The sequence below is a fragment of the Macaca nemestrina genome, chromosome 12 (genome assembly GCF_043159975.1).
Source record: "Macaca nemestrina isolate mMacNem1 chromosome 12, mMacNem.hap1, whole genome shotgun sequence".
Classification (NCBI taxonomy): Eukaryota; Metazoa; Chordata; class Mammalia; order Primates; family Cercopithecidae; genus Macaca; species Macaca nemestrina.
In genome coordinates this window covers 43365952-43510130 of record NC_092136.1, presented here as the reverse complement: position 1 = coordinate 43510130, position 144179 = coordinate 43365952, and the positions used below count along the sequence as shown (strand labels likewise).

Below are 144179 nucleotides of genomic sequence, written 5' to 3'. Positions count from 1 at the left end.
TTCTATAATTATTTAGGATATGCTGAATTGAGTAACAATACAGTAAAAACAACTAATGGTTACTAGGTTGAATACCTGGGTGATTAAACAATCTGTACCAAAAAATCCCATGATACAAGTTTACCTGTGTAACAAACCTGCACTTATACTCCTGAAACTAAAAGTTAAAACAAAGCAAAACAATACAGTGAAAACAAATTCTTCTCAGAGTTTTTAATATACCAATATGATACGTTCTGGGAATTTGCATAAGGCAATAGCTACATTAGTTCTCAATGAGATTTGGTACCATCCTACGAGGATCATAGTATTAGTCTGTTGTCACACTGCTAATAAAGTCATACCCAAGACTGGGTAATTTATTGAAAAAAAAAAAAGGTTTAATTAACTCATAGTTCCACATGACAGGGGAGGCCTCACAATCATGGCAGAAGGTGAAGGAGGAGCAAAGTCACGTCTTACGTGGTGGCAGGCAAGACAGCCTGTGCAGGGGAACTGCCATTTATAAAACGATCAGATCTCATGAGACTTATTCACTATCATGAGAACAGCATGGAAAAACCCGCCCCCATGATTCAATTACCTCCCACTGGGTCCTTTCCACGACATGTGGGGATTACGGGAGCTACAATTCAAGATGAGATTTGAGTGGGGACACAGCCAAACCATATTAATCACTTATAAATGTATTAAGTCAATTTTGATTATCATGTTGATAAGAACCTTTACTTGCATTTAAAGGCCAGATAGCATGGATGCTAAATACCTTGCAATATTTGGGGATAATTGCACAAGACAAAGAATTGTCTGGCTGTAAGTGCTAGTAGCCTCTTATTGGCATCAGCAAAGACTGCAGCATTCCCAAAAGGAATTTGACCAAAGAGCCTTCAGTTTGGAGTGAGACTTGTGAGACTACTATTTCCTGGAATCCATTTTGGGAAAGGTAGCTTAAGGTACATACTTAAAGACTTAGATTATAGCACTAGTCACTACCCACCACCACCTATGAATTTCTTTTTCTAACTGGGAATTGGTGAAGACCCAAATTATTTCAATCCCTTTAATCAAAACGAAATGAAGGTAGAGGAAGGGAGATACGTAATTGTGGGTAGAAATCTGGCCTCAAATACACTTAGGCGGAAAACCACTTTATCCCTTTAGAGCATTTGTGGCTACTTCTCTTTCCTGAAGTATTAGGAAGACTCCATATGCAAAGCCCTTCCACTTCATAGGACAAATTGCTGAAGTGAAAGAGAGCCACCCTCTACTTACTGGGACTGGCGTGAGGACCTTAACCAAGAAGAGAAATACAGAATTATAAATGAAAAGAGGGGAAAAATATCTGAGTCTTATAAGTGCCTAAGCAATCAGCCTGTGGCACTTCCCAAACTTCCACATCAAGAAGTCTTTTCCTCTCCATTTTCACAGAAACCTTCTCAAGTTGTAACCCTTTTGACACTTCTTCCCCACCTTCACTGCTATTGGGATATAAGTCATCATCTGATTTTATCATTAAATATTAAAAGAATCTTCAGAGGGTATAAGGAGGTATAAACAATACATGTGATAGCCATATTCTTCTCACTCCTTCCCCAAATAATAGTTATTAAGTTCTGCGCCTAATCCAAAGCTATTTAGCTGGCTCAACTTCGGAAAATCACTAATACTTTTGGAATCTTGGTTTTCTTGTCTCTAAATAGAGTTACTAAAAATGTTCACTTCACAGTGTTGCTGTGCACATGAAATGAGATCATGTTGCAAAAGACCTTTGTCTTGGTGCACATTTAAGTGCTCAATTGATGGTAAAGGCATTATTTTTATTATTAATAATAATTAGTTCATAGTTCTTTGGCTATCTGAAATGCTCAAGAAGACCCTGCTGCTTCCGGATGCAGCTGAGAAGGTGGCTTTTCTAACCATCTCAGGCAGCACTGGTGCAAGCAGATGGCAGCTACAGCCTACTAGCCTTGTTTCTCATTCACTTTTTCAGGCTCTTTCTTCCACTCCCTTCTCCATCATTTAAAATTTCCATCAAGAAGGGACAGTGGCAGCAGAGAGGCCACCAAATTAGCAACTTCTTCAATGTTCAGCTCTGTGGGATTTACTCCTCCCTTTTTTCAATCTGAACTGATCCTCAGGGTAATTCTTAAATAGTATCATATGTATTATTCTTTATTACCTGGCCCATTTGGCAGTTTTCAGGTAATATTGGCATCACATAACTGTATATGGGAGAGTGGGGGATCCACAGTCAGGATTGAGTAGAGCTGTATATAGCAATGAGGCCACACCCCTCATTTATATTTTACAAGTTGGAAACATAAGGCCTAGAGGGGGCAATCACTTGCCCAGGCCTCACCATGGTAAGTAAACTGCAGAACTGGGTCTGGGTCTGGTTCTCTTGGCTCTTTCAGAGCACAGAGAATACTATTTTGATTGTACCTTAGTACCTCTTCTAGCCATAGGCATGAAATCAGGAAAATTCAGCTATAAGCATCTTAGTAAACTAGCAATGTATTTAGCATAAATTCACAATATAGATATTTTATGTCGGGGTTATGACTAAGAGTGCTGGGTTAGATAGTACTATTTCAACAAAATAAACTTAGACCCACTAGTACCAGTGCTCAGAAGGAACATCTGGAAGGAGGACTTGCCCAAGAAGTTCTGGGTGTGTCTTATCAGATTTTCACAGGGATCCTGCTCTTAAGCCCCCGTCTTACACCACCTCCTGCTGAATGCATTGGCTTACAAAGTGTGTAAGCTATCCTCTGCTCACCTGAACACAGTAGTGACATGGGGAGGAATTTTTACAGTCTTTACCTGCATAGTTAGAGGAGGAAAAAGAACTATGAATCTCCTCTCCCTAAATCACTATACAACCCTCCTCAGAGGTTCTGTTACCTCTGCCCGGCACTGCCAGGAATCAGGGCTTGGATTGCCACAGACCCAGGAACCACACACCTTCCTCTCTTTTCCTTAGTCCTGTACTGAGGGAAACTTGTTTCTGCCTTCCATTTTCCCCAGCATCTCATATCAAACCCTTGTCTTCCTTTTCATTTCTTTCAATTGACTTTGACAGCTTATTAAACTCAGACCCTAAGTATTTCCCCCTTTCCTTGAGGGAAAGAAATTCATCTTCAAATCCTTCCAGAGGTTAAGGAGAAACTTTGTCATTCAATTCCCATTGAATAGCAAAGAAATGCAAGAAAAGCAAATCAGTTAAGTCTGTATTTTAAGATTATCTGAATATTTATATTCTACTATAATTGTAAAAGTAAGGTAAATTTAGGGGGACACAAAATCCAAACCGAATTCCTCACCTTACTATAATTAACTAGTTCTCTGTTCTCAGCTTCTGATTTCTTCCATAGGGTTTGTACCTGGTAAATTCCCTCACTTCATTTAATCTGCAGTCTCTTCCTTCTTAATTTTCTTTTTAGACTTATCCATTCCTGATCTCAGTGCACACTATACATTTAAAAATACATGGAGACATGGAGGGGAGGGCAGTCCAGCAATATAGTCCAGGACAAAGCACTAACCAGAACTGTCCTTTTCTGTAAAAGGGGAATAATAATAGAATCTAACATATAGTGTTATTATGAAGATTAAAAGAAGATATTTCATATGAAGCATTTAGCCCAGCCCCTGACACATGTATCCAATAAATGTTTGCTATTATTAAATTTTTATGGTAAAATTACCCCTACACGGTAACCATATTGTTCTTTCCTCTAAGTGAGCCACAGTACACCCACCTTTCAGTGACACTATGCACTTGGAATCATTAGGAGAAAAGCATTAGTTAATTCCTTCACTTTGATTCCACCACCTACAAATGTAAAATGAAATTAAAACAAGGAATCTCTTCTAGGCACTTAATAGGGCTTATTTTTATCCAAGCATTACTCTAGGTTCAGGGCAGAAAGCAAAAGGAAAAGGCAAGCATATTGAGATCAAGAATTTACAGTGTCACTAGAAAATGAATAACACTTGGGTTTGGAGGGTGAATTAAGTTTGCTTTTTCATTTTCTTACTTGTCATTTATATTTGTATTTAGAAATTTTAGGAAAAGTATTCTTTATGAGACTTGCTTACCTCATGTTTCTTGCTGAGAATGTGGCTTATTTGACTGATTCGGGAACTAATCACCAAAAACTGATTTATATGGCTCCTGTTTCTCAAGTGGTCCTATTTGAATCACATTACCTTGAGGTATAAGGTTCCTGTCCCATTAGACATTTTTAATAAATGTGTTTTTACTAAAAACTAGAATCAGAAAACTGTACCCCTGAAAAAAAATTCAATAAATTAAGGCTAGTCAGGCAAAACTCCTTGATTTTCATTGAGCATATGCATATCCCTTAGGAGTTATCCAAGTACTACATAAAGTACTATGGAAAACATTATGTAAAATTTAACTATATCATGAAGTGGTTATTGCCAATACAAATAGCAGTAATGATAACACTCAGCTATAGCCATAACACCATGGCAGGAAACTCCAAAAGAGAAAAAAATATCAAGGAAAGCTTTCTAAAAATACAATCCTGACTGCCTCCCTTTCACTCTCTATCTCCCTTTGTGTGTTGGGGTGTGTGTGTGTGTGTGTGTGTGTGTGTGTAGAAACAAGAGGCATCCAGAAAACCCAATCAATCGGGGTCTACACAGAGCATTCAAATGAGTTCTGCTTTTGGCTTTGAAAATAAGTGTAAAAAGGTGGGCCCTCTTTCTCAGCAACATGGATGGAACTGGAGACCATTATCCTAAGTAAAATAACTCAAAAACAGAAAATCAAATACTGTGCATTCTCATAAGTAGGAGATAAACAATCAGTACAAATGGACATGAGGATGGAAATAATAGACACTGGGGACCCCCAAAGTGGGGAGAATGGGAGTGGAGAGGAGGTTGAAAAATTACCTACTGGGTACGGCATTCACTATTCGGGTGACAAGTGCACGAGGAGCCCAAACCTCACCACTTCTCAATATATCTAAGTAACAAACTTCCACATGTAATCCTTGAATCTATAAAAATAAATACATAAATACCATAAAAAGAGGGTTGTTAAAGGAAAAACATCACACTGGACAAGACAGTAAACACCCAAGTTGGTTTTGTTCCAATTTGATCACCAGCAATAGGAGAAAGGGCACAAAGTCTGGACACTCAGCTCCACTTAGAAAAGGGGGAAAGAGTCTTTATTAAGAGCTGGGGTTGGGGGTCATAGGCCATCTGTGTTTGCTAACTGGCCTTACCCAAAGGAAAAGAAGACTTTCTCATGTCTTCCTAACTGGAGATCCTTTCACAACTTGGAGCAAAGCACTTGCTGAAGGTAGATTCCTAAGCTCCCACAAAAACTGGGAGATAGCGGTGCTATCTTCCTCATTCATTATATTTCAAAGAGTTCATTTCCAAGAAACCACTTTCTGGGTGGTAAAACTAGCAAGAGGCTTTTTAAAATATTGACATCTCAAAGGAATGGAGAAAGAATTTAGGATTATAAATATTCTAAAGTAAATAATCCAAGAAAAGAGAGGTGATGGGCTTAATGTAGATAATAAATATGTCCAACGGTTAGTCAACCTGAGGGATATTTTAGGCCTTATTGGTCAGAAGCCATTCTTTTGCATATATACAAGTATACGTGAAGAAACCATGGTAATAACATCAGAAAGGCTAACTGCTGAACAGAAATAACATAGGTTCACTCCAGAAAGACAGCTGCTATATTGGAAAAGTATTTGACAGTTGTCATAGGAGCTGGGTAAAGCCTTGTACTTAGATTTGAAAAATGAACACAACTTTCCAAGAATGCAGAAATTTTGTGGAAGCTCTGTTATGCTGAGTTTTCCATGCTGACACCCTCCTCACCCTTCCACTCTTCATCAGAATGAATTTGTTCCATATTCCATTTGCTGTATCTGACAAATCAATTTTTGCCAGGATAATAATAAAAGGTACACTAAGAATCACAAGATGATTGACTATTTTAAAGCAACTAGTAGTCTGCTATTTAGTACCTTAAATATTGTAGTTGCTAAAATAAATGAAGCCTTAGGCACATTTCCTAACAAGGAACAGTGACTGTCCACTTCTACAATGCTGCATTTTATCAATTTATAAAATATACTTTGTTGATTTACCTTAAATGCTGTCTGCTTTACTTGGTATCCATTCTTAAAAAAACTGAGTGAATGTAAAAGCTATACTCAGTGCTTACATCTATCTAGGAGTCTTCCTTCCAAGTAATAAAAGCAATAATACTTATATTGCTTTTATATATTACCATATAGCATACTCATATGTACTTATATGAATATATAGAACTTCATAGATTGAAGTTGCTTCTGTAGCTACCAATTCATTTCATCCTCACAACAATCCTTGAAGAATTATTACCCCAATTTTACAAAAGAGTTAAGTGAAGTTCACTGATGACAGTGGCCCAAGTCTTATGCCTAGCAAATGTCAGAGCTACTAACAGAAAAACAAGAGAAGTTGTTTATGGTGTTGGCTTCCAGAGGACTCCATCTTAACAGGGACTCCTTTGCCAACTTTGAAATAAGGAGTTTAGACCAACTGAGGTTCATGTCTCAGCTCTGAGTTTGTGGTTTTGCTTTGGTGGTTTTTATAATTACAACTTCAACTCTTTGTTCATGTGATACCTTGCATGGTAATATATTTGCATTATTAAAAAGCTTTCTGAAGTCCAAGTTGTTTTTTAAAAGAAAAACTCAACTTTCATGTTCTACTTTTGTAAAAGAAACAGGCTAGATGAAAATATATCTAAGATATTTTTCAGTTCTATTAATTTATAAAGTGTTTGTTGAACTTTCTGTTTTTCTCATCTCTTTCTGCTTTATGCTTATCAATATTTTTGCATTTTTATGTAAAGTCATTAAGAAATCTGTCTGCATTCGCTAAACACACATGCACAAATAACTTCAGAGGCTCAGAATCCACCAGCCTGAGTCCACCAACTAGCAATGAGCCAGAGATTTGCTCTTCTGCTTTTACTGGACAAGAGATTTAAATATAACCAATTCTAGAATATTACAGGGTTCCCTTCCCAACCACAAGTAACATTTCATTCATTTCACTGAACATTTATTTTCTATCCAAGGACTCAAACGAAACCACATTTAAGAAGATGCTCTATGACAATGGTTGTACTTACACTGTGTGTACTCTGAAGAACTTGGCAAAGTTTCTGCATGCTTGCCTTAAGAATGGGATTGGGGGTGGCATTATAAAACTAGAGTAATTGCTCAAAATCTAAACCTTCCCCTCATCTAAATTATGTAGCTACCCAACCCTAAATTTAAACATAAAATTTATAGGCTGGGCACCAAGTGGCTCACGGCTGTAATCCCAGCACTTTGGGAGGTCAAGGAGGGTGGATCACTTGAGGTTAGGAGTTCAAAACAAGCCTGGCCAACATGGCGAAAACCCATCCCTACTAAAAATACAAAAAAAAAAAAATTAGCGGGGAGAGGTGGCAGGCGACTATAATACCAGCTACTCGGGAGGCAGTGGTTGCAGTGAGCCAAGATCATCCCACTGCACTCCAGCCTGGGTGACAGAGTGAGATTTGTCTCAAAAAAAAAAAAAAAACAAAACCCAAACAAACAAACAAAAAACCCATAAAATTTATAGTATGTAGTTAAAGAAATAAGGCAAAAAGGAGAGAAGACACTCTACCATTCAGTTGATTTTGTGTACTGTAGGTTAAGCAAGCTCTGAAAAAGGCAAGGATGGTGCATAAAGGCCTTCTATCTCCTGCAATCCTCTTCCAGCCCTGCTCTCATTGTCTTCAGCTTCTGCTTAGCTGCCAAGTGCCAGTGTTCCCTCAACTTACACCTATCCACAACCTCTCCACCCAATAACATACTTCCCCCAGCCAGCCAACCCATGCTGGTTTATCTCTTACTTTTTAATTGTCACTCCCTACCATAATTGTCTCCTCTTTTTCTAAACCCAGGAACATTCCCATTTCTTACCTATGTAAGAAATTCTTGTAATTAAATTCTGTAAATAATAAGTATATGATTTACCTGATGTAAGGCTAAGAGCCAGGTTTTGGAACTAGGCAAACTGCTCTGCTACTTATTGTGTGACATTAAGTAAATCACTTAACCTCTCTGAGTCTTACTTTCTTTATCTGTAACATGGAGATAATATTACCGTCTTCACTGGATTTTGTGAGCACGTAGTTTCTGCCCTGAAAATATAGTCGTCGTTGTTGTTGTCACTTTAAAAAAGAAAATTGTTCGGGAAATTAACTCATTTTTTTTCCTTTTTAACAGCAGTTTGAAGTTACATGATCTTCTGGTAAAAACAAACAAACAAAAAAATACTACACTGGACTGGGAGATCTCAGACCTAGTCCCTGCCCCGTTTCCTCATTGTATAGCAGAGGGCACTAGAGACACATTGCAGAAGAAGGATTTTCCTTTCCGGTTCTGATGAGCTGGCTCAGAAGCCCTCTGCAGCCCACACAACTTTTCCCATGCCCAGCTGTTTCAGTGAACTGTTTCTCTAGTGCCTGCTTCCCCAGAGTCGAGCTCCTGCAGCAGACAGGTATCAGCAGCACCCAATAGGCAGCAGCTTCCCCTGTCATCCCCTCACTCAGGCAATTTTGTATTGCAATGCCTCAGGCGAGACAACTTCTGTGAACAACTTTTTCCAGTCTCTAGAGTGTAGATTTTCTGTAAGTTTCAGAGGGCAGATTTCCAGAGGTTTCCACTGGTGAGGTGCCACAGCAATTTCTCTGCTATCCAGTGAGCCACAGCAGAGCATTCTCCCAAAAGATCTGGGTGTCAGCCCAGGAACTGGGAGTGGATCTTCCTTGGCTGCTCTATTCCAGCCTATCTCAGCCTGGGAGGTACTGGCTGCTCTTTACATTTGCTACTCCCGTATTCCTTAGAATTCTCTTTACTTCTTAAGAACCAAACCCTTATTGTGCCAATCCCTTCTTATAGTTAATAATTCTTTAAATTTTTCCCATTCAAATTACCGTGTAATTTTTGTCTTCTGATTGGACATTGACTGATACACAGCTCTAAGATTTTGAGACTCAGAAATACTGTTATTTCCAGGATGCTATTGTTAGGAATGAGATTTTTTTTTTTTAACATAGAGTTTTGCTCTTATTGCCCAAGCTGGAGTGCAATGGCGTGATCTTTGCTCACTGCAACCTCCACATACCGGGTTCTAAGCAATTCTCCTGCCTCAGCCTCCCAAGTACTTGTGATTGTAGGCACACACCACTACGCCCAGCTAATTTTGTATTTTTAGTAGATATGGGGTTTCACTATGTTGTTCAGGATGGTCTCGAACTCCTGATCTCAGGTGATCCACCCACTTCAGCCTCCCAAAGTGTTGGGATTACAAGTGTGAGCCACTGCTCCCAGCCTACAAACAAGATCTTGTAATTTCACTGCTAAGCCTCTCTAAGGAGCATTGTTTTGGGGGTGAGACGTCAGAAGAAAGTAACAAGGCTTTTGGAATGGCAGAACCACATGTGAAAGATACAAAAACCTTCACTTCGAATACAAAACAGATATGCATAGAGCCCAAAGTCATCTAAATAACCAAGAGGGACATTCAAAAGTTTTGATTTGGTTTTGTACCACTTGGAGTTAGCCAGACTGCAAAGTGAAGGTCACAGTCCTCTAGACTGCCAAGTCTGCTCAAGACTTTTGACACAGACAAGTTTGGGAGGCTCCCAGAATCATTCTTGGGCTCAATAATTTGCTAGAAAGACTCACAGAACTCACTGAAAGTTATTATACTCAAGGTCACATTTATTAAAAGGAAAATATACAAATTAGAATCAGACAAAGGAAGACACACAAGGCAGAGTCTTGGAAGGATCGAAACAAACATGGAGCATCTAGTCATCCTTTCCCCAAGGAGTCAGGGATAGACAGGGTTACCTCCTCCTGGCCACAAGCTATGGCACTACACATGGGTGTTGCCAACCAGGGAAGCTCAATTGAGGTTTGATGTCCAAAATTTTTATTAGGGTCCATTACTTAGGCAAAATTGATTGAATCACACTCCCTGAAGGTTAAACTGAGATCACATGATCAAAAGGGCTTACCATGAGCTACCTTTATAGCATAAACTATTAGGGGATCCAGCTCAAATAACAAAGACACTCCTATCAATAAGGAAATTTCAAAGGTTCCAAGGTTACCTCCCAGGAACCTAAGACAAAGGCCAGATCTCTTTATGACCTGGCTAAACTCCTTGCTACTCATGTACCAAATACATTGAAGAGCTGAAGCAAAAGAAGCTATAGTATTATTACCCTAAAGGTAGATTTTCTTGAAAACAAATGTAGTTGTTTCTATAGCCAGTCTCATTGGAAGGATAATAGATTGGATATAAAAAAGGAGAAGCAGCAGTCAAAAATGTCATAGGGTTTTCCTTTTCTTCTATCTTCTTTTCAACTTTTATTCTAGGTTTGGGGTACATATGCAGGTTTGTTATATATGTAAAGTGTACCCTATCCGTTTTTAATTATTTTTTCAACCTTGGGACCCCAGGTTTTATGTACTGGCATGAAAAGCTGATTTGGAAGTGAAATTTGTCAAATTAATTCCCTGTTTTCTTTCTTTTATATAACATCATTTTCATCTCTGTATACTTTCATGCTTCATCTCATTATAGATTTGCCTCTATAACCATTCTGAAAGCACAAAGAAATTATTCCATGCCTCTTTTCTCTCTCCCCAACTCCAGAAAGAGTTAGTACATCAAAACATCACTATCCCACCAGAATCTGTGGTCATGTGGTCTCTCATGTTCTCTTTCTTCTTGTTCTAAATAGTTTCATGTGTTCAATGATTAGATCACTGTTTTACATGTGTATGTATTCAATTACATTAGCAGTGATCCAGGGCATGTCAAAATGTTATTATATATAGTGAATGGGCAGGACACTATACAGGCTGTCTGAAATAGATGTAAAATGTTATTTCCATGGCTACTTTCTTATTGTATTTGGTCCAGTTAAATTGTATGTGGTAAAAAGCAAAATAAAATAAAAGTGAGGAAAGCAGATTGGATACACTATAAACGCATGGAAACCAACCCTGATATAATTGCAACACTGCTAGTTCATCCTTCTACATTTATATGGTGAACTCATTTTCTTCTATTACTTCACTTATTACTCTATCGTCAAGTCTTAACTCTCCATTTTATTCTTAAAATTAAGGAGATGATGTCACCATTTACCTTACAGGGAAAATACAAACATTACATATACATGCACACACACAAATACATCTTTTCCCTGCCAAGAAATACTCAAATTTGCCATACATACATAACTAATTTAACAGTATTTCTCCCTGGTTAAAGTAAAGTGTATCTTCTTTCTATTTAAGGGCAATGCTTTCCTACATGCTTTCAGATACATCACCTTTACTTTCTCCAGAAAACTGGATTGTTGATTAACATTCTTATTCCTCTTCCTTCTCATATATTGCAACATCTCTGTGGATTCTTCATTGGTGTTTAAACATACCCAAGTTTCTCCCAATTAAATGTAAGAGTCCTTCCCTCAATACTACATCCTATACTAGTTAGCAGACTATCTCTCTTCTCACCTTTAAGGGTAAACTTCTATAAAGAAATATTTCAACTCACTTCTAACTCATTCCTCAAACTCCTCCAGCCTGGAGTTTTGCCTCCATCATGCTACTGAACCATGTCTCACGAAGATCACCCAAAACCTCCTGGTACTAAATCTGTTACTGGTGGAAGGTATCTGAATTATCAGTGGCAAATCCGTATGAGTCTGCAGCAACTTCAATTCTTGCCCCCTCCGAATAAAGAATTCAACTGAGAGTCACAAAGCAAAAGAAGAGACCAAGGCGAGTTTCAGAGCAGGAGTGGACATTTCCTTTAAAAGGCTTTAAAACAGGAAAGAAAGGAGGCCTATCACCTGAGGTCAACACAGCGAAACCTCATCTCTACTAAAAATACAAAAATTTGCTGGGCGTGGTGGCAGGCACCTGTAATCCCAGTTACTCAGGAGGCTGACGCAGGAGAATCGCTTGAACCTGGGAGGCAGAAGTTGCAGTGAGCTGAGATTGTGCCACTGCACTCCAGCCTGGGCGACAACAACAGGAACGAGACTTCCCTCTAATAATAAATAAATAAATACATACATACATAAAGCAAAGTACACTTAGAAGAGACCAAAGCGGGCACCAAGGTCAAGTGTGGTGTTCAACTTTGATCCTAGATCTTTATAGGCTGTCACCTTTCCCATTATTCTTCTTTTAAGGTGGGCTGCCCATATGCGCAGTGCCCTGCTAACCCTTGGAAGGTGAGCATACGCAATGTGTTTAGGAAGTTGTTTGTATGCCCATCTGACTCTTTCTTCTGTTTTCCGGTGGTGTGTCCCCAGAAGATTGTACTCCAGCATTTTGTCTCTTAACGTGCATGCCCAGGAATTTGCTTCTCCCTGGCATCTGCATTCAATGAAACACTTTAGTGCAACAGGTTTAGATCATCAGGAAATGGCCTCTCCCTGGTACCGGCTTCCAATTTATCACTTTTAGAGAAGCAATGTGATCATTGCCAAACCATCATCCAGTATTTCTAGTGGGTGGCGGGGAGAGAACTCTTCTGCTCTATCCATGCCTGTCTAACTACCGGTAACAAATCCAGTGAATAATTTTGGTTCTTATCTTGCTTAAGTTCACAGCACTCTTCGACTCTTCTGACGACCCTTTCCTTCTTGAAACACTTTCTTCTCCAAGATCCCAGGATATCATAGTTTCTTGATTTAGTAACAGCTCTGCCTACTTGCTTTGAACTTTTTGGTCTTCTTTGCTTAGCCATTTAATGTGGAAGCTCCTAAAAGTTCTATTAAGACTCTACTGTACTGTCACTTTGCACTTTGTCTGTAGGAACCATCATCTATGCTTATATCTTCAATGCTATTGAAACATAAATGACTCCAAAATCTATATCTTTTCAGCTGAGATAGATCCTCTCTATTTCAAGTATGAATTTGTAAACCAGCTTGACAATTTGTCTCAAAAGTTCTCCAAAAGTAATATAGCCAAACCACACTCATGACCCTCCTTCTTTCACCAAAATTTTACCCTTCTTGGAATGGGCCACATCTTATTCATTGAATAAGACAGAAATCTAGGGTTTATCCTTAATATCTCCCCCTCTCCTACATCTTCTATCCAATCGATGCTCAAGTTAAACAGTTTTATCCCTTAAAAATGTCTTAAAGACACCTATTTTTTAAAATCTCCACTGACACATTTCAGTCTAAGACTAATATCTCTACAAAACAATAGAAGTAGTCTCCTCACATGTGTTACTGTGTTCATGTTTATACATCTTCTTACCCATGCCAAACCAATGCATTCACTATCCTATAGCCAGAGTGATTTGATTACATCACCTCTGCTTAAAATATTTTGGTAGTATTACTCTTCAGCTACAGATTTTTCCACTTCTTTTAGACTACAGATCAAAATCCTTGAGTAGCTTACAAGACGGTTTGTCCTGGCCCCTATTCATCTAATTCTCCACCAGCCTCCATCCCTTGCTTGTTTTGTTTTAGCCACATTAATCATATGTCAATTAATAAAAATGCCATGCTGCTTCTTGCCCCGTGTTCTGCATAAAATATTCCTACTTCCTAACTCTACCCCGGTAACTGGTAATTTATCTTTAGATTCCATTTCATTCATCACCTCCCCTAGGAAGATTTCCTGATACTTCCATATAGATCAAATCTTCCAATCATGTATTCTCATAGTAACACATCTCTTCTCCATTATGTGTATCACTTTGATAATGTTATAAATATTTATGCAATCATTTAGTTAATCTCCACTCTAGGACTATACACATAAGGACAAGGAGTTTATCTATTTATTGCACTCCTGGAACTTAGCATAACACCTGATTATCATTAAGTATTTGTTAAGCACATGAGTAAGTGAAAAAAAAATTGCTAGTTTTTGAAATATAAAATAACTTATAGATAGCAGAGTTTATGCATGTGAGGGTAAATTTCAACAACTAATGGGAAGAGAATTTTTTTTGAATTTCTCTTTTACTGCTCTTATTTCTCAAAACACATTCCTCAAGAAACTGAGGAGTCTCAGAGGTGACCCAGGGGTCAACTAGGGATTAGACAAGAGGCGATGTTAAATGGCAGGGACCAAAACAATCCCAAACTCCCAGGTCCACTTTAGCCAGATTATTTTTGATGTCGCCTGTGTTATGCAGTAGAATTCCATGCACTGTTTTGTTTGAATAAGTGTATACTCCATCTGTGCCACCTCAAAAAGATTTGGAAGTTACTGAACTAGCCAATTTCAGTGTACAGATGAGAAAGCTGAAGCTCATATTAAGCAAGTGAAATAAGCCAAAGCTGCAGAGTTGGTTAATATCAAATCTTTATATTACATGGAAAAAATAAAAAATCCTCAAGAATGAGAAAATCCCCTGGAAAGAATATAGTACTGTTCTGATAACAAAGAAAAAATCGCTCCTTTATGTCTCCTCCTTTCTCTTCTTTGCTAGTTCCCCTTCTCTCATGCTGATTTTATTCTCACAATATTTGCTAAAGTATCATGAAATGAACTTCACAGGATCAATGTGAATATTTCATTTTCTGACTTTGTAAAGGGCGGTCACTCTGGTAACTAGGTTTCCCAAGCACTTTTCATTCTTCATGTGCCAGATAGAAACCCTATGTATATATTTGAAAGCTGAAATTCTCGCAAAATAACGAATTGACTGGCACTCATTTTTATTTTTGAAGTAAATTTGAAAATACTTAAGCATTTCCTCAATCTTTATAGATACAATTCATTTATAGCAAGGAATCCTAAATAAACAGAAAACGGATTGGAAGCAAAATGTATTGTCATCCTTTCTTTGTAAACACTAGAGGGCACTAAATACTGAAGAAAAAGTTAGCTATTTTTCAAGGCATACACAAATAATACCTCACTAGAGGTACTACAAAAATTAAAATAATATACTATATATACTCTTGAGTCTCTCCCTAGGTAGAATATATACACTACTTCAAGATAGGGGAATGCATGTTTACTGTAATCTAGAAAAACATATTAGGAGAATATAATGAAAATCAACCAGAAAATGAGCTATTGTTCAGGAATTTTAAAGCGATGTAAAATCTGTATCGAAATCACGTATATCATTGCTTCCCTCTCTCTCTATCCTTGTTTCCCCCATTCTCTTTCTCCCTCCTTTCTTTCTTATCATCTCTATCCTTATCCCTTTATTTCCATATCCTTCTTCAGCTATAGCTCTAGCTTTATCACTTGATTATATATGTGATAATTTTATATGTAACATAAAATTTACATAAATAATTTTAAAATTTAATACAATTATTTAAAACTCTAATATCCCAATATAAACATACTTTACACATGTAGCAGAATCACTAGTGGCATATATGTATATAATGTATATACCATATATGTATAAAATGTATACACTGTATACATATATAATTTTGAGCTATAGTAGCAATCAAGCAATGAAATATAGGACAAAAACAAAATTATAATATGCAATGCTGGTAAGTAGATAGCAAAATAGGCCCTCTCATATACTAATGGTATGAGTATTAAACTGATTAAAAAAAAAAAACTCAGAAAGCAATGTGGAAACATGTGTGGATAGGTAGGTAAGTAGGTGGTTGGGTGGGTAGGTAGCTATGTAGCTAGCTAGCTAGCTACTAGATAGATAATAGATTTTTAAACTTGAAAATTTGTATCTCTTTAAAACTTACTTAAGAAAATAAAGAGGCATGTAAAATATAAATATACAGAGAAATGTGCCAGAGCAATAGCATAGTGAAAAAAAATGAAAATAAGCTTAATGCTCTACAGAATAAAGAATAGTCTGTAATCCCAGCACTTTGGGAAGCCAAGGCAGGCCGATCACCTGAGGTCAGGAGTTCAAGACCAGCCTGGCCAACATGGCGAAACTCCGTCTCTACTAAAAATACAAAAATTAGCCGGGCATGTTGGTGCGCGCCCAGCTACTCGAGAGGCTGAGGCAGGAGAATCACTTGAACCCGGGAGGTGGAGGTTGCAGTGAGCTAGACCACACCACTGCACTCTAGCCTGGGCAACAGAGTTAGACTCCATCTGAAAAAAAAAAAAAAAAAAGTCTATTATCTTTATAGCCATAAATAATATATTATGCTTTCATTAAAATTCAGGTCTTCAAAAATTAAAAAATGCCAGTATAACATTATGATGTTAAGTTTGACAAACAAAAAATAGAATGTATACAAGTATGTTCTCAATGTTTAAAAAAATCTATGCCTTTATTAATAGCAGTTAGATTCATGTTGTAAAATTATAGATGCTTTTAATTTTCTTTTAAAATTGTTCATATTTTCTAAATTTTCTAAAATGGGCAACACACCAATTTTATAGTTAGAGAAAAAAATTAACTTCTATTTCAAAAAAAGTATAAGTTCCCCTCAAAACATAAATACAGTTAAAAACAATTTTTATTAGCCTAAGTTTAAAGAGCTGGAATTTTTCAGGTTAGAAGATATATTGTTATCTATCTAAAGAGCCATCAATATACATATATGAGTGATAAACAATAGTATCCATTTTGCTATATACTTACCTGCATTGAATGATACGATTTTAATTTTGTTTTATATTACATTGCTTACTTTTAAAATTGAAGTGTTTTTTTTTTTATAATTTTCTGGCCATTAGTAATTCTACTACTGCCATGAATTTTGTTATTGTTTAATTTATACTTCATATTCAAATTTCACCTCTATACCAATAAATTCCTTTATATAATTTTTTTCTTCAATCAAGAAACCAACTTAGTGTTACATATTGGATTTACTTTACATATCTTCTTAATTTCTAGTCTATAGGCTTTCTTAATCTCTAGTGACGTTGACTTTTTTTTTTTTTTGAAGAATACAAGCCAGTATTCTATAGACTTTGTCTCAAAAATTTGTATTTGTTTTCCTGTAATTCAGTTCAAGCTATACATTTTTGTCTGGAATAAAAATGACATAATGTTTCTCTTCAGTAGATCACATCAGATGTCTAATCTACAGTGATTAATAACTAATTTCTGGGAAGATGCTTTGTGATTATGTATATACTTTTTAATCACAATTTGCACTGTAGTTTTATCATCCTTTGATGATTCATGACAGAATCAATTCTTTTCCAGGTTAAAAGATATACTGCTATGATAATCACAAGCTGGTGATTTTCTAACATCATTATTCCTCTTCATTTAATTGTTAGCCTTCTGTTATTTTTTAAATTTTCCGTTCTCCCTCAATCCTTCATTTATATTTTTATTATTGGTATGGGTACATGGACTCTTCTTTTAGGCAATGAGTTGTCATCCATTACTCTCATTATTTATTTTGGTATTCTAATCTTCTTTCCAGATTTGACCACTGAGAACCATTTTGGGTTAGCCCCATTGTACTTTTGACATGCCCTATTATTGTTATTATTATTATTATTACTAGTATTTTGACTACATCCTTATTTTGTGGCACCATAAATTGTTCCAGGCTCATCTTGTGTATCTCTTTTCTCTGGAAGACCCTGGAAAATTCCAGTCCAACACTACTGGGTTCTTTGTAGCCTTCCTCTATTCCGTATTTGTATCTCCTTTGTCTAAGAGTGAAAATTCTAGCTACATCAATGTCTTTACTCATTCACTCAATCTCACAATACACAGAGAAATAGTTTCAGAATCAGTACACACATACTACTGTGAAATACAAACCCATCAGGCAAATAAAAAATAATTTATAATAATTAAAAGATAATTATTATAAAAATAATTTATAACTTATACATACAGTTATTTTATTTTTAGAATAAACATGCATAGCAAAGTACAATGTTAAGAGCTATTTAGTTTAAAATATATTTTTAAAAGTTATTTTGTTAGTCCTTCCCTTTAGCGTGATTAGATGTTATTCAGAAAAGTTTTTTATGACAATAATTATATTTAGTTAAATTTAACTTACTTAAAGAAGTCATATTGGAGGTCCTTACTAATTAGCGTATTTCAATTTTGTTCCAAATTAGAAATATTTTTGTTTACTTGGTTTTTCGCACTTAATTTTTTCAGAGAATAAAAAGCATCATATAACCCAAAGTACAAAATAAATATCCCTGAGTCTATACTGATATAAATAAATGACTGAATAAATAAATCAAGAACCAAAGACAAGTTTCATATGCAAAATAATTCCAATAGTTGATGTAGTTACTTTGTCTTCAAGGATGTGAGGGCATAACTACCTTAAGTGAGTAAGCTATGCATTGTGACTTCCTTCCAAATAATACAATATAAAAAGGAGGTTAAAAAACCATAACTTTATAGTAAAGAAATCTACAAAACACTACTTCAACCAGGTGATTAAGATAAACATCAGTAGTAATAAGTCACATTGAGAGTATTTACCCTTGATATGATGTGATAAAAATAACACTTTACCCTGTCGTTTTCTTCCCCAAAATATATCGCCCCAGTCTAATCATGAGAAAAATGTTAGGCACATCTCAATTGAGTGACAATCTACATAAAACCTGACTAGCGCTCCTCAAAACTGTCTAGGCCATCAAAAAATAAGGAAAATCAGGGACACTGTCACAGCCTGTAGGAGCATGAGACAAAACAAACTAAATGCAATGTGGTATCCTGGATGGGATCTTAGAACAGAAATAGGATGCTGGGTGAAAAGTAAAAAAAATCTGAATAAAGTGTGAACTTTAGGTAATGGTAATGTATCAGTTTGGGTTCATTAATTTTAACAAATTTACTATATAATTTAAAATGTCAATAATAGGGGAAATTCTCAGGAGGTTGAGGTGGGAGAATCACTAGAGTTCAAGGGTGTAAGTCCAGGCTGAGCAAAATAGTGAGACACTAAAATAAATAAATAGTAATAAGAAATTAGTTGTTGGGTATAAAGGAACTCTAATATTTTTGCAATTTTTCTGTAACTCTACAACTATTCTAAAATAAAAATTTCATTTTAAAAATCAATGTAAAATGTTCAAAATATGGAAAATGAATGGACAGAAAAGAAATAATCTTTTCCACCATTCCTACATTAATACTTATTTTATAAAGTTTTAATAATATTTTTGGCATATTTCTCTCTCTTCAAGCTTATTGAGGCAAAGAAGTAATTATTGAACCGTTAATGAGATTAAAATGTATATCCTGCATTTGAGAAATGCTGAGGACCACTAACTGATTTGTGCCTGAGAATGCCAATGTAGTCTATGGCAACAAAGTAAAAGGGGATGCATTGGGATAGACCTGAACTTTCAGACTTCACTGGAGCAAGAGGATGGGAGAGATTTTTCATTAACCAGACATGAAATATGCAGGAACAAAAGGCAGTGTTGGGTCATCCATGGTCCTGACCAATAAAGCTCTCTAGAAGGGCAGGGGGTTCTGACCTGCAAGGAGTTGGATAAAGGGTAGGGAAATAAGCCATAAGTAACCAATTGGAATAAGGGTACATCCACTCAGGTTAAGGATAATGCTGGAGAGAAGTGCTCATCAATGGTGATCACTAGGGTTCCATTTGCATTTGCTGAAGATGGAGAACAAAAAGATATCCGGCCTAGTTATAACATATCTTGCCTTTTCTCACCTCCACTTTCATTCTTCTGTCCTTTGCCTCTAGAAAGTCAGAAACATCACTTAGTATGTGGGTTAGGAGAAGGACAGAGATGAAGAGTTCAAACATTCCCTTCCCTGAAGGCAGGCAGCTGCCATCTACAGGAAGGTGGAGAAAAATCTTAACTTTCAATAAATATTGAATTACTTTATTAATATCTGAAAATGGGTGCATCCTAATTACTGAATTGAAACAATGTTTTGTAAATTTAAATGAGCTTTAAACTCTCTGAAAGTTTGACAATTTTTGGACTTTCCAAATATCGTTCAGGATCCGGAAATTTTTACCTCCACTAAATAGATGTTTAAGAGATATTGGACGACTAATATGAATTAGTGTTTATATTGTGCTAAAAACCATGTTTGTTCATTTTACTGAGTATGTGACCATTATGGGCTGACTTGTGTTCCCCTCTCCCCAAATTTGTATGTTGAACACTTCATTCCCAAGTGTCTCAAAATGTTTGGAGATAGGGCTTTTATGGAGGTAATTAAGTTTAAATAAGGTCATAAGGATTAGGTTCTAATCACATAGGCCTGGTGTCCTTGTAAGAAGAGGAAATTTGGACACATAAAGAGATACCAGGGATGCGAGCACACAGAGGAAAGTGAAGACAGCAAAGAGGTGGCCACCTGCTAGTGAAGGAGAGAGGCCTTAGGAAAAACAAACGTGCTAAGCTTTTGATCTTGGACTTCTATCTCCAGAACTGTGAGACAATAAATTTCTGTTGTTTGAGCCACCCAGTCAGCGGTATTTTGTTATAGTAGCCCTAGCGAACGAATAAATAGCACCTATGTATATTTTATGTGTGTCTTAGGCCATTTGTACTGCTATAACAAAATACCTGAGACTGAATGTTGTGGGAAGTCAGGGACCCCGAACGGAGGGACTGGCTGAAGCCGCGGCAGAAGAACATAAATTGTGAAGATTTCATGGACATTTATTAGTTCCCCAAATTAATACTTTTATAATTTCTTACACCTGTCTTTACTGAAATCTCTGAACATAAATTGTGAAGATTTCATGGAAACTTATCACTTTCCCAATGAATATCCTTGTGATTTCCTATGCCTGTCTTTACTTTAATCTCTTAATCCCATCATCTTCTTTGTAAGCTGAGGAGGATGAATGTTGCCTCAGGACCCTGTGATTGTATCAACTGCACAAATAGTTTGTAGAGCATATGTGTTTGAACAATATGAAATCTGGGCATCTTAAAAAAAGAACAGTATAACAGCGATGTTCAGGGAACAAGAGAGGTAACTTTGAACTGGCCGCTGGTGAGCCGGATGGAACAGAGCTGTATTACTCCCTCTTTCATTTTTTTAAAGGGTTGAGAAATAAAGGGAAAGAGCACAAGAGAGAGAAATTTAAAGCTGGGTGTCGGGGCAGACATCACATGTCGGCAGGATCCGTGATGTTCCCTGAGCCGTAAAACCAGCAAGTTTTCATTAGCGATTTTCAAAAGGGGAGGGAGTGTACGAATAGGGTGTGGGTCACAGAGATCACATACTTCACAAGGTGATGAAATATCACAAAGCAAATGGAGGCAGAGCAAGATCACAGGACCACCGGAAGAAATGAAATTAAAATTGCTAATGAAGTTTCAGGCATGCATTGTCATTGATAACATCTTATCAGGAAACAGCATTTGAGAGCAGATAACCTGTCTGACCACAATTTATTAGGTGGGAATTTTCCTCCACCTAATAAGCCTGGGAGCACTATAGGAGATCAGGGCTTATTTCATCCCTTTGGCTTCAACCATAAAAGATACCTTAAAAAGGGGCCAACTATAAGCCTACCTTCAGGGCGCATTCTCTTTCTCAGGGATGTTCTTGCTGAGAAAAAGAATTCAGAGATATTTCTCCTATTTATTTATGAAAGAGGAGAAATACAGCTCTGTTCCTTCCGGCTCACCAGTGGCCAGTTCAAAGTTACCTCTCTTGTTCCCTGAACATCACTGTTATCCTGTTCTTTTTTTAAGATGCCCAGATTTCATATTGTTCAAACACACATGCTCTACAAACTATTTGTGCAGTTTATACAATCACATGGTCCTGAGGTGACATTCATCCTCCTCAGTTTACAAAGAAGATGACGGGATTAAGAGATTAAAGTAAAGACAGGCATAGGAAATCACAAGGATATTCATTGGGAAAGTGATAAGTGTCCATGAAATCTTCACAATTTATGTTCAGAGATTACAGTAAAGACAGGTGTAAGAAATTATAAAAGTATTAATTTGGGAAACTAATAAATGTCCATGAAATCTTCACAATTTATGTTCTTCTGCCGCGGCTTCAGCCAGTCCCTCCATTTGGGGTCCCTGACTTCCCACAACTGAATAATTTATAAAGAACAAAAATTTATTTTTCACAATTCTGGAGGCTGGGAAAGCCAACATTAAATTGCTGGTAAATTCAGCATCTAGCGAGGGCCCATTCCTTATAGATGGCACTGTCTAGATGTCCTTACATGGAAGAAATGCAAAACAGACCAAACTCCCTTGCCAAGCTCTTTGATAAAGACACTAACCCATTCATGAGGGCAGAATCCTCATGGCCTAATCACCTCCTAAAGACTCCACCTCTTAAAACTGTTGCACTGAGGATTAAGTTTCAACATAAGCTTTGGAAGGGACACAAACATTTAAAACATAGCAACATATCACACTGAATTCCACAACATGCTCCTGTTCTCTTTCTGACCTTGAATTCATTCCTTTAACTTAATTCACTGTCCTTTTTCTCTGCTATTGTTCTTGGTTTCTTTCCTTAGTTACAGTTGGCATCCCTTCTCTTTGGCATCCCTTCTCTTTCGGCAGGACTCCTTTTATCCTCTACAGGTACAAACGACTAAATCTAAGAAGGTGTTAGGAACTCTCCTGATACCTGTTTCATGGGGATAATGCAATCACCAGATTCCATTCTTTTCCTTCTCAACCCAAATCCTGTGGCTAAAACCCAGAAGCTATACCTTATAAACTTCTCATAAACTAATATCCCTCCAAGCCAAGAAGTGGACTTCCCCTAGGCATAAGAGATAGTGACAAGTCACACGAAAGCTGGAGTACAAGTTCAAAGCCTTTGGAGGCTCATGAGCACAATAGGACTGGCCTTGGGGAGGAGGCATTTATCTCTGACAACTTTACATTTGCTCTATGCCCACAATCCTGTCTTCATAATTTAGCAGTGCTATAACAGATTCCCTGAGGCTGGATAATTTATTTATTTTTTTTCAGAAGTTGATTTGGCTCACAATTCTGGTGGCTAGAAAGTCCAAGAGCATGGCACAGGCATCTGCTCAGTTTCTGGTGAGGGTCTCATGCTGCTTCAACTCATGGCAGAAAAGCAGAAAGGAAAGTGGGTGTGTACAAAGAGGGACCAAAGAGTGGAGAAATTGTGCTTTACAACGCACTGTGGTGAGAATAAATCTAGTCTCAAGAAAGCAAGAACTCACTCACTCCTGAGACACAGAGACATCATTCATCTACTCATGAGGGATCTACTAGCACAAACCAAAAGCCTCGCACTAGGCCCTACCTTCCAACACTGCTGCACTGGCAATTCAACTTCAACGTGAATTTTGGCAGAGACAAAACACATCCATACCATAGCAAATTATTTTCTTTTTTAAAAAAATTTTTCCTTATGCAGTGAATACATTTCCTGGAGGGGAGCTATTTGTGGGTAGATAATATTTCTCCCGCTTTCCAAGAGTTCGCTTTATATAAATTGCTATACATAGGGCTTTTGCTTTGGCTGGAGAAACAATTATTTTATTTTATCTTTTTGTAAGAGGTGCCAAGGCAATGGAAGAGATGAAGAGAGTACAGGCAATGGGACCATGTTTGCTGCCACAAAGCCCCTTAGATTGTGTGAGAGATACTAGGGGAGAGAGGAGTTAGGGCCAGAGCATGACAGAACCTCTCACATGAGGGACTTAGTGAAAGTCTAAGAACTGGCACTGCTGCTTTGAGCCTCAGTTGCCAGAAAGCTGAGGGGAGAATCATTCTCCTCCCTTCCTTTCAATATCGTGCTTTGGCCTCCAGGGACATCAGCAGCTTCAGCTTGACTGGATGTGTACATCATCACAAGTATATGGAGATTCATTCCCTTCCAGCTGTTGGATTATGAAGTGGGAGAGCTGAGCAAGTTGCAGCAGGGCCTAGATGCTGGCTGAAGCTGAACAAACAGAATATGTTTCGATAATGTTTTATAATCTTTGAGGCATTAAATGATAAGAGGAGACACTTTCCTGGGAGAAGGGATGTGGGGGTACATAGGAAAGACTGAGTGAAAACAATGTTAAGGGGAAACTTATTTACAGGGACCTCCAACTCCAGGATGATGTCACCCCGAGATCCTTAATTTGGTTATATATGATAAAGATCCTATTTTCAAATTAGGTCACATTCACAGGTCCCAGGGAGTAGGACATGGACATATGTTTTCGAGGAGACACTATTCAAGCCACTAAATCCCCCTGTGGAAATGTTACTTCCTTTGGGAATCACTATATTTTCTGTAGTGTATATTATCTAAACTTTAGTATTATTCTAGAAAAAATATATTTACTTGAATTTCATTTTTCAAAGTACATTCTCTCTTTACCCACTCCCCATTCCTATGAGGTAAGAAGCCTCAAAATGCCTGCCAACTGCTCTGTGTTCCGCTGCCTACTTACCAAGTTAGGCAGCTCCATGCAATTCATTATCCAGGCCACGACTGAGTGAACCATTTGCCTTTCTTCCTAGGTATTATCTAGACAACATTTTCCAGTTTCCTGGGCAGTTTGGTGTGGCCATGAGACTGAACTACCCAAAGGGATGTGAGAAGTGGTGCTTATCACTTCCAGTTAGCCCATCAAACCCTTCCTTAAGATCATACACTCTCCTCTCTCCCCACAGTCCCCAGTCCCCAACCCACCTCATACAGTTTGGTTGTGTCCCCGTTCCCAAATCTCATCTTGAATTGTAGTTCCTACAATCCTCATCTGTCCTGGGAGACCCAGTGGGAGGTAATTGAATCATGGAGGTGATTACCTCCAGGCTGTTCTCCTGAGAGTCAGTGAGTTCGCACAAGATCTGATGGTTTTATAAAAGACTTTCCTCTGCCTTCACTCTGTACTTCTTGCTGCTGCCATGTGATGAAGGATGTCTTTGCTTTCCCTTCTGCCTTGATTGTAAGTTTCGTGAGGCCTCCCAAGCCATGCTGAACTGTGAGTCAATTAAACCTCTTTCCTTTATAAATTACCCTGTCTCGAGTATGTCTTTATTAGCAGTGTGAGAACAGACTAATACACCACCCCAGCCTAAATTTCTACCTTCAGGGCAAACATGAAAACCTTGTGTTGGTGATAGTAAATTTTTCATCAATCTGGGTCCCCAAGAGATTGAGTAAAATAGAACTCCCCAACACTGATCAGGAATACCATTTGGGAATTTAATGGAGTAAGAAATACACTTTTCTTCCACTCAGTATTAAATGACCAAGATTTTGAGGATTATCTGTCAAAGAAGTCAATATTCTCTTAACACAAGTAACTAAGGTGATGCACAATCTATTCAGTTAGATCTTTTCCAATTAGGAAAGTTGAAATCCAGAGATACAAAATGGGGGTAGAGTGTTCCACGAAAATTTCGAGTAAAATTTAACATTTCAAAGAGATCCATTAGACACTGTGTAAAAGGGCCCTTTCCTCTCTTCCTCTCCTGCCATTTACACTTTACTATGTTCCTCACACTGGTCCCTTTCCTGGACTTAAACATATCATGCCCATCCCTACCTCAGGACTTTTGCATGCACTACATTCTCTACCTAGATTACTTTTCTTCAATTCTTTGTAAGATTGGCTTTTTATCATTCAAGCTTCAGCTTAAACATAATCTTCCCAGAGAAGCCTTCCTAAATATCCCAGTGTAAACTCTATGTAATCACATTCATGTACCCAACCCAATAATTTTCCATATTACTGTGATATATTGTTCCTATAACTTTTTGAAATGATCATTTTAATTTTTTTTACCTGTTTATTTTCTCTCCCTAGGCACTAAAAAAGAAGTTACTTTAGAATAAAGACTTTATTTGCCTTGTTCACTGTTGTATCCCCAGAGCCAAGAACAATGCCAAGCAACAGTGAAGATGCTCAGGGATATTTAGTGAATGAATTAGTGAGGAGAGAAAAGGGAAATAAAAAGAAAAATGGCAGACACTCAAAAAGATCACTTGTTAAAAACTTACAATAAATTTTCATCAGTTAAGTTTAGAGTATATTTTTTTCTTGTACTATAAAAAGATTTTATACTATACTATACCATACTGAACTCTTAGAGAATAATATTCTTTCAAATCATTTGTCTACATTTGTAATGTACTTTCCATAGTAACTAGCACATTTTGCAAAGAAAAGTAGTCAATTCTGAATGAAGATACCAGAAGATGCTTGAGAAAAAGAAGGTTTCACAGTCTGAGAACAGAGAATAGACAATTAGCTGTTTTTGGTTGCAGCAACACAGGGGGACTTAGGAAAAGACTATCAGGGCTCAAAGATTCAATGTTTAATAAGAGAGCCAGGCTTGAGAGACAGGAATCAAAGCAGTGACAATGCGCCCAAAAACAGAAAGCACAAAAACTATCTCTTGGCAGAAATAGTCTAGCCAGGACCCCCTACTATCCTCAATATTGCTGCTGGCATTGTGACATGATTGAGCATGGCTCCTGTTAGATCCCATCTACCACCATAATGAATTAATTCTGATCTTTTATTTCTGTATCATTTGCTCAATTTCAAAGAGCTAAATGAGAACATTTAATTGGCAAACTCTAGGTCATGTGACCGATTCCCCTCAGCTGCTGGCCCATTAGCTTCTATGTTAGATGGTAGGGGAGCACCCTCAACTGAAAAAAAAAAAAAATCTGAAAAACTCTGCTTACCAAAATACCAAGGCATAAGTGGGCAGTGGGATGTTCCCAGACGATTGTCAGATGAGGTCACAGTGAGGAGGAGAGAGTTTTGAGGGTAAAAAGAAGGCTGATTCAATTTGGAATATCCTTGAATGCCAGGTTCAAAAATTTAGTCTGTGTCCCGGAAAACATATATAAATTATTTCTCTAGCCAGATCGTAATTTCCATTAACGATTAGAAGGACAAAGTGTTTATCCCTCTGCCCCGACCCATCTTATACTGAAACTGCAGACATAAACAGCAAAAAGTGCAGTGCTTTATACATCACAGCCAATCAATAAAATATGTTCAAGTAAAGCAGAATACAGAGGACTACAACTTGTCATCAATTTATAATAAAATAATATAAATAAAAAGTCAAAAGCAAGGCAACCTAAGAAAATTAGAAAATTTTTCTCCATATTCTCCTATTTTCCTTTTTAATATTCTAGATGTACCTCTTCACCAACTTCTCCCCACCCCTAGAAGATAACCAGAGTAATGGAAGAAATGACACTTACATATGGGGTCTGACACCCATATTTCCAATCCATACTCTGCTGCTTAGCCGCTATGTGACCATGGGAAAATCCTTAACCTTCCTGATCTTCAGCTTCATCATTCAAAAACTGGAACTCATACAAACTATCTCATTGTCGTGACTACCTAACCTGATAGGAAAGTCTGTGTTTTCCCCCTCTACCTTCCCCTTAAGAAGTCATCAAATTCAGTCCTAACTGCCCAGCAATTAGCCAATGCTCCAGAATTCATTCTCCTCCTCTCCACTCCTAGCATTCTTACCTAGCCTTATATTCTCACACACCAAATGCATCTTAAAGAAGGTAACTTGTGTTTCAAAAGAATAAAAATTTAATCGTGCAATTAGTGACAGAGAAGTATCTTTGTTGGGGCACCCCCAGGGGTATTTCTATAACATTAACTATAATCATTTATTCATAAGAACACATCTGCTAGGTAGTAAGAGTTTTCAGCTAATAATATACAAAATTAATAAATCATTAGAAGGCAGAATAGCACAGAGAGAAAAGCATGATCTCTGGAGCCTATCTACCTCTGTGAAAACCTTACCTCCAGAACATACCAACTGTGTGATCTTCAGCAAGTTACTAAAACCCTCTGTGCCTCAGTTTCCTTATCTGAAAAGGCAAGGGAATAGTATCTATTGTAAGAGGTTGTTATAATAATTAAATGAGGGCGGGGCGCGGTGGCTCACGCCTGTAATTCCAGAACTTTGGGAGGCCGAGGCGGGCGGATCACAAGGTCAGGAGATTGAGACCATCCTGGCTTAACACGGTGAAACCCCGTCTCTACTAAAACTACAAAAAATTAGCCGGGCGTTGTGGCAGGTGCCTGTAGTCCCAGGTACTAAGGAGCCTGAGGCAGGAGAATGGCGTGAACCCAGGAGGCGGAGCTTGCAGTGAGCCGAGATCCAGCCACCGCACTCCAGCCTGGACTGACAGTGCGACGCTCGGCCTCAAAAAAAAAAAAAAAAAAAAAAAAAAAGAAAATAAAAAAAGAAAAAGAAATGAGCTAATACATTAACGTTCTTAGAACAGTATCACAGTCAGAACTGAAATCAGTTCGTTAAAATGATTAAGCAGAAGTTCCTTAAGTGGAAAAAAAGATACAAACTCTTGTACTATTACCCTTCTTTTATTTAAAATGGTTAAACTTACAGTGTGAATAGATCTGCGAACTGGGAGATAAACACCTCATGCTCCTGGCAAATGAAGGTTAGTTATGCAAAGATTTATGAAGTATGACACATACTAGCTTCTTTTTCCTGCATCGAGAAGAAAAATGGATGACGCAAGTCAGACACAGACATCTTTAGACCCTCTCAGTCTCTCTCTCTCACTCGCTCTCTCTCTCTAACATACACACACACCATGCTTTTTTCTATCTCCTATACTACCTCCATTATCTTGTTGTCTGAATGAGTATACTTTTTATACAAATTGAATTTTAACCACTATAAAACTATGGTATAATGCAGTATAGTGTAATATAATAGCTATGAGCATTAGCTATGAGTCACACTTACGTTTCCTTGTTTGTAAAATGGGAATAATAACTACCTCGTAGTATTATTGAGGGGATCAAATAATATAGCAAAATGCTTTAAATTGCCTTTTTTTAATAACAACTTATTGCATTTATTTTACCTGTTTTGTCGAGCAGATTGAGACAAGGAGACGTTAAGATACTTGAACAAGATAATTGGGAAGTGAAACGTCTGTAATGGGTTAGAGAACTTCAGAGTTCTCAGCTCATCTAATCTTTACAACCACCCTCCAAAATGGTCTTACGCCCTTTCCTAAACTGAAGCCCAGTAAGTACTGGAAGCTTATGCAGGATTCTAAAGCTAGTAAATGGCAGAGCTATGATGTAAACTCCAGTTTGCCTACCCTAATTGCCATGTGTTTTTGTTTTATTTGGTTTGGTTTCTCCAGTAGTTAGACGGAATCAAATGAAATTGAGAAGAAATATGCCAAAAATAGTCACGTTTGGCAATTCCATATAGTTCAATGTATATTTAGAAATATACTGTGGAAAAATCATCACAACTCTTCACTAACACTCTTCTTTCTCTATCTTTTCCTTTACTTTTTTTTTCCAAATTAACAACCCAACATCCTACAGATATCAACACTGATTTGAACAGAAGACCATTAGAAAAGATTTTAAAGGAATATAATATATCATTTCTGCTCTTACATGACTACTATCTAGTTGGGTAGATATGATAACCATGCAAGAAACTATCAAAGGGCAAAACAATGAAGGAGAAATTCAACTGGTCATCAATCAGTGAATATATATATGTCATGCCCTATGCTTGTCTCTGGTGGATGCAGTGGTAAGTAGAAGATACATGGTTCTTGTCCTTACAGAACAATGGCAGAGATAGTAGAAAACAAATAATTACATAATTACAGATGTAATATATTTTCAGAGTACCCATCACTTCTTTTCTCTGCTGACTAAACACCCCATCTACATACATCCTGTCATTCTGAACTTGCCTTAACATTCATCTGCAGATCTTCTTTGACTTCAGTGAAATGGGAGGTGGCTAGTAAATTTTAGAAGCAGCCTGTATTTATTTTACAGACTTTCTCTTTTTTATATTTGTAGATGACTTTTCTGGCAATTCCAGATTAGAACCATCCCTTCAATGGAAAGCAAATATGTAATTATGTAGGGTGGGCTCATTCTCTCTGGGAGAGACTACTTGCTTAAAAGAAAGCATATCTAGCGTGGGGAGGCTAAATAAAAAATGTAATTAACAACTTTCTCCTTAAAACATAAGATTACAAACCACAGAAGGCTCTGTTACAAGCATGCTCATCATTTGTGGGATGCCAAATATGGTCTTGATGCTTCTGATGCTTCTGGTGAAAATCATGTAGCCAGTGGGTGGAGAACACAAAAGATGATTTAATTCACAGGATAAAACCCCAGATGTAACCACTCAGTCAATGAAACTCTTTAATTTCACTCTCTTTGTACTTACGGTTGAAGCTGCATATGAATTAGATACTTTGAAAATAGACTTTGTTTTCTTAAACAAAGGTCTGGCTGATTTTAGTGTGCATGAATAGTATGCATTCCCGAACTTGAAGTTCCTGTATTTCCATCAAGTTTGGTTTGGTTTTCTATTAACCAGTTTTAAGGACCCTTTTAGAATTTTAGTGTTGAACATATTTCAGGGAATGTGAATTGGCCAACAGCATATTGAATCCAAGTACTAAATCATCGTTTAATGGGAACATTCTATTTCTCAGAAGCTTTTATTTCATTGCCACAGCAGTAACAATCATCTGAATACTGCTTAATGGAGTACTTTAATCAATATGTGAGTCCATTGGCTCTTAAGAGTTCCTTTCATTGTTTCAAGCAATATTTGTATTGGCATTCTTATGTATCATGTACTTCATTTTAAAATTCAGAAATCTTTGGGTTTGTGCTATAGGTTACTAGAAGTATTATAGACTAATTAAAGTAAATATTTTCATGAAAATTAAAGGAATCAGTCTGAATTTAACAACAAAAGGCTCCATCTTCTCCAAATCTCTACTGCTTAAAATGAACCTAACAAAAAAACAACAACAAATACAATAAAATAAAAGTGGGATCCTGTAGTTTCCTATCTGAACAAACGAAGACAAGAGTTGTTACATTTAATCCACCAAAAAGTATAAATTATTTTCTCCAGTGTACAAATAAGAAAACTGGGGCACAGGGAGGCTAAAAGATCCAGTATTACCAAGTTAAAAAATGAGAGAGGTAGGATTTGAAATCAATTCCATCAAGCCAACACACTTTCCACTACGCAATATTGTCTGGTTGGAAGAAATAAAAATCAACTGATGGCTATTGTATGAATCAAAGAGTGGAGGTAAAGTGACAGCAGCAGGAAAGGAGAAGCAGCAATGAATTTTGGATGTTTCCCTAAAATTACCCACTGTGGCTTTCAGCTAGATGAAGTCATTTCCAATAATTGGTGAGGGAGACAATTTAAAAGAAGAAATGACAATAAAATCTGGTAGTACAATTTGTTAAAATATTGGACAAAAATCAAAGCTGACTTGTTTCTGCCTTGAAAAGCAATATGGTGATTAAGTACATGAACTTTGTAGATGGGCTATCCTGAAACTAAGCTGTTACTCTATCTTTTAATAGCGATGCAATTCTAGACAGTTATTTAACCTCTTTTAGCCTCAGTTTCCTTAATGAATTATTTAAGGGATAATACAATAATGCTGTTTTAGTGTGGATTTCCTCTAATAGCAGAGCCTGATATGAGACTTATATACAGGAAGATTATTTTTGGAAATGATCCTTAGTAAGGAAATGGGGGCTTGGAAGACTCAAACATGAAAAGAGAGCCAATCAGGGAACATGCTATTGAGCTAGCTACCATTATGGGCAAATAAGTGTTAGTTTCTAAAGAATACCTAAAGAGCTATGCAAAATGCATCTTGGAATTGCCCCTTGAAGGAATGGAAAAAGGAAATATTTACCCATCATCACCTATTGTTCAGAGTTGCCCTGTGTTGCCCTAACTTCCTCCTACTTACAGTTTTGCACATATGTCAGGGTGGAATTGTGGACATGAATAGGCAACCCACATTATGGTGGTAGAGAGGCCCTGGGACAGAATGCACAAGGTATAAGATAGAGCTAAGGCAAGGTACTGTTATGTGTTCACAGATATTTACTATAGTAAAGATTAGAGTAAAAAGGTGAGCCAAGAAGGTACAATAAGAGCAAGGATATCAGTGGATGCGAGGGGCCAGTGGATAGAATGAGGGGATTAACTACAAAGGTGAATGGGGTGGTTTTTGAAAGTGTTCTATATAATGGATGTGTGATGTTTACATAAGCATATACTGTACATGTCAGGAAATTTCTCTAATTGTACTCTTACAATTGGCAATTTAATTATTAATACAAATATAATTACCAATATTGCTACAGTTTGGATGTGGTTTTTCCCCACCAAAACTCATGCTGAAATCTGATCCTCAATTTAACAATGTTGGAACTGGAACCTAGTGGGAAGAGTTTGGGTTATATAGGCAGATCTCTCATGGATAGATTAATGCCCTCCAAGGGGGGTGAGTTCTTTCTCTCACAGCAATGGATTAGCCCTCATGAGAGCAAGTTGTTAAGGACAGTCTGGCTTCCTCAGCTTTTCTCTCTGTTGATTCCTCTCTTGCTATGCGATCTCTTTGCACACATCTGTTCTTCCACTTTCTACCATGAGTTAAAGGAGCCTGAGGCCCTCACCAGATACAGCTGCTCGATCTTGAACCTTCCAGCTGCCAGAATCATGAGCCAAATGAACCTCTTTTCTTTGTCTTTGTAAGTTACCCAGCCTTGGGTTTTCTGTAACAGCAACACTAAGTGGACTAAGACAAATATAAATTATACCTCAATAAAGTTGGTTATTTTAAAAAAGGATGAGCCAAGACATGCAGTAAATACAATAAATGTCTGATAAGCATGTATTTCATATCATCTTGAGATTTAATGCAGTAGCATATGCAAAGTGTAGGAGAGAATAATGCTTTCTTGCTCCATTTCTATTGCTGAAACAGTTCTCCATGATCTCTTTAGTCTGAGGACAAATGGCAGTTTTCTGGCTATAAGACAGAGCGGATATGCCATCCTAGGCACTGAGATTGGGAAATATCAAGCATGCATGTGACTGTCAAGTATTAAACCTCATTTTCTGATGACCACTAGTGTTCCAGGTATCAGCCCGTAAAGTGAGCTTTTTCTGAGAAGAATGAAAGATGGCAGGCAGAAATGAACAAGCTAGTAAAGAGGACTGAGGCCTATTGTTAAGGCCTGGGGCCTAAAAATGTCAGGATTCAAGGTGATCAATTTGGAAAATAAAGAGATTTGGACTCTCCTCTGAAACCAAGGAGTAGTGAATATGTGGAGTCAGAAAGTCACTGCAAATTCCAGAGAAACTGTGGAAGCGGCATTTTGTAGGAATGTGGGGGAAAAAACACCCTCAACTAGTATTCCTACCTTCTGGTAACTCTATTAATTTAACTTTACCTCTGCCAGTCAATAAAACTTTTTCATATTTTGGTACATTTTAATTGTTTCCAAATTTCTTTCATGCATAGGATTTATTTGACTTTTACAACAGATTTTGTTGTATGTGAGCCATTCAATGGCTTGAACAAGTTAAGAAACTTCATATCCAGAGAAGGGAGCTGGGGATGAAAGAAGCCAAGTCATCTGTCCATGATCGTTGTGCTGCCCACCTTATTAAGGGGTAAGGACAGGGATTTAATGCATGTCTTTTCACTCCTGCACAACACTCCATGTATTAGAGTATGGCATTTTATGTGAACTGCAGAGATATTCAAAATACATGGAATAAATGAATTTTAAAACCATTGCATGATAAGAAGTCCAAAAGGAGGGAACTTCCAGGAGTCAAAGCTTTGACTTGTGAAGAAATAAAAAAAAGCAAACTAATCCAGGCCACAGATGGGAGGTACCATATCCTTGCTTTAAACACCAGAAGGAAAATATATTCATTAGGTGGGTTCCTAAGGCCTTTTCTGGTCTTCGGAGTCTAGCTTGTAAAGTTATGCTCTTTAATTTGAGTTAAGTTTAGTGATTGAATCAGCCTGCCAGAATAATAAAAACTTCACATGCAGGAGTTGCTTAAGAGTATACATTTAACTTTCATACAGCTTAGGCTCTTTTTTTCACACGCTATACACTTACATTCCTGTGATGCCTTTCCTATAGGGAATTCACACTTTTACTGATCAGCAGGCATACAAATACTGTAAGGTGCCAGTTGATAATTTAGTTTCCAAAATATCACCATTTATATCTTTGTAACTATGCTTACATCATCCTTTAAAAACTTTGGCATACTACTCAGTATAAGATATAAAAGGCAAATAAGAAGAAGTGTTACCAGATGCTTGTAATAATTTAAACAAAGGCTGAAATCATTTGGAGGGTTAAAAAAGACAACTTTGGGCTGAATTCAATAAAAAAGACAACTTTTGGGCTACATTCAGTACTTAACTGAATGTTCAATTACATTAAAGGAACATGTATATATTACTCAGAATGTAATTCTAGAAATGTATGGTTAAAGATTGTATCTAACAATGCAGAGTATAGTAATGGAGGAGAAAATGGGCATATCCTAAAATTATAAATGGATAAGCAATATAAAATATGTCAATGATATGAATACAGAAAATATTTCTCAAGATATAAAGAGTTATGGTCACAACCCAGACCTTTATTAAAAGAACATAGCTGGTTTTCAACTCTTATAACAAAGTTTAAAGCATGTTAATAAAAATCTAATCAAACTGAGCCTCAAAATGTTTCATTTAATTTGGAGCCAAATCATCAACATATAATGTCTTCTTATACACATCACTTCAAATACAGAATAAAAAACATGAAGCAAGAAATTATATAAAATAATAGAAAAATAATTTTATTTTATTTATTTTAACTTAATCTATATAAAGCAAAGATTCTCCCCAGCTCTTAACTCACAATGTCCATAGCACCTAGAAAAATACCTGATATACAGGAAAAATATTAGAAAACATTCATATTGTAGAAATTTTCTTAGAAGCCCAAACAAGGATTAATAATCAAGAGATGATAACCAAACACTTCTATCACAATTAGTCTTTATAATTTAATGTGTAAGTCTATGCTTATGTATCGTCACCTTTCAAACACAATTCCAAATTACATCAAGTAAGGAATTGCCTACATATAGTATCAAATCACTTGACAAGAGCTCATGTATTCCTAGACATATAAGAAGGAAAGTAAGGTATAGGGGCAAAACTGATTTCCAGTTCTCTGGTTAATCATAACCTTTACCAAAACACTTCTCTCTAGGCCTGTTTTCTCATTTGCAAAAAGTGATTCTCAGTTCTGAAATATCAATAGAATGGTGGTGGGGAGGGGAATGCAGTAAATGAAGAAAGGTCAAGACTTCTTTGGTTACCTCATCCTGACTTTCAAATCACCCCATCCTTGTCCTAAACTCAGAGTCACTGATCTGGTTCGCTGCATGGTGTGCCCAGCGAATTGTAATAATTCTCACCCTGAATTGTAATAATCCCCATGTGTCAAGGGCAGGGCCAGGTGGAGATAATAATGGGGGTGATTTCCCCCATACTATGCTAGTGGTAGTAAATCTTAGGAGATCTGATGGTTTTATAAATGGGAGTTCCCCTGCACAAGCTATTGCCTTCCCCCCATGTAAGACGTGCCTTTGCTTTTCCTTTGCCTTCTGCCATGATTGTGAGGCCTCCCCAGCCATGTGGAACTATGAGTCCATGAAACCTCTTTCATTTATAAATTACCCAGTCTCAGGTATGTCTTTATTAGCAGCATGAGAACAGACTAATACAGTCACTCCCTCCTCAGCACTCAAGGCTCTCAGCTGAGACCTCTACCTCACCGTTAGTTCATCATCAGTCTTATTCCCCCCACAATTAGACAGTGAATCTAGTCTCTCAATTATTGTGTAGTTGGCAGTTGATCGGGTCTCAAAAGCACAGAACCAATGCAGAGGGGCCTGTGAGGAGTAGAAGGACCCATTCTTCTTGAGGTTAAAGTTCTGGTTGGGGTGGGCAGGAAGTGGAGGGGGGAAACAAAGCAACCCTTTGAAATGGAGTAGGGATCAATGTAATATGGGTTAATTTTCTTTTCTTTTCTCTCCTTCCTTCCTCCCTCTTCTTTTCTTTTTTCTTTTCTTCACTTTCTTTTGAGACAGGGTCTTGCTCTCCATCGCTTAGGCTGGAGTGCAGTGGGATGATTGTGGCTCCCTGTAGTCTCAATCTTCTAAGCTCAAGAGATCTTCCCACCTCAGCCTCCTGAGTAGCTGGGACCACAGGTGCCTGCCACCATGCCCGGCTAATTTTCCAATTTTTTGTAGAGACAGGGGTATCCCTGTGTTGCCCAGGCTAGTCTCGAACTCCTGAGATTTCAAGCGATATCGTCCAGCTGAGATGATGACAGGTATCATACCAGCTGGACTATAATATGGGTTAATCTTAATAGCAGTTAAATGTTTAACACATTCTGTGCCAAGGACTGTGCACCGTGCTTCTCACAACACCCTAGGAGGTAGGTACTATTACCATTCTCCTTTAAAGATGTGAAAACTGAAACTTAGAGAAACTTGCCCCACACTAACAAAGGGGCAGAGGCTGACTTGGAACTCAGGCCACATGGAATGACCTTCCCTCACCTGTAGAGGGCAGAGTTCCTGCTGGGAGCCCAGGAAGCAGGCAGGGCCAGGAGAAAAGGTAATACTCCCGCTCCAGACGCTACGGGGAAGGGGCTGCTGGCATCTTGGTCTCCAGCCATGCGCCGGCCTTAAATAGGGAGGGGTTCCTTTAAGGGAAAGGGTCTTTTCCCCACGCGACAAAAAGTAACTCCCAACTGGGAGGGGGGTTCTCTCCGAGTGGCACGCAGGGTGGGCTTAGGGCCAAGCGGATCGATGAGGACCTGGCCAACCGGCTGAGGGAGCATCAGGACCCCCTGTGGGGATCGGAGGAAGAGGATTCCGACAGGAGGGAGGCGGCAGCCCTGGGGAACCAGGATTCCTGGTCGTGGGTGGACCCAGGGGAAAAGGACGTGCGAAGCCTGTAGAGAATGGAGGAGGCCGGCCAACATGCCCGGCGGGCTGCGGGTCCTCAGGAGAGACCGGAGGCCGCGGGTCCTGAGGAGGGACGGGAAGCGGCGGGTCCCAACGAGAGACCGGAGGCGACGGGTTCCGAGGAGGGACGGGAGGCTGCGAGTCCGGAGGAGGTGCGGGAGGCGGCAGAGCAGGGACCTGGGGACTGCTTGAGCGGAGAGGAGGTGGCTGGCGTGGAGCCAGCCAGGCCGGGGGGCGGGGAGATGGCGGTCTCCGAGGGTGGGGCGCCGGCCGGTCTTGCGGTCTGTAGGCGGGGAAAGAAGCGTGGAAACAACAGGAACGGAGCGAAGGGGAAAGGAAAGCTGCCAGAGGGCGGGAGTGGAAAGGACCCTGGCGAGCGCCGGGAGGAGTGGCGGCTGCGAGATCGGCTGCCGGGCAGGCACAGGGACAGGTGTCTGGAGAAGTACTGGGAGAGCGCCCAAGAGCGCTACCGGGTGAGGGTGGGGAAGCCCGGGGCCAAGCTCACGGAGCAGGTTGTCGGGGACCGGGTCGAGTGGAAGTACCCGCTGGAGAAGAAGGCCGGCTGGCTGAGGTGCCCAGAGATTGTGGACTCCGAGGAGGAGGAGGAGGAGGAAGAGGAGAAGGAGGAGGAGAAGGAGGCCTGCAGAAGGAAGAGCAGTCCCTTAGAAATCCAGCAGCAGCAACTCCGGCTGCCCACAATCAGATTCAGCACCTGGTCCAGATCTCCACGCCCGTCTCAGCTGCACGTCTCCTGCTGCCTCTCGGGCACCAGTGTCATTAACGAGCTGGCGAAGATGGGCGACCCGAATCTCCTCGAAGTGTTGACTGAGGAAGGTAGGACCGCGCCAAGAGGCGTCAAGGGAGAGCCGGGCTGGCTTCCTGCACACCGCCACCCGCGGCGCGGGGGCCCGGGGGGACGTTGGCCGCCCTGCGGCCTGAGTCCTAGGGAGGTTCGCAGCGTGGCGTGCCCAGCGCGAAACCAGGACTGCAGGGCAGAGTCCCCCGCCTGGGGTGAGTGGGGTTGGTTTCGGCGCCCCACAGATTTCTCTGCTGCTCCTGCGCGCCAGGGACCTGCGACCCGTGACCCCTATGGTTCCGGAACACCCTCCTTGCTCCCCTGCAGGCCTGGGAACCGCCGAGTAATTCGGGGCTGCTACGTTAGCGCTGCGGTGCTTGGGCCTCCGAATTCAGCCACTGGAAACCAAGGCTTTCCCAAAGAAAGTAGCAGTACAGAGTGCAAGACAGTTATCCCACGTGTAAGGAGCTGGTCCTCGAGTCTTATTACCTCACTCTCTCTTCCCGTTACTGATCATGCTTTGAGATGCTTGTTAATTGTAGGAGTAGCAGATCCTAAAATCTGTCAGTTTGAGATACTGAGAGCAATAGGCACTTGGAAAAGCTGCTGCTGCTGCTGCTGCTGCTGCTGCTGCTGCTGCTGCTGCCGCCGTTGCTGCCGTTGCTTTTAAACAGCTTTCATTAAGCTCTTTAGTTCCGCTGAGAAATATTTACCCATTGTTTGCCAAAGCCTTTACACCACCTGTATTCCGTGGACCTATTTTAATACACGTATTTTCCCTAAAATGCACATACTATTTTGTTACTGTCTCCAGGACCCCAGTTTCTTCAATGATACTTTATTTTCGTGTCTTGTTTAGTGTTGGATTTAAACATGGAAACCGTTTTCCAAAGTGACAGAAGATCTGATCATAACTATTCAGTCTATTTCAGGCACCGGGAAATACCGTGTGTTACTGCATCCTCCTCGTTCCCTTTTTAAAGCAGCTTTTTTGAGATATAATCTATATACTGTAAAATTCACCTATTGGACGTGTAAGGTTGGATTTTTTTAGTATATTTACAGAGTTTTGTAACTATCATCATTATCTAATTTTAGAACACTTTCATCACCCCAAATAGAAACCTCTTAGGCAGTCACTTCCCATACTCCTCACTTCCTACAGTAATCTCTTTATTGCTTCTATAGATTTGCCTATTCAAGCCCATTCACATAAACAGAATTATACGACATTTGGTCTGTTGTAACTGGCTTCTTTCTCTTAATGTTTTTGAAGTTAATCCATACTGCAGCTTTTATCAGTGCATCATTCTTATTAATTGCCCAATACTATTCCATTGTAGAGATATAGCATACCTATCCATTCGTCAGTTGGTAGGATTTGTGTTATTTCCACTTTTTTGCTTCTATGAATAATGCTGCTATGAACCTTGATGTATAAGTTTTCATATGAACATATGTTTTTATTTTCCTTGGGTATATGTCTGGGAGTGGAATTGCTGGATTATGTGGTAGCTTTATATGGAACATTTTAAGAAACTGCCAAACAGTTTTCCAGGCATCTGCATGTTACCTTCCCATCAATCATGTATGAGGATTCCAATTTCTGTACATCCTCACTAACACTTGTTATTGTCTTTTTTATTATAGCCATCCTAGTGGTTGTACAGTGGTATCTCAATGTGATTTTGATTGTATTTCCCTAGTGACTAATGTAGCAAGTATTTTCATTTACTTATTAGTTATTCATGTTTTTGGAGAAATGTCTATTCAGATCATTTGCCTGTTTACAAATATTGAGTTGTCTTTTTCATTATTGAGTTGCAAAAATTCTTTATGTGTTCTGAATACAAGTGCCTTATTACATATATGATTTACAAATATTTCCTCCCATTCTGAGTGTTATCATTCTATGTTCTTGATGGTGTCAGTTGAAGCATACCCCCCTTATTTTTTATTTTATTTTATTTTATTTTCTGAGACAGGGTCTGGCTCTGTTGCCCAGGCTGCAATGCAGGGGCATCATCTGTGCTTACTGAAACCTCTTGACTCCCAGGTTCAAGCGATCCTGCCACCTCAGCCTCTGGAGTATCTTGGACTATAAGTGCTGCACCACGATCTCCCCAGCTAATTATTATTATTTTTTTTATGAAGATGGAGTTCCACCCTGTTGCCCAAGTTGGTCTTGAACTCCGCAGCTCAGCTGATCCACCTGACTTGACCTCTTAAATTGCTGGGATTACAGATGTGAGCCACAATGCCCAGTCACACTCCCCCATTTTTTAAAAAAGGCCTTTGTAATCTATTTATGCTTGCATGTGATCCAAATTGTGCCTCCGATTAGGGTGGAGGTGAGAGAAAAAGATATTGATGAGGAATACCCTATATTTGATGGCTGGGACTAATTACTGCATTCTGCCCAAATTCCTGTATCTAGGTATATTCAAAGATCCAGAATCCAAGCAGCAGAGGAGTGTGGCATTGATGAGAGCAGGGCCTAAGGAGCAACATAGTTCAGGCCACTCATATGACTCGTATATTTTTAGATGTTTCTTAGCATGTCAGTTCTTTTGCTGGTTTAGTTTTACTGCCCATTATTGAGACTTGTGTTCTTATTAGGTGTCTTAGACCACTTTTTTTTTTTTTATTGCTATAACAGAGTACCACAGCTTGGGTAATTTATAAAGAAAATATATGGCTCTTGGTTCTGGAGTCTGGAAAGTCCAAGAGCATGGTACTGGCATCTGACATCTTTGTGCTGCCTCTTAACATGTTGGAAGGTCAAGGGAGCACATTAGACCAAGAGATAAATGTGTCCAAACTTATCCTTTCATTAGGAACCAATTCTGATATAACTAACCCACTCTCATGAGAATGGCATGAATTCATTCAGGAGGATGGAGCTCTCATGACGTAATCACCTCTTCAAGGTTCTACCTCCTAATACCATTACAATGACAGTTAAATTCCACTACGAGTTTTGGAGGGATATTTAAACCATAGCACTAGGGCGTATGAAAAGTGCATTGTTATGAGAGGTTTTTTTTTTTTTTTTATATATATACATTCCAGTGGATTTTTAGAACTCTACTTCCAGATATATTTTCTCTTTGAGTTAAATGACACTGTTGGCTGGGTGTGTTGGCTCATGCCTGTAATCCCAGCACTTTGAGAGGCCGAGGCGGGTGGATCGTGAGGTCAAGAGATCAAGACCATCCTGGCCAACATGGTGAAACCCCGTCTCTACTAAAAATACAAAAATTAGCTGAGTGTGTTGCCATGCACCTGTAGTCCCAGCTACTCGGGAGGCTGAGGCAGGAGAATCTCTTGAACCTGGGAGGTGGGGGTTGCAGTGAGCCAAGATTGCACCACTGCACTCTAGCCTGGCGACAGAGTGAGACTCCATCTCAAATAAATAAATAAATAGAATAAATACAAAATAAAACAGATGACACTGTTATGAAAACAAAAGTGTTGGCTGAAGAAGGCTGAAAAATTCAAGTTCCAGAGCATTGAGTTTTAGTAGCTACTTTCATTTCTATGTTTTAAAATGTAAGCAGACTTTTTAGACTAAATTTACCCATGTAGGTAAGCGTTGATTTCATATGTGCTTTCTAAATCACCTTTAAATACTGAATATGAGAGTTAATTTATAAAATTGATTATAAGAGAGACAATGTAACATTTTTCCTTTTAGATGTAATAGATCTAAGATTTATTACATCTTCTCTACTTTTTTTCACAATTAAACACATAAGGAATCAGTGATCTCCAGCTGTCTAATTTCCTACTATCTTCTAATTTTAAAAATGAAATTCTAAAGGCAGAAGGTAATAGAGCACTTAATTAGTTACATAAACAAACATTGCCAGTAAAATGTCATTGCTGGAATTTAACTTTTTTTTTTTTTTTTTCTTTGAGATCTTTCTCTGTTTTCCCAGCTGGAGTGCAGTGGTGTAATTATAGCTCACCATAGCCTCAAGAAATGTTCATTCTTTAGCTGATTTCTGATATAGTTAGTATTGGAAAAGACAGTTTGAGAGTTTAATATCAGAAAAGGTAGATTAAAAGTTGAATGTTAGGTTGTTTGCATCTTTACAGCTATGTTAAGCATTGTGTTCAACTAAGCCACCTGTCTTTAGTAATGTTAATATTTGATTAGAAATATTTTATTTTATACTGCTAGTAAGAGTGTAAACTGAGAAGACCAGTTGGTAAATACAAGTGCTATTTTGGGGCTGTGGATTTGCTGGAGTGTGTATTCTTAGTAATGTGCTTTCAGTGAAAACTCAAGACTCAGTCTTTAGGCTGGCTTTACTTTTAGCACATATTTGATGATTCTCCACAGCGATTGGTACCAAATCTGTCATATCCCTGGAATCTAGCCTGTAGGGAGAGTATACTCTTATCCATTCATTTTAGAGGAAGTTGGAGGAATAGAAAGAAACTGACAGAGTTGTTGGCTTCAAATCCCGCCTCTTCAGTCAGGCCTCTGTTTTGACAGAGGTTTGGTGATTATGCATAGTTACGGCATCTTTATACTCCATGAGGGAGTGTGAAAGTGTCTGAGTCTATGGTCTGTGTAAATATCTAATTGCAAGGGTGCATGCATGTGAGAGAGCTAGCGAGCAGTAAGTGTGCAGGGGTGAGAGGGAGCATGGTGTGTATGAAAATAAATCTATCCTCTTGAGTGTCCCGGTATTTCACAAAAGGATGCAGTTGACAAAATGTGTCCCTGTTGGTTCTCTGGAGCTGACAGTCTTGTGGAGGGATGTATAATTGAGCTAGGTGTCCAGAGAGGGCTGCATTCAAGGTGGTATGGGAGCCGGTGGGAGGCCAACCCAGGGGACAGTTGAGGTTTCAGGTAAGGCCTGAAAGGAAGGGGTCTAGGTTTATATAATGTGAAAAATAAGCAAGAGTTAGAAAGGGAAGAAAACAGGTGCTAGTTCTAGAGAAAGAAAACTGCAATTTTAAAGGTTACAGTGTGAAGGGAGAGCTAGTAACAATAGGAGGTGATCTGGAGGATTCATATTGTCCCTTTTCCACATTCTCAAATAAATGCATTACATCAAATTGTAATAGCAGCTTGAAAATATTTTTTCACCTACTTGTTTTATGTTAAATGGAGCAAAAATAATTAGGAAAAAGAAGGACGAGTGTTTGCAGTTTTTCAACTTTCTTGTTGTAAAAATAGAATTGTAAAGCTCTTTAAACCTAGCTTAAGGTTTGCAGTTGCTCGATTGTTCTGTGATTGGAACTATATTTTGTTTGATGCTTTGTTCTTTGGCATAATAGTGACTGTTTTTGTCCTTAAAAAAAAAAAAAACCTCTCTAAGTCAATGTCAACTATCAACTATCATATCTTGAGAGACAAGGCTTGTATTTCTTAGAATCCTATTCTTTATCAATTCATTATAAAGCCATGCTAAATTGGTCTCCTTTTCATTCACAGATCTAATGAGAGATGATCAGGATCAGGATCAACTGAGTTTTGAGCTATATGTTTAGGCAGTAATTATGAGTAAAACCCATTGACGGTAATATTGTATGATGTTTAATATTTTTCAGAGCATTTCTCTTTAGATTTGTATCTTTTACATGAGAAAGCCTGCACTCAGAAAGTTAAGTGGTATAGGTATAGTTGGTTAGTTTTCATGTTTTGCTTAGAGTAAAACATTTTAAGAGCAGATTCTGCCACACAAAGATCTGAATACGAAAGGAGTTATTTCAATTTTATTCTGACATTCTGAAACTTAGCCCAAGGAATTTACAGCAGTTTTGAAGTTTAATAGTAGAATAGAATAATAACAACAATATCAACAAGAATAACATCCATTTACCTCCTATATGCCAAGTACATGCATTATCTATTTAGTGCGTACACAAACATTATGAGATAGACATACCACTTATGACAGTTGAGAGCTTTGAATTTATGTCATACTCTTGCAATGGAGGCTAGGAAATGTTTTGCTTGCTTGAGTACATTACCACACTATATAATTAGGTTCTATTAGGAAAGAAGGAGGAGGACGAGGAAAGATATTTGTCAGTAGCCTGCAGCCTCTGCTGTATTAGTCACCCACCATTAACACTCTCTCCTGTTTTCTTAAATGGCATCTTCTCAAATTTCTCATGCCTAGGAGTCTTCTATTTCATCTTAACATATTTTTATGAAAATAGGTATATTTTCTAAAACAAAATAAATTTAGTGATAAGAGTGCAGTGTTCTACTTTAAAAAAAATCTCTTTAATCTCTGGCCTGATAAAATATAGATATTCTCATATCTGCATTTACATTCACTCTGTTGTGATGTGTTGTGTTTTTTTTTTTTTTTTTTTTTTTTTTTTTTGAGACGGAGTCTCGCTCTGCCGCCCAGGCTGGGGTGCAGTGGCCGGATCTCAGCTCACTGCAAGCTCCGCCTCCCGGGTTTACGCCATTCTCCTGCCTCAGCCTCCCCAGTAGCTGGGACTACAGGCGCCCGCCACCTCGCCCGGCTAGTTTTTTGTATTTTTTAGTAGAGACGGGGTTTCACCATGTTAGCCAGGATGGTCTCGATCTCCCGACCTCATGATCCGCCCGTCTCGGCCTCCTAAAGTGCTGGGATTACAGGCTTGAGCCACCGCGCCCGGCCGATGTGTTGTGTTTTGGTTGAAGTGTATGAAGAAATTCTGGCCTCTTACAGATCTATAGTTGAAAAAGGAGGATACTTTTAAAGAGTTTTTGAGTAATTATGGATATTCTCTGATTTGCCTCCATATTCAATGTATAATAGGTTCTTTAAAGTTAGATATAATGTAGAATTTGAAACCACGGAAATGAACTTTTATTTCACTGCTACATTAAAATCTATTGGTCTTTCCTTCACTTTGAATGTATCTTTTTCTCATGCATAGTTTTGTAACATCATGTATTGCTTATTTGGAAAACAGTTATCTACTGAGTTACACAGATCTTCCAAATGTTGACATATTTCATTTTAAAACACCAAAACGTAATGCTAACATCATCACTGATTTCATCAGGAATGCCTTGGGAATCTGTTAAGCTCACAGTGACGGACACAAGTTTACAAAAATTATTTCATTTGCAACTCAAATTTTATCATTGGCAATAAATACTCTCAGGCGTTTTCCATGAAATGATAGATTCATGTCATTAATGTTTGAGGTAATATCTGACAAATAGTCAGGTCTGTATGACCCTATATGTTTTCCCATCATGCTTTCAACTAAAATGATCTTTTGTGAAAAATTTAGCTACTTTACCTTGCAATGTACTTTTTCATGAGGCAACCATGGTACTTTGGAATGCAGCAGCAGCGCTTAATGCATTCTTCCTGTTTCTTTACAGATTATTAAAAATTTGTGTGTTCAGGGTCAAGATTTTATAAACTTCATAAGCTTTACTGTTTATCAAGGACATTTTTAAGTTAAACTACATTTTTGTTTCTTTTTATGCTGAGAGTGCATAATGGAGGAGAATATAATGACTGCTAGTATAGTCTGGTGCCATGGAGTTGATTCATATGATGGGACCAGCACTTTTATCCCATTGTTTTTGCATCATCGGTGCAAATGTCGACAGAATTGAAAAGACAAATATGGTTTTAATATTATTATAAAACTTTAAATAAATAATAAAATATGTAAATGTGGCACATACTGCAAGTAAAATAAATTGTATCTTGACAGGGATTGGCAGACAGTACTTTAAAATTGCTGATATAGGATTTGAATTATCACTTAGAGGGAGAAGTTGTGTCGGTGTGTTATGTATGTGTGTGAGTACTGTTGTCTCTCAGTATCCACAGGCATTGGTTTCAGGATATCCCACTGGTACCAAAATCCAAGGATGCTCGAGTCCCTTATATGAAATGGCATAGTATTTGCGTATAACCTATGCACATCCTTGTTCATGCTTTAATTCATTGCTAGATTACTTATAATATGTAATACAAAGGAAATGCCATGTAAATATTTGTTATACCTCTTTGCACAGTGCCTGGTGCATGGCAAGTTATGATTATATTTTCGCTTTTCATTTGCAGCCACAGTGGTAGAAAAACTTGGCTCCGTTGTCGGCTTGCTCATTCAATTTTTTAATGAATGTTTATCAGCCATCTTTCGTTTGCCAATCAGTATGCTAAAAGAACAAAATTAGAAATTGTGATCACTTTTCAGAAACTTATCTTCTTTTGGGGATAAAAAGATATTAATAAAAAAGCACACATATTCATGTAAAATTGAAACCCTGGCAAGTGCCATCAAGTAGAGGTATATCAGATGCTTTGAACTAGCCAGATAGATGAGAGAAGGCTTCCCTGGGGAGAAAGTGACTTTCAAGCTGATATCTGACGGATGTGAAGAATTACCCAGGGCAAGGTCGGGAGTGAGAGAGTGTGTTATTCTCTTTTGTGCTGTTATAACAGAATACTACAGACTGGGTAATTTATAAACAATGGAAGTTTATTTAGTCCATGTTCTGGAAGCTGGGAAGTCCAAGACTGGGGAACACATCTGGTGAGCCTCTTCTTGCTGTGTCATAACATGGTGGAAGGCATCACTTGGTGAGAGAGCATGCACACATGAGATGGCCTAACTTTCTTTCATAACAAATCCATTTTTGTAGTTACACATCTATTCCTGTGATAACAGCACTAATTCATTTATGAGGGCAGAACACTCATGACCTAATCACCTCTTCAAGGTCCTACCTCTCAACATGGTTGCATTGCAGATTGTTTCCAACACACAAACTTTGGGGGACACATTCAATCCGTAGCAGAGAGCATTCCTTACAGAGGAATTGTGTGTTAAGGCCCCACAAAGAGGTAGAATGAAACTGAAAGAAGATATAAGGATCTGAAAGGAGACTAGTGGGCCAGACTTAAGAGCGCAAAAGGGTGAGGCTGGAGACATAGGTTGGTTTTAGTTAATTTTAAAGAGTTTTACTATTTGCCAAAGGCAGAAAACTTATATCAAGAATAACCCCATCTTATACCAACAAAGCTATGAACCATAAATCTGCTTTTTAAAATAAAATAAAATTATAAATAAAATAAAGCTTTCTTGCAAATCAGTGTTTATTTTCACATCCAAGCCTTGTTTTAACCAATGTACAAATCGAAAATCAAAATATTCCTCTGCAGAAAACTTTGGACCTTACTCCCTAGCCAACCTATAATAGTTGAATTTCTGTCAAGTATAAATTAATATATATAATGGGCTTAATTATTTAAGAGAATAACTGAGTGATTTGTGTGATCTATGAAAAGGAATTGGACGATTATACTTGGGTAGTGAATAAGCTATACAAATAGTAGATTTTTAAAATATTTTTTGGATTTATACAATTGCTTTATTTTATTATTTTTTACTTATAAGAACAAGCATTTATTTCTCACAGCTCTTGATGCTGTGGAGTCTAAGATCATGGTAGTGAACTCACTGTCTGGTAAGGGCTTGTTTCCTGGCTCATTAATGACATCTTCTTACTGTGTCTTCACATGATGGAAGAGGGAAGGCAGCTCTCTGGAATCTCTTTAATAAGGACTCTATTACCATTCACAAGAGCTCTGCACCATGAGCGCATTCAGACTATAGCACCTGAAATACTTGGTGTTTTTTGGCTTTGTAGACACATCATTCTGATTTCTGCTTTTATCTTCACATTGCCTTCCTCTGAGCCTCTGTTCCCTCCTCTTTTCTTAGGAGGACATCCATCATTGGATTTAAGGCCCACCTTAAATCCAGTATAACTTTATCTCTAGGTCCTTAACTAATTACATCTGTAAAGACTACATTTCCAAATTAGGTTTCAGTCTGAGATTTGAGATGGACATGAATTTGGGTGTAGGAGAGACATTAATCAACCCCTACAATGGTTCAATATCAAGTTTCCATATAATAAAGTGTCTTGTTCTGGGCTCTGTTCAGTTTCATTCACCAGTTTTTCTATCCTATTTCTAAAATTATAGTTACTAACTTGTACTTAAAGTGCTAGCATTTTATGCGGTTCCCATTGTGATATTTTCTCCTATATATATGTGTGTGTGTGTATATATATGTGTGTGTGTGTATGTGTGTGTGTATATATATATATGTAGTTTTTGGCTTAAATATATCTTAGGGCTTTTTCAAGTTGGAACCACTAGAAAATAAGAATAAGAATTTCAGTTCTATCTTTAACTTTTTTAGTGTCATAAACTTATCTGAACATGTATTTTAGGGCAAACGACTAAATGCATAACCATTACGGGGCTATCTGTATGTCCGGAAAGTACTTTGGCCTATTTAGAAACTGATAGTGTTCTACATGCAACCTGTCTGGTTTGACATCAGGAAAACAAGCCGAGAGAATATTAAATCTCACATGGTGAGAATTAAGAGATATCAATGGACACTTTACTGGGTATTTTACTCTTAGTAGTTTTGTGGTAATAGATTGATAACTGCATTGACCAGAGTTAAGTTTATTTCTCAGTAATTGAGATTGCGTTTTACACATCAGTATTATATGCTTTTCCTTTTATAGGCAGTTTTAGGTAAGACTTCTTTTGGAGTCTGTTTTAAACAATTTAGCTCCTGAATAACCTTGCATCTTTTCTTCTAGTATGTTTCCTTTGAATTTTTTAATTCATTCAATTCATATTTTTTCCTTACACAGACTTCTGAACATATTCTGATCAGTTGGCTAATTTAACGTGTTTTTCTCTTTCTTATTTAATTTAGGGGGACACGCCAATAAACATATAGACTACTCTTTCCAAATGAGTGAGGTAAGTTAAATATATATGTATTAGCTTCCTTATAAGTCAGAATAAAAAATCAAGATAAGGTTAAGTCTTTGTACTTACCTACTTACAATACCTTCTAGTTTGTCCTCTAATTTATTCATTTTTTAGTAGCTAAAGCAAGTTCCATGTTCAATGCAGATTTAATATTGGATCTTTTCTAAATGTTATAAGGGAACAAATAGATTTTTGATTTGTTTTGAGACTCCCTGTGAAATAAACTCAGATATGCTGATCATTGATATGCAAGATACTAGTATTTGGTTAAAATTTTGCTATAATGTAATGTTAGTGTAGTCAGTGATAGCTTATTATTTTACAGTTATTAGTATGATTGGTGCTTATCTATGACTATGCTGGGATTCAACCTGAACTGCATAAACACGTTAAATAGAACAATAAATAAATTAAATACAACTTGTAAAAATACAGAATTCTTTTAACCAAAGACCTTCTTTTTTTTTTTTTTTTTTTGAGACGGAGTCTCGCTGTGTCGCCCAGGCTGGAGTGCAGTGGCGCGATCTCGGCTCACTGCAAGCTCCGCCTCCCGGGTTCACGCCATTCTCCTGCCTCAGCCTCCCGAGTAGCTGGGACTACAGGCGCCCACAACCGCGCCCGGCTAATTTTTTGTATTTTTAGTAGAGACGGGGTTTCACCGTGGTCTCGATCTCCTGACCTTGTGATCCGCCCGCCTCGGCCTCCCAAAGCGCTGGGATTACAGGCGTGAGCCACCGCGCCCGGCCCAAAGACCTTCTTATATAAATTTTAAGAAAGATACAGACAATTTATATTGCTTCTATATTGAATATAAGCATGTTAAAGGCATTTCAATGAAATGATTTTTCTGATGGCTCTAGGTGATACAGAATCCCATGTGTAGCTCTCACAGAGGTAGACGTCCTTGAATGGTTTCAGGATGTCCAGCCAGATATAAACAGGATTTAAAAAAAATTCCAGGAATGACTGAAATTTCTGCTTGGAAAACACATCCTTCTAGAATAGGTTGGTTATTTGATAGTTGGCTGGATAAGCTCATTAACAATCCTAGAAGTTACAGGGTTCCTTTAAAAGTTCAGTGACCCACTAGTCAGAATGGCTATTGTTAAAAAATCAAGAAATAACAGATGGTGGTGAGGCTATGGAGAAGAAAGAATGCTTATACACTGTTGGTGGGAGTGTACATTAGTTCAGGCATTGTGGAAGATAGTGTGGCAATTCCTCAAAGATGTAAAAATAGAAATACCATTCGACCCAGCAATCCCATTACTGGGCATATGTCCAAAGGAATAGAAATCATTCTTTTATAAAGACACATGCATGTATATGTTCATTGCAGCACTATTCACTGTAGCAAAGACATGGAATCAACCTAAATGCCCATCAGTGATAGATTGGATAAAGAAAATGTGATACATATATATATCATAAAATACTATGGAGCCATAAAAAATGACAAGATCATGTCCTTGGCAGAAATATGGATGAAGTTGAAGGCCCATTATGGTTAGCAAACTAATACAGGAACAGAAAACCAAATACCCCATGTTCTCACTTTTAAGTTGGAGATAAATTATCAGAACGCACAGATATATAGAGGGAAACGTCACACACTGGGGCCTTTTGGAGGATGGAGGGTGGAAGGAGGGAGAGGATCAGGAAAAACAACTAGTGGATATTAGGCTTAATACCTGGATGATGAAATAATCTGTACAACAGGCCCACATTACATAAGTTTATGTATGTAACAAACCTGCACTTGTATCTCTGAACTTAACAAAGAAAAGTTCAATGACCTAAATGCTGAGAGAAAAAGAATATGAGAACCAGAGGGAACTACGAAGATTATATAGGACAGTGATTTTATAGTGTAGTTTGCAGACCAATATACAAATAAGAATGAGAGTTATATGAAGAATTTCTTAAAACTGTAGACTCTTGGGCCCAAGCTGAGACTGCTAAATCGGTATCTTTGGGAATAAACTGAGGGGTTGTGACTACAAAAAAGCATTCCAGGTGATTCCTCTTGCCACTAAAGATTGAAAACCACTGTCATAAAGCAGTGTCTCCACAACTGAAGTGACATAATATGGCACAGAGTACATATTTACTGAGTAAGTGAGTGAGTCAAGAAAATTATTTGGAAATAAAGAATATGAAACGTTAAAATTTTCATGTCTTTGGAGTGGACTGAAGAAAGATTCATTTCATAAGATTGATCCAGTTTAAGTGATAACAAATATGTTGTCATTTTCAGTTTGCTCATATTAGCATAATAATAATGTGCTCCTCACAGATCTGTATAAGTATTGTTCAAGTTAACTTTAATTACAGTTCATGTTTTTTGCTTCTGTGCACCTTTCACATTTATATATGTTCCAGGAATAAGCTTCTAGAACACAAAAAGAATTTCATCGGGACATTTGTATGCTAATTTGTATCCATTTGTACATTTCAAGAACAATGGTTAGTGCATTCTTGGCTTCAAGCTCAGGTTTTCACTTGAAACAATTTTGCTCAAATTTTTAAGGCTTTATGTTTAACTTGCCAAATTTAGAAACATATTTAATTAAATTTAAATTATAATACTGCAAAAATATAACTTCTAGATTTGTTTTGTTTGCTTATTTGCTTTTAATTTTGCTTTTATAGGAAAGCAAGTAATAGCAATGGATTCAATCTTAGGAGAATAGCAGTGTCATACCAAATTCCTATTAGACTCAACTTATAGTTAGGTTTAGCATGTTTTTTTTTTTTTTTTTTCCAATATAAAGGATTTTGGAGTAAAACCAACATCTCTCTGAAACAAAGACAAAAATTGGCTGTTAATGTTTAGAATTATCAAATGGATATAGTATTGAATTAATCATTTCAAAAGTGAATACAGCTCTTCCTTCCAGAAAGATGGAGTAGAAAAAGTTTTCCCTATTCATTTTGCTACCTATGGTTAAAACTCTTGGAAACTCTGTATAAAACAAACATAAGGCGGCTTTGAAAGTCAAAAATAAGAAGGCAGAGCAGCTAGCAACCTCAAGACTCAAAAAGTTTGCTCTTTGCTTGACATATTGCAGAAGAGGTGAGGGAGAAGCCAGCAGTCCAGAAATGCTAAGTGACACAAACAAATAAAACCTCAAAAAATGTCTACTATCTCTAGCCAATGGAACAGGAAAAGAGTCAACTAGAAATAGAGTAAACTTTTAGTCAATAACTGCTCTATTACAGCCAAACACCACAGAAAAATACTGTGGCCCTACACCAACATTTATACTATAGCTCAAGTGGGGAGACTAGACTGTCCCCCCCACCTGTTGGCAACAAAGTGCCATAACTCCCTGTTTTGTGTCAGAAGAGGCTGACTGGGGAGCCAGGACTTTCATTTCCCCTGGGGGATAACACATCCCTTCCCCCTACACCCCTGCATGGTGTTAATGGAGTCCATGGGGGAAGCCTGAACTTCTACTATCACAAGTGGTACTAAGATGCCACAACCCTTCTCTGATGGGGTGGTGACAGAGGTGGCCTGATGGAGACTCAGGAATTTCACCACCACCTGGAGGTAAAGAAGTCGCTTCCACCCCACACTCTACCATGGTGTGGAGATGATAGAGGTCACTTGGGAGCAGTAATGAGGTACCCTTACCTTTCTCAGCAAGATTGGGATCATTGAAGGTCTAGTGATAAGTTTGAACTTCCACCCCCACCCAGCAACAATGAGAATCCTTTCATCAGTACTCATTTCATCAATACTCCTCAATACTCATTTCATCAATACTCAATACTCTACACAGAGGCAGAGAGAGGAATCTGGACTTCTACCTCCACTGTGTAGTGAGGCATCACCCTGCTTAACTCAACAGAGTGGTGTCAGAGAAGCCTTGCTAAAACAGAAGATTTAAATAACATCCAGGGTCTCATCATACCTAAAAGTTCACATTTCTGGAGAAAATCACTCATAATACTAAGAACTAGAAAAATCTCTATATGAATAGGAAAAGACAGTAAACAGGGCCAATGATGAGGTGACAGCAAAAAACAGAAGTTACAAAGAAGAACAAGATGGACATTTTTAGAATTGAAAAATAGAATAACTTAAAAAAAAATCTCAGCTAAATGGAGCCGCTAGAGGTAGAATCATTGAATTTGAAGATAAAAAAGTAGAAATTACCCAATCCAAATTGCATAGAGAAATAGATTGAGAAAAGAAAATGAACAGAGTCTCAGGGACCTGTGGGACTGTAACAAAAGATCCCACGTTTGTCTCATTGGAGTGCTAAGAGAGGAGGAAGAGAGGGAGCTAAAAAAACCAAAAAACAATAACAAATAAACACACAAAGAAACAGGATAACATTTATTTGTCAAAAGATATAAACTTACAGATTCAAAAAGCTGAAGGAACCGTAATCAGGATAAACTCAAAGAAATTCAGAAATTCACATGAATCAAACTAAAACTAGTTTTGAATACTAGAAAATGAACCAATCTTGAAGGTAGTGAGAGAGGCACATCACTTTAACTATAGGGGAAACATAATTAAAATGATAGCAGATTTTTTGTCATAAACTAGACTGGCTAAAGAAGTTGTACGAAATTTTTCCAATGCCCCCCAAAAATATCAATCCAGAATTCTATAGCTGTATTAGTCTGTTTTAATACTGCTAAAAGATGCTACCTAACACTGGGTAATTTATCAAGGAAAGGGGTTTAATTAACTCATGGTTCCTTAGGAAACACATAATCATGGCAGAAAGCAAAGGGGAAGGAGGCACCTTCTTCACCAGGCAGCAGGAGAGAGAGACAGTGTGCACAGGAAACTGGCACTGCCTGCATGATCTAATCACCTCCCACCAGATTCCTCCCTCAACACATGGGATTATAAAAATTTGAGATGAGATTTGGGTGGGGACACAGAGCCAAATCATATCATTCTGCCCGTGGTCCCTCTCAGATCTCATGTTCTTTTCAAATTTCAAAACCCATTGTGACTTCCCAATAGTTCCCTAAAATCTTAACTCATTCCAACATTAACCCAAAGTCCAAGTCCAAACTCTCATCTGAGGCTAGGCAGGTCCCTTCTGCCTGTGAGCCTGTAAAAGCAAAAGCAAGTTAGTTACTTCCAAGATACAATGAGGGTACAGGCATTGGGTAAATGTTCCCATTCAAAATGGGAGAAATTGGCCAAAACAAAGGGGCCATAGGCCTTTTTCAAGTTCAAAACCAGGTAGGGCAGTCATTAAATCTTAAAGCTCCAAAATCTCCTTTGACTCGTTGTCTCATATCCAGGGGATACTGTTGCAAGGGGTGGGTTCCCACAGACCTGTGCAGCTCCGCTCCTATGGCTCTGCAGGGACATCCCCTGTGGCTCTTTTCATAGGCTGGCCTTGAGTGTCTGTGGCATTTCCAGACACGTGATGCAAGCTGTGGGTAGATTTACCTTTCTGGAATCTGGAGGGTGGTGGTCCTCTTCACACAGCACCATTAGACAGTGCCCCATTGTGGATACTGTGTGAGGGCTCTAATCCCACATTTCCCCTCTGCATTGTCCTAGTAGAGGTTCTCCATGAGGACTGTGCTCCTGCAGCAGGCTTCTGCTGGGGCATCCAGGTGTTTTTATAAATCCTCTGAAATTTAGGCAGAGGCTCCCAGAGCTTAACTCTTGTCTTCTGCACACCTGCAGGGCCAGCACCACATGAAAGCTGCCAGGCCTTGGGGCTTGCACCCCCTGATGCAATGGCCTGAGTTGTATGTTCACCCTTTTTAGCCATGGCTGGAGCTGGAGTGGCTGGGATGTAGGGCACCCAGTTTTCTAAACTGTTTTATAGTCAAATTAAAAAATTTAACTGTCTGTTGTGGTTCTCTATATATGCAGATAAATATTTAATACAAGTGTATTATAAACAAAGAAGTTTTGGGGCTGTAAAGGTAATTAAGGATTTTCTATTTCAGTTGACTAGTAAAGTATGTACACATCTAGACTGTGATAAATTTATATATATATTATGTAATATCAAGAGCAACCATTTAAAAAACTATACAATGAAATGTACTCAAATAAAATTATAAAAAATGTTCCAGTAACCCACATAAATTCCTGAAAAATAAAACAGAAACATAGACATAGGGAATAAACCAAAAACAAAAAAGATAAAATGGCACAATTAATTCCTAATACATCAGGAATGTCATGAAATGTAAATGGTCTAAGCATACCAATTAAAAGACAGATTTGCAAAGTGGAGTAAAAACATGATAATAAATGCATCAAAAAAACTACATTATCACAATAAATTTATACAAACATTAATTATAATAAAGGAGTGCTACATTAATATATGTAAAGAATACTTTAGAGAAAATAAAATTACCAGGACATAGTGGGACGTTAATTATGATAAAAGGGTCTATCCAATAAGAACCTATAGCAGTACTAAAGGAGCATGCACAAAATAACAGCATCATAATATGTTAATCAAAAACTAATAAAAAAGAAAGAAGTATTACACAAAATCTGTAATTATAACTAATTATAACTGGATACCTCAGTATCCCTATAGATGGAACAACTAAATAGAAAACCAGCAAGGACATGGATAAACTCAACATCATCAACCAATAGGATATCACTTATATTTATAGACTACTCCACCTAACAACAGTAGAATATTTCAAGTGATGAAAGAATATATACTGTATTAATTTGTTTTCACACTGCTACAAAGAACTACCTGAGACTGGTTAATTTATGAATAAAAGAAGTTTAATTGACTCACAGTTCCACAGGCCTAACAGGGAGCATGATTGGAAGGCCTCAGGAAACACGATTATGGCAGATGGCGAAGGGGAAGCAACCATGTCTTTACCATGACAGAGAAGGAGAGAGAGAGAGAGCAAGGGAGGAAGTGCCACACTTTTAAACCATCAGATCTCATGAGGACTCACTCACTATCATGAGAAAAGCATGGGGGACACCATCCCCATGATCCAATTACCTCCTACCAGGTCCCTCTCCTGACACATGGGTATTACAATTCTAGATGAGATTAGGGTTGGGACACAGAATCAAACCATATTATATACCAAGATAGACTATATCCTGGGCCATAAAACAAACCTCAACAAATTTGAAAGAATTGAAATCATACAGAGTATGTTTTCTGATCACAATAGAATAAAGTTAGAAATGTAACAGGAGCATGTACAACTTCTAAATAATCTAGAGGGTCAAAGAAGTTCTCAAGGAGAGGGGTGGGGGACAAATAAAATTGAACTAAATAAAAGGGAAATTGGAACATATCATCATTTGAAAGATGTAGCCAAAGCAGTAATGAGAAGGAAATTTGTAGCAATAAATGTTTATATTAGTAAGGAGGAGAAGTCTCAAATATGTAATAAGCTTCCAACTTAAGAAAATAGAGGCCGGGAGCGGTGGCTTACACCTGTAATCCCTGCACTTCGGGAGGCCAAGGCGGGTGGATCACCTGAGGTCAGGAGTTCAAGACCAGCCTGTCCAACATGTTAAAACCCTGTCTCTACTAAAAATATAACAAATTAACCAGGCATGGTGGCAGATGCCTGTAATCAAAGCTACTCCAGAGGCTGAGGCAGGAGAATCACTTGAAACCAGGAGGCAGTGGTTGCAGTGAGCTGAGATCACGCCATTGCACTCCAGCCTGCGCAACAAGAGTGAAACTCTGTCTCTAAATAAATAAATAAATAAATAAATAGGAAAGTAGAGCAAAACAAGCCCAAAGCAAGTAGAATAAGGAAATAATAATAAAAGCAATTGAAAACCAGAAAGTATTAGAGACAATAATTGAAACCAAAAGCTGTTTCTTTGGAAAGATACATAAAATTGGCAAACCTCTAGCCAGACTGGCAGAAAGGGGGTTGGGCTGGGACATACATAACCAATATCAGGAATAAAACAGGACATATCAATATGGACTCTGTAGATACCAAAAAGATAATAAAGGAATACTACTAACAACTCTACACACATAAATTTGACAACTAAGATGAAATGGACCAATTACTCAAGAAGCACAAACTACTATAATCCACTCAACATTAAAACAATAATTTGAATAGCCCTGTAGCTACTAAGTAAACTGAATGTGTAATTTTTAAATTCTCCTAAAAGGCATCTCCAGGCTTAAATGGTCTCATTGGAGAATTCTACCAAATGTTTAAAGAAGAATTAACATTAATTTTATACAATATCTTCCAGAAAATAGAAGAAAAACAGATGCTTCTCAATTCATGTCAGAGCCCTACTTTACTTTGGTACCAAAAGAGACAGACAGTTAAAAACAAAACAAAACAAAACAAAAAAACAAAACTACAAATTTTATCTCTCATGTATGCAGAAACAAAAATCCTTAGTAAAATATTAGCAAATAAAATTCAGTAATATAAAAATAATTATGCAACATGGCCAGGTGGGGTTTACTGTATCGATGTAAGGCTCCATTCATTTGTGTGTGTGTGTGGGAAGGGACAGAGTTTTGCTCTGTCACCCAGGCTGGAGTGGAGTGGTGCGATCTTGGCTCACTGCAACCTCCACCTCCCAGGTTTAAGCGATTCTCCTTCCTCTCCCAAGAAGCTGGAACTACAGGTTCCACCACACCTGGCTAATATTTATAATTTTAGTAGAGATGGGGTTTCACCACATTAGTCAGGCTGGTCTCGAACTCCTGACCTCAAGTGATCCACCTACCTTGGCCTCCCTAAGTGCTGAGATTACAGGCATGAGCTACTGCGCCTGGTCTCCATTCATTTTTTTGAAAAACAATTGACATAATTCACCAAATGCTAAAGAATAAAAATCATGTGATTTTTATTAGAAAATTATATTGTCAAAATTTAACTTCCGTTTATTAAAAACAAACACAAACTCTCAGAAAATCAATAATAGAGAGGAACTACTTTAACCTGATAAGGGGCATCCACACAACACTTACACTAATAGTATACTTAATAGTAAAAGACTGAATACTTTCTTCCTAAGATCAGGAACAAGGCAAAATGTCCTCACTTACCCTTCTCATTAAATATAGTACTGACAGTTACTGCAATAAGACAAGAAAATAAAAGGAAAGGTATGCGGATCAGAAAGGGACAAATAAAACTCTCCCCATTTCCAGGTGACATGACAAAATACATAGAAAATCCCAAGAAATCTACAAAATTAAAGACAAAAACAAAATTTCCTACAACTGAGTTTAAGAAGGTTGTAATAAATGAGAAAATTATATAGAAATTAGTTATATTTCTATATACTAGTAATAAGAATGTGGAAACTCAAATTGGTATATAAGTTAAAATGTCTGTATGACATTTCATAGACATAGGCAAGATTATTCAGAAAATTTTATGGAAATATAAAGGAAGTAGAAGAGAAAATGATTGTGAAAAAAAGAAGAAAGTGGGAGAAAACCCTCTATCTCATTTTAAGACTTGTTTTTTAGCTGCAGTCTAATGAAGACTGTGTGATATTTGGAGAAGGATAGGCATGTAGATTAATGAAATAGAATAGAGATCCCAGAAATAGTCCCACACAAGTACAGCCAAATGATTTTGGACAAATATGCAAAAGCAATTCAATGGAACAAACAGTCTGGAACATTTGTATATTCGTAGGCAAACTTATGAACTTAACCTAATTTTATAACTTATACAAAAATTAATTCAACATTGATCATAGACTAAATGTAAAACATAAAACTATACAATTTTATGAAGAAAAAATGGATCAAACTGTTTGGAGATTAGGTCTTGGTGAAGAGTTTGTAGTCATTTCATATCTGCAAACAAAAACAGTAACGAAAAGCATTGATAAATTGGAGTTTATCAAATGTAAGAATTCTTGTTCTGTGAAAGATCCTATTATGATGATGAGCAGACAGGCTACAGACTGGGATAAATATTTGCATATCCTATATCAGACAAAGGACTTATATCTGTGATTTTTAAAGAACCCATACAATTTAAATATTTTACACAAAAAATCTGCCCAATTAGAAAGTGGGCAAAAAACATGTTGAGATCTTTCACTAAACAGGAAATATGATGGCAAATAAACATATGAAAAGAACTTCAATATCACTAGCCACTAAGAAATGCAAAATAAAATCTAAGTAGATATCAGTATATGCCTATTAGAAGAGCTAAAATATAAAATAGTGACAATACAACTTACTGGTAAGGGTGCAAAGAAACTAGATCTCTCATACATTGCTGGTGAAATATAAAGTGATACAGTCATTCTGGAAAACTGTTGGGCAGTTTCTTAAAAACCTAAATTGTAATTTTCATGTCAGTTAGGTAATCATATTCTTGGGGATTTATCTGGCAGAAATGTAAAAATATATTCACCCGCAAAACCTAAACACAGATATTCATAGCAGCTTTATTTGTAGTAGCCAAAACTGGAAATAACCTAAATGTCCTATAGCAGGTGAATAGTTAAAGTGTGGCACAATCGTATCATGTAAAACTACCCATCAGTAAAAAGGAATGAACTATTAATAAACACAACTTGGATAGATCTCCAGGACATTATGCTAAGTGGAAAAAAAATCTTAAAGGAACACATATGTTATGATTCCATTTTTATGACACTCCTGAAATGACAGTATACAGATGGAGAACAAATTAGTGATTTCTAGGGACTTGGATGTTGAGGGGAAGGAAAATGGACATAAATTTAAAAAGGTGGTATGAGGGAGATCTTTGTGGATGAAATAGCTCTATACCTTGACAGGGCTGAGTCTTACCCAAACTTACCAATGTGACAAAATTACTTTCAACTATACAGACACATTACTCGTGTCAACTTCCTGATTATTATATTTTACTATGGTTATGTAAGATGAAAATAACCATTGGAGGAGACTGGGTAGGGGTTACATGGGATCTCTGTGTATTATTTTGGCAAATTCCTGTGAAGCTATAGTTATTGCAAAATAAAAAGTTAAAAAAAGTGAATACAACTTATTTCGCTTTCCTCAATGCTAAATTATATTTTTTCTGACACTCAAATGCAATAAAAACAGGCTCTACACATTGCAGTCATTTGTTTTTCACCCCATCTATGGACACGAGCCAGGCAATTTTCAAAAAAATAAGTATTATAGCATATTCATTCAACTATTGGATTGAGGCAGAATTGACTAGAAATCAATGGATTTTGTCCAGCAACAAATTTATAGATATTATGAATGTTTAGGCTTTTACAAGACAGAAGAATATGTAGGAATTCTAGGTTCATTATTTCAAAATTATTTTATACTTTGAAAGGGTCTTCTGTACTTTCATGATTGCTTAAATATTTAAAGAGCTATTCTAGTTTTACCTCTGATTTACAATTAGTATGAGTCCATCATTGGACATTGTTACAATCTTTTTGGAAATCAGAAAATGCATGTGAATTAAACATGTATCACATTATTAACATACTTATTATATGATTACTCAATAGTAACAAACATTAATTTTAAAAAGCCAAAATTTATTGAGAACTTCCCTTGTATTATTTAATCTCACTGTATGGAAGTTATGGTTTGGAGAGGTTAACTTGCTCAAGTTTACAAATGTAATCAGTTTTACATACATATTTAATGGGTTTTATATAATTGAAGAAAAAAGTTATGAGGCAAACTGAAACTATATAAATTGTTTTATTGTTATATCTCCTATGTTTTGAAGCTGGGATTCTGAACACAGGTAATCTGATTCTAAAGCTCCTTATTCACTGTTTAATATTTCTTTAAGAATGCTGTTTTAAGAATTGTGTCTGAAAGTACATCAAGGATTCTCGTTTTGCTTAAGACTAAGCTTGGTAAGAAATGAGACAATGACATACTCAGCAAAATAGTTATTTTATTTTACATTCTGCAAAGTGAAGTTATAACGATGTCTTTTGATTGGAAATCAGAGCAAAGATTTTTCCTAAAGGGAGAGCTTGTAAAGTGACTAGCCTGGTTGCTTTTGAATATATGGTTTTCTTCTATCCTTCTGTAAGCAAAACAACTAACATTTCTCTAGGATAATTGGAAAAACTTATCAGGAGTCAATATAAATGAAGCTATAATAAATTTATTTATTGTCTTAGTAGAAATATAGCTGCACAGTATATTTTTAGAGGCCACTATTTCAGAATTAAGTGATCAAGATGCTTGTTAACTTCATTTGCTATCTGTTGTATTTAAACAAGCTAGTGGAATTCATTCAAGGTCCACAAGTAGATATAATCACATATAAGTGGATTCTAATTATAACTGTATTTTAGGCCTGTATTTACTCACAGATTCTCAGTCTTCCCACTCCCTCCCCCCCACCGTTTCAGTATTACTTTAGTACAATAGATTGCATTATCTTGTAATTTATATTAAATATAGTAGTATGAAAATTGTATGTTTTCAAAATTATCTTTCATTCTCTTTTAAAGAACACAGAGAAATTACTGCCTTTTGCCACATTCTGTTACTTTACTTTTGTAGCACTGGGTATATTTCCAAGGTTCTCTTTGAGTATGTTTTAAATATGTCTGTTGCACATTTTATCTGCTATTTTGAAAACTGATTTGCCCAGCATTATTTGGGTGTAATGAGATACTGATTGTGATTTTTCCAAGAATAAGGTAAGTGAATTCCAATCTGGACATGAATTTCCAATCATTTCTGTTAGTTGCTGTCTCTCCATATCTACCTGTCACTAGAGACTGCTGAGAAGTGATTGGGTGTTATCTCAGGTCTGTGTCCTGTGGTGTGTGGACCATCATGTAACCTGAGGAATTGGGAATCTACCCAATACACAGAGGGAGGCATCCCTATTGTGTTAATTATAAGTGGTTTATGTGTATTTTTATACATGTATGGCTTTTTTTGGAGGAGTTATAAATGCAAATTCTTAAGAATCCTGATGGTGTATTTTCCAAGGTATTCCCTTTAATGATTTCAAATAATTGTTGAAGGGCGTAAAATAGCCGATTAATTCTGCCCTTCCTGTTGGTCCTGTTCAGGATGCAGCATCATAAAAAGATTAGACCTCCTTGTTATTTCTCAGTAATGTAGTAGTTCTTAACCATTTCTTGTATCTGATTTTTTTTTATGATTTGAGAAAGCTACCTCCCAAATACTGCTTCTCTCTGAAGCTCACTGTCTGTCCTCACTGCACAGACAAACACACCCTGCCCCACAGACACATTTACAGATACATAGGACACATACATGGACACACATGCCTATGTATACATATATATATATATATATATATATATATATATATATATATATGCCTACAGTTTTGCATATTATTTAACATGGTTCCAGATTAAGTGTTTCTGCATAGAGATTACAGAGTTTTTGTTACTGAAATGTAAAAGTTCCCTTTGCTCCACCTGCACTATTAATAATAACATTATATCTTCCCTGGTACTGTTAGCAGAGCCTGAGCAGCAGAGAGACCAGCTTTCTCATCAATGAAGAAACAACGGTAAGCAACAACCAGTACTATCCTTTCTTGCATGGACACAGATGGGGCATTTTTTGTAGTCTGCAATGGTGATGCTCTTTTCCAGTTCAGTTATTTGACATGCTGTCATACATGGTATTTGATAATGTATTACTTTAGGAAAAAAAAATCAGTTTCTTTGAGGGGGAAAACACATCAGACATATCAATAAGAATGACACACTAAGTATAACACTTTGCTTGGATTTTATTTTTTCTATGAGAAAATGAAGAGTCTAAGAGGTGTAATGGCTTGACCAGTGTTATCAATATGTTTAAGAGGCTGATGCTTGACTAGCACTCAAGTTTCTGAGGCTTAGTTCAGTATTCTTTCTCCATTGCATCACTCTTCTTGTCTCTAAGTACATGCCTGCAGATAATCATGAAAAATTACAATTCATTTAAAAATCAAACTTAAATGTCAATTTAAAGGCTGGTAAAGAGACCCGAACATTTTCATTAGTTGCCTAGTAAGTAAAAAATTCCATTTGGGAAGATAGGGAAATAGAGTTATATTCTTATACTGATAATTTTAGCAAGGATGATAGTTTGCTTTTCACTAGGGTACTAATCTTTAGTGTTCTGGAATGAGGATTGTGATATTGATCAAATTAAAACAATTGAAATGTTGTTGGTTTGTTTTCTTTTTTAATTTATTTTTACTTTTTTTTTTTTTAACTACATATAGCATTTTTACATGATTCCAAAGTTGAAATCTACAGATCAGATAACATTTAGATGAGCCTAAAGCTTATACAATTTTGGTATCACTCTTTAAGAAACATATGGAAAAATATTTTACTTTAAAACATTGACGAAAATATTTTATCATGAGAACACATTGTTAGAGTCCTTCCTAAACCCTTGGAAGGGGCAGATGCAAGTAAGATGCCCTGAAGATCATACTTTACTAGCTTGAAGGTAAATCTATCTTAGGTTAAAAATATGAAACAAAGTGTTTTCAGAGAAATCTTTCTTCTTTGTCCTCTCAGTCTTTTTGTATAATAGTTACCATTTTTGTTTGGTTTATTTTTCCAATGCTATTACAAATGCTGCTAAAATGAATACTCTTGGGAATTAGTCTTATAATATTTTGGTCATTTTATTTTTCTACATGGAATTCATTTATCAGAGAATAAAGGTATATGTAATTTGTAATTTTCAAGTATGTTGCCAAATTCCCCTGCCTTTTGTGTTTGTAAAAACCTATGAGAGTGCCTGTTTCCCACAACCCTATCAGCAGTGTGTTGTTACACTTCTAGATTCTTGCCTGTCTCATGGTAGTGAGATAGATAATGGCTATTGGGAGCTATTTCACTTAGCACAGTTCTTAGTATCATTTAAAATTGCATTTCTCACAACATATGTGAGATATTCATCTTTTTCTGCATTGAGTGGTCATTTAAATTTATTTTGCTAGATCACTCTGTTCATATATCTTGTCCATTTGCTGTCAGAGTTTTCTTTTTACTCTTGATTTTTTTGGAGCTCTTTACATATTTATTGTTATCTCCTTGCCTGTGACAGAAGTTGCAGATACTTTCCCCAAATATGTTAAATACATATAATTTAATTTTTAAATTCTAAATGACTTTAAAATGATGTATGGTATTTGATTCACTAATGTTGACATTGTCTTTGATTAAATAGTAATTTGTTTAACAGTAGGCTTCTTTTTAAAAATACACTTTATTTTAATATCGTTTTATATTTTATTATAAAGAAAATATAAACAGAGTTTCTTATACCCCACACTCATTTTCTCCTATTATTAGAATCTTACATTAGTATGGTACATTTGTAACAATAAACCTATATTGGTGCATTATTATCAAATAAAGTTCATGCTTTATCCAGATTTCCTTAGTTTTCCCCTAAGATCCTTTTCCTATTCCAATATCTCATTGAGGATGCAGCATTGCATTTAGTAGTCATGTCTCCTCAGGCTCCTCTTGGTTGTGACAGTTTCATGTACTTTTGGTTTTTATATCCTTCACAGCTTTGACAAGGAGTACTGGTCAGGTGTTTTGTAGAATGTCCTTCAATTGGGACTTTCCTGATTTTTTTTTTTTTTTATGATTAGACTTGGATTATGTGTTTTTGGAGGAAGATAATAGAAGTGTCGTTCTCTTCATGTCATATCAAGGGTATATTCTGTCAACATGACTTAATCACCCTTAATGTTTTAACCTTGATTACCTGGCTTGAAGTAACGTTTAACAGATTTCTTCACTGTAAAGTTACTCTTTTGTTTTTTTCTCCCTTTCCATACTGCATTCTTCGGATGAAAGTCACTATTTGCAGCCTACACAAAAAGATTGGGATTATGCTCTCACTCCTTATAGGTGAATCCATTATTTGGAATTGTTTTTTGTGTGTGGGAGATCTTTCTTCCTTTCTTTTTGTCAGTATGTACTTCTGGATATTTATTTTATGCTTTATGTTATAAACCAGTTATAAACCAAATACTACTTTATTTTCTTGCTCAAATTGTTCTAGCTTTGTCTATTGGAAGTTGTTTTTTTTTTTTTTTTTTTTTTTTTGTGACAACGTCTTGCTCTGTTGCCCAGACTGGAGTCCAGTGGCATGATCATAGCTCACTGTGGCCTTAGACTCCTGGGCTCAAGTAATCCTCTCACCTTGGCCTCCCTGAGATTACAGGAGTATACCACCACACCCAGCTAATTATTATTATTATTATTATTATTATTTTGAAAATTGGATCTCACTGTGTTGGTCACGCTGCTCTCAAATTTCTGGGCTCAAGCAGTCTTCCCATCTCAGCTTTCTGAGTGGTTGGAATTACAAGACATAAGGCATATCACTTGGCCAGGAGCTTTTCAGTTGACTCCTGTATTCCCTGGGCATACCCCTATTGTTGTGCTTAGTTTTGTTTTGAGTATTTTCCTACTTTCTGACAAGATGCTCCAAGCTCATCTGGTACATTTCCTGCCTCAGTCCTAGAATCAACTGTGTGCCCAAGGAATGTTTTTTTTTTTTTTTTCTTTTCTATCATAGAAATATCACAAAAGAAAAATCTGTATAAATCAGGGTCCTGTTAGGCCTACTCAGTGTAGGATAATTTAAGAAGGACTTCATAAAAACTTTTATAAAAATGGAGTGTAAGGGAATCTCTGTATATATAGGTCTAGTAATCTTGAATTTATTAAAATCCATAGAACTGAAGGGAATAGTGTAAGGAGCACTTATTGGAACCCAAAAGGAAAAAGTCATATACCAAAGACATTATCAGGGGGCACAATGACCTTTAGTGAGGGGACACAGCCTTCCTGAATTCAACCTTAGGAAGGAAAACACTATCTATTCTTTCCAATCATTCGTGAGAACCAAGAGGTCAAGGGAGCTCTTTGGCACAGGACAAAAGCAGGGTGGAGAGGAGTGGAGAGCGAATGTGCTGGGATAAACCAACGGAATATCACTGGATATGTTTTTGGGTAAAAAAATAGAGTCTTGCGGTTTCTACTGTGATTATTATGACAGAAACTCAATATCAATTATTTTATAAATATAGAATAATTAATGTAATTTAAAATTCTATTTGAAATAAAATAGTGAAAAGTGGATGAGTACCTAAATAGTTACACAGATTGTGAGTATAGAAAGGTCAGTAAAGCCACTGAATGAAATATAGCAAGATGGAAACTATTATGCTTAAGATAACCTATCTTAAAGTGACTACTATACGGGACTGGACAGAATAGTTAGGTAAGTATTTAGAGTTTAGTAAGCAAAGAATGGGAATTGAAAAGATACACTAAAATTTGCTTAAATAATGACAGATATGCAATTAGCAGATTTTGAAGGAGTATGGGCCTTGTTAACCTCAAGGATGATATTCCAAATATTTAATAACTGATATGGCATAGGCACAAACCAATCAGAAGGGGCCTTTGAGTAAAATGACAAGAAGCAATTAGTGTGAATATTAGCACAGTATTTATAATTGATATGTGAATATATTTAGATATTATCACCTTATGATACAGTCATTAATTCAGTCTCCTAGTGATTTCATCCAGTTTCATGGCTTTAAATACAATTGATATGCCATCTCAATTCTCAAATTTAAGTTTCGAGTGTAGTCATTTCTCCTCAACTTCAGTTTTAAATATCCAAATGCTTTCTTATTATATGCATGTGGATGTCTGAAAGATATCTCAAGATTAATATGTCCAAAATGTAATTCTTGATCTTCCCCTACCAAAAAGCCTGTTTGTCTGAAGTCTTTTCCATCTCAGCAACAACACGCAATATATTCTTTTCATTGCTCAAGTCCGAAATTAAAAAAAAAAAGGTTTTATCTTCATTGGTTCTACATTAGACAAAATAAAATTCACCCTTTTTAAGTGTCTAGTTTGATGAGTTTTTAACAAAATTCATGTAGAAGATTTCCTTTTCCTCAAAAAGTTCCCCTTAGCAGTTTTCCTCCTACCCTATTCTAGGCAACTGCTGATTTTTTTTCTTCCTAATATAATATATAAATGGGATTTTACAGTATACACTAGTTTGTATCTGGCTTCTAGCTGCTTTTGCTCATCATAATGCTTCTAAGACTCATCCAAAACTCCAATATTACTAGTAAATTGATTCTTTTTGAATATATCTGTACTAGAGATATCATTGTTTATTTTATTTTATGGCTCAGTAATATTTCATTGTATAGATAATACTGAAATTTATTTGTCTACTCACCCATTGATGGATATTTGGATAGTTTTCAGTTTGAAGACCATTATGAATAAGGCTGTTATGAACATTCATGTAAGAAGTGTTTTTAGAGATGTATGTTTTCATTAATCTTGGGTAATTTCCTAGGAGTAGAATTTCTGGGTCATGTGGAAAATATAGGTGTAACTTTATGTAAAACTGTCACACTATTTTTGAAAGTGGTTGTACCATATTTTATTCCTACCAGCAATGTATAAGAGTTCTATTTGCTGTACATCTTCACCAGCATTTGATATTGATATTGATAGCTTTTTAATTTCAGTAATTCTAGTGGATGAGTAGTAATATCTTGTGATTTCAACTCTCATTTCTTTTATAAATAATGATGTTGCCCATCTTTTCATGGGCATATTGGACATTCATAGATCTTCTTTTGTAAACCATTCAAATCTTTTCTGCATTTAAAAAAATTGAGTTGATTATCTTTGTATTGACTTGTAAGAGTTGTTTATGTATTCTGGATGCGAGACCATTGTCAATCTTACTTATTGTGAACATTTTCTTCCAATTTGTTGCTTGCCTTTTCGTTTACATGCAGTGTTCTTAGAAAAGTACATTTAGAAGTATAGAAGTTCAATTTCTCATATTTTATCTTTTATCATCCATGCTTTTTGTGTTCTATTTAAGAAATATTTGCCTACACCAAAGTGGGGGAGATTTTCTAAGATTTTCTTCAGTTTTATAGTTTTAGTTTTTATGTTTAGGTCTATGATCCATGGAAGTCATAATATGGCCCTGCATGGTCCTTTAGTGTGGGACTCTTTCATTTGTCTTAACAATTCTTTAATGAGTTTAGGGAAAGCATCTGAGAAAAATAGTAACCTGTGAATCTCGTGAAAGATGCCAAGAAAATAAAAATGCTGAAGTGAAAAATTTCAGGCCATCAAAATAATATAGTTTAAAATATATTTTATGCAATGACCAATGTTTGTCTTATATCTTTTGTATTTTTAAATAACAGCAATATTAACTCCTCTATCTACATATGGAAGGCATTAGTTTACAGGGCAGAAATTTTCACTCCAATAGTTTCACCAGTTGCTTAGACTTCTTCAGCCTATTCCAGGAAGAGACTAGGTTAAGAAATTGTATTGGATTATTTATCCATTCATTACAGTATAAAATACACTCAATTCTTGCTCATTTATGCTATAGGTTTGGTTTTCTTTCAAATATAGTTGAGTATCCCAGATATTTTTAGGTAATTGACCTTGTGTTTTAAATAATGACCATGTAATTGAAGATTGGAGACAACTCAGCATTTGAATAACTGAATGACTTTTTTTGTAATCTAGTATATTGCATGTTCATGAAATTAAAAAAAAAAACAACCCTGGGTAAACTTTCCATACTACACATCATCTCAGTATAAATGTAGTAATTTTACTTTCTTTTCCTGGTTATATACAGGCATACTTAACAAAATATCTCTTTTACTCTATATTTTTATTATTTTCATGTTTTCCTTTATTATCGTTATTTTTCTCTTCCTTAATTATGTTCTTTGCAGGGACATGAATGAAACTGGAGGCCATTATCCTTAGCAAACTAACAGAAAAACAGAAAACCAAATACTGCATGTTCTCTTACTGATAAGTGGGAGCTAAATGATGAGGACACACGGACACATAGAAGGAAGCAACACACTGGGGTCTTTTGGAGGGTGGAGGATGGGAGGTGGGAGAGAAGCAGGAAAAATAACTACTGGGTACTATGCTTAATACCTGGGTGATGAAATAATCTGTAAAACCAACCCCCGTGACACATATTTCCTTATGTAACAAATCTACACATCCTGCACATGTACCCCTGAACTTAAAAAAAAGTTGAAATAAATATAATAAAATATAAATCCACAAATATTTGTTATGTTTAGTCTCTGTTTAAAGAATTTAGGAAAATTTACTTTGAAGTCTCCTTATTTTCTTTACATGTTAATTGCTTTCTTCTCTTTTCTTCTCTTTTCCTTGCTAATTTGTATCCTCCAGTTTGAAATGTCATGCACACAAACACACACACATACATTTATAAAATGATCATATTGAGGGTTAGTTTGTCTGTGTCTGTTTTTGGAATCTTTACTGTAATTCTGGGCAGGAATTGCTAATTCTTTGTTGGTTGTTTCACAGCCTGCAAAGCGATTCAATTTGTTCCTGAGGCGGCGGCTTATGGTAAAACCAGTGCTGAATGATGCTGCTTATGCTCTGAATGGCTGCAGTGGTAGCCTTAGTTATTTTTCTTCTAATAGAATACTTTGATTTAGGGGAACGTTGTCACTGATTCCTAGTCCCCAGGCAACTGAAGTTTAAGAATAGTGATTCTTAATTTGTTTTGGATTAGATTAAATCTGTAGATCCTCTTCCTAAAATGTATACACACACACACACACACACATACACAATTCATACAGTTTCAGAGGTTTATGAACTTTCATCAGCAATGCAGGGTTTTATTTTGTTTTGTTTTCAGATAGAGTCTCACTCTGTCGCCCAGGCTGGAGTGCAGTGGTGCAATTACGGCTCACTGCAGCCTCAACCTCCCGGGCTCATGTAATCCTCCCACCTCAGCCTCCTGAGTAACTGGGACCACAGGGGCATGCCACTATGCTCAGCTAATTTTTGTATTTTTAGGAGAGATGAGTGGTTTCACCATGTTGTCCAGGCTGGTCTCGAACTCCTGAGCTCAAACAATCATCTTGCCTCAGCCTCTCAAAGTGCTGGGATTACAGGCATGAACCACCACACCCAGCCGGTAATTCAGGTTTTTGAACCACAGGATAACTACATCCTTTACAGAGAAGCCACTCAGATGTTTACATAATTACAAATAGGTATTTCTAAGGACAAGCCAAGTATAAACACAAATGCCCACACATACTACAAAATGTATTTATGTCATGTTTTGAGCAAAACAAAATCATGATGTGTTTTAGTAACATTCAGTTATATGTGACAGAATTATCAGATTTTTCTGCCTCAGCCTTAACTGATTTTTATTGGTAGTCCTGAGACATGTCCCTCATGGTGACTTACAAGGCTCCCAGTGATTTTTTTTCCCGTATTTAAAACAGATTTATAGTGTATCGTCAGGGTGTGATATAATGATAGAAATTCGGGTTTTCCTAGCTAGCCTTTGGCCTTCAGGACGACAGTATGTTTACCTATTTTTGACTGAGCACTCAGGAAAATCATTGGAGTTACTATTCTCTTAGCTACTTTGTCTATTTTCTAGTCAAATACTCTGAATATAAGTTTTGTTAATTCCTGTGTGCACATGTTCTGTCACCAGAACTGCTCTTTGTGTACCCAGATTTAGCTTGTGTAAACAATATAAGTACCTGTTAATATATTAGTTTTTGAAAACAAAACAAAACAAAAACAACAAAAAACCCCTATCATACAAAATGTGACTGTCACAGACTTAGAGCAAGAGTACTATTTTTTTCTTCTAAGTTTTGAGCTTTGATTTTATTTAGTCTAAGTAGTATATTATTTCTGCCTCAGTTGCCTTCCAAGAATTTTGGTGGATTTCATAAGATGCTAACGCTGTGATGATTTACAAGAGTGCCAATGATTTGTTTGGTTTTGTTTTTTCTTTCTTTTCAATTTTTAGTGATTTATAAGCAAAGTGTAGTGTGATAGCAGTTTGATTTTTCTCAGATTCTTTTACTTTCTTTTAGGAAATAGAAGATGGTTATGCATTCTTTGGCTGAGGTGAAGAGAACTCAGACATAACATTTGAGTCACTATATCTTGGCACTTAATCTGTAGATTCCTTAGATTTTTTTTTTTTTAATTTATTTGTTCCCTTTTCCACTCATTTCTTCCTGTGCATTGGGAGCTAGTTTTTTTCTGAGACACATCAGCTTTTCATTAGCTATGTAAATGCTCTTACTTAGTTCATAGACCACAGATCAAACATGAGACTTATGGCTTATTCGCATATAACTGATCCTCATCCATTCCTTTTTCTGGGAGGCCTGTCTCACCTGACTTGGGTAAAATAATCCCATAGGGTACACAATAAAAGAAACTGATAAATTAATAGAAACACTGGTTGTCAAAATTAAAACCATATAGTTACTCATTCGCAGGTGAGCTAAAGCAATTGGAAGATTATCTCATTGACAGCCATTGTATTATCTATTTGCATAATTCGAAGTATAATAATACATGTAGGCTATTATGAATATTAAATATTAGATATAAACTTTAAAAGAAAACCAAATCAGTCAAACATGAAATCTCTTTCTTCTGAAGCGCTGTCATATTTTTGCTGTTTTTAAAGTGAAGGAACTAATGAACTAACTACACAACATGTGAAAGTTGGACTTATAAGTGTAATTATTATACTGAGATAATTCTTGCAAATTTAAACAAAGAATTGATTTTTGCTCACCTGTGAAATTGAGGTTGAAGGGCGAGTTGCATGAAACTTAACTTGTGATGCCAGCTAATAAGCTACTTGCTTTCTAATATTTAACTGCACCTTGATTTTATTTTAATCCTTACAAAGTTGAATTAGGAAGTGACAATTTTATAAAAACATAGAATAAACATTAATCATACATTTGTTTTCTTATAGTGAGACTCCATTAATTGGTTTGTAATTAATTGTACCCCCAAATTTGCATGTAGCCATGAATTATTTAGTGGACTACGTGAGATGTTGTTTAATAAAGATAACAAGTCAGTCTCTGTGCATTTTGGGATCAATGTGTGTGTGTGTGTGTGTGTGTGTGTGTGTGTTTGTGTGTGTGTGTGTGTGTATATATATCCATTTCATATTTTGGTATGTTTGCAGCATTTTTGTTGTATGTCCATGTAGTTAACATGCTTATCTTCTTCCTGAGTCATTATTGCTTAATCTTTTATATGGAATTTCACTATAAAACAAAACATAATCTGTTGCTAAAAACTCTGGTTATTTGTCTTGACTTGTCATTTCAAGACTGAAAAAAAAGTAGCTGGTGACCAAATTATAAATAATTCCTTTTGTGCTTTTGCCATTTCAGAATAAAACTATAATTTACAATTGTGTCATTTATGTCTCCTGCAGTTTCAAAAAAATCAGCAAAGCAAAGATTCTATCTTCTTCCGAGACGGGATTAGGCAAATCGATTTTGTGCTTTCCTATGCTGATGACATAAAGAAAGACGCAGAGTTAAAGGCGGTAAGTGCATTATAAGAGAAGTGGGAATAATAAAAAGAAGCACATTTTATAGTTTCACATGGATATCTGCATTGAATTATGTTGTAAAAGTGAAAAGCTCTTAAGTGTTACTGAAACCTTAAACTGAGCGAAATAACTGTAAAGTAGGCAGCTTAAGAAGAGACATGTAAAGTCAATGTTATTTTTTGGATATTTTGCATGCTAACTTCTTTTTCTTCTTCTTCCAAGTATCTGATTCTTTTTATAGCTCACTTTAGTATTAAATGTAACATCCAAAATTTGAGGTATGTGTCTGAATATGATAATTGCCTTTTGTATGATATTTTCATTTTGGAAACGTATGACTAATCTATTCCTCCAGGTATAGCCTTTATATTGTGCTCTATTCCTGATTTTGTTTTATTTGTATTACACATCACTTTATGAGCTTATTTGTTCATGTTTTTACTTGTTTGCTGTCTCCAACACTATAAATTAAGTTGATGAGGCCAAGTACTTTGTCTTATTTATCGCTATATACCCAAATCCTAGAACAGTGGTTGGATTATAATGGATGCTCGATAAATACTCAGTATTTGAAATCATAAATTAATCCATTTTTATACACACATTTACTTATATACTTACAAAATACATGTCATATAAAATAAAAAGTAAAAATAAAGATATTATTCCCCCAAGACTCTGTACACATACAGGTCTGTCCCTTTTTTCCACCCACTGTCTAGAAAGCCTTCTACCAGGCCTCTGAAATTCATGAACCGTCATCATTTTCATCTCTTCTCTGAACATTCCTGTAGCAGTCCTCTCAAATGATGGTTATTTTTCTTTACAGAGCATTTCCCTAGAGATGGGGTAAGTGCTGCTTGCCCTCCTTGTATCTTGTCGCTAATGTTCTCCTTCACTTGTCCCTGAAATTCCTGAGCTTTAAATCTCATCAGATTTATTATTATCCTGAATTGTTTTTGTTATTTATCTGTCTCTGCATCTTCTATTCCTCAACAATTTTAGCTCCTAGATCACTGTCAGTCTTTCCAGCAATCTTTTTAAATCATTGATAATATCAATTCATACTTGGATGATTATTTTGACACCCTGGCCTCTCTGTTCCTTGAACTCCCTTTTCCAATGATCTTAGCTTCTACTCAGCCATTCACTCACCTAGAACTTGTCATTACTAATAACTGCAACTATTTATAATTTCATTCTATGTGTACAACTGTCTGATTACACCTCACATCTTTCTGATCCACATTCTTCCTCCTTCCACCTCACCAGGACCAGATAAGATGCAATCATCTTACTGATTTTTGCTGCTCTTATTCCCCTCTCACTCTTTATTCAGTTTATGTCTCATGGTCAACAATTGTAATTACTGTGTTACATATCTCATCAAGTCCCTTTCCCCTCTCCCAGTTGTGCTTGACAAAACAACAACTTTAGTTAAACCCAGCCCCACCTACTACAGGCCAGCACACATGCAGAAAGGAAAACTTACAATTTACTGACTGACTTTACCTTACATTCGTGCCCATGGACCTTAACTGGGTCCTTATGCTTTGTGGCAATCATACTTTCCTTCCATATTCTATTGCCTCCCACTTTCTTAGATGACTGTTTTATAATGTTTTTTTCTCTCTCACACCTACAACACCTCCTCCCATCTTCAAGCTTAGCTGATCACATTTTTCTGCTTCATTGAGAAAACTGAAGCAAGAAGAGAAAACCTATAAATTTCTACTACCACATCTGTCCATCCACCAGGATTTTTGCTTGTGTAAGCTATCTTACTCTCTGTTACCAGAGACCAACTATTTATCCTTCTACCTAAAGGCAACTCCTCCACGTGTGCCCTGCATTCTGTTTCTTCTTGCCTACTATTCAGGAGTGCCAAAGATAGCCCTCAGGTTTGGGGGTTCATTACAAAGAATCACAGGACTCAGTTTATAGTCATGCTTATGGAGACATTTTATTACAGTGAAATGATAAAAAGCAAAACCAGCAAGGGAAAAAGCTCATGGGACAAAGTCTGGAGGAAACCAGGAGCAAGCTTGTAAGGATTCTTCTCTCAGTAGAATCACAGGATATACACTTACTTTTTCCAGCAACAATGTATGAAAACACATGTGAAATATCTATTGGGCAAGCCCATTAAAGTGCACTAGGTTTTTATTAGGGGCTGGTTACCTTGTCGCCTTCAGCTTAGCACATACCAAAATTTCATACTCCCAGAAGGAAAGCAGATATTCAGCATAAATAACACTATTTGAAAAAAACAATATAGGCAAAATGAGTCACTCTTATCAGTTCTGGGAGTGGAAGGAACTCTTCAGAAAAGCAAGTTCCAGACACTAGGACCAACCTTTTGAAAGTTGCAGCCAGGCCTTTCTAAGGATAGGAGTTTAATGCCTGCTTTGTTAACTCATTTCTGTATACTTATTTTGGGATATTGCTCCTAAAATTAGTTCCTCTTTCTCCTAAATTATATTTGATATTCTTTACTAGGCCATTTTCTTCAATGAACAAATAGGCTGTTAATTTTTCTGTATTAAAAAGTTATGAATAAAAACCCTCTTTTTGTCCCAGTTTTCCTATTATCTACTATTTCTGTATTTTTTTCTGCCCAATTATATATTAATCCCGTTCTTTTCAAGCCTTCGTCCCAGCCACTCTGCCCATCTCCTTGTATAAAATCCAGTGGTCAAGCCTTAGCCCTCATCTTACTTGACCTATTAGCAATATTTGACACAGTTGATCCTTCTCTTTTCTATTGTGTATGTTCTTCATGTGGCTTCCAGGACTCCACATTATCTTAGTTTTTTTCTTATTTCACTAGTTGCTCCTTCTCAGTCTTCTCCTAAATCTCTTAGTATTGAAGTGCCTCAGGGCACAGTCCTTAATCCTCACCTTTCCTTAACTTACGCTGATGTATTTGATGATTCTGTCTTACTGTTTTAAAATAATATATTTTATGATTTTATATACATTAATCATACAATCCCTGAATTTACTTTTCCAGTCCACATTTCTCTTCCAACTGTGCATAACTAAATGACTATCCTGCATCTCATACCTTCAATAAGGTACTGGCATAACAACAGACACACAGACTAATGAAATAGAATAGAGAATCCAGATTTAAATCTATGCATTTAAAACAAGCTCATCTTTGAAAAGGGGGCCAAGTACATACAATGGAGAAAAGGTAGGCTTTTCAATAGATGATGCTGATAAGACTGGATAATTATATGGAAGAATGATACCAGACGCATAGTTCTTACCATACAAAAGATCAAATCAAAGTGGATTAAAGCTTTGACTGTAAGAACTGAAACTTTGAAACTACTAGAAGAAAACACTGGGGAAATGATCCAGGATGTTGATCTAGACAGACTTCTTTGGTTAAGACCAGGCAATTAAAGGAAAAATAGACCACTGGGATTATATCAAGCCAAAAACCTTCTGCACAGCAAAGGAAAAGTGCCCATTATTGGATGAATAGGTAAAGAAAACGTGGCAAATACATATAATGGAATATTTTTCAGCCATTGAAAAAACGAAATATTATCATTTGCAGCCATCAATGGAACTGGAAGCCATTATGTTAAGTGAAATAAACCAAGCACAGAAAGACAGATGTCATATGTTCTCACTCATGTGTGGGAGGTAAAAATGTGAATCTCAAGATAGAGTATATTGGTGGCTACCAGAAGCCAGGAAAGGGAAGGGGAAGGAGGGAGATAAAGGGAGAAAAACAGTATAAATGTATTTATTGCTACTGAACTGTACACTTAAAAATGGTAAAGATGGTAAGTTATATATGTGTATTTTAACTCAATAAAAATGTCTTAAAAATATAAAAATACTTTTTTTTGTCATTAATACATTGCTTTAATAAAGGTGGATGGGTGGTTCACACCTGTAATACCAGTGCTTTGGCAGGCTAAGGCAGGAGGATCAGTTGAGGCCAGGAGTTCAAGGCCAGCCTGGGCAGATAATGAGACCCAGTTTCTATAAAAAATTTTTTTTTGAAGTATCCAAGTGTGGAGATACTTGCTTGTAGTCCCAGCTACTGAGGAGGCTGGGGAGGATCACTTGAGCCCAGGAGTTTGATGCTATAATGGGCTGTGATCACAACACTGTACTCCAGCCTGGGTGACAGAGCAAGATCCTGTCACTACAAAACAAACAAACAAACAAACAAACAAATGAAAAACTAGGCACCCAAGTGGTTATTTTCAGTAATGACCTATAGTTAAATTTAAGTTTACTTTTTGCTAAGTGAAGCCATTTTGTCCTTCCGGATTAAAAAGTCTTGATGACATATTGGCTTAAAATTCCATTAAATACATAGTTTATTTGAAGAGTATTGATCTTTGTAATAGTGAGTCTTTTCAACTTGGAGCATGTCTCTCTGTTTATAAAGTTTTTTAATTTACGTTATTCAGTAAAGTTTTGTGCATTTCTTCAGATAGAGGCTCTGCGTATTTCCTGGTGATTATTCCTGGATATACTGCATTTTTGTAGTTGTTGCGAATTATAGCACAAGAGAAAAGCAGTACCTGACATTCAGATGGAGCACTTTTATATACAACCATGGGAGAGGCAGAGAGCTATCCAAAGTCACAGCCATTGTATATTGAATCTGTCAATACTGAGCAAATAAAACAAAAGTGTTCTGCATAATTGTGTTGATTTTTTTTTTTTTTTGTCATAGGAAAGAAGAAAAGAGTTTGAAAAAAATCTGAGAAAAACAGGTCTTGAGTTGGAAATAGAAGACAAAAGGGTAAATGTAGTTGATAATTTATACCAGACTCTTTAAGTGTTGTTTTATCCTATTCTGGCCTTTGACTGGATAGACTCTGTGTTTGGAGGCAATACAATAGCTCTTTTGGCTACAGATATGTGCACTGGGATGATAAGGCCTGTAGTCTTACAGGTAAGTAGATGAGTACTGTGAATATGCAGTAATAAATGGACACAGTTTGCATTCAGGATACAAAGAAAAAGAAGATGTGGACTTTTTCTCATAACAGTTTCATTTTGAAGTCTGGCTATAATCTGGTCCCCTAAATAATTAACCAGGCTGTCTTGCAGCATAACCTGCTGTTTAACTCAAGACATTCTTTCTGTTCATGAATATACCAAGTTTTCTTTTTAAACTGATTTTTACTGTTTTTCTAGAATTCCCTTCAAAATTGTTTTTAAAGTCCTATTTAATATCTTACCCTATCTATGAAATTTCTAATAGTTTCAGCCTGGGCAACATAACAAGATCCTGTCTCTACAAAAAATAAAAAATAAAAAATTAGTTGGGCATTGTGCCTGTAGTCCAGTACTTGAGAGGCTGAAGCAGGAAGATTGCTGGAGCCCAGGAGTTTCATAGTTGTGCCACTGCACTCCAGCCTTGTCAGCAGAGTGAGGCTCTATCTTAAAAAAAAAAAAAAAGAAAGAAAAGAAAAAAGAAAACCTAAAGCATTACTCTCCAGTTCTCCCATTTTCAGTGAACTAATAAATTATTATACCATACAATCCGTAGTTTTTCCTATGCAATGAACCTTTATTATCTAAAGTTCTTCCTCTTTGTGTAGGCAAAACAAAGAAGTTGGGTAAGAAGAGTGAGTACATTTTACAGTCTATATGTATCCCTTATATTATAACCTAAGTAAAATTTTGAACTTACAGCTAGTTACTAAAAACTTAAGAAATTGCCCGGAACCACATAGGTAATTGTGGATTTAGAGATGAGTATACATTGACCATGAAATATATTTTTAAAAATATTCTTTCTCTGTTTGTGTGTGTCTTTATATGTTTCTTTCTGTCTCTCACATATATACACACATTATATGTATACATATACACATGTTTATGTAACTATAACTATATGTTTTGTGAATTTTGTTTTCTCAAAGTTTTGCCTGAAAATTTCAAAAAATTGAAAATACTTTGGTGTGTTTGAGATTTTATAAAATATTATTTATTTTATTTAATCAGCTCAGTAACAAACTGATCAGTAAGCTTTCTGCTATTTTGCTTTTTTTTTTTTTTTATGCAGGACTCTGAAGATGGAAGAACTTATTTTGTCAAGATCCATGCCCCTTGGGAGGTATTAGTTACCTATGCTGAAGTCTTGGGAATCAAAATGCCTATTAAGGAGAGTGATATTCCCCGACCTAAGCAAACTCCTATGAGCTATGTGCTTGGGCCTGTGAGCCTCCCAACGAGTGTGAAGTATCCCCATCCTGAATACTTTACTGCCCAATTCAGCAGACATCGGCAGGAGCTCTTCCTCATCGAAGATCAGGCAACCTTCTTTCCATCCTCATCAAGAAACAGAATTGTAGGTAGAGAAGACCTTTGGGCACATCCCTTTGAATCCAAGATGTATGCTTGTGTGTGCTTTTATACATGTGCAGATGTCATACCATTTCTGCAAGGTGTTTCTGTATAGGATATAAGCATTTGGTGATATTGAGCAGTTTGAAAGTGTAATTAGACCACATAAACTCATTACCCTCCCTAACTCTCAAACTGTTGTTTAAAAATGAGTGGTTCATGGTATGGATGTAGTAAAGGAAGAGATGTTATACAGTATTGGAAAAAGCAATTAATTGAGATCTAGAGGACTTTGATTTTGTAAGATCTTTGTAAAATGGTTTTACAGTCTTAGAGTTTGGTTTTATACAGTCAGTGCATAGTAAAGGAAATATTTATCATTCCAAATGGAAATGAAATGTTTTAATTTCTTTATATATGGATAGAATTTGAGAAACCTCAAAACTTTTTTTCCTTCATTTAAAACTGTTTTCTGCCTTCTAAATAGTATTGTTTTCTCTGCATTTGAAGTCCTAGGATCTTTAAGTTTCCCATTAAAACCTCTCTCACAAAGAATCATGGTTTTGTGCCACTATTTCTTTGTGCTTAGACAGGAATAATATCCACTTCATAGGTTACCTAGATAATTGAATTAGTTCAGACATAAAAAGCTTTGAGCAGTGCCTGGCACTATTTTCTTAAAACACTCTCATAATAAGCAGAAGCTATTGTTGTTCAGCCCACCAGAATGTCAACAAGCAAAATTCCTTGAGCATCCCCCGAAAAAACTGTTGCCATGGCCTTTGCTCTTGATTTGTCTGCTTTTGCTTTCCCTGAACCACTTCCACCTCTTGGTAGCCATTGCTTTGATTGTGCTTTATCTTCAGGATAGCACTGGCAAAGCCATGTTTCATCCCTGTCATAATTCTTCAAAGAAATTCTTAAGGATCTTGATTCTACTTATTTAAAATTTCCATTGAAAACTGCTTTTGTCTACAGGTGAACTGAGTACAACAATTTTCACACCCATTGATTGGAAAGTTTGCTGAACTATAATTTTCTAGTCAGAATGGTGAAACCTGAACCAGTTGAGATATCTGTGGTGTTGGCCTATTATTTGTGCTGTTCGTCTTTGGTCCTCTTCAATTAGGGCATGAACAAGGTGGATTTTTTTCCTTGCAAATTGATGTGAACGGTCTGCGGCTGGGGGCTTCATCTTTGACATCATCTCATCCCTTCTTAAAATGAGTTATTCATTTATAAACTGTTGATCTCTTTAGGGGGATTATCTTCATAAACTTCATAAACTTTTGGTAAAGCATCAGTGAGGTCACCATTCCTCCCCTCAAGCTTCACCATAAATTTGATATTTGTTCTTGCTTCAATTTTAGCAGAATTTATGTTGCTCTGACAGCGGCCCTTTTCAAACTGATGTGTCCTTCTTAGTCCCTCAAACTAAATCCTGTTCGGACATGTTATAACAAGTTAGTATGAGTTTAATTTTGTGCATAAAATTTGAAAACCACACATATCCATTTTTCATGAGTCTTTTGAAGACTCCTTTGTATCCTGAGAAAAAGGAGGTAGGGGAAGTCACTTTCCCTTTTGGCACCAGGGAAAATCTACTTCTTTTACATCTATCCTTCCTCCTGCAGTATCTCCCTTTTGTTGTTACTAACAGTTTATGGTAACAAAGACTAGACACACTTCACTTTCTCCAAATTCTCATTCTTCATTTTATAAATGGTTAGCTGAACTGTTTATCCTTATTGATCCATCAGAACAAGAAGCTGACCTTAACTTGATCAAACTTTAATTAAGCTTCTCTTCTCCCTATAAGAACCTGGACATTAACCTACCCTCAGCTTGAGCCAATATTGTCATGTGTAGCAGCTCCTCCTTAGCATAAAGAAAGATCATCCCTGACACTTGCTTACTTCTCCCTATTAATGAGATCACTTTTCTGCCCGACCTTTCAGATGTTTGCAGATCTCTGAATCTTTCTATTGCAATAGTCCCTCTCCACCTTTTGCAATAACTTTTTTCAAATAATGTCTTTTCAGGCCTAAATTCAGTTTTTTTTTTTTTTTAATTTTACAATACTATACTTATTATCATAGCTTTATAATACATCTTAATACCTGGTAGTATAAATATTTCCACTTTGTTAACATCCCAAGACAGAGTTCTTACTTTGGTGAACCTTTCCTAAGGAAATAATCCAAAATATGTAAAACAGGTCATATTTATGACATTGTTTATAAAAATTAAAACTACCTTGCATAAATTATGATTTCTTTACCAAGATGGGATATTGAGCTGCTCTTAACATGGATGATGAGTTTAGATGATGATGATTCAAGAACTACAACCATTCCAATCAAAGAGTCTTTGAATGGTAAAATGTAAAAGAAAGGAAAGGTTGGGGACTATGTATAAAACAGTGCTGAATAAAAACAAATTTAGCAATTAGAAATACAGAAATTTTGAAGAGTTGCTGGAAGACAAAAAGCAGATGAGATTGAATTCACAGAAATATAAGAACAGAGGACACCAAAGCCCAATTATATTCAGGATAAAACTGATAGAAATATGCAAGTCATTGCAAAGTGGCTGTAGAGGTAGGATCACCTTGGCTAATAAATTCAGATATCAGGTAAAAGGCCTTGTAAAAATAATTAATTGAAGAAGTATTCAAGACAGCTTGGATAAATATCAATTCTACTCCATATTCCCCCAATTGAACTGTCAGTAGTGACATTAGTCTCCTACTTGAAGCCCTAATTATAGTAGAAATTCTGGCACAAAGAACTCAAGAGGAGGTTTGGACAGGAGAAACAATAAATTATGGTCTGTTCACCTTTTCACCCCATCAAAGGAATGGGGAGCTCTCAGACTCAGAAGCTAAAATATCTGCAAACTCCATATAATCCCACACTCTACATATTCCAGACAACCAAGAGAAGCTTCCTTCTATAATTAGAACCTGTATCTACATTCAATGTAGACATTTTAAAATTGTGATTTAAAGGAATGTGGAAAGCATAAGTTCTGAAATGTGATAGTGTCTTTTTGTACTTACCTTGTAGGTGTACTATATTCTCTCAAGATGTCCTTTTGGCATAGAAGATGGGAAGAAAAGGTTTGGGATTGAAAGGCTGCTAAACTCTAACACTTATTCATCTGCCTATCCACTCCACGATGTATGTATAGGTTTGATTGTGAAATTCTGAGCTCATTTTCCTACTGCCATGTTCATTACTGGGAGAGAGAATCTTCCTTTACTTCAAATTGCTTAGTTTTCTCTCCTGGTGGGAAAATCCCCAAAGACTTCCTGGTTCCAAGCTGAGAGCTTTACCAGCTATGCCGAGATATATACTAAATGTGTCTTTGAAGTTTCAAATGGACACGTATTTTAAAAACTTTTACATTTGCAAAAGACTTTATTAGAACCCATTTTGAAAATAGCAGTCACATTAAAAGAACATTTTAGAACATAATATTTGGAAATTTCTATCTGAGTCCATTAGTTCTTTTCTCATTTATAAAGTTTTGAAGCTGTAAGGAATTTAAATTACATGCATTCACATATTCATTCATCAAATACATGATTGGCTTCAATTATATGTAAAGCATTCTGTTAGCCATTATTGGAACACAACCATGAATCCAAGCTCATAGTCTAGGACTCTCCTAGAAATAAAGCATGCGTACAATTGCAATATAAACTAAAGCATAAGAATGCTTCAGATGTTATGACAACTGATATTCAGAAGAATTTTTTGGGGGGGCTGGCAAATCATTGTACGAAAACATTGAGTTTATAAGTTTAATAGAGAAGTGACATTTTACATGATTCGCCTGTTGAACCAAACCTGAAAACTTGGCCTTGGAACCAGTACTCAGCCTAATTTCTTAGCCTAATACAATAATTTTGTATTTTTAGTAGAGATGGGGTTTTGCTATGTTGGTCAGGCTGGAATTGAACTCCTGACCTCAGATGATGGAAACTTTTTGATGGAAACTTTCTCATTTGAATAGCCAGTGTTTAAATTTCACCACCTATTGACAGTAGAAATCCTTTGGCTCAATGTGTATATATTCTACTTTGAGATCATCCCTTGGACATCTATTTTTATTGTTTCTTTTGTTACAGTTTTACTCTTCCATACTTAAAAAGACTTTTTGATGATGTATTCTCTTTGCAAGAAATATAGTTCTCAGTAATAGAAGAAACAAATATTTTAATTGAAACAAGTGGCAGCTAAATAATTCCCCATTTTTTGAACAGTGTTGCTGTAATAGTTCCCAAAAGCCCAAAGCCAAGCTCTTCCTTTTCTAGGACTTTGTCTGTTGTGCTAGTTTTCCTCTGTTAATATTTAATTTTTGTTTTGTTTACTTTTGTTTTTTGAGATGGCGTCTTGCTCTGTCCCCCAGGCTGGTGCGCAGTAGTGCAATCTTGGCTCACTGCAGGTCCGTCTCCTGGGTTCAAGCAATTCTCCTGCCTCAGCCTCCTGAGTAGTTGGGATTACAGGCACATACCACCACACCTGGCTAATTTTTGTATTTTTCGTAGACAAAGGGTTTTGCTGTGTTGGCCAGGCTGTAATTGAACTCCTGACTTCAGATGATATGCCCGCCTCAGCCTCCCGAAGTGTTGAGATTACAGGCGTGAGCCACCACAACTGGCCAATATGCAATATTTATTCAGTAGTATGAGAATTTACTCTAAGTCAGTTCAACACTGATTAGTTTTTTTTTTTTTTCTTTATGTGTTTCCTGTAAAAGTAAAGGAAATTTTCCAAAATGAGTCACCATTTTCAACAGGAGTGTCAATTTAGTAACTTAGTATTAGAGAAAACAAACAGCCTCTTCTTTTATTCAACAGCCCTTGAACACATATATAGTACCTAATCACTGAGGATTGGTTCCAGAACCAATCCCCTGACCCTTGAATACCAAAATTCCAGCATGATCAAGTTTATTATATAAAATGTAGTAGTATTTGCATATAGCCTACACATATTCTTCAACATGCTTAAATTCATCTCTAGATTATTTATAATACCCAATGCAATATAAATGTAAATAGTTGTTATGCTATGTCTTTTTTTTTACTGCTGCTTAAAATTATTTACAATCTTCTGTTGGATAGATTTGAGGATTCAGAACCTGCAGATACAGAGGGCCCACTGTCACATTTTTTTTTTCCTGGGGCAAAGAAACTCTTAGGAGATTATAGATTCTAAACAATAACATGGACATTTGGTAAAGCAGAGATCTAAAGTAGGTTAATAAACACTTTGCACTGCATTCTGTGCCAATCTTTCTTCACAAAAGGGCTCATTCTTTTTTCTAGAGATTTTGAGGTTTTTTTTCAATTAATTTTTAGGGCATTAATTCTATCCTTACAATGCCATATCATAAAGCCAAACTAATGTCTTCAGTCATCACCAGTTTTAAACTATACATGTAGCTTTTCAGTAGAGTCATATAGGCTCATTGGAAATGCAATGTCACTGAGCTGTCACTAGAGATAGCTATAACTTACTATTGATTTTACTTTTTAATCTTTCTTTTTTTCTGAATGCAACATTAGGTACTGGATTTTCCCTTATGTGCTTTACAGAATCATTTTTCAAAATACCCACATAGGCTGCTTTTTTGGTTGTTTAATTTCTTAAGATTCAGTTGAATTACCTACAGAAGAAGAAAAAAGTTGGAATCTTGGTGATGCAAAATTTAACGCCTTATCATATATATATTTTCACATGTGCTAAATTTTAAACTGGATATCTATTCAGTGCTGCCTTCAGCAGTTCATTTGTCTACGGTGAAAACAAAATGTCTTAAACAGCCACAGTGTACACAATACTTTGCTAGGCCATGAAAATATATAAATAATATTAGTCGGTATCTAACAATGGGAGAAGAGCTTATGCATGAAGCAATACTGAGCCCCTTAAATGCTAAAGTTTTTTGTAATATTTTAAGTTCTTTGGCAAGTGGCTATAAGAAAGGACAGAACAGGAGTCTCTTCCCATAATAGCAGTATGACCTTGGATTCATTGCTTAACGTTCCTTGAGGTTTACTTTTTTCATCTATAAAAAAAGTGTTAGCCCATTTCTAAAGTCCTATCTAGTTATATAGTGATATGGCTCTCTGGGCCTGGAATATTGCATTAGGATTTGAGCAGAGAAGAAAGGGCATTCCACATGAAAGAATAGCTTGAGTAAAGCCAAAGTCTTACACTTTTACTTGTATTTTGAGATATCTTTGTGTGATAATTTAATAAATAAATATTATTATAGTTTGTGAAATAATTTCATATCAATTGAATATGAAATCTAAAAGTAAAAGAAAACATACCCTTGTTTACTAACCTTCTTAGAACAGCAGTGTTTATTTACTTCACCTTTGTCTTTTGCTTCATCTTTTATGTACCCTCCTCTTGAATATCTGCAGGGTCAATATTGGAAGCCATCAGAACCTCCCAATCCCACCAATGAAAGATACATACTTCACCAGAATTGGGCTCGATTTTCCTATTTCTACAAGGAGCAGCCATTAGACTTGATTAAGTAAGTTTCATACATAGGATCAGACCAATTAAAACTTGATAATGTGATTTTTATTCACAATGGCATAATATTGTTTTATTTAACTACTATTTTCACCCACTACATTTCACAACTTCTTGGTTTCATATCTACACTATCAATTAGCAATTCATTTAGGAAAATGTTGTTGCTAAATTGATGAAATACAACAGAGATCGTATAGTGGTTAAGAGGTTAGACCTTAGCATTTAACTAGGCTGAATTCTCATCCAAGTTCTGCCTCTTGAAAGTTATATGAATTTGGTCAAGTTACTTAACCATTATGAAAATAGGAATAACAATATTACTACTTTTTAGCATGGTAGTTATAGTATCTATACTATCTGTAAAATGGGAATAGCGATATTACTACTTTTTAGCATAGGGACTAGCACTTAGTGTTTAGTACATATTAGTTTTTGTTTCTCCTGAAGTCCAGAAATTTGGAACATAAGACAAAGGTTGTGTATTGATGTTTGTGTGTATGCTTTCAGTGAGCTGTGACGACATTTGTTCTATGACCTCAATCCTTTAGACAGTTTCATTAGCTAAGCAAGAAGACTATGGTTGCAGGTTATTGCTTTAAAGCATAGCAATACTACAAGCATACAGGATATTAGGAGACTTCTATGATTTTATTCAATGAGCTATTAGATTAGAGATCTCTTGCTACTATAGGCAGTGTTTTTTACTTGGTGATTTATACTTGCATTGCTATGCTTACACAGCATCACAGTATCTGTTTCATGAGACTGATTTGAATGGATCCATCCAAATCAATTGAAATGTTATCTCAACAGTATGTTTAAGTGAAACTAGAGGACACATTTTGAAAAATAAATGTCAGTTAGTCAGTTTATAAACTGGGGCTTTTGATAAATCATGCTAACTCCTTCTTGAATCATTATTTTAACTGTTTTGAATAATAATCATTTAATACTTTAAGTTATGAAACTAAAATATTTATCAAAAACATTTCAAATAATTAGGAGATTAACAAAGTTTTAAGTGAAATTCTACCTTCATCAAACTCCACAAAAATAACTAGACTTGATTTGGATAATATTGATTTAGTCCTATTTTTGTTTTTATGTATAAAAAAGCAGAGAAACTTTTTTTTTTTTTTTCTGAGAGCAATGGCATCTTTCTCTTCTCTTTCATGCTAAGATTTTTCTGTATTCACTAAATAGTATATTACTGATATCCTTCTATGAATACACAAAGATCTGTCTGATACTATTTAGTGGAACACAGAATACCTTATTGTAAATTTTTCATAATTCATTTATTGGTTTTTCTATTGAAAAACATTAGGCTGCCCCAATTTTTAAATATAATTTCAACTTTTTAATTTTAGATTCGGGGGTATACATGCATGTTTTTTATGTGGATATATTGCATGATGCTAACGTTTGGGTTACAGATCCTGCCACCCGAGTAGTGAGCATAGTAACAAATAGGGAGTTTTTTAACCCACACCCCTCTCCCATACTACCTCCTCTAGTAGTCACCAGTGTATATCGTAGTCATCCTTATGTCTATGTGTATTCAATATTTAGCTCCTACTTACAAGGGGGAACATGCAACATTTGGTTTTCTGTTCTCTTATTAATTTGCTTAGGATAATGGCCTCCAGCTGCATGCATGTTGTTGCAAAGGACATAATTTTATTCTTTTTGACAGTTGTGTAGTATTCCTTGGTTTATATATACCACATTTTATTTATTTACTCCACCATTAAAGGGCACCTAGGTTGATACCATGTCTTTGCTATTGTGAATAGTGCTGCGATGGACATATGGGTGCATGCGTCTTTTTGGTAGAACAATTTATATTGCTTTGAGTATATACTCAGTAATGAGATTGTTGGGTCAAATGATAGCTCTGTTTTAAGTTCTTTGCAGAAGCTCCAAACTGTTTTCCACAGTGGCTGAATTAATTTTCATTCACATCAACAGTGTATAAATGTTCTCTTTTCTCCACAATCTCACCAGCATCTGATATTTCTTGACTTTTTAATAATAGTCATTCTGACTGGTATGAGATGGTATCTAATTGCAGTTTTGATTTGCATTTCTCTGGATTAGTGATGATGAGCATTTTTTGTATGTTTGTTGGCTGCTTGTACGTCTTTTGAGAAGTGTCTGTTCATGTCTTTTGTCAATTTTTTAATGTGGTTATTTGGATATTGCTTGTTGATTTGTTCAAGTTCCTCATAGATTCTGGATATTAGACCTTTGTTGGATGTGTAGTTTGTGAATGTTTTGTCCTATACTGTAGATTGTTTACTCTATTGATAGTTTCTTTTGTTGTGCAGAAGCTCTTCAGTTTAATTAGGTCCCACTTGTCAATTTTTTTTGTTGTTGCACTTACTTTTGGTGACTTAGCCAAAAATTATTTACCCAGGCCGATGTAGAGAAAGATATTTCTTAGGTTTTCTTCTAGGATTTTTATAGTTTGAGGTCTTACATTTAAAACTCTATTCCATCTTGAGTTATTTTTCTACATGGTGAAAGATAAGGGTCCAAGTTTTATTCTTCTGTGTATTGCTAGTCAGTTATCCCAGTACCATTTATTGAATACAGAATCCACTCCCCATTGCTTGTTTTTGCCAGCTTTGTTGAAGACCAGATGGTAGGAGGTGTGCAGCTTCATTTCCGGTTTCTCTGTTTAGTTCTATTGGTCTATGTGTCTGCTTCTCTACCAGTACCACACTATTTTGCTTACTGCAGCCTTATAGCATAGTTTGAAGCCAGGTAGTGTGATGCTTCCAGCTGTGTTCTTTTTGGTTAGGATTGCTTTGGCTATTTGGCCATTTTTATGGTTCTATGTTAATGTTAGAATAGCTTTTTCTAACTCTGTGAAAAATGTCATTGGTAGTTTGATAGGAATAACATTGAATTTGTAAATTGCTTTGGGCAGTATGGCCATTTTAATTATACTGATTCTTCTAATCCATGAGCAAGGAATGTTGTTTTGTTTATTTGTTTAATCTCTGATTTCTTTCATCAGTGTTTTGTAGTTTTCCTTGTAGAGATCTTTTACCTCCTGGATTAGCTGTATTCCTAGATATTTCATTTTTGTGGCTATTGAAAATGGAATTGTGTTCTTGATTTGACTTTTCAACTTGAACATTATTGACAGATAGAAATGCTACTCACTTTTGTTCATTGCTTTTGGGTCCTGAAACTTTACTGAAGTCTCTTATCTGTCATTTATGAAGTCTAGGAGACTTTTGGTGGAGTCTTTAGGGCTTTCTAGGTATAGAATCATTTGTCAACAAAGAGAGATAGCTTTTCTTCTTCTTTTCCTATTTGGATGCCTTTTATTTGTTTTTCTCTTGTCTGATTCCTCTGGCTAGGACTTAAGTACTATGTTGAATAGGAGTGACAACAGTGGACATCTTTGTTTTATTTCATTTCTCAAGGGGAATGATTCCAGCTTTTGCCCATTCAGTATGATGTTGGTTGTGGGTTTATCATAGATGGCTCTTATTATTTTGAGGTATGTTCATTCAATACCAAGACTATTGAGGGTCTTTTTTATCATGAATGGAAAGGGATGCTGAATTTTATCAAAAGCTTTTTCTGCATTTATTGAGATGATCATATGTTAATCGTTTTTCCTCATAATTCTATTTATGTGGTGAGTCACATTTACTTATTTGCACTTGTTGAATCAGGCTTGTATCTCAGGAATAATGCCAGTTTGATCGTGATGTATTAACTTTTTGATGTGCTCCTGGATTTGGTTTACTAGTATTTTGTTGACAACTTTTGTGTCTATATTCATCAGGGATATTGGCCTGACATTGTCTCTTTTTGGTTGTTGTGTCTCTATCAAATTTTGGTATCAGGCTGGTGCTGGTTTCGTAGAATGAGTTATAGAGCAGCTTTTCCTTTTTGAGTTTTTGGAATAGTTTCAGCAGGGTTGCTACCAGTTCTTCTTTGTATGTCTGCTGGTATTTGGGTGTGAATTCATCTGGTCTAGGGAATTTTTTGATTGGTAGATATTTAAATTAATGATTAAATTTCAAAACTTATAATGGTCTGTTCGGGTTTTTACTTTCTTCCTAGTTTAATCTTGGGAGCTTTTGTGTTTCCAGGAATTTATTCATTTCCTCAAGATTTTCTAATTTATGTGAATAGAATTTTTCATAACAGTATTGGAGGATTTTTGATTTCTATACGATTAGTTATAATATCATCATTGTCATTTCTCATTAGACTTATTTGGATCTCCTTTTTTTCTTTGTTAATATAGCTAGTGATATATCTTGTTTATTCTTTTGAGGAACCAATTCTTGGTTTCATTGATCTTGTGTATAGATTTTTATGTCTCAACTTAGTTCAATTCTTCTATAATTTTAGTTGTTTCTTCTGCTAGCTTTGGAGTTGGTTTGTTCTTATTCTCTAGTCCCTCTAGGTGGAATTTTAGATTGTTATTTTGAAGTCTTTCTTACTACTTAATTGAGGCATATTAGAGCTGTAAACTTTCCTCTTAGCACTGCGTTAACAGCATCCCAAAGATTTTGGTAAGTTGGATCTTATTTTTATTAATTTCAAAGAATTGTTTGATTTGTGCCTTAATTTGGTTTTATACTCAGGAGTTATTCAGGAGCAAGTTGTTTAATTTCCATGTATTGGTACAGATTTGAGATATGTTGGTATTGATTTCTATTTTTAAAGCACTGTGGTCTGAGTGTGTGCTTGATATGATTTTGTCTTTTTTAATTTATTGAGATTTGCTTTATGACTAAACATGTGATCTCTGAGAAGATGAGAATATATATTATGTGATTGGTTAGTGCTCTGTAGATGCCTATTAGGTCCAATTGGTCCAGTGTTGAGTTTAATCCAGAATTATTTTGCTAGTTTTCTGCATCAGTGATCTGTCTAATGCTGTCAGTGGGATGCTGAAGTCTCCCACTACTATTATGTGGCTCTCTAAGTGTTTTTATAGGTTAAGAAGGGCTTGTTTTATAAACATGGGTGCTCCATTGTTGTGTACATATATATTTAGGATAGTTAAGTCTTCTTGTTGAATTGAGCCCTTTATAGTTATGTAATGGCCTTCTTTGCCCTTCTTAATTCTTGTTGGTTTAAAGTCTGTTTCATCTGATAGAATAGAGACTCCTGTTGTTTTTGTTTTCCATTTAGATGGTAGATCTTTCTCCATCCCTTTACTTTGAACCTGTGAGTGTCATTATACATGAGACGGGTCTCTTAAAGACAGCAGACAGTTGGGTCTTGTGTTTTTATCCAGCTTGCCACTCTATGTCTTTTACATGCAGTGTTTCGACAATTTATATCCAGTGTTAGTATTAATATGTGAGATTTTGATCTTGTCATCACGTTGTTAGCTTGTTGTTTTGTGGACTTGATTGTATAGTCTCTTTATAGTGTCTCTGGACTATGTGTTTAACTGTGTTTTGTGATGGCAGGTATTGTTCTTTCATTCCATGTTTAGTACTCCTTAAGGACCTCTTGCAAGTCTTGTAGAGTGGTAAAAAGCTATCTCAGAATTTGCTTGTCTAAGAAGGATTTTATTTCTCCTTCACTTAGGAAGCTTAGTTTGTTGGGATATGAAATTCTTGGTTAGAATTTCTTTTCTTTAAGGATGCTACAAATAGGCTTCCAATATCTTCTGACTTGTAAGATTTCTGCTGACAGGTCTGCTGCTAGCCTGATGGGCTTCCATTTGTATGTAATCTGACCCTTCTCTCTAGCTGCCTTTAAATTTTTTTTGTTTGTGTTGAACTTGGTGAGTCTGATGACTGTGTGCCTTGGGGATATAGTGTCTCATTAGGGTTCTCCATCTTTCTTAAATTTGTGTATCAATTTCTGGTGGGATTGGGGACATTTTTATAGACTATATCCTCAAATATTTTTTCCAGATTGTTTACTTTCCTGTCTCAGGAATGCCAATAAATCATAAGTTTGGTCTCTTCATATAATTCTAAATTTCTTGGAGGTTTCGTTCTTTTTTTTGTTTGTTTTTTCACCTTTGTCTGGCTCAGTTGATTTGAAGAACTGGTTTTTGAGCTCTAAGATTCTTCCTCAGCTTGGTCTATTCTGATATTAATACTTCCTACCATATTATGAAATCCTTGTAGTGATTGCTTCCTTTCCAGAAGTTCAGTTTTGTTTTTTCCTAAAATGGCTATTTCATCTTTCAGCTCTCAGATTGTTTTACTGGATTTCTGGATTACTGGATTGGGTTTTAACTTTTTCTTGATTCTCACTGAGTGTCATTTCCATCTAGATTCTGAATTCTATGTCTGTCATTTCTGTCGTTACCATCTAGTTAAGAACCATTGCTGAGAAGTTCATTTGGAGATAAGGGGACACTGACTTTTTGATTTTCCAGAGTTCTTGCACTGAATCTTTTTCGCCTGAGAGGGCTGGTGTTCCATTAACTGTAGTGTAAGTTAAGTATAATCAATTGGCTTCATTACTGGGTATTTTCAGAGAGCCAAGGCTCTGTACAGGGTCTTTGTGGCAGGATTCTTGCCTTGAGTTTCACAGTTTTGTATATTGGCAGTGTTTTTGGTGTTGTAATTTGGGCTATTATCCAGTAGATGGCACTTAGGAGTAAGAGCCAGCAAATAGGCTCCGCCTTGCAGCGCTTCAGTATTTCTGCCTGTTCACAGCAGTGCTCTGTGGTGGGGTGAAAAGAGAGATGACCCTCTCTCCTTCCTGGTATGCTTCGGGATCCTGGGAGAGCCCCTTCTGATCACTGGCACTCTGTCTGTATTTCCTTTGTTACTTGCTAATTTCAGTATTACTTCTGATATGATCTGATACGATTTATAATTTGCTCTACTTATCTCTGGTGTTCAATCAATTTTTGTTTTATATCTTTCCACTCTTCTCTATTCCCTTTTTTAGTTTTTATGTTTCTGGGGTTTTCTTGTATCAGCAAATATTTATTTGAGAAGAGTTCACTCCGTTTTTAGGTTTTTATTACAGTATTATTCAATTTCATGTTATTTGGGGAGAATTATCAAACTAAATAATTTACTTCACATTTTTTGACTTTGTTTTTGTTTTACATTTTTTTGTGGATGTGGTCTACATATTTCAATTTGTTTTTAATTTATGAACAGAGTTTCTAGCACTAGAATGCCCTTCTCTGTTAGTCCATCACACATTCTCAAAATATTGTCTGTAGACACATTTTCTGCAGTGTTAAAAATGTCATTTTCATCATTGTGTGCCTGTGTTTTGACTCTGGCTCATCGCATGAGGTCAGGGGTAGCATTTTTTACTTGTGGGATCATGTTGGCACTCAAAAAGTTTTAGATTTTGGAGAATTTTGTATTTTGAATTTTCAGATGAGGAATGCTCAACCTGGTGAATGGGAGTGAGGGAGAATCTGTTTCTGTGTGTGCTGGACCTGAAGCTTCCTGTGAGTCTCAGAGCTGTGGGCACCCATCTTCCCTTGCCCTGCGAAGCCTATTTCTTTCATTTCTTTTTTTTTTTTTCCTTTTAACTAGCATTTAATTTTACAGAGTTTGACCTTATAGAACCTCAAAATAAGGTACTTACTTGTTTTCACATAACATATCTTAAACCTGTGGAATCTTTAGGTTAGCACGATTAAAGCACCTGCCATCAAAAATGCATTTTACAGTCTCTCCATGGCTGTATGTTCCAAAACTTAGCTGAGTTGAGGTATCAGAAAAGTTCCATTGTAGATGGTCAGTAATCCGGGCAAGATGTTGACAGTAACCAGGAGATCCAGAAGTAAGAAGGTTCTATATAATGTCCTCAAAGCCTGGTGAGCCTCTTAATCTAGCTCTTGGCCTTTTAATTTAGCCCTTGCCTCAGGGTTTTCAATTATGCTGTTGTAGGTTTTGTTTGTTTGTTTTTGTTTTTGTTTTTGCACACAACCAGAGCCGGCTAATTTTTGTATTTTTAGTAAGGACAGGGTTTCACCGTATTGGTCAGGCTGATTTTGAACCCCTGACCTCGTGATTCACCCACCTCGGCCTCACAAAGTGCTGGGATTACAGGTGTGAGCCACCGCGCCTGGCCATGGGTTATTTTTTTAAAGAATTGTTTTTAATTTTACAATAAAAGAAGTTAGTGGAAAAGTAGTATTTGTTTTACAAGAAATCCCATTTACAGAAAGGAATATTGTGATAAATATTGAACAAGATTGTTTCCTGAAAAGTAATTTTCTCCCTCTGTTCCCTTCCTCATTTCTGTCCCTTCTCCTTCTTTTCCTAATTCCTTACCCTCTAGTTATGACCTTGGACAAACTACTTTTTTTTTTTTTTTGCAGGTTTTCTTTTTTCTTTTTATTATTATTATTATACTTTAAGTTCTAGGGTACATGTGCATAACGTGCAGGTTTGATACATATGTATACTTGTGCCATGTTGGTGTGCTGCACCCATTCCAACTCTCCTCTCTTATTTCCTTTTTTTCTGTTTACTGCCACTCCTCCAAGGAGTACCAGTCTTCTCTTTGTATCTGATTCTTCTCAAGAAATATTGCTTTTCTCAGGCTGCCACTTCCAGTCCTGCTCTTTTCAGATTGTTTCTTATAGATTACAAATGACCAAATCCCAACATATATTCTGCATTAGGGGATTTAGTTAAACTTTTCTCTAGGCGTTATTTTAGCTGTATTTCTTTATGTTTCCCACCCTACTTTACATTTTTCCCCTATAATTTCTTAAACATCCCCACCTCTCTCCTGTGTCTTAGGTTTGTAGCAGCAGGTGTTGAAGTTGTGTTTATTTCCTTACTTACAGGTAATTTGATGATCATGATGTTCTGTGTCATGATACTGAAGGCCTGTATTGAGTTTGGATTTTTTTTCCTCTCCTTGTTGATTTCATGGGTTTTAGTAAAGGTTTTATGGGTAGACCTGATAAAAGTTAAAATATTCTTAACATAGAAAGAATTTGCCTGTAATCTCAGCACTTTGGAAGGCCAAGGCAGGCACATCAGTTTAGGTCAGGAGTTTGAGACGATCCTGGTCAACATGGTGAAACCCCGTCTCTATTTTTAAAAGTAATAATAATAATACAAAAATTACCCCAGTGTGGTGGCACACATACCTGTTAGCTACTTGGGAGGCTGAGGCAGTAGAATTGCTTGAACCCGAGAAGCAGAAGTTGCAATGAGCAGAGATCACACCACTACACTCCAGCCTAGTACAACAGAGTGAGACCCTGTTTCAAGAAGAAAAAAAGAAAAGAAAGAATTTATTCATAGATGCATAATTACAATTTACACATTTATTTTAATGAGACTTTATTAAGCATCACTACATATCAAGTAAGATACTGTGCCTACAAAGATAATCAGATTGTGGTTTCCTAACATGAATTTGTTTGCAGGAACACACACAAATGCATATTAGTTACAGCACAGTAATACTCCAAACAAAATACAGAGGGAAAAGCACCTATCTTCATGACAACCTCTAGGAAAGCTTCACAGTGTTCATTCTTGAACTATGTCTTGAAAGATAAGTAGCAGGATAGTAGGTAAAGAAGTTAGGTAAGAATATCTCAGGCAAAGAGAACACACAAGAGCACTGTGTGTTTAGTTCTTCATGTAGGAGTGTCGGCAAAGGAGATTTGAATGTTTACCAGGAACAAAATCCTGAAGAATAATGCTGAAGTAAAAAGATGAAGCTTTGAAGGAAGAAAAGGATATTGCTCAGTTTTTACTTTAGAAACATCATTTTATTGGAAACAAAAGATAATTTAGATGGATATAAGATTGAACTCAGGGAAGTAAGGAGGTTGTTAAAATTGTTCAGCAATAAATATTAGAAGTCTTTTCAAGGCATTGGCAACGGGAAGGAGAGGAGACTATGAATTAGAAAAATATTTTTATGACAGAATTCATTGGACCTAATGGATTGTTGGATACGGAGGATAAAAATAAGGAAGACAGCATGATAGGGTGTCTAGAAAGAGATACAGTTTATAGGAATCTGAGTTCCTAGATTTCACATATTTCATGTTACATCTACATCAAACATCACTTTCGTGTCCAGATATCTGGAACTGGCTTTTCTGCCTTTTGAGCACGGATAATTTTGTCACATTAGATAATAATTTTGGGGAAGATGGCAATGCCAAGATTGAAAAAAATGGGCTGATAGAGCATATAAGATTGAAGACTGATCACTGGCACATCAGGTCTATCAGCTCATTTTTTTCCTTCCAGCTTACACTTCATGTAACGTTTTTTGATATCCATATGTTGTATGTTAACGCTTAGAAATAAAATTGAAATACTGCCACATACTAAATAGCATAGACTAAATACAGTGTGGTATGGATAATGTTATTACAATGTGAGGATAATACTGAAGCTAAGTTTCTCAGATGTTTATGGATTCATTGTAAAAATAAATCACTTTAGAAATAAAGTTTGCATTTATTGATTGATTTCTCAAGATTGTATTCAATTTAATTCTATCATCATTCTTTTGATTATTTACTATGTTTTCGACTAAGTAGTACATCTTGGAAATACAAAATGAGGGCAGTCCCCTCACACAGTATCTCGCAACCAATATTACTGAATCTCTTCTACCTATCAGATGCTATATTAGATGGTGCAGTGCCACAATCAGTTGAAAGTCTAGTAAGTAAAATGGACAGGTTAAAAAAGATCATAGATTTAAATATATGGCATATTTTTCTAAAAAATAATACTCAAAAGAAGTCTCTCCCTATATTTGAGCTTTTATAGTGTCTCATATTATTAGATTTCTCTTATTTTCTTAGTTATGACCAACAAGAGAGTTTAAATTAAATATTAAATGTGATTTCAATAATGTATACATTTTAACCATATTGCAAGTCTAATAAATATCTCTTGCTTTCTGAGATCCTGAAAGATTATTTAGTGTTAATCTGTTACTGTTAGACACCCAAGTCCAAAATTTAGTAAAATAATTTGTATATTTCCACATGTAATAAATACTTGCCTGATTTCATTTAGTAAATTCTCAGCAATTTCTCTTTTTGACAGGTCTAGAGTTCTTGAGGGATTTTATTTTTTATGCTGAAGGAATAAGAATTGTGACAATCAAAAAGGAGAAAAAAGTAGTACTTTAAAACTAAGGTTGTTGAAATATCCAGTTTCCTTATGAATTATTAAAGAATGTTTAAGTCTATAGCAATAATGTTGATATTATATTTCTAATAACATTGATTCTGTAATTTTTAAAACATTAAAATAGACATGGTAAACAGTAAATTTCATAAAATATAAGTTTGTACTTTTTTCTGATTTTGATGTTATGTACTATCACAGTATTTTCTACATTTTTCAGCAAAAAACTGGGAGAAACAAAGTTCATTCACTCTAAGTATGAGTAAGCTAAGGAAGTTGTGAATGGCAGATTAACAGGGGAATATTATAGCATTGTAATTTAATTTAAAGTTTATAGTGATCTGGAAAACCAAATTAGGGAAATTAACAATGCAAAAATGTTCATCATCACTGAAAAGCATGAAAAAAGACAGGATAAGCAGAAAGATATCTGCTAATTTTAAGAGTGTTGAAATATGAAGAGTGGGAGGTTCAATAAAATTAATATTGTATATGATAAATATATTTTAAAATATCATTGTGAAAAAACATTTATAACTGTTATGTTCAGATATGTGTTCTTGTTGAGCATATATATAAATTACAATTTAATATTAAGTACTTTCATAGAATCATATAGCACGCTACTAGAACACAAAAGGTATCACATCTTTTTGCCTAGGAAACTGTGGAAAGACTCACAGATTTGATGAGCTGGGATCTATATGAACAAGGAGGAGGATTAATCAGGTTAAACAGCAACAATAACAAGAAAACCTGACTTTCTGAGGAGGAGAAAACTACTTTCTCTCATTGCTAAATGGGGTACTCGGTTAAAAACAAGATACTCGGTTGCGAGAATTAAAAGGTTGTGCCAATAAATGCTGTCACTTTTCAGTTCTTTGAAAACCAAGAGCTGAGCTCCATATTTCATAGAATTTTTGCTAAAGTAGTCATGTTTAATTCCTTGGCCTGCTACCTATGTTATAATCCTGTAAACTTCCAAGATTCAGACTTGGAGAAAGATGGAAATGTATACCTACAATGTGGTCAGAGAAATGTTTTCAGTTTTAGAAAGAGGGATAAAGCAAAAGTCCATGCAGATTTTGGATATGGTTTTGATTTGTTAAGTTCATTCCTAGAAATTACATTGTAGAATATTCTGTAGTTTATTTAAAGACCATTTAAATTATCTTTATAATACAGAGGCTTTCCAAATTATCTTATTTAAATTGTAAATTTAAATTCCATTTAATTGACTTTCTACTTATATCCGTTATCCCTTTTAATCCTTGTATCAGCCCTTTCACTATGGAATAAGTACTATCTTGTGTTAAAACATGATAATGATATGGAAACTGAAGTTTAAAGAGTTGAGTAACTTCACCAAAATTATATGTCTAGAAAGCAATGGAGCCAAAATTAGAATATATGCCTGTCTGAATAAAAAATCAAGGCTCTCTGTACTATAACACTCTTCCATATTCTGATTCTGTTTTTACTCTTTTCAACAGGAATTATTATGGAGAAAAAATTGGTATCTATTTTGTCTTTCTTGGATTTTACACAGAAATGCTATTCTTTGCAGCTGTAGTTGGCTTAGCTTGTTTTATTTATGGTTTATTATCAATGGAAGATAACACAAGCAGGTAAGTGCACCTGAGTTGCCCAGATAGAGAAAACGTCTTTATCTTGTGCCAAACGAAGCTGTTGTTATTCTTTCCCTGGTGTTTCCTTCAGAATGTTTCCTTATAGCAGCAGATAATTGATGTTTTCCAAAAACTACTCAAACATAACAGTAGCCTCTCACCTGGTGCTTTATGGAAAATCTGTTTTTAATGATGGGCTCTGAAAAGTCTACTCCTCAAAGCATGACTTGACCCACTATAGAAATTGCTGCTTGATTGCCCCCTCTATTATATGTGAGAAGTTATATAAGTAGTTGTTCTAATAAGAACAGCTTGGACTTTTACCTAAACGCCTATCACTTTTCAGTAACTTGGCTGTTCCTCTTGCAGCACTGAAATCTGTGACCCTGAGATTGGTGGTCAGATGATCATGTGCCCACTCTGCGATCAAGTGTGTGATTATTGGAGACTAAATAGTACGTGTTTGGCTTCAAAGGTATGTATACATTGTAATATCTTGAAAAGGCTTTGAATTTTCCTCCTTTTCATTACATTTAGTACTAAATTATCTTTGTGTTATTGTTATTGTTATTTTTACAGTTCTCCCATTTGTTTGATAATGAGTCAACAGTGTTCTTTGCAATATTCATGGGAATTTGGGGTGAGTAAATAGTCCCATAAAGAAACAGCTTTCTTCCTATTAATGTGTTGTTTTGTCTCCATATAACATATGACAGATGAAATATCTTACATACCAAATGTGGTTTTAGATCATTGGGTCTTTGTTAGCATTAATACAGTGATGGAGTGCATATTAGTGGCCATTGGTTCTTGGTCCACAAAGGTCTCTATTAAACATCAGCTCATTTCTCATTTCTCATAATTTTTGAAACATCAAATACATTAATTTCTCACTGTCTTTCAGTGCCGTGTTAAAAACAGGCTCAAAAAGTACTTAATTCAGGAGAGAGTAAACAAATATTTTGTGGCTGGAAGACATTGAGTCATGTATACAAACTGGAACAAGGATCAAAAACTTGAGGACTAATGAACATTTATTTCATCTAAATTGTCAAGTTATAGTTTCCACTTCCACATTCATTCATTAAAAACCTTCATATAAAGTGGAATTTCCCTTAATTTTGAAAATGCCCTGCCCAGGACTTCATATTTTCCGTTTCATTTGGAAAGTTAAAGTGTCATGAAGTTTTTCCTATCATTAGCAAGGAAAATATAAATATGTTCTGTAAGAATAACTTTGTTAGAAGAGACCTAAAGACTGGTCTAAAATATATCACAAAACTTGGAATTCGTGGGTGTAAATTAGACATTTTTCTCAATTAAAAAACACCTCTAACAAACACAAATATGTGCCATTCAAAACTGGGCAAGGGTGGCCTGGTGCGGTGGCTCACACCTATAATCCCAGCACTTTGGGAGGCCAGGTGGGCGGATCACAAGGTCAGGAGATCGAGACCATTCTGGCTAACATGGTGAAACCCCGTCTCTACTAAAAAATATCAAAAAAAATTAGCCGGGCGTGGTGGCAGGCGCCTGTAGTCCTAGCTACTCGGGAGGCTGAAGCAGGAGAATGGCGTGAACTCGAGAGGTGGAGCTGCATGCAGTGAACCCAGATCACACCACTGCACTCCAGCCTGGGGGACAAAGCAAGACTCCATCTCAAAAACAAAAAACAAAAAACAAAAAATACAAAAAAACTGGGCAAGGGCTGCATTATCCAGGCAAATAACATCAAAATTTTTAGGTATTTGTGCAAAGCAGAGGGATTTATGGATTTCTCTCATTTCTGCTTGGCTGCTGTGGTCTGAAGAGAGCACCCTAGATTCAAAGAGAACAAAGAATCTAGAAATCTTATTAATGGTTTAACAGCAACCCCAGTTTTTGTAAGTTGTTGTATATACATCTATTTATCATGAGGCTGCCAAATCCTACCTCTCCTTACTTGGAATCGAAAATGAATGATAGGTGCATGATTAAAACAAATGCATTGTGAGAATTTTCCATTGTTTCCATGGAGAGAAATTGTGCACCAACACCTGCCTTATATTACATCATAAATAGAAGAGTGGGTGTGTGTGGAGCACCCCACAGCACTATCACAGCACTATTTGCAGTTTCTTAATCACAAGTGAGACTGGTCACGTTTTTAATATTTACTGACCATTGGCTCTCCTTGATGTTTGAAGTATTTAATTTATTTTTATAATTCACAGGTACTTTTGTATAAGTACAGTAATCCTTTGTCTGCCACAGAAATTGCAAATATTTTTTTCAGTTTGTAATTTACATTTGATCTCATTCATAGTCAATGGACATTTTAATATATATTACTGGTCATAAAACTTTCCTTATGGTTTTTCTTGTTTTTGTGTTTCTTTAGAACACCTTTCCCACTCAGAGATAATGTAAGATGTTCACCTATGCTTTATTTCAGAAATTTAATGATTTCATTGTATTTATACTTTAATATAATTCAGCAACTAGTTTTTAAAGTTTCTACCCTAGAACAGGTACTATTCTAGGCAATAGGAATTTAAATATGCACATACATAGTCCTTGATTGTAAGACACATTTTTAGTGTACATGCCTCCATGATTGTCATTGTGTATAAGCCAGGTTCATCACTAGATTACTTGCTCCTTTGGTACAAACACCATGGCTTTCATCTCCATAGTTCCAGGGCTAGGCATATGGTATGTATTCAAATATATGTTGCATCAATGAATAATTTAAGTGCTAATTGTATTTCTTCTTAAAAATAAAAAAGGTCAATTCCTATTTAGGCATAAAATGTAAGGCCCAAACCAAGGGTCTCTTTAATTTCCTGAAATCCTTTTCAGGAAATATGTGAATCCTGTGATTCCTATATACTTATAATCACAAAAGTCCATAGAAATCATGGGAACAATTTTGGTTTTAGTCCATATCATTTCTCTTTCCTTACAGTACTCTTTTTGCTAGCTATTTTGTACCATCATTAATTTATCTCAAAATCCCTTCTATGTCAGCCAACTTTCTTATTTCTACTTCAGCATTAACAAACTTTGAGACAAAAAATTTTAAATGCTTAGTGTATTTAAACGTTTTAGCATTATGTATATGACATCCAATCTCTTGCATAGCCATGGTAACCAAATACTGCTTCTAAAATTAATGGTAGTTGTCCTGTTGTGGTATAAACAAACAAGCAAATATTAAAATGTTTAACAGTATCAAGTTCAGGAAACTGTTCTCCCTGCTAACAATGTATTTACTGCATGCAGCAGTAATGAAATTAATAGAGTAAAAGTTTCTGCCTCATGAAATTCACAACCAGTGTTAAATGATAGTATGAATAAGTGAATGAAATATAACCTATGGTTAAGAAAGTCACAATCTAATTGGGAAAGAATCTGAAGTCTACTTTCATAGAAGTGCATTGTAAATGCTGAGGGAGTACAGAGGAGGGCTGAATTACTTTTTGACTGGAGGAGTTATATGAGGTATCTAAAATAGCCAAACTCATGGAATCAAAGAGTGGAATTGTGGTTACCAGGGGTTGGAGGATTAGGAAATGAGCAGTTATTAATCAGTAAGCATACTTTAAAGTTTCAATTAAGCAAGATGAATAAGGTCTGTACAACATTGTGCTAATGGTCCACAATAATTAATTGTACACTTTAAAATGGTTAAGTAGTTAGTCTACAGTGTTCTTCCCACTTAATAAATGTTTAACTATTTCTTTAAAGTTTAAATAATGAGCAAAGGAAAACATAAGCCAATGTATACATGAGCAAATAAACAAAAAACCAACAGTCAGAAGATAGATATATTTGCACTGGAAAAATATATTTTGGAAGCTGAGACAGCAATTAAATGACTACAATGATAAAAATATAATTAGGATTTTAAAAAATGTATGGATATCCATAGTTCTTTACATTGTTTAAAAGGTAGTGAGTCAGAAAGTTGAATCTTTTATAGATGATAAAATCATAAGTTCATATTGGAGATGTTAGTATTCTCTTCCTAAGTATATCCCAATAGAAAGGCATGTATATGCACACCAGTAGGTTACAAGAATGTTCACAGCAACACTATGTGTAATAGCAGGTATCTGGAAACAACTCAAATGTCTGTCAGTCCAAGAATATATAACCAGAATTGCAATTTAACCATACAGTTGAATACTATGCAGCAATGAAAATAAATGAATTTTCACTGCACACAGCAACAAAGTTGAACCAAAAAAAAAAAAAAAAAAGCTTGACACGAAAAACTATCAGTTGTATACCATTTATGTAAATCCATTTGTAATGGAATATTTTTTATATTGGTGCTGATTATATGGGTATATTTATTTTGTAATTTTTTTTGAATTGTACTTTTATATTTTGTGTACTTTTCTGTAAATATATATTCTTCAATTGAAAGTTGATAATTCCAGCACTCTGGGGGGGCTGAGGTGGAAGGATCACTAGAGGCCAGAGGTTTGAGACCAGCCTGGGTGACAGAAGAGACTCAAATAAAGACATGAAAAGAAAGCTGAAGTTTTGTGTGTATACATAATATATGTATTTTAAAAGAGAGAGTAATTGTGCTGGGGATTGACTTTTATGCTTCCTAGGTATATTTCCCTAAGCCTGAGAAAGCAGTACAATGACTTAAATGATTTCCATAAAAGATAAAAGATACATGCAAAAAAAAAATTCAGTGTTAATAAAAAGCTAATTTTAAATATTACTTCAAATTATCTGAATGAAGAAATCTATTAATATGTCTGAAAATAATTCTTGCTTGGACCACTGACCAAGAAATTAATTTAAATTTTTGTATGAGTTTTTTTTTCAGTGTGTTATCGGATACACAATATTATGCCAACATTAATAGTTGATGAAGTTTTAATCAAACACAACAGTGAAACAATAGCCACCTGAAACATGTGAACCATCCTGCAACCAAAGCGATTAAAGGGAAAAGTTGAAAAAGTTTTTAACTTTTTTTTATATCTTTTTTTATATATATATTTGTTTACCTGTAGTCACCTTATTTTTGGAGTTTTGGAAACAACGACAAGCCAGACTGGAATATGAGTGGGACCTGGTGGACTTTGAAGAGGAACAGCAGCAGCTTCAGCTGAGACCAGAATTTGAAGCTATGTGTAAACACAGGAAATTGAATCCAGTGACCAAGGTAGACTAGAATACTCTGAAATGGGCAGCATATCTCAATGGACACACTGCCATAGGTTTCTTCTCATATAATCATAGTTTAATTTGCCTTTAAAGTATTCTGCAACATATAAATGACATAAACTACTTGTCTCTAATATACATACATGTATATAAATACATATATATGAATGTATATATATGAAAATTTTCAAACACTTTCAAATGTAGATAGAAATGTATAATGAACCACATGGATGAACCCATCACTCAGAATTAATCATTTTTAATTCATGGACAATCTTGTTTCATTCATACTCATACTCCTTTGTGTCACTAAATTATTTTGAAACAAATCCAAGGCATAATAACATTAAACTAAGTTCAAAAAGGAAAATAGTGTGTATGCTGTGGGTTTTGTATATAAATGTATAGACATTGAAATGATCCTAAGTGATATATAAAAATTAACATAGTATTTATATTAAGATTGAGGTCTTATGAGTGATTGTTTTATTAGATTAACTTTTCTTCACATGGCCCCTTTTAATTAATTATATTGACAATCATTGTATTGGTGTGTGGGGGAAGAAGTCTATGTATTAGAATGCTTAGCTGACAAACCAGCTGTATGTTCTTAACTGAGTTGTTTAACTTTTTGGTACCTCACTTTTTTCATGTGAAAATGGAAGTGCTTTCCTTTAAAGACCAGAATCTTGGTTACATATTTTTCGAGCCCCTATTTTTCCGTAATCTACAATCACTGTGTTTCCTGCTGCTATTTAAAAGAGAATAATATGTGTCCCAAATACACTCTCTTCAGTAGAATTCCCTCTTCTCTTCAGAAAACTATTCTTGCAATGTAACATTTAAAATTATTTTCACCATTTAGGCTTCACTAAACAATTACTGAGTTTCATTGGAAGATCACAAAAACATCTCCAAAGAGCATGAAAGCATCTCAGAAAATACATTAACAATTTGGGTGGCAGTTTGAAATTAAGAAAATATATTAAAAGATATTGACAGAATAATGACATGATGTTTATTCCTATTTCATGAGATAAAAAATAAAACAAAAGCAGTCCCATCAGCTTTGCCAAAAATTAACAGAAAAAAAAATGTATTGAATGCTTACATTTGAATCTGGTTGAAAAGCCATATGTATTGATTTATTGTGAATCATTGATTTCACTTAGCTTTCGTGGTTTAGAAATCAAGAAACAGAATTTTTTATGTATGTATTTATTTATGTATTTATTTTTAATTATTGCAGTGCTTCTTCAGTGTTTAAGGGCAACCAGAACCGTCACATTTAAGTCTGCATTGGGAACACACACGTGCACCCACACAAATATGCATACACATGCATGAGCACACATACATTGGGTGCATACATGAATATACATGTACACAGTCACATATACACATACATCCACACACATTCTGAGGTCTGTAGGACTCTTGGACAGCCTACCCTGCCTGTTGAGAGTCGTATTTTTATTCAGAACACCCTTAAAATTCTTAAAATGTGAAATATTATGTTATAGAATTACATGATTTTGATTTCTGCTGACAGCTTTTTTTTTCTTTTATTATTTTTTGCTTCTTTTAGGTAAAATCTACTTGCTTCTTGATGTGCCTAAGAATGTCAGCTGTATAATCAATATCTTTCATTAATGACTCTTAAAGATTAAAGGTGGAAGTCTTGGCTCCTGAGCTATGTGGAAGAACACAGTTTATCTGAAAAATATAAAGAAAGCATCTAATATTATGCAGAGCAATTGCAGAGCAATGCAATTCGATTCAATTAGATAAAATTATAACACCATTAAACATCATAAAGCATGTCTGCCTAAGCAGCAACCTTCGTTATTTGACTTTATTTACTGAGTGCCGGGCCCTAAACATCGTAATTCAGCATTTAGGAAATTGTGTGTATCCATTTTGTCTCATATCATGTGTAAAATACCCCATCTAGGACGCCTAGAGATTTCTCCTTCAAGAGAAGGAACCATTCCTATAATGTAGCTTTCCATGGCCTATAGTAGGCCCTTTTGGGAGGTTCCTGCTTTAACTGGGCTCTATGATATTGACTAGTGCTTGGAGTCTTGACTTAGAGGGGAGATTTTGAATTTCTTTGTGATTTCTTCAACATCACAGGAGATGGAACCTTACATGCCTCTATATGCACGTATTCCATGGTACTTTCTTTCAGGAGCCACAGTGACATTATGGGTGAGCATTTCTTTAAAAATTGCTATAATTTCTTCAACAGGTGATTAAATGAGCTATCTCAACAGTGTTATCTGCAATGTCTCTTGAGTCCTTCCTTTCCCTCTCCCTCCCTGGTCTTTTTATCTTGGTTATAGCTCTTACACAAAATAAACTGTAATTTATAGGGATTTTCCATAATTAAACTTTGGGAAAAGATCTCGAGGAAGAGGAGATGCTTTGTCTTAAAGCCTGTCCCTCCCTGCCTCACAACACTTCATTTAAGTGATCACTTGAAATCAGGACAGAATAACAAACTTACTCTGATTCTAGACTCTTTGGTTAGTTTAGAAAAATCATGAATGTATCTTTATTTCCACTTTATTTCCTGCTCTTCCTTTTTCCAAATGTGTTCCCTCTTAACAGTTAATGTTTAATTTTAGGAAAACAGGCAGTGTTACCTTCTAAGGGGTTAGTTAGCATGTTGAAATATAAATAATTGACAGTTGTAGATTATAGTTTAGACTCACTAGTCCATAAACCCCGTATGATTTATCTTTAACAAGAAATGTTAAGGATAACATTATTTTCATATTTTAAAACAGTAAAAATATGTTTTCTTAGATTATGTAATAATTATTAAGGAGATGTGATAAAATAAAACGGGGAGAATCATTAATTCAGGACTCTCTTTTGAGAAATCTGGAGTATATCCCCAGAAAATTTTCTGGTTTTGATTTCTAGTTTTCATTTAATTTGACTCATTTCCTCAACTTTTAGAATAAAATTTCTAATGATTGATAGAAAGCCATCTTTGTGCTTTTGCAATATTGGAAGTGTACAAAATTTATACAGAATCTATATAAATTTCTAAACTACCAGGCATATTAGAGCACTAATGGCAATATTCTGAGGGGAAGTGAAATGCAATATTGGCATGTATTTTTCTTAGGAAAATAAGTGATCTTGATTCTACATCTTCAACTTCAATGTAGAGCATGCATCAGCAAACATTTTCTGTAAAGGAGCCATATATATTTTTGGCTTTGTGCCACATATAGTCTCTGGAACATAATTGCCTTTACTTTTCTCTATAACCTTTAGAAATGCCAAAGAAGGCTGGGCACGGTTGCTCACGCTTGTAATCCCAGCACTTTGGGAGGCCGAGGTGGGCAGATCACGAGGTCAGGAAATCGAGACCATCCTGGCTAACACGGTGAAACCCCATCTCTACTAAAAATACAAAAAATTAGCCGAGTGTGGTGGCAGGCGCCTGTAGTCCCATCTACTAAGGAGGCTGAGGCAGGAGAATCGCTTGAACCCGGGAGGTAGAGCTTGCAGTGAGCCAACATTGTGCCACTGCACTCCAACCTGGGCAACAGAGTGAGACTCTGTCTAAAAAAAAAAAAAATGCAAAAGAACATTCCTAACTTAAGGACCATATAAGATCAGGCAAGGCCACAGGCAGGATTTGGCCTTCTACTATAGGTTGCCACTCCCTACTAGAGAATAAGCCTAGAGGATGAACAATGAAGACATTTCTTTTAGACTTAACCAGCAGCTAGTATATGCCTTATCTTTAACCCTTTTACCTTGCCAGTGTTCACATCTTGCCATCTAGGGAAAGAGAGACTGACTTAGTTTGCTTTGCACATGAGACCTGCTAAACTTCATATAATGAGATTAACAGAATAATCAATATGTTAGATATGTATTCCTAACAGAGATGCAGAGACCCAAATAGCAGTTCTTTGTTTTCCTTTCCCAGATGTCTCTTGTGGTCACCAGTATGGTAGCTGTAATTGTGTATCGCCTGTCAGTCTTTGCTACACTTGCTAGTTTCATGGAAAGTGATGCATCCTTAAAGCAGGTCAAAAGCTTCCTTACTCCTCAGATAACCACATCACTCACAGGATCATGCTTGAACTTTATTGTCATCTTGATCTTGAATTTCTTTTATGAAAAGATATCTGCATGGATCACAAAAATGGGTAAGCTCGCCAAATCATTAGTGTGATTCTGAAGAATGATTCTTATTGATGCTATATGTCTATTTTGGATCAGCTCCCCAGGAGTTCATTTTCAAAGGGTACCTTTTAAGGCAATTTTTCTCTATAGGTAGACTCATATCTGCTATTTCAAAATTGCTTAAGAGCCACAATTCAAGGTCCATTATAACGGAAGCAGCAAAAAGAACTGGAAAAAAAAATAAGAATTTGGACTCTATTTATCTTTCTGAGTATTCTTGTCTTAATTCTCCCTTGATGGGTCTAGCTGAATCCTAAGAAAAATAATCACTTTACTGAAGACACAGATAATTGTTATTTCATGTGTATGGTTCTTAGAAAGTATTGATTTTGGAAGTTATTCTGAAAAAATGGAAAAGTCAGCTTCTCCTAAATAAATCTAAATTTTAGTGCTTTTCTTTTCTACTGCCATCTCATAGAACTTGGATTATTTTCTTGTTAAAATATTAACATTTCTACTTAAAGCCACAAGGAAAGTTATCGAAAGGGATCACAGGTTAAGTGAGAGATTGAGTTAGGTAGAGCAGCACAGAGCACAGTCGCTTTTGCTCTTTTTCCTGGCAAGTTAGCAGTAAGATCGGAGACTCAAATCAAGGCATCAGCCTCTTCTCTGAGTTCACTCCAGGGCTCAAGCTCCTTTGAATCTGTTGTACATAGGCATCATGGCCGACGTCAAGCAAAAGACCACATTATTCAGTCAGTGCTGGAATGAGCACTGAGATGAGACTTTCATTATATACTATCTTCAAATTTGGAGTTCTCTCTCATTTTTACTTCTGCTGTTAACAGTGAGAAAATCACAGCAGATAAATTGCTTTTAAAAGCACCTAAAAACTCACTATTTTCCTCAGTGGGGAAAAAGAAATCATTCAAGTTCACATTACAAGTTTTGTAGGAATACAGCTACATTTCACTAAAATGGGGGAGTTATCTGTGTCTTTAAAATATTTTGTGATACTTTCAGTATTGCTGAAAATGTCATGATTTGGCTGGATCAGCTCATGCTACTGGGAGATCATCAGCTCAGGAAAACATACTTTTCTACATTTTTGTGCTTCATGACCCTCTATTGCAGGGTGAAGATAATTTAATAGTTTGTTATCTTTAGAATTCATTAAATGACAGATCATGCTCATGCATTTTAAATAAAGGAGAGGGAAAATGTGTACTATTTCTGCCACTATTTGCTAATCATATTATTTTCAAAATTAATATAGCCATTGAATTCATGAGAGGGCAACACAATTCTGTTGGAAATCATCCCTGCCCTTGACGTGATCTTATTTTCTTCAAACCTGATTGTAAACAGATGAGTTCTAGTGGCTTATAGGATAGCAGATAGTGTTTGGAGATGAGCATAAGTTTCTTATTTGGTGTATTATTTCGTTTTCTTATTTAGTGTATTAGTTCGTTTTCACACTGCTATAAAGATACTACCTGAGACTGGGTAGTTTGTAAAGGAAAGAGGTTTAATTGACTCATGGTTCACATGACTGGTGAGGCCTCAGGAAACTTAACAATCATGGTGGAAGGTAAAGGGGAAGCAAACACCTTCTTCATAAGGCAGCAGGAGAGAGAGAGAGTACATGGGGAAGTGCCACACCTTCAAACCATTAGCTCTCAATTGGCCGGGTGTAGTGGCTCATACCTGTAATCCCAGCCCTTTGGGAGGCCGAGGCGGGTGGATCACAAAGTCAGGAGCTTGAGACCAGCCTGGCCAACATGGTGAAACCCTGTCTCTACTAAAAATACAAAAAAATTAGCCAGACGTGGTGGCACACGTCTGTAGTCCCAGTTACTCAGGAGGATGAGGCAGGAGAATTGTTTGAACCTGGGAGGTGGAGGTTCCAGTGTGCCAAGATCGCACCACTGCACTCCACCTGGGTGACACAGTGAGATTCCATCTCAAAAATAAATAAATAAATAAAAACATGAGCTCTCTTGAGAATTCACTCAACACCAAGAGAACAGCATGGGGGAAACCACCCCCATGATTCAATGTCCTCCCACCAGGTCCCTCCCTTGACACGTGGGAATTACAATTTGACATGAGATTTTGCTTGGGACAGAGTGCCAGACCATATCATCTGGGTTTGAATTTCAAATTCTGTGTAACCCCAAGACAAGAATGCTGTCTCTCTGACTGTGGTAATAACAGCTTCCTAGGCTTTTCCAGTGGTTAGTTTAATACAAAGTGTATAACAGAAAATCTAACACAAATCTGTAGTTACTTGATGTTCACTTGTCCCAGGGAGTATGAAGTTCAAGGAAAAATAAGAAGATGCACTGAACGATTTTTTTTTTTTTTTTTTTTTTTTTTACTTAATAGAAATTCCTCGAACATACCAGGAGTATGAGAGCAGTCTTACCTTGAAAATGTTCCTGTTTCAGTTTGTAAATTTTTACTCATCCTGCTTCTACGTAGCTTTCTTTAAAGGGAAGTTCGTAGGCTATCCCGGAAAATACACATATTTATTTGATGAGTGGAGAAGTGAAGAGGTAAGAATTTCCTTGAGAGGTGAGGTGAGGTGTGTAGCTTCAATACCTCAGTATTAACCACTTTCTGTGTGCCAAGCACTGATTCACATGCTAAAAAATTACAAAAGATACCTAGACACTGACTGTATCCATAGAGAGTATTGTTCACAGATGAATCCTGTCATTTGATAAACTTCTCAGTTTATTTTTGAGCAAGAAGTTACATTTTGCCAATGGTTTGGCAGTAAAATATGAGACATAAAATGACATAAAGTCTTTATTCCTAAAAATTTCCTGCAAGGGAAGACTGATTACTTTCTGTAGAAATGGTTCTACTATAGGTAGTAGAGTTAGAACAGATCCATGGTTTCCAAATTTTGGAGAATGGAAGATATAACAACTCCCAACCCTAACCCAGATATAAAGACTTAGAATTTTCTAAGAATGAGATCCAGAAATCTGTGTTTTTTAACACAGTTCACAGATGAATCTAATGCAGCTAGCCCGGCACTGGTCTGTGATCAGGTTTGGAGCTATTGGACTAAATATCTCTTAACCCTTCCAACCAAAACCTCGAGATTCTAATCTTATGGTTTAGGGTTTCCTTTAGATGTTGCAAATTTCCATCTTTTTGATCATTCAATTCTGTTTTCTCCCATCTTGCTTCTGACTAGTGTGATCCTGGAGGCTGTCTTATAGAATTGACAACGCAACTGACCATTATAATGACCGGAAAACAGATTTTTGGAAACATTAAAGAAGCCATTTATCCGTATGTATGACTTACAAGCTTTTTATTTGATTTAAGTAACCATGAGAGATTTCCTCTGGAACAAGATGGAATTTTTTGATTATCATGATGCCTTCGTTAGAAAATGTTTAAGCCAAAAGAAAGCTTTATTTTTAATCAACAGTGAAGGTTGCATTAAGGTAATATAAACTCTTATTTTTATTTATTTATTTATTTTGGTTCCATGGCTGGCAAGGTTTTAAAAATTTATTTCACAAATAATAATTATCTGTATTTATGAGGTACAATATAATGTTATGAATACAATCTTTTAAATGTGCATTTTTGTTACTTTTCTCTCCTGTGAAGATTTCACTGGGACATCTAAATGCTATATCCTCTGCAGTTTATTCTACACGCTGTGTATTATTTCTGGATATTACTAAAAGGTGAACTTTGTAAAAATATCCATGTGTCATGCAATCTAGACATAAAAATAGATTGTAAATGAAATGATGGAGACTTTCAGGTCAATGAAAGATTGCTCTCTGATCAAAACACAGCAATAATGAATACATTATAAAAAGAGAAAACTAAACTGACAATTTATCTCAAATAGTGGATGGACATTGTCATGGATAAAAAGAGAAAGAATTATAAAATCATAAGTCTACGATCCTGCACGGCTCCTAGTTAGGAAATGACTGTGTCGGGGCTTGGTATGCAATATAAAGTGGAGTAAAAGTGCTCCACTTAATACAGCGGCTCATCCAGTTTAACTGCACTTGAAGCCAGAGACTGGGTTTATTCTCACTCATGAAAGAAGATTGAAAACACCATCCCTGCACCTTCACACCTCCAATATATACACATTTTCATAGTGCCACTCAGGGCTCTATTTCAAGTACTAACAAAAGAAGAGCACGGACTTATCCTCACAAATGGCAATAAATGTTTGCCTAACCTTCTAGTTTCATGCTTAGATATACCACATCCATAAGAGAAATAGCCAAACCTTTTTTTTTTTTTTTGAGACAGAGTCACACTGTGTCGCCCACACTAGAGTGCAATGGTGCAATCTCAGCTCACTGCAACCTCTGCCTCCTGGGTCCAAGCAATTTTCCTGCCTCAGCCTCCTGAGTAGCTGGGATTACAGGCACACATCACCACACCCAGCTAAGTTTTTGTAATTTTAGTATAGACAGGGTTTCACCATGTTGACCAGGCTGGTCTGGAACTCCTGGCCTCAGGTGATCCACCCGCCTCAGCCTCCCAAAGTGCTGGGATTACACGCGTGAGCCACAGTGCCTGGCCCCCAAACTTTTATTTTAAGTTCTAGCTCTAGATTGAGAACCCGGAGGACTGAATGGAGGCAATACCTAAACCAAACAGAAGATGAGGGATACATATGCACAGAGAGGGAGAGAGACAAAAGACAGGGGAGGTAAAAGAATAAAAAAAAAAAAAATTAACAACAAAAACCCCGAGCTTTCCTAATAACCAGAATTTCAAAATGTGATAATATTTAATGCTACAAAGGCTGTGAACAAAATCAATTATTAGAAAGCGAACTTACTCCAGCTGATATTTCTAACTAGAATATTCTAGCAAAGCCCTTAAAAAATGATGTTGATAATACTAACAACATAAGGGAAGGTGATACTGTCATTAAAACAGATAAGGAAATAAATAAAAATGGACAGAAATGAAATAAGAATAAGTAAATATGAAATGGAAGCAATTGCACATATGTGAAAAATTATACTTTAAATAATGAATACAATAGATGGGAAAATTCCAGAGTACAATTCCAGCCTGGACATGTTTGAAGAATGTATTAGTGACTTGGAAAATAATAGTGAGAAATACCTACCTTATACAGTGTAACAAATACATGACATTTAATAAAAATAAAATAAGGGTATGTTAGATTAAGAGGCTTCCACATTAATCTACTAGTAGTTCCAGAAAAAGGGAATTGAGTGAATGGTGAAGGAGAAAAATATTTGAATAGGTAATTGCTGAACATTTTTCAAAAATGAGGAAAAACACAAATTTCAGAAATGGAAACAAATTCTGAGTATGAATCAAGATACTAGAATTCAATTCAAGACAATATAATTCAGTTCACACCCTGATTCATTATGGTGAAACTACAGAACACCAAAGATAAACCGACAATCTTTAAAAATCTTAGATGAAAAAGATTAACTTTATTCAAATGAATGTCGTCTATACTATCATCAGCTTCTCATCAATAGCATTAGATGCCAAAAGATAGTATTTTCAAGGTTCTCAGTGAAAATAATGTTCCCTTTTCATTTCTAGAACCAGGTTAACTATTATTTACAGTGCTGGTAAAATAGACATTTTTAGACATGAAAAGACTAGGAGAGTTTGCATGTATAGATTGTCATGGAAAGAACTACTGAAAGATTTTCTTAAGCAAAAGGAGATCACAAAGTGAAAGTACAGGATGGAAGAAACATTGGTTAGCACAGAATTTGTTAGCTCCAAACAAATGAAATAATTTTGTAGAATCTAAAATCATATAGAATTTGTGTAGGGAGAACTATAAAATCTTAAATAAATTTTAAAACTATATAAATGGTGAGAAATATCATGTTGGTGGTCAATTATCCCCAAATTGATATATCGCTTTATTGTTGCTATGATCAAAATATCAGCAGAATTTTTATAGGTATAGGCAAGTGGATTCTAAAATGTATATGGAAGGCCAATTAACTAAAATAACCCAAAGAAGTATGATAAAAGAAGAATAAAGCTGTAAGAAATACCCTACTCAATTTGAACGCTTACTAAAAACTACATTAATCAAGACAATGTAGGGTTGGTGAAGGGATAGTTATTTAAACCAGTGGAACGGAGTAGAGATTGTAGAAACAGCTATTGCAGAAATTTGTGCTCTAGCCAAACAGGACCATTTAATTTAAGACAGGTGCAAAAACAATTCATTGATGAAAGAGTAGGCTTTTTTGTAAATGGTGTTGGAACAATTGGACATCCCATGTGCAAAATAATAAAAAGCTATGTGAAACTTACACCTCATTCATAAATGTACTCAAAATGGATCATAGGCAAAACTAGTTTTTAAAAAAGCAAGGAAGTGATTCTTATAAAATTTAAGATAATGGCTATGGACGTGGGGATTGAAGAATTTATAAATGGAATGAAGCACATGAAAGAGCTTCCGAAATTTCTAGCCATGTTCTCTTTCTTGAACTGGATGATCTCTTTTCCACTGTGACTTCAGTTACAGTATGCTCATCTGTTTGATAGTGTCTCAGAAATCACAGGTGCTTTTTCCTCTTTACATCATTCATTTTTCCTCTTTGTGTTTTAGCTTGAGTATAAGCAATATATAAATGTTCCTCTTAATCCACATTTGCTATAGTACTTCATACTGTCTTATTAATTTTTGTCAACTGGAGGCTATAAATGATATCTCATTTTAGTATAATTTTTTCTGATTAACAACACGAATAAGCATTTTTGGCCATATTTGTTTCCTTTTCGATTAAATGCTTGTTCATGTTGTTTAACCATTTTCCTACTTGTCAATCTTTTTTTCAATTTATTTCTATGAATACTTTTAAACTTCTGGTTACTGGTTTTTGTTTATTTGCTTCTTTTTTGGTTGTATATGTTGAAAACATTTTATTCTAAGATAACTGTCATCTTTTTATTTTTTAATAGTATGTTTAGGTCACAGTGTCACAACCACAGAATTATTGATATAATTCTTAGCTGTGGGGTACGGGTTATCCTTTGCATTGTAAGATGTTTAACAGCATCTTTGGACTCTATCCACTAGATGCCAGTAACCCATCCCTCTCCAGTCGGGACAGCCAAAATATCCTCAGAGAGTGCAATTGTGTCATTGTGGGCAAAATTACTCCCAGTTGGAAACCATTGCTTTAGATGAACAAAATTACATAACTTTAATATGGTAGAATTTATCAGTCTTTTATTTTGTGGGTTAGCATTTTTAAACAATTGTTTAAGAAATATTTTCCTACCTGGGATTATAAGACATTTTCATTATTATTTCCTATATCTGTTAAAGTTATGCCAAAGGTAAGGTTCTGGGCAAAATACTGGATATACAGATGTACTGATAAAAAGTTATATGGAAACACACAGACATATACAAATATATTCTCATATACTTACTTCTAAATTTTTTATACATTCTAACATTATTGTTTTTCACTTTCAAATTCTAAATACATATGGACAGGATTTTTATGTTTGATATGAGATACAAGTCTATTTTGTACATATATGTGTATATATATCTATAAACTATATATTGTATAAACCCTTATATTACCATTTATTGAAAAGTTCCTTTTTCCTGTGCTCCATCATCTAGAATACTATTCATCTACATACAATATTATCTACAATACTTTTTATGCCATATAAACACTATCCACATGCCATATAAACACTATCTACATGCCATATAAATACTGTCTACAATTATACCAAGTGCAAGGCTATTTCAAGTTTTCCATTCTATCCCAAGATTTGTTTATCCCTGTACCAGTACAGCAATCTCTCTCTTTTTTTAACTGTTAAGTTCAGAGGTATATGTGCAGGTTTGTTACACAAGTAACTTGTGTCATGGGGGTTTGTTGTATTGATTATTTTATCATCCAGGTATTAAATCTAATACCCAATAATTATTCTTCCTGATCCTCTCCCTCTTCCCACACTCCACCTTCTGATAGGCCCCAGTGTGTGCTGTTCCCCTCTATGTGTCCATGTGTTTTCATCATTTGTCTCTCACTTATAAGTGAGAGCATGTGGTATTTGGTTTTCTGTTCTTGCATTAGTTTGCTAAGGATAATGGCCTCCAGCTCCATCCACGTTCCTGCCAAGAACATGATCTTATCTTGTTCTTTTCTATGGATGCCTAGCATTCCATGGTGTATGTGTACCACATTTTCATTATCTACTCTACCACTGATGGACATTTAGGTTGATTCCATGTCTTTGCTATTGTGAATACAGTACTACAATCTCTTAATTAATACAGTTTTCTAAGTCTTGATATCTTGTGGGGCAACATTTATCAACTTATTTTTTATCTGTAGAACTGTCTTGGCTATTCTTGGTCTTTTATCAATCTATATAAATTTTATAAACATCTTGTCAGATTTTACATGGAAAAATAATTTGGCTTTTTCATTGAAATTATATTTTAATTGTTTCAATATAAACCATTGAATTTTTAAAAATAATACCAAGCCTTCTTACTCGTGAACACTTAAAATGGACTTTAATGAATTCTAATAAATATTTTAAACTTCTACATATAGGTCTTATAAATCTTTTGTCACATCAATTTCTAGGTAGTTTTTATTTGCTATTGTAAATGATATCTTTTAAAAAATATATACGTTTTCTACTTGTGTGTTGTGGGTATAGAGGAATGAAATATATTAATAAATCCTAATATCTAATTATTTTGTCTGACTTCACTTGGGTTTTCTATTCAATCACATCACTGTTAATAATCACAGATTTCTCCTTTATTTCCAATGATTTTGCCTTTCTTATTTTATTTTACGCCTAAGATCTCCAGTAATCTTGAATGTGGTCATGCAAATTCTTATTTTGTTCTTGATTCTAAAGTGAATGCTTCAGACTTTTCCCTATTATGAATGATGTTTGCAGCCTGGTGCATTGGCTCATGCCTGTAATCCCAACACTTTGGGAGGTTGAGGAGGGAGGATCGCTTGAGCCCAGGAGTTCAAGACCAGCCTGGGCAACAAAATGAGACCCCATCATACAGAATAAAATTTAAAAATTAGCCAGGCATGAAGGCACATGCCTTTAGTCCCAGCTACTTGAGAGGTGGAGGCAGGAGAAAAGGTCAAGGCTGCAGTGAGCTGTGATTGCACCACTGCACTCCAGCCTGAGTGGCAGAGTGAGACCCTGTCTCAAAAAAGAAAGAAATAAAGGAGACAGACATAGAGGAAGATAAAAGGAGAGAGAGAAAGAGAGAGAGTGAGAAGAAGGGAGGGAGGGAGGGAGGGAGGGAGGGAGGGAGGAAGGAAGGAAGGAAGGAAGGAAGGAAGGAAGGAAGGGAGGGAGGGAGGGAGGGAGGGAGGGAAGGGAAGGGAAGGGAAGGAAGGGGAAGGGAAGGAAAAGGAAGGAATGAAGGAAGGAAAAGAAAGAGAAAGAAAAAGAAAAAAAGAAAAGAAGGAAAAAGAAAGAGAAAGAAAGGAAGGAAGGGAGGAAGAGAAAAAGAAAAGAGGAAGGAAGGAAGGAAGGAAGGAAGGAAGGAAGGAAGGAAGGAAGGAAGGAAGGAAGGAAGGAAGGAAAGAAGGAAGGAAGGAAGGAAGGAAGGAAGGGAAAGTTTGCCCTAGGATTTTAGTAGATATTTCTGATAAGATTGAAATAATTTTTTTTCTGTTTCTATTTTTCTTTCCTAAGTAGGTTTTAATACGTCAAATACATTTTTCTGCATCAATTGAGATGATTTTATATTTTTCACCTCAAACCAGTCAATGTAATATATTTATTGATTTGCTAATTTTATTTTCTTTTTTAAAACTCTCTTTTTTAAAAAAGTAATACATTCTCAAGATATATCATCTTTTTATATAGCATGGAATACAGTTGGTTAAAATTTTGTTTAATGTTATTGTATTTATTGTATGTTATTATATTTATTATAATATTATATATATTATATATATAATATATTATATATAATATTATATATATTATAATATATATATTATATTAATATTATAATGTTATTGTATTTATTTTCACATTATTCTTAAATTTGAATTTTCTTCCGAGCATCATGACAGCATCAGGATTAGTAAGTGGTTTTTAGTGATAACCCTCTCCTCCACTTATTCCTTAGCCATGCTGTCTCTGAGTGAATATATTTCTCTGAACAGAGTAAAGATTGTCTTATTTTCTCGATCACCCTAATAAAGAACTCTTGAGTTCTGCATGTATCATGAAAAGAACACTAGATTTTGATTTGCACTTTGGCTGGAGTCATTTCCCTTTACTCTGTGATCTTAAGTTTCTCAGTTTCTAATTTCTGCTAGGTTCCAGATCTAACACTCTGATTCTCCGATCGTTTTCTTGTTAGTTACATTTCATAATATTAACTTTTATCATTTCCAACAGCTTGGCTTTGAATTGGTGGAGACGCCGAAAAGCTCGGACAAACTCTGAGAAGCTGTATAGTCGATGGGAGCAGGATCATGACCTTGAAAGTTTTGGACCCCTTGGGCTTTTCTATGAGTACTTAGAAACAGGTAATTTTTAACCACTGTTCTGAAACATAGAGTCGGCATGAATGAGTGGTTTTTCAGCTCCTGATATTTCTTTCTGCCTTGCACGTGGTAGGTGTTCAATAAATCACTGGCTGATTGGCAAAAACGATAAGTGGAGGGATATAAAGAAAATTTGTTCCCTATTTCCCTGTTCCATCAAACAGACTGTGGAATAAAGTTTAGTTTCAAAACACTAATCTCAGAGACATAATTCCTGTTAATTGAATGTTAATATTGTTGAACCAAATCAAGTAAGAGTCGTTTTTTAACACCCATCTCAAATTTGCTTTGATGGCTATTTCTCCATTTCTTTGCCTCAGTGACAGCTCAAAGACAAAATAAGTTGCTTGGAAAAATTTCCAGAGTTTGACTTGCAGTTAGTGTATGTCCTTTCTGTGAGGCTAAAAGTAAGGCTAAAAGTGATTATGTAAGGGAAATACAAGCTGAACACAAGAAACATCCAAAACATTGCAAGGTTTGAATAGAGAAGAGACTCTTGAGGAGCAACTTTCAGAGAGATTTTTCTGGGAACTGCTTATATGGTCTGCTCAGAGTGTTTTATCTCAAGCAACTTTCCCTGTTTCTCTCATAGAATTAAGGAAACTGTTTGTTTGTTTGTTTGTTTGTTTGAGACAGAGTCTCGCTCTGTCACCCAGGCTGGAGTGCAGCAGCCCGATCTCGGCTCACTGCAGCCTCTGCCTCCTGTGTTCAAGCGATTCTCCTGCTTCAGGAAATGGTCTCGATCTCCTGACCTCATGATTCACCCACCTTGGCCTCCCAAAATGCTGGGATTACAGGTGTAAGCCCCAGTGTCCTGCCAAGAAAAAAATTTTCTTACCTTTCAAGAGCCCGTAAAACCATGGTAGAATGTATGAGATGATCCAAAATTCTTCATGCTTCTCCAGTGCAATACATTTATGTGACACATGGATTGAAATATAAATTTAGGACAAATAGAATCTATTTTATACAACTCTTTGTAAGCTCAGATAATCTTTGCTTTATAAGGTGATGAGGCTATAATTTTTAATTAATTGTGTAAGTTTCAAATGAATTTGCACATACCTGCATCAGAGATTATTACTGACATTAAAAAGTTGAAATAAAGGTTTCTTAAGATTGTTTACCACTTATTAAGACATAATTAATTTATTCTGAAAACTTTATATATTATCTCTGATTTTGAAACAATTTTGCAGAGTATTCATTATTCTACACATTTTATTGTTGTGGATTCTGAAACTTGCATAGTTTAATAAGATTTTTATGGACCACAAAGATTTTAGGTAGAGATATTAGATGTGAACCTAGAAAGTTCGTGTTGCTTCTACATAATACTTCCTCTTCATTTTCTACCTCGTAGGTTAGGTAGAGAAAGCAGGGAAAAAAGGAAATGAATATGTACTTTTTTCACTTGATAACAAGACCGATTCAGTCAGATGAGAGAAACTAAATTCCAGAAACATTTGAAACATATTTAAAAATGGAAGAATAATGGAATTTTTTTAATTTTCTCCTTTAATGGAAAGCCATTTCCATTAAATGGCTTTTTATTTTTTTTCTTCAATCATTTGGGAAGCTTGGGCTGTTAGTTGCATGGGTTCTTTTACCCAAAACATTGTTGTAAACAAAAGAATAAAAGTGTGGGGATAAGCCAACTTACACAGATGTGATCCTCCATTGAGTCTTAATGAAGACAGAGAATAAAACTTATTTAGAAAGATGTCATGATAGTAAGGAGAATCAAGACCTTAACAAATTTCTTATTCTAGAAGATGTATATTTCCATTTCCAGCACACACACACACACACATACACACACACACACACACACACACACACACACACACACACACACACAGATGGCTGCTGGGAATATACAAATGAATCAGTCATTATGCCTGATCTCAAAAAGTAGATTGAATCTAAGATGGCAGAATAGGAACAGCTCCAGGCTACAGCTCCCAGCATGAGCGAAGCAGAAGACAGGTGATTTCTGCATTTCCAACTGAGGTACAGGGTTCATCTCACTGGGGCGTGTTGGACAGTGGGTGCAGGACAATGAGAGCAGCCCACCGAGCGAGAGGTGAAGCAGGGCGAGACATCACCTCACCTGGGAAGTGCAAGGGGTAAGGGAATTCCCTTTCCTAGCCAAGGGAAACCGTGACACACAACACCTGGAAAATCAGGTCACTTCCACCCTAATACTGTGCTTTTCCAAGGGTCTTAGCAAACGGCACACCAGGGGATTATATCCTGTGCCTGGCTCAGAGAGTCCCATGCCCACTGAGCCTCCCTCATTGCTAGCACAGCAGTCTGTGATCTAATTGCAAGATGGCAGCGAGGCTAGGGGAGGGGTGCCCACCATTGCTGAGGCTTGAGGGGTAAACAAAGTGGCCAGGAAGCTCGAACTGGGTGGAGCCCACCACAGCTCAAGGAGGCCTACCTGCCACTGTATACTCCACCACTGAGGACAAGGCATAGCCAAACAAAAGGCAGCAGAAACCTCTGCAGATTTAAATGACCCTGTCTGACAGCTTTGAAGAGAGTAGTGGTTCTCCCAGCACGGAGTTTGAGATCTGAGACAGACTGCCTCCTCAACTGGGTCCCTGACCCCCGAGTAGTCTAACTGGGAGGCACCCCTCAGTAGGGGCAGACCTCACATGGCTGGGAACCCCTCTGAGACGAAGCTTCCAGAGGAACAGTCAGGAAGCAACATTTGCTATTCAGCAATATTCACTGTTCTGCAGCCTTCGCTACTGATACCCAGGGAAACAAGGTCTGGAATGGACCTCCGGCAAACTCCAGCAGACCTACAACTGAGGGTACTGACTGTTAGAAGGAAAATTAACAAACAGAAAGGGCATCCTTACCAGAACCCTATCTGTATGTCACCATCATCAAAGACCAAAGGTAGATAAAACCACAAAGATGGGAAAAAAACAGCAGAAAAGCTGAAAATACTAAAAATCAGAGTGCCCCCCACACCACCTGCAAAGGAACGCAGCTGCTCGCCAGCGATGAAACAAAGCTGGTCAGAGAATGACTTTGGCAAGTTGAGAGAAGAAGGCTTCAGACGATCAAACTTCTCCAAGCTAAAGGAGGAAGTTCGAACCCATCACAAAGAAGCTAAAAACTTTGAAAAAAGATTAGATGAATGGCTAACTAGAATAACCAATGTGGAAAAGTCCTTAAATGACGTGATGGAGCTGAAAACCATGGCACGAGAACTACGTGATGAATGCACAAGCTTCAGTAACCAATTGTTTCAATGGGAAGAAAGGGTATCAGTGATTGAAGATCAAATGAATGAAATGAATGAGTGAAATGAAGCGAGAAGAGAAGTTTAGAGAAAAAAGAGTAATGAACAAAGCTTCCAAGAAATATGGGACTATGTGAAAAGGCCAAATCTACATCTGATTGGTGTACCTGAAAGTGATGGGGAGAATGGAACCAAGTTGGAAAACACTCTGCAGGATATTATCCAGGAGAACTTCCCCAACCTAGTAAGGCAGGCCAACATTCAAATTCAGGAAATACAAAGAATGCCACAAAGGTACTCCTCGAGAAGAGCAACTCCAAGACACGTAACTGTCAGATTCACCAAAGTTGAAATGAAGGAAAAAATGTTAAGGGCAGCCAGAGAGAAGGATCAGGTTACCCACAAAGGGAAACCCATCAGACTAACAGTGGATCCCTCAGCAGAAACTCTACAAGCCAGAAGAGAGTGGGGGCCAATATTCAACATTCTTAAAGAAAAGAATTTTCAACCCAGAATTTCATATCCAGCCAAACTAAGTTTCATCAGTGAAGGAGAAATAAAATCCTTTACAGACAAGCAAATGCTGAGAGGCCTGCCCTACAAGACCTCCTGAAGGAAGCACTAAACATGGAAAGGAACAACTGGTACCAGCCAGTGCAAAAACATGCCAAATTGTTAAGACCATTGATGCTAGGAAGAAACTGCATCAACTAATGAGCAAAATAACCAGCTAACATCATAACGACAGGATCAAATTCAACAATATTAACCTTAAATGTAAATAGGCTAAATGGTCTAATTAAAAGACACAGACTGGCAAATTGGATAAAGAGTCAAGACCCATCAGTGTGCTGTATTCAGGAGAACCATCTCACATGCAGAGACACACATATGCTCAAAATAAAGGGATGGAGGAAGATCTACCAAGCAAATGGAAAACAAAACAAAACAAAAGGCAGAGGTTGCAATCCTACTCTCTGATAGAACAGACTTTAAACCAACAAAGATCAAAAGAGACAAAGAAGGCCACTACATAATGGTAAAGAGATCAATTCAACAAGAAGAGCTAACTATCCTAAATATATATGCACCCAATACAGGAGCACCCAGATTCATAAAGCAAGTCCTTAGAGACTTACAAAGAGACTTAGACTCCCACACATTAATAATGGGAGACTTCAACACCCCACTGTCAACATTAGACAGATCAACGAGACAAAAAGTTAACAAGGATATCCAGGAATTGAACTCAACTCTGCACCAAGTGGACCTAATAGACATCTACAGAACTCCCCTCCCCAAATCAACAGAATATACATTATTCTCATCACCACATCGCACTTATTCCAAAATTGACCACATAGTTGGAAGTAAAGCACTCCTCAGCAAATGTAAAAGAACAGAAATTATAACAAACTGTCTCTCAGAACACGGTGCAATCAAACTAGAACTCAGGATTAAGGAACTCACTCAAAACCACTCAACTACATGGAAACTGAACAACCTGCTCCTGAATGACTACTGGGTACATAATGAAATGAAGGCAGAAATAAAGATGCTCTTTGAAACCAATGAGAGCAAAGATACAACATACCAGAATCTCTGGGACATATTTAAAGCAGTGTGTAGAGGGAAATTTATAGCACTAAATGCACACAAATCAGGAAAGAGCTAAAATTGACACCCTAACATCACAGTGAAAAGAACTAGAGAAGCAAGAGAAAATACATTGAAAAGCTAGCAGAAGGCAAGAAATAACTAAGATCAGAGCAGAATTGAAGGAGATCAAGACAAAAAAACTCTCCAAAAAATCAGTGAATCCAGGAGCTGGTTGTTTGAAAAGATCAACAAAATTGATAGACCACTAGCAAGACTAATAAAGAAGAAATGAGAGAAGAATCAAATAGACACAATAAAAAAATGATAAAGGGGATATCACCACTGATCCCACGGAAATACAAACTACCATCAGAGAATACTATAAACACCTCTACACAAATAAACTAGGAAACCTAGGAGAAATGGATAAATTCCTGGACACATACACTCTGCAAAGACTAAACCATGAAGAAGATGAATCCCTGAATAGACCAATAACAGGCTCTGAAATTGAGGCAATAATTAATAGCCTACCAACCAAAAAATTTCCAGGACCAGATGGATTCACAACCGAAATCTACCAGAGGTACAAGGAGGAGCTGGTACCATTCCTTCTGAAACTATTCCAATCAATAGAAAAAGAGGGAATCCTCCCTAACTCATTTTAGGAGGCCAACATCATCCTGATACCAAAGCCTGGCAGAGGCACAACAAAAAAAGAGAATTTTAGACCAATATCCCTGATGAACATCAATGCAAAAATCCTCAATAAAATACTGGCAAACCGGATCCAGCAGCACATCAAAAAGCTTATCCACCATGATCAAGTGAGCTTCATCCCTGGAATGCAAGGCTGGTTCAACATACACAAATCAATAAACGTAATCCAGCATATAAACAGAACCAAAGACAACACATGATTATCTCAATAGATGCAGAAAAGGCCTTTGACAAAATTCAACAGCCCTTCATGCTAAAAACTCTCAATAAATTCGGTATTGATGGAACGTATCTCAAAATAATAAGAGCTATTTATGACAAACCCACAGCCAATATCATACTGAATGGGCAAAAACTGGAAGCATTCCCTTTGAAAACTGGCACAAGACAGGGATGCCCTCTCTCACCACTCCTATTCAAGACAGTGTTCGAAGTTCTGGCCAGGGCAATCAGGCAGGAGAAAGAAATATAGGGTATTCAATTAGGAAAAGAGGAAGTCAAATTGTCCCTGTTTGCAGATGACATGATTGTATATTTAGCAAACTCCATTGTCTCAGCCCAAAATCTCCTTAAGCTGGTAAGCAACTTCAGCAAAGTCTCAGGATACAAAATGAATGTGCAAAAATCATAAGCATTCTTATACACCAATAACAAACAGAGGGTCAAATCATGAGTGAACTCCCATACACAATTGCTTCAAATAGAATAAAATACCTAGGAATCCAACTTACAAGGGATGTGAAAGACCTCTTCAAGGAGAACTACAAACCACCGCTCAATGAAATAAAAGAGGACACAAACAAATGGAAGAACATTCCATGCTCATGGATAAAAAGAATCAACATCGTGAAAATGGCCATACTGCCCAAGGTAATTTATAGATTCAATGCCATCCTTATTAAGCTACCAATGCCTTTCTTCACAGAATTGGAAAAAACTACTTTAAAGTTCATATGGAACCAAAAAAGAGCCCGCATCTCCAAGACAATCCTAAGTCAAAAGAACAAAGCTGGAGGCATCACGCTACCTGACTTCAAACTATACTACGAGGCTGCAGTAACCAAACCAGCATGGTACTGGTACCAAAACAGAGATAGAGACCAATGGAACAGAACAGAGCCCTCAGAAATAATACCACACATCTACAACCATCTGATCTTTGACAGACTTGACAAAAATGAGAAATGGGGAAAGGATTCTCTATTTAATAAATGGTGCTGGGAAAACTGGCTAGCCATATGTAGAAAGCTGAAACTGGATCCCTTCTTTACACTTTATACAAAAATTAATTCAAAATGGATTAGAGACGTAAATGTTAGACCTAAAACCATAAAAACCCTAGAATAAAACCTAGGCAATACCATTCAGGACATAGGTATGGGCGAGGACTTCATGTCTAAAACACCAAAAGCAATGGCAACAAAAGTCAAAACTGACAAATGGGATCTAATTAAACTACAGAGTTTCTGCACAGCAAAAGAAACTACCATCGGAGTGAACAGGTAACCTACAGAATGGGAGCAAATTTTTACAATCTACTCATCTGACAAAGGGCTAATATCCAGAACCTACAAAGAACTCAAACAAATTTACAAGAAAAAAACAACCCCATCAAAAAGTGAAGGATATGAACAGACACTTCTCAAAAGAAGACATTTATGCAGCCAACAGACACATAAAAACATGCTCATCATCACTCACCATCAGAGACATGCAAATCAAAACCACAATGAAATACCATACCATGCCAGTTAGAATGATGACCTTTAAAAAGTCAGGAAACAACAGGTGCTGGAGAGGGTGTAGAGAGATAGGAACACTTTTACACTGTTGGTGGGATTGTAAACTAGTTCAACCATTGTGGAAGACAGCATGACGAGTCCTCAAGGATCTAGAACTAGAAATACCATTTCACCTAGCCATCCCATTACTGGGTATATACCCAAAGGATTATAAATCATGCTGCTATAAAGACACATGCACACATATGTTTATTGCAGCAGTATTCACAATAGCAGACTTGGAACCTACCCAAATGTCCATCAATGACAGACTGGATTAAGAAAATGTGACACATATACGCCATGGAGTACTATGCAGCCATAAAAAAGGATGAGTTCATGTCCTTTGTAGGAACATGGATGCAGCTGGAAACCATCATTCTCAGCAAACTATCACAGGAACAGAAAACCAAACACTGCATGTTCTCAATCATAGGTGGGAACTGAACAATGAGAACACTTGGACACAAGAAGAGGAACATCACACACTGGGGCCTGTCATGGGGTAGGGGGAGAGGGGAGGGATAGCATTAGGAGATAAACCTAATGTAAATGACGAGTTAATGGGTGCAGCACACCAACGTGGCACATGTATACATATGTAACAAACCTTCATGTTTTGCATATGTACCCTAGAACTTAAAGTATAATAAAAAAAAAAAAAATACATACATACATACATACATACATACATACATACATACATACATACATAAAAGTAGATGGGCTAGCAAGATTGAAAAACTTGGTTACCTCACTAAATTGCTAATACAAATGTAAAGACTAGACAAGCATAAACCTAAACTTAGCCCATAATAAAAGGCAAAGAGAAATAGATTTTGTTCTAACAAGCATGTTTCTAATGGAAGAGCAAAGAAGGAACTCAACCATGCATGCCCAGTTTCTTTCTTCCAGTTCTAGCAAGCAGGTAAGTCCCCTGTGGAGAGGAGGAATTGGACAGACAGACAGAAGCCTGAATTGTCATATTCGTGTGGATCACTCCAAAATGAAGGAAGTAGCAGGATTTGGACAGGGTGTTCTTGTCTTTCTCCTTCACAATAATGACTTCATGCCTTTTTCTTTTCTCTACAGTTATTCAATTTGGATTTGTTACACTATTTGTGGCCTCTTTTCCTTTGGCTCCTCTTCTTGCTCTCATAAATAATATTGTAGAGATTCGAGTGGATGCCTGGAAACTTACCACTCAATACAGGAGAACTGTAGCTTCTAAAGCTCATAGCATAGGTGTTTGGCAAGACATTCTTTATGGAATGGCTGTCCTTTCTGTTGCAACTAATGTAAGTGGACCTATTTCAGTGGGGTGACTTTGTATTTCATTTTGGGGGGCACGGGGAGATGCGAATGATGCTTAATCTTTACATTGATTTCATCATGGTGATACTTTATAAAGCTAAAAGATCCCAAAATAACTGTTAAGCACTGACCAATACAGAAAAACCGATGTCATGCTAACTCTTAGAAATACAAGAACAATGACACAGTTTCACAGCATGTGACAAAGTAGACAGAAAATAAGTAACAGTATAATGTGTTTGGATAAAATAATTAAAAAATGATTATATTTGTATTTGTATACTACAGAGAATGTACATTTACCTGTTATGTTTATGAAACACTTAAAATGTAAGAAAAATAAATTTCCAAAAGTATAACTTTTACAATGCATTTTAACTTACAATATACTTTACAAATTGAAGTTGATAATAAGATAATAAAAAAAGAAAATCTAATACTTTTAAGTAGGATTCATATAAGAGAAAACAAAATTGAAATCACAGAGCTTAATTTAAATGAAAGCTTATAGGAATGAGCCAAAACCACTATTACAGAAAACTCCATTGCCATACATTTTTAATTATTAAAAGAAGACTGGAAAATGAGCTGAGTATATAACTTAAGACACTATCAAAAATTGTAAATCAAATTGATAGAAAGTAGTAAAAAAGAATAAAGATGTAATCAGAAATAATCAAATTAGAAAACAAAAAGTGACATAATTGCTAAGTAAATCAAGAGCTAGACAAAGTAAGTAAAACTCTGGAAAAAAACGTATGAGAGACTGTTGTGTACCAATTTACTCCAATATATTTTGAAATATATTTGAAATGACCACTCATTTAGAAAGCAAAATGTCAGATCTATTCACTAAGTAATAGAAAGCCCGAATGGACCATTAGCCATAGAAATTACAATGGAATTTTTAAAGCATAGCACTAAAAATATAGGTGCCAGAGCCAGGTGGTTTTTAATTGACATATCTAACCTAAAAGAAATATGCTATTTATACTATTCCGGAACTTAGGAAAGGATGGGAAAATATCATTCCCGTGGAATCAAATACTGAAATTAATTGCACTGAACTGTGAGAAATTTGCAAACACATGATATTCAGTTTCTTCATTCCTTTCCTGTTAATCTCTTACACACACACACACACACACACACACACACCACACCCTGCAGTCCTACCTCATTGGGTTAGTCTAAGAAAGTGAATTTGGTTAAGGATAGTAGAACTATGCTGTTAAACAATAAGAAATGTAAGAAATAGCAAGGCTTGATGGAAAGAACATGGTTCTTGGAGACAGATACATTTTGGTCTGACTCTCTACTTAGCCACTTTGTAGCTATGAAACCCTGGAATACTGATCACACACTGTAAATGAGCTGTTTTGTGTTTCAGGACAAAGACTTGCATATTACTATGATTTATAATAGTATTTAATTATTTTGCATCTGTACAATTTAAGGTACTGAGAGATGTACAAGTCAGACATTATTAAAACTAAATTGGCAGCCCATGATCTTCCTCTTTTTTTATTCTTCAGGCCTTTATTGTTGCATTTACGTCGGACATCATTCCCCGTCTAGTTTACTACTATGCTTACTCAACAAATGCCACGCAGCCTATGAAAGGATATGTGAATAATAGCCTGTCAGTATTCCTGATAGCTGATTTTCCAAACCACACTGCACCTTCGGAAAAACGAGACTTCATCACTTGCAGGTGATTTGTTTGTTTAGGTTTTAGTTTTATCCTTTAAGTGTATTTCTTAAGTTATGTATTACCTTTATGTCTTACAATATAAAGGATTTTCTTAGGGCAACAAAAATCCTGTATAAATAAATTGTATCCATTCTAGAATTCACACATTGCATGATTCAGATTTGAAAAGGTAAAATGGCAAAAACTAAGAGATTATGGGTAAAGATAACATTAATTTAAAATTTTTTCTTTCTAATTTATCAAAATGGTTTGTCACCAACAAGTGCCCCTTAGTCCAAAGCTGTAATAATCTATAGATCATACAACATTGTCATATTGTATATACATTTAACTTATTTGAATTTATCTGTGTCCTCAGAAAAGAGAGTGTGTGAGAGAGAAATAATGATATAATAATATGATATAATAATATGATTAGTTCACCACCTATCCTGCTAAAAGGTTTTATTCTGTATAGGGAATATAAAATTGCATATGTGAACCTACTGTTTTTACACTCAGTGTATCATGTACTATGGGATCTTTTCACCATACAATTTAAAGACACACATACACACACACACACACACACACACACACACACACATATGCTTATCAAGGCCCCTTAATTTAAACCAGCTGTTTCATTTGAGACTCCAAAAAAAAAAAAAAAGAGCAAAATATTGCAAGACAAGCAGACATTATTATATTGCTATATTACATATTTGAGTATAATGAAATCATAGCCTAATGTGTTTAAGAGCATGGCCAGTGGTGTCAGATTTCTAGATGTGATTACCCACTAGCTGGACTAACTATTTCAGTAAGACCAGTATCCAGTGACTTTATAGAAGAGAATGAACACACAAAGTTGGACATTAAGAAAATTTCAGAATTGTGTTAGGAAAAACAAAGCAATACAACATCAGAACAGCCAAGAGAAAATAGAGTTTCAAGAAGATAGAAGTGGCCTATAATATTCTTATTTTTGAAAGTCAAATCAAAGGATTAATATATACCTGCAATTTAAGGATAGGAGAGTAGGAAAGGATTGGGAGTGTTAAGGAGTGGGAAAAGAGGAAGTGGAAGCAGCAAATTTTGAATAACTTATTTGAGAAGCTTGTCTTTGAAGGGCAAGAGAGAAGTTTCACTTGTGTGTTTCTTCTTAGTTCTATTTTGCATGTAAGTAGCATATACCCTGACTTTATGTGAACAAGAAAGATAAATGTTTCATAATATCAATTAACTTTGACCTGATTTTTCTGATCAGCTAGACAGGTCTGTTAAGAGAAATAATAAGAAATTATATTAGGTCTCTCTAGTTGAAGCTATAACTTTTTTTTTTTTTTTTTTGCATTTACTTCCACTTTTCAGGTACAGAGATTACAGATATCCTCCTGATCATGAGAATAAATATTTTCATAATATGCAATTCTGGCATGTCCTTGCTGCCAAGATGACCTTCATCATTGTTATGGAAGTAAGCTGTTCTTAACTTTCATTCCAGTTACTCTCCTCTCTTTAGGCAGGTATTTCCAAAGGTAACCTCTCATCAGAAAGTTAGCAATATCTCAATACATTGTCTTGAAGGAAGTATTGTATTTGTTGTCATAAAAAGAACCTTAGGGATATTTTCAGTACAATGGATTGCCTATTACTCACTTATTGCTGTTGAACATGTCATGAGGACAGAAAAGGAAAGGAAAACAAATACGGTCTTTTTCCCTTGAAGTCAGGAAAAGGGGAAATAACCCACGGATTTTACGGAGTACCTATTATTTACTAGTTCCAGAGGCAGTATTAAATCGTAACAATATTGTAAATTAGACCTTATCGCTCACCTTTGAAAAAGGAATCTGAGATTCAGCAAAAATAAGTAGCTGGCTTAACGTTAACTAACTAACATTAATGCTGGGTCTCAATGCCAAATGTGCCTCACTCCCAAGTTTGTACTCTATCTATTATTTTTATGCTTCCTCTCTTGTGGAATATCTACTGTAATTATAGAGATAAGGCATGGAAGAAAAGGTAACCAATACAGAGGCAGTATTGGACAAAATTTCAAATTGAGTGATACAAATCATATGGCAAAAAGGCCGATCAGGGAGAGAAAAGTAAAATAAAGGCACTTTTTCACCCTGGATAAAGCCCAATAAAAGACAATCCTAACCCAAGAGCATGCCATTCCAACCAGTTTCTGTTTAATTTATTTTTATTGTTATCAAGGTTTCACATGTAATTTTAAAAATCAAATAGTTCTGCATGGCAAAAAAACAAAAGAGCAATCGTACATAATATTCCTGCCTACCCTAAAATTCTAATATCCAAAGTAAACATCTCAACTTTTTTAACTCACTCTTCTAGTAGTTACCCTTGTATGGCAAAAGAACATGATTTCGCAGTTATATATTTTTATTTTTTAGTTTTAGGTATCAATTACTGACATTCTACTTTGGCAGATCTCTCACACACACACCCACCCAGAGAGAAAGAGAGAAGGGAAAAAAAAAACTTTCTCTTTCTCCTACCGCTCAATAATTAAAGCATTTTTTTTGTCTTATTCTGAAATTCAAAACCTCAGGAAAGAGGAAGTATTTTGATAACTTATTTAGCAGCAATATATGATCTAATTTAAGGCTTTTGATAGCCTTTATTTATTATTTTTAGAGTGACTCTTCATTTACTTTGCTGCAGAAATATTTAAGTGTTTGATACAGAGTGCCACCTGAGACCCTGCTGTTTATATACTAAATTACATATTTTTGATATTTAATCTCAATTCTGAAATATTTCTGTCCATCAGTTTTGAGTAAGATATTTTATATAAATACAATAGTCAGGGTTTATAAATTATGACTTTATAAATATTAGTCACATCTGTTTCCTGTCTTACATTCTGAACATATTTCTTTTATTATAATATTGCTTTTCTTTTCTCCCTCTGTCTCTTAGTTCTTTATGAATTTATCAGTCTTTCATTCCAACATTTTGCATCAGAAGTTTAGATCACCTTTCAGCCAGTAAATTAGTTCAGGAATTCTTTTGTTTTAATTTATTTATTATTTGTATTAATTTTTTGTAATAATTGCAGGCTCCAACCAAGCATCATCCTGGGACTTCTCTTCATCTTGTCTTCTATTGGAGACTATATTTTCTGCAATCTATGTTTCTCCCATTTTGGGTTTTCTAGCTTATTTTGGTGAAGCACATCTTCCAGTAATATCTGAGGAAAAATTATGGGCTGTCCATTTTTGAGGAATTGAATATTGAAAATTTCTTTTCTTTCCTTTCATGTGATTATTTGGAATAGAATTTATAATTAAAAGTTGTTTTCTTGAAAAAATTTTAATCAACATTATTTTGGTATTCCTGAAGTTTTGAAGACATTGTTTCATTTTCATTCAGCTTCCAGTATTGCTACAAAATGCAATACTATTCTGACTCCCCAGTCTTTGTGTATTAACTATTTTTAAAATCAATACGGTTTTAGGATTCTCTCATTAGCCCCATTTTTATGAAGCTTCACAAGGTGGTTCTTTGCTATTTGTCAACATTCATTGTTTTAAACACTCATTGAGCCCCTTAGATCTAAAAACGTACTTACCCATCAAGTTGAGACAATTTGCTGGCATAATTTCTTTGATAAATTTTTTTCTTTCTTTGTGCTCTCTCTGGAACTGCTGTTACTCAAATTTACACTTTCTAGTTTGAAATTCTAATTATTTGTTTTCTCCTCTATGAAAACCTGGATTAATATCTTTTAAAAAATTCTACTTTTTTTCTTTTACTCCTTTCCTTATATCTGGTTCTTTTTTTTTTTTTTTTTTTCCATGTCAGAGACTTTCCTACGTATTGGGTGGTTCTGCTCATGTTTAAGAGTGTGGCAGTGAAAAGCTGACTTTAAGCATTTTGTGCATACAGGAGTGGTGTCACTTGGTGGGTTTCACCGTAGGTTGATAAGGAAGTGAGCTGACATTTTCATTGGATCCTTACAAAATTTTGACATCCACAGTTCTGCTTTTACAGAGTAGTTACTTTTCCCAGAGAAAACTCTTTAAATCTGCCTATTGAGATATTTTGTGGCTGCCTGTGTTCTAAGACTTGAGCAACGCAGAGGGGACTAAGTATCTCACAGTTCATCGTGCTGAATTTCACTGTTTTTACTTTTTTTTTTTTCAATATGTTTTCATACATCCACTGTGTCTGGTGCCCCTGGATTCACAGCTTTCTGGTATAATTTCTGCAGAAAATAAACTCTTCAGCTGCTTCCAGGGGGTAGTATGGAGTAAAAGAATACCTGGATACAGATGGGAGAAAGGCTCCGAAAATTCAAGTCCTCCTTATGCAAATTTTTATCTAATCCTCTTGTTTTCAACTCCAACTCACACTAATACCTTCAAAAGTCCTTATTGCCTTCTTTCCTGAACTTTTCTGACAATCTAAAACAAAATTGGCTTTTGTCTTTTTGGTTTCCACTGTCAGTCACCACATCATCATTTGCAAGTTTGCTAGCCTTTTTCAATCTTTTGAGTCTAATTCCTTTATATCTAATTCCTTTATAAATATTTTATCAGCTTTTCAGGAAGGAGCAGTGATAAAGAGTATATTTAATAATCATGTTCAACTGGAATATTGCTAGTTACATATTTAAGTATATATTTATTTGTTTAATGTTGATCTTTGTATGAAAGTTCTAGGACAGGGACCATATCTTCTTGCTTGCCTTTCTACCTCATATGTTGAGCAGTTTTTTAAATAAGTGAAATGATTTTTAAAGACTTTCTGCTGAACATGCGACACTTCTAACAGCGTCTAATCTTTCCTTTATATTTCCTCTAGCATGTTGTGTTTTTAGTTAAATTTTTGCTGGCCTGGATGATACCTGATGTTCCAAAAGATGTTGTGGAGAGAATCAAGCGAGAAAAGTTAATGACTATCAAGATTCTCCATGATTTTGAGCTCAACAAATTAAAAGAGAACTTGGGAATTAATTCTAATGAATTTGCCAAGCATGTCATGATTGAGGAAAACAAAGCACAGCTGGCTAAATCAACAATCTAATCAGCATAATGAGGAAGCAGCAGGTGGTCTGCCTTACTTCACTTTTTCCTCTGGGTTTAGGGCCAGAGGTCAGAAGCCATGTGTCAATTTTACCCCCCCCCTTTTTTTTTAACTCAAAAGTTTTTATACACTTTTATAGAGGCCAACTTTGTGATGCTGGAAATGTACTACTTCTCTGCTTCATTGACTGGGCCCTCTTCAGATGTTTTCTGAGGTGCTGTAAATGACTGTTGAAAGTGCAGGTAGAATCAGAATACTGGGATATTATGGAGTCTTGCAGTTTAGTAAGAAACACTGGCCTTGGGCTGTCCCATCACTTTCCAGTGCATCTGTTTATTTTTATGGTCTTCTCTTGGGTTATTTGATACCTCCTTCCCCATTAAGAAAACTGTTGGGGCAAAAAGAAAGGGATCAAAGAGGCTGACTGAGCCCTGTATATCCTATCATTTTAAAATGTGCAAATGAATTGCCAAGATCAGATGACATAAGAAAACTCACACATTAAAGTGTTAATGGATCATAGCAGAGGTTTATTCCTGACACATTCAACTACAATCAGAATCCCAGATAGTTCTTCCCAGTAAATGCAGAATTCCTTTTCTCGAGACTGGAATTTTGGGTTTCAACATAAAACAACTTAGTTCTTAGAGATAATAATTTGGTCATAATAGTTTCAAGACTGATCTTATCTGGAAAACAACATTATGAAGCTGTTAGATTGCTTCAGGTTCTCAAGCAAAGATACAATAGAGAAGTAAATGTGTTTTCTTAGTAGTTAATGGATGCAAGACAATGTATATTGATTAATTTGTGGATTTTAATCTAGAAAATTGCTAAATTTCTTAAAAATCACTTTTCTTCTGGAATGCCAATTTCACATCATGAAGCCTGTTTGTATAAGTTAGGTACAAGTTGTTTATGATAAACATTTCTTTGCTTTAAAATAATTGCAAATCTTTTAATAAGTTTACAATCTTTTCTATTGATGTGTCATCTTATACAATGCTCAGTGCCTTGTTCCAATACCTCTGACACAGAAGAAGTCATGTTGTTAGCTAGTGATTTGATGTGATGTAACATCTTAAATGTAAGCTTGTCTTAAAGAAATTGTCAGTATAACAGCAACCACAGACTTGAACACCAAAAGTGAATCAACCAACTAAGAATGAGTTCATAGACTTAATAATCTAAGTGGTAAAAATGTTTGTTGAATTATTCCTCTCAAATTTAGGCTTGTGTTACATGCACAAAAATCCTTGTTCTTTTTTCACTTAAAAAAAAAAAACTAAGTATATATAAATTTGTGTATCTATACACACACATATCTATATAAATAATTATTAGCACTAGAGTGATACAGTCAAGTTATGTAGTATTTGAATCTCTAGTTTCAAATTATAATTCACCTCCAAAAGAATATTGTTTTATAATCACACACATAAGAAATTTTATCACAATATTTTAAACTAACATTTCATTATCTAATGCTAATAAATTATTGTGGTACTGCCAGTATTAAATATATGGCAGATGGTATTAACTACTGATCAATAGTAAGCATATACAACTGGGGATTATGGATTTTATAAACTATGAGACGGTCACCCCAGTTTGGACTGGGATTAATGCCCGGTACTGATTTGTCATCCACTGAGTAGACTTTATGAATATTTTTGAGTAATTTGAAATGATCTCATTATTGAAAGATGATTTCATATGTGGAGTCAGAGTTACCATGATATCTGCCACCAATGCAGGATTTTTGGCATGTCAAATCAAATTCTCCATTGCTACAGTGTAGAGTGCACACAGCTCATATTGCTTCCTTCCTGGGTGCTGATAAAAATAAGAAAGAGTATGGAAACTGGTTTCTTGAATATAATAAACTTTAATTTTTAAAGCTTAAAAGTATTCATAGAGCTAGACTGTATGATAAATAAAGACAAATTTAATTCACAAAGTTATCTGTACCCTGCAATTTTAAAATATACCAACTAAATTTTGGGTTTCTGGAAGTGTATGGAGAAAACAGCAAGGAAAGAAATTGTTTTTAAGATGAGTAAATAATTCCCATGATTGATAGATATTTTCCTTTTAAAATGTTATGGACTGATATTTTTTATTCACCTTTAAATTTCTTACCAAGAAGTTTATCTTTGTTTTTCAGGTTTAAAAATGAAATACAGGTATTCCTCACTTTCCTGAAAGCGTGCTAACCAAAATCAGGAGCCAAACCAATTCAGATAGATGTGTCTCATCCAATTAAACCATTGGTTTTTATAGGAGGGCTGCATTAAGAGAGCCCAACCACCACCTATAAGTTGATAATTACCAGCATGGCAGGTGATTATATCCGCTGACCAAGTGCATAGTTTTGTTTTGTTTTGTATTCAGAATGTTCTCGGGAACATTTGAGATTTTATGTGAAATAAACTTTTAAGTGCCAAAGCCAAAACAATACTTAACTCTTTTCAAATGCCCTCTTTCATCCTTGCCTTCAACAATTTTCCTTTGCACACAGGAAGCAAAATCTACTTCAAAACATTTATTTTAGAGGAATCCATTAAGAAGGGAATGTTTTACTTAAATGAAATGCTGTCTTACTTTTGCTGTGTCTTTTGACACTTCTTAGCTTTAATATTCTTCTTTTAACCAAGCCATTCTGCCAGTTATCAAAGAAGAGAAGGAAGAGGAGGACAGATGAAGGTGACGGGAGATGAGAAAGAGTAGGAGGGAGGAAAGAATTATTTCCTTATGAATCCTGTGTGTGTTTCTTTGGAGGAAAGAGCTGTTCCGAGGAAGCTTGGTCCAGCTGCTGTTGATAAGAGGTATATCTCTTAACAAAGACACCTAATTAAAGCGAGAGAAAAGCTAAAGAAAATTTCAATGTGACAACTATTATGTGTCAAAATAAAACTTAGATTCCAAAGTGATTTTGTAGCGTTGGGTGCTATGAGTAGGTATGGATCTCTGTTGATTGACTCCAGTTGAAGGTGAGAAATCTGTAACAATCATTCAAAAAGGGAATCTATTATTTTGAAAGAAACTCTCATATTTTTTAAAATTGTTAATAGTTGTTATATAACTAAGAATGTTATGAAGAAAAATAGCATTGCAAAAAGCACCATTGGTCAGGCTTACAAGTCAGCCACAATGAATCGGTATAACTACTGTGTTATTCTTTTTCTAGACAAATTTTGACTCCTCTACTTTTATGAGTAATAATTCCAGTATTCTATTTATTTCAGCATTATGTGAAAAATGATGAGAATGTTAAAAAGAAAATAATAATGTGGTTTAATTGGTGTGAGATACCTGCTTCCATCTTCCTCAAAGGTTTGACTAGGTGTATCTCTCCTGTGTGTGAGATTATGTCCCCTGGTGTTAACCCAGGAAATGAGTGCTCCTTTTTAACATTTCTTTCTTCCAAGTGTTTTTCTTCCAGGAAAAATAATATGCAGTTATGCAGGAAAAGCTGTCTTAAATAATGTGTACATAAATCTCAAGAGAATCAAATTTATACAGTGAATAAAGTAATACTTAATATTAAACTACATTTTGACATGAACTCAATTTGTTCTTACAGTTAAATGTTGATATTTTTGGAGTTTATTCCTTTTTGAGTCATATTTGTTTAGAAACATTAAAATATATATATATATATAAAACATGTTTAACTCATGAAATTACATGTTTTTGCACATGTACATGTTTGCATATTGACAATGCAAATTCCTTTAAGTAGAAAGCTGCATAATCTAGAAAAATTTGAGAAGGTGGTAGTTTTGTTGTCTTGTCTTATTTTTACTACTTTGGAAGATAAGGGTGAACAGAGAGTCCCCCAAAAAGAAAAATTGCATGTTGAAAATTACAGGTAGGTAGATAGGCAATGAGCGGGGCAAGAGAGGGCTCCCGACACACTCACTAGGAATGTAGGTGATGATTACACGATTATCATACTGTTTCTCTAAAAATGATAATTCTGCAACCAGGGAGAGGCAACCTCCTGATGATCCACACCTGTTAACATTAAAAGTGTTACTTGAATGCAGGCCCCAGGGAGAAGCAACTTCTTGGGCATGCATGTTAAGAGACAAAAATGGCGAAGTATGATCTTCCAGGCACACTCCACCTGAAAAAGGAAGAAAGCCTCAGATGGGCGTGAGTTTAATTCCAAAGGGTAAGGAGAGCACTGCAGATGCAGAAAGTCCACACTAAGGGAAGAATCATGGGAAAGAGACAAGCCGATAAAGTCCCAGGATCATGGTTAAATGCCTTTTTTCTCCTTTGGAGCTTCGGGTGCCCACTTAGGTCTCCACCCAGTGAATTTTCCTTTTTTTTTTTTTTTTCTATTCTAAAGCCTTTTAAAATAAAGTCCCACCACTGCTCCAAAATGCCTTGGTCTCTTTTTCTGCTTTTTGCCCCTCAATTGAATTCTTTCTTCTGAGGAGGCAAGGACTGAAGTTGCTGTGGACCCATACGGATTCGCCTCTGGTAACTCAGGGTAACTTGGATGTCTGCCACTGCTAACAGAAATAGCTCACACATATTTTTTCTAGTCCCATGTTTTTCATAAAGAAGTCCACAACCTTGTTCATCAGAATTATCTGGGTTGCTTGTTAGAAATGCATACCCCTAGGTCTCTTATTCCCAGATCTCTGGAAACAGAGTCTTTGGAAGAGACGCTTTAAAAAATCTCTTTTGGGGGATGTTTTGGGGAATAGGGGTGGGGGAGTAATAATACTGATGGTAATTTCATAAGATGCCAAATTCCCTAGCCCAAAGTATTTCTACAATGACTCTCAAACATTAATTTATTGTTCCAGCCCATTGAAGAAGTATGTTAAGACAGGTAGTCAGGGTTTCCAAATTTGTAGAACTGTTCCAATTCTGTTGTATATGGAAGTAGTTAAAATCCTACAGCCTAAGAGCTCTAGCCCTTTAGTTTCTATTTTTTTTTTTTACAAAAGGAAGTAAATTAAATTTATTTGCTTTTACCAATATATTCAAAAAAATAAAAGTGTAGACTGGACAAAAATTATGGTGGATACATCCCATTCTAAGAACAAATAGAACAAAGAGTTTAACAGACAACATTTAATCAAGAAAGGAAAGCTGTTAGGAATATTATGGAATAAAGGGTTGTTTATAGAAAATAGCCCTTTTTAAATTGTGAAAGAAACGGGAAAGCAACGGTCTGGAAGAAAGATTTGGAGGATAATATGGTTTGGCTGTGTCCCCACCGAAATTTCATCTTGAAATGTAGCTCTCATAATCTCCATGTGTCCTGGGAGGGACCCAGTGGGAGGTAATTGAATCATGGGGATGGGTTTTTCCCATGCTGTTCTCATGGTAATGAATAAGTCTCACAACATGTGATGGTTTTATGAAGGGCAGTTCCCCTGCATACGCTCTCTTGGCTACTGCCATGTAAGATATGCCTTTGCTCCTCCTTCACCTTCCACCATGATTGTGAGGCCTCCCCAGTGATGTGGAACTGTGAGTCCATTAAACCTCTTTACTTTTTAATAAATTGCCCAGTCTTGGTTATTTCTTCATAGCAGTGTAAGAATGGACTAATACAGAGAGTCAGAGAAGAATAACTATTCAGCACTCCTGAAACACTGCCATAGGTAGAGAACTTGAAGCTTGTAGAGAGATCCATGTGATGTGCTGAAGTGAGACTGGGAAGGAAAGCTAATGAAGAAGTCTATGGGGAAGTGTTACATTTATCCTAGCTACTATTTCTATGAATCTGCAGCCAAGAATCATACACAAACTTGGAGCACACTGCTGGTCAGGAATAGTTGGACAAGGAGTGAAAAAGAGTGAGGAGAGGGTAAAGCCCACTAGACTCCAATTTGCATGTCCTTTACCACATCTGTCCTCAAAGACCAGAAAGAAATCTTTCTGTTGCTTTACTTCTGTATGCCTCTTGTACAAATCTAACCTGACACCAGATAAAGAAAAGTCTTTGAGCAGTGCAGTTCCAGCTTCACTTAGTAAGGCTACTGGCCATTTGAACAAAATGATTAATAAAATAGACACAATGTGCTTTCATTAAATGTTGTGCTCAATAACTGAGGAATAGGGATTTCTTTACAAATACTAACAAAATACTAACAAACACTAACAAAATCTGGTCAAATACCAAGCCCCACCCAAACAACAACAACAACAACAAAAACCCAGCAAATCTCAAATGACCAATATAAATCAGGTAATTTTCTCGGTCCACAATAGAATGAAATTATAAAAAAATTTTAAAAGATGGTAATCAAAGTTTAGAAGATAATTTTTAATTAATTATACCAAAAATACTGCACAGCTCAAATTTTGTGGGATATACTAAATATATTTTGTGGTGGTTTTAGAAGCAATGTATAGCATTTAATTAGGCTATTAAAAAAAGAACAAAGAAGTTAAGCATCTAAAGAAGTTAGAGAACAGCAGTATAAACAAAATGTACAAGGAAGGGAAAATCATTTTAAGAGGAGGAGTTACTGAAAAGTATACAGAAAACAATATCCTTAATGGGAACATACTAGACTTATACCCTTTATAATTTGCAATAAGAAAGCACACTTGCAGCAATAATAGCCTACTTTTTCAGACTATCACAACCCCCAAAAACACTAGAAAAACTTGGTAACATGTTTTTAAAAATGATTGAAAGCATCAGAAAAATAAAATACAAAGGGTTTTCATAGAAATAATACCTAAGAGAGGAGACAAAAGCAGAGAAGTAAGCCTGTTTTTTGTAACAATATTTTCCCTTGAGGAAATTGTAGATTCAAGAGGGAAAAAAAGGCTGAAAGAGAGGTTCTGCTGAGCTTTCAATTACGACTTGGGAGAAATATTAGGGTCTATCAAGGATAAAAAGCCCTGGTAAAATTTCAGTACTTTCTGTGGAGACATTAAATATAAAGACACAGAAGGGTTGAAATGAACATGAGGGGAAAAAAGATATTCCTTGGAAACACCAAAATAAAATAAAATTGATCTATACTAACATCAGGCAAAGTAGAGTGTGAGGCAAGGTGTAATAGTAGAGGTTGAGATATTGTATAATGATAAAGTGATAAATTTAAGAATAATACATAACTAAACATGTATTCATCTAATAACATACAGGAAAACTTATCAAGAAATGTTGACAGAACTGAGAGATGGTAAACCCGCCATTTTATCTGGAGATGTTAACATGCACTTAATGACTGATAGACCAACGGAAACAAATACAATAGGATATGTAATATTTAAACTGTACAATCAATCAATTTGACCACTGACAAATACATATATGTGTATATATATCATGTATACACACACACACACATATATATACACACACACATACAAACATGAAAAATAACATGCAACAATGGCAAAACACACATTTTTAAGTGTACATGGAAGATTTCCAGAATGATCGTATCCTGGACCTTACGGCAGATGAAATTAATTTTGAAGGACTGAAATCATTTAGCGTATTTCTCTGACTATAGTAAATTAAACTAGAACTCAATAGCAGAGAGATAACTAGAAAATCATCAAAATATTTGGAAACTAAGCAAGCAAAACACAGTTCTCAATATATATGGATCAGAGAAGAAATCTCAATGAATATTAGATAACATTTGAAAATAAAAATGAATATTTACATTTTCAGATTTGTTGGAATCAGTTAAATCATTGTTTTTAGAGAATCCAAGCGTGTGAAAAAAATCCATGCAGAGGGATGACTCAGCACAAGATTTCAAAGGCCAAGCAGATCAAAGAGAGTTTGCCAAAAATGGGGCACCCCAGAGTAGGGGTCTCAAAGCCCAAACATAGTGAGGTTGGTGAATTCATGGGAGAACAGCTTGGTTCGGAGAGTTAGTTCAACAATGGTGGGAATGGCATAAGTGCATTCACACAGGATGAAGGTGGTCCTGGCTGTAGGTGTTGATCCTAAAAAAGGTGAGGAGGGCATCTATGCAATGCCAACCCAGCACAGAGAGTCAGAGCCCAAACCAGGTGATGACCACATCCCCCAAAAGGTGTAGCCTGGAGGAAGAAATAAGAGTCAGAATGTGGCAAGGAGTGTGGACACACATGGTGGTAACATGACATGGAGTTTTGAGGCCCAACTGATGTGAAGAGAGCACCCACATAGTGCTAACGCGGGGCTGAGGGAAGGGAACTTGTCCTGACCTGACATAGTATGATGGAGCTAGGTGGGGTGAGCTGGGACTCACACAGGTAGCCAAATTATCTGAAAGTGTCAGAAACTGAATGTGAGGCAGTTCGAGGATGGGATGTCATTCTTGCAGGCTGTGATGGTGGCAGCTGAGTTGAGGTTTGGGGCTCAGAGAGGAATGAGGAGGTCATGCACATTGAGAAAGGGGTGGTAGGGGTGATGGGAAAGATAGGTTATATACAAAGGCTTAATCAAGTATGTGAAAACACTAAGGATATAATCAGCTGGTGATGGGAGTTACAGATCTCTAAAGGAGAACCATAGAACGACTCCTCTAGTGTTTGATTGAAATTAGAGGTAATGGATAGAACTAAGGATTTTTCATATGTAGATTATAGAAATAAATCTAAATGTGAGTACACACACTCACACACAAAATGGCAAGACGGGGGCAGGCAATGTCCAAGGTGACCCTGAAACATTTCATTATGCTAGAAAGCAAGAAAATTCTCAAAGGATGATTCAACGTGTTGTAAAAAGAATATAGGAGCCAGATTTAAAACACATAACCTAAATTTAATCATGAATAAACATTGAACAAACCGAAACCTGAAGGGCATTCTACTAAATCACTCTAATTCTCAAAGTAGCAAAGACATAAAACTAATGAAAAGACTAAAGAACTATCCCAGATCAAAGTAAACTAAAGAAATTTGACAAATTTGACAAACACAGTGTGTGATTATGACCCCGATGTTTTTGCTACAAAAACCAAGATTGGTATAATTGATAATACTTGAACATTATCTGAGGATTAAATTGGAGAAATGTGTCAATGTTAATATCCTAATTTTGAAGGTTGTATTGAGTTTCTGCGGAAACTGTGTATTTACAGGAAATACACACTAAAGAATTGTGAGGGAAAAAATAAATACTGGAATTATAAACAAAAACTAATATGATAAAATTGGAGAATATATTTGCAAATCATGAGTATGATAAGAGGTTGACATCTAAATATACATCAGGAATGCAAACAAATCAATAGTAAAGAAAGAGATAACTAGATTTTTAAAATAGAGGAATGATCTGAATAGACATTCTCAAAAAAAGAATACAAATAGAAAGTAGATATACAAAAAATGTTCAAAATCACGGATCATAAGAGAAATGCAAATTAAAATCACAATGAGATATTACCTTAAACCTGTTAAAGGGTTATTATCAAAAAAAAAAAAAGAGAGAGATAAAAAGTGTTAGCAAGAATGTGGAGAAAAGGGAACACTTGCACACTGTGCGGGGTGCAGCGTAAATTAGGACAGCCATTATGGAAAACAGTATGGAGGCCCCTCAAAACATGAAAAATAGAACTATCATATGATCCAGGAATCCCACTACTGGATATGTATCCAAAGGAAATGACATCAGTATGTCAATGAGATATCTGCACTCCTATGTTCATTGCAGTACCGTTCACAATACCCAAGATATGGAGTAAATCTAAGTGTCTATCATTGGAAGAATGGATAAAGAAAGTGTAGTATATAAACACAACGTGATACTATGCATCTTTAAAATAGAAAGAAATCCTACCACCTGCTACAACATGAATGAATGTGGATGATGTTACGTCAAGAAAAGGCAGGAATAAATAGACAAATACTACATGATCTCACATATATGTGTAGCATAAAACAGTTGAACTCATAGGAACAAAAAGTAAAATGGTGGTTACCAGAGGCGGGGGCAGGTGGGGTATTGGGGAGATGTTGATCAAGGAACACCAAGTTAGACAGGAGACATAAGTTTAAGAGATCTGTTGTATGTCATCGCATGAGTTAATAAATATATAGCTGAAAATTGATAAGAGAGTAGATTGTAAGTGTTTTCACCGCAAAAGTATGTGAGATAATGTCTGTGTTAAATAGTTTGATATAGTCATTCCACAATGCATACCTATAAGAAAACATTGTATTGGACACCATAAATACATGCATGTTTTACTTGTCAACTACAAAGAAATAAAGAAATCTTTAATATAAATTGTTACCTAAGGGTGGCAGATGGAGCCATAAAAAGAAAAATGGAAATATGTCTCTTTGATAGTAATGTTTTGATTTTTGAACCCTGTAAATATTTTAAACATAAAAAAGAGAGATCAAAAATTTTTAAAAATCGCACTAAATGTTGTAAATTAAATTAAACAAACTAAACAAAAGAAAAATAATTATTTCAAGTGATTTGGTGCATAGTATTCTGTGCATTCTTAGTGTGGTATGTTCTAAATATAAAAAGAACTGCAAAGATACCTTAAACTTCACTCTGTAGTTTTATTGTTAGTCGAAATGTTGGTATTTTGAGTTTGAAACTATTTCATTTAAACAAGCACATAAATATGTTTATATTAGGAATGAAAATTATCAATTAAAAAATAAAAATATAAAATAAGTTTTTTTAAGTTTTAATATTAAATTTGAAAGAGAACTGTCCACATGAACTCATGATTATTTAATGTCTTTCGTGTATCTACTGAAAGTGTCAAGAAGAAATTAGAACCTATTATAAATAAGGACATATAGCACCCAGATCTTGGCTTCTAAATTGGTCTCCCCATTGAAAAAAAAAAAAAAAAAGACTGACTCCAAGTTTATGGAAGAAAATAAGATAAACCTTAAATTCATTTTTAAGCAGAAAGGAAAATTTAAGCACTGATGGATCATGTCAAAAGAGTCTGAGACAAGCCTGTGCAATGTGGCAAAATCCTGTCTCTACAAAATACTACAAAAATTAGCCAGGTGTGGTGGCGTTCGCCTGTAGTCCCAGGTATTTGGGAGGCTGGGGTGGGAGGACCCCTTGAGACCGGATGCGGCTTGTGGAGACAGGGCGGGTAGGGGAGTTGCAGTGAGCCAAGATCATGCCATTGAACTCTAACCTGGGTGACAGAGCAAGACTGGCTCGACGCGCGCACACACACACACACAGAGTCAGCCTGAAGGAGCACCTTATGGTCAAATTTGAGAAAATCTGAGCACCAAAAAACATACTAACTATATATGATTACAGCAC

General features: G+C 36.0%; 1 protein-coding gene and 1 long non-coding RNA gene across 8 annotated transcripts; one reads left to right on the top strand and one right to left on the bottom strand.

The window, feature by feature from the left end:
* Positions 1-36540: 36540 nt before the first annotated feature.
* LOC105487018 (anoctamin 5) lies at positions 36541-136485 on the top strand. 7 transcript variants are annotated; one of them, XM_011750283.2, is made up of 23 exons: positions 36588-37745; positions 48442-48488; positions 61941-61991; positions 68887-68928; positions 71816-71929; positions 76647-76715; positions 77988-78272; positions 81337-81450; positions 84714-84829; positions 97433-97567; positions 97937-98042; positions 98147-98207; positions 102589-102740; positions 104882-104956; positions 106701-106923; positions 109289-109458; positions 110112-110209; positions 117353-117483; positions 125956-126161; positions 127713-127891; positions 129245-129350; positions 132710-132954; positions 135099-136485. In XM_011750283.2, exons 1-22 carry the CDS (start codon positions 36908-36910, stop codon positions 132929-132931), a joined length of 3540 nt encoding a protein of 1179 aa, XP_011748585.2. In that variant the 5' UTR covers positions 36588-36907; the 3' UTR covers positions 132932-132954; positions 135099-136485. The 7 variants fall into 7 exon arrangements, with proteins under 7 accessions (XP_011748587.1, XP_070931063.1, XP_011748585.2 ...); XM_011750285.3 differs by lacking the exon at positions 36588-37745 and adding an exon at positions 36541-36558 and having other exon boundaries at positions 132710-136485; XM_011750284.2 differs by having other exon boundaries at positions 61944-61991; positions 132710-136485.
* On the bottom strand, positions 83823-94039 carry LOC139357492 (uncharacterized). Its single transcript, XR_011610762.1, has 3 exons — positions 93920-94039; positions 84632-84707; positions 83823-83947 (listed from the first exon to the last, which is right to left on the bottom strand). It is a non-coding gene; the product is annotated as an uncharacterized lncRNA (long non-coding RNA).
* Positions 136486-144179: the final 7694 nt, after the last annotated feature.

What these genes read in the sequence shown, in the direction of transcription:
- LOC105487018 (XM_011750283.2), top strand. Translation starts at nt 36,908, where the DNA reads ATGGAGGAGGCCGGCCAACATGCCCGGCGGGCTGCGGGTCCTCAGGAG. An exon ending in TCCTGAGGCGGCGGCTTATG is followed by an intron (nt 68,929 to 71,815) that starts GTAAAACCAGTG and finishes TGTCTCCTGCAG; the next exon opens with TTTCAAAAAAATCAGCAAAG. An exon ending in CTATGAGTACTTAGAAACAG is followed by an intron (nt 117,484 to 125,955) that starts GTAATTTTTAAC and finishes TTTTCTCTACAG; the next exon opens with TTATTCAATTTGGATTTGTT.